The sequence below is a fragment of the Camelus dromedarius genome, chromosome 12 (genome assembly GCF_036321535.1).
Source record: "Camelus dromedarius isolate mCamDro1 chromosome 12, mCamDro1.pat, whole genome shotgun sequence".
NCBI classification, from domain to species: domain Eukaryota; kingdom Metazoa; phylum Chordata; class Mammalia; order Artiodactyla; family Camelidae; genus Camelus; species Camelus dromedarius.
The window spans coordinates 22,126,912-22,271,090 of NC_087447.1; the positions used below are offsets into that span (position 1 = coordinate 22,126,912).

The following is a 144,179-nucleotide window of genomic DNA, read 5'->3' on the forward strand; positions in this document are numbered from 1 at the left end:
CAATGTTCATAGCAGCACTGTATACAATAGCCAAGACACGGAAACAACCTAAATGTCCATTGGCAGATGACTGGATAAAGAAGTTGTGGTATATTTACATAATGGAATACTACTCAGCCATCAAAAGAATGAAATGGCATTTTCTACAACATGGATGGACCTGGAGATCATCATTCTAAGTGAAGTAACACAGAAAGAGAAAGAAAAATAACATATGATATCACATATATGTGGAATCTTTTTTTAAAAGGCACAAATGAACATATTTACAAAACAGAAACAGACTCAGACATCGAAAACAAACTTATGGTTACCAGGGGGAAAGGGAGTGGGAAGGGATAAATTGGGAGTTCAAGATTTGCAGATACTAACTACTATATATAAAATAGATAAACAAGAAAGTCCTACTGTATAACACAGGGAACTGTATTCAATGTTTTGTAGTAACCTATAACAAAAACAAATCTGAAAATGAATATATAGTATGTAAATGTATGACTGAAACATGCTGTGCACCAAAAATTTACACAACATTGTAAACTGATTATACTTCAATTAAAAAAATGAAAATGAAAATGAAAAATAAACCTCTCCAAATGGGTCAAAAAATACAAACTTCCAGTTATAGAATAAACAAGTCCTGAGGATGTAATGTGCAGAATGGTGACTATAGTTAACAATACTGTATTGTACACTTGAAAGTTGCTAAGACAGTAGATCTTAAAAGTTCTCATCACACACACACACACACACACACACACACACACACACACACACACACACACACAATCCTAGTGGTATATGGTGATGGAGGTTAACGTGTGGTGATTATTTCACAGAATATAAAAATATTAAATTATTATGCTGTACTCTTGAAACTAATATAATGTTATATGTCAATTACACTTCAATAAAAAAAATTTTTAAAACCAAAAGAATGAGGCACTTAACAGGAAGAATGAAAAAAATCTCCAAATGGCCCAGGAACAGAAATATGAGATAACTTGATGGATCTACACCAGCAGCTCTCAACTGGGGTAAGTTTTGCCCACCAGAGCACACACATCAATTCATGGAGAAGTGTTTGCTTGTCATCGTTGGAAGGAGAGTGCTCCTGGTGTCTAGTGGGCAGAAGCCAGAGATGATGTAAGCATCCTACAGTGCGCAGAACAGCCCCTCAATAGAGAACTGTCAGCCCAGAATGTCAATAGAGCTAACATTTGAGAAACTCTGAGAAGCCTATGCTTCTCAAACATTTACGTGCATACGAATCCCCTGGAAATACTGTGAAATAATCATCAGTAAATCCAGGGTGAGACCTGAGACTCTGCTTTTCCAACAAGCATCACCAAGGAGCTTGTTAGAATCATTTCAGGCCCCAGCCCAGAACTATTGGTCCATAATCCGTATTTTAACAAGTTCCCTGGGAGATGTGCATGCACATTAGTGTTTGAGAAACATTGCTTCAGAAAACCCAATCAGAGTCACACTAATCCACCAAAGAGAAAGCTATTTTTCAGATGTATTAACAAAGAATCAGACTGGACATTCTTGCCTAGACAATTTTTTTTCCATTTAAATAACTGATGATGGAAAACTGTAGGGATGTTATTAGATGAATCCCTGTGTTGGATTATTCAGCCATTCAAAGTAGGTCTTAGTGTTCCTTAGTCAAAACCCCCCAAATCTTAGGGGTATTCCAGGAGGCAGGAAAGGGAGAAGAAAAGTGGGGAGGGACAGGAGGGGGAAAGGAGATGTTTTCAACATTTGATCATAGAAGCTTTTTATTACAGAGCATCTCAAGGCCTTGATAGTCTAAGGAACTCACCTCTGGAAAGGTTGGTCTAAGTAAACCATTTTCTTTCCTGGGGCTTTGAAAGGACTGTCATGCTCACATCTTTCCAGACCACTCAACTTCTAGGGCCTTTGTATCCCGTAGGAACCAGAACAGGCACTGTAAAAGTTGCAGGTACTATTTCAACCATCTGGCACATACCAGGCACCGGGCTAGACACTTGATGTATATTTTCTCTGGTCCTCACAACAAGCCGGCAAGACAAGAATGAACTCAATTTATACCTTAAGAAAATGAGACACGGAGAGGCTGAAAAATTTGCCCCAAACTATGCATGCTGGTGAAGGCCGACGTGCTTATTGAGCTCCCCTTGATGGAACATTGTCTTCCGGGACATGAGGGTAAAAAGTCAAGAGCCTCCCACCACATTCAAATCCTGGCCATAGATATCTGTCCTCCTTGGAGACCCAGCTTCCTTTTTGACAGTAAATGGCCTGGCCTCTGTCTCGATTTCTAAGCCACATCTCCATCATCCTCACTTGCTTGCATTTAACATTTCTACTTGGCTCAGTGTCCTCTGCTGTGACCGACTTTCACAGACACACCCACATCCTTCTTTCCCACAAATGAGCCCCTGGGATGGAGACCCACGCCTGGGAGTTCAGGCTCACTCTCAGATTTCCGAGATGCGTTGCCATCACTTCTAATCCCTGCTTGGGAGGAAGCCCACCCAGCAGATGAAGGTATTCGCAGACCAACAGCTCCTGTCTAGGGTCCCCCTTCCACATTCGGTATCTAGTAAGCTCTGGAGATTTGGTGTCTGTTGTCACATTGGAGTAACCGATCGTCCTCACACTGGACTTGACTAGGCAGCCTAGCTCACCACCTGATGCTCTGCATTCTTTACCCGCTCCCTTCACCAGATACAACATCTGCCTACAACAACTCACAATGGAGTCATTATTTGGTGACTTAGCACTGCTAAGTGCTTACTCGTATCATCCCTTTTCAACCTCACAAAACTGCAAAGTAAATAATATCACCCCCATGTGAAGAAGAGCAAATCAACCCAACAGAAGGTCCACTATCCACACTATCACTCAGCTAAGACTTGCTGAACTCAAACCCTGGTCCTCCTGACCCCAGAACTCATCCTCTTCCCCACTGCGCCCTGATGACCCTCAACAAAACAACTAAAGGCTCGTAAAATTCTATTGGAAATGGATAAAGAGGGGGCACTGACAAATCATGCACGTTGCTTGGTTTCCTCGGGAAAGGCACCTCGTGAAGTTTTCTTGGCAAATATTTCCAACGACAGATGTGCAAACTAAGGAAGCATGCCATGGTATTTTTCCAGGCCAACTTCACAGCTCAACGGATTTTTGGTTCATGTCAAAACAAGGGGCTAAAAACAGGTTTCCAAGCTCCAGTTTCACTGAGATGTGGGTTTGTGAAGAAAGTTGATCAAAATCACCACACTGAAAAATGAGCCTTATGCAAAACTGCCCACCATTCCTGGCTTGGTTTTTGGTGGACAAGATCAGCCAGTGCCCTTTACCGTTGTTGTCTGAGCCCTACGAGAATTTTCCCTCTCGGAAGCTATCCTTAGGATATGAGTTACTTCATCTGAAAATGAGGTAATGGAACCAAACAGTCTCAGGAAGTGCCTTCCAACTCCAAATTTTATGGCTTTCTGAAATGCAAAACCAATTTCAAGTCACCCCTTAGGAGTGGCTTCTAGAGGAGAAATAGATCAAATTGGTCCTCTCTACACATGGGTTTTCAATCACTTATCCAACCGGTTTCATCTTCTCCACCATGTACATTCCTGGAATTCCTCCACTGGCTTCTCGTCTCAGCTTTTCAGATCCCCACAGAGGTTACACACATCAGGAGAGCCCTGGACACCCCAGAACCCACTTGTGATTGGAACAAGCCAAGCAGGAAAGAGCAAGAACCAGCTCTGTTCCCCTCCAGTACCTGACCTGCCATGTGATGTGACCACATCCACTTCCCTCACTTGGAAAGGCAATGACATCGTCTGTTGTCCTAACCAGTGCTTCTTAAACTGTTTGGGGGTGAAAAACCAATAGGTCTTTTTTTTGTTTGTTTTTGTCAGTTTAATTTCCAGTCCATCTTAGATGGATGTTTTATAAAATAGAATAAAAGTAAATTACTGGAAAAATGAAATGCTACTTGGATTTCACAGCAATTTCAATTTGCTGTAAGTCTCTACATGTTTATTCTCTATTTCCAAACTTATCTTGCCGTGGACCTGTCACAGACAATTCACAGAACTACACAGGACTGCAGACCACACGGAGCGCCATGGCCCTAAATCCCTTTTCAATTCCAGACATTTATTAGGCGATTTCTATGTCCGTGATAGGTACTGTGAGCACCACCACTATTTGGATGACTGGCTTAAAACCTCTTTCAGATGCTGAGATGAATGAGAAGGAGGCTGGCCTATTGCAAAGTGATAGTATTATTAAATGATCCATAGGTCTTAACTTGAAAAGGGGGAAGACAGCACATGGCTTGAGAAGTGTCATAAATCAGAGAAGATGTATTTAATAAAGAATGAAAATTCCTACATTATCATATTATGTTAGGAAGTTCCACACACATCTCAACAGCCTGTCCACATGTTTTTCTCTATACAGCTTTACCCTCAGAGAGTGGAAGAGAAGACTGTGAAGTGAAAACTTAGGAGTCAGCCTCAACTCTTATCAACTCACCTTGCCCCTATCTAACCCCTTACGAAACGCCATCAGCTCCATCTCCAGAGCAAGTCCTGAAGCCATCCACATCTCTCCACCTCCACCATTGACACCCAGGCCCCCATCACCTCCCACCTGGATGACTGCAATCCCAGCTGCGCAGCCGGCCACCCGGCGTCTCCTCTTGACCACGTCTCAACCCTGTCAAGCAGAGTTGATCTATGAAAATACAAAGCACATCAGAGAATTAAAGAAAAACAACAACCCGATGGCTTCCCATAACACTGAGATTAGAACCCAACTCCCTGCCATGACCTATAACATCCTATGGTCTCTGGATCCCCCTTCCTTCCTGACTCATCTCCAGCGACCTTTGCTTTCCCTCCTTACACTCCAGCCACACGGGCTTTCCTTATTTTCCCTCTGGTCACCAGGCTTCTTCCCACTCGAGCTATTGACTCAACCAGGAACACACTTCCTCCCGGTCACTGCAAGCCTGGCTCCATCTTGTCATGACAGTCTCAGCTCACCTGTAAGCTCCTCAATGAGGTTTTCCCTTCCACCCCAACCCTCTCTTTCACTTCATCCAGACTGGTGTCCATCACAGCACTTACCAGCAAGATGTGTTCGGTCTTCACTGCTGTACCCCAGCTCACCGGTGCCTTGTGTCATAAGCACTCAATAAAAATTTGTTTTCCATGGGAAACTTTCAGCACCATCCAGGAGTTTGTGCTTAGTTGCTACTTAGTATGAAAAATAACCAATTCCCTTTAAAAAAAAAAAAGTACAATAAAAGAAGCTGAGGGATTTGTTTGCTGACTTACTTGGGATTTAATTACATGGAGGATTTTGATGAAAAGAAGGAAAAATATTGTAGTACATTATGGTGCTAATGTGTGGGAGTTTTCATTGTTTACCCCTGTCTCCTTCCTAGGGTTTTATTAATGAGCCAACTATCTTGTGTGTGATAATGTATTACAATGAGTTCCCTTTGGTTGTGGGTCAAGATAAAATAGCACAGTGTAATTTAAACAAAATGATGTTTGCTTGGTGAATGACTCGTTTAATGCTTGTTTCTCTTCTGCTGCCCTTGCGCTGGGCACACCCCGGGTGGAACAGACCCAGACTCCCTCCTCTCTAACTGATGGGAGCAGGTGGTTGAGATCTAATTTGACCTCCGAAACCACAAGCATCAAGGTGGCCCCTCCAACGGCCACTTGTTGCAAAGGCTGACCACCTTGCCTGACGGTCTCTGAACAATCATGGGTCTTTGGACCCTCTGATTTTCTGAAAAGCTGGGCAGACATGCACCACCTGGTTACTTCTCAGAGCAGCTCCTGGGCCAAAGCAGGGCACTGATCCCAGAGAAGTGGTGTGCCACTTCAACAGACAACCTTCAAAAGACGGGCAGCGCCTTACGCCCACCTGTGCTAACTGCCAGCCGCCCACAAGAGAGCACAGTGGTGGGAATGCCCCTCTTATCTCCGGCTTTCATCGCTGTGGTGGTGAGAAGCTGCTCTTGTGGGCTGAGAGGGATGGGTTTCAAGGGTTTCTTCACTTTTGATGTCAACCCCTCACCACCGCAAGATGTGCACGTGCCAGCTGTGGTGTAGTGTCTGACGGGGGGAGCGGGGCAGGCAGGGGAGCGCATACAGATACAGGTATTTGCCATTGACGCCACATGATGGAGGTGAGCCGTCTCTCCCCAAAAGAACATGGAGCTTCTAGAAAGTAAGGTCTGTTCACCTCTCTTAGCTGTAAAATGTCAATGATTTATCTGAAGCAATGAGTCCAGCGGGTGTAGTACTAGTCACCACTGGGTTCCCAGGATATTGCATTGATGTCCCTTTCCTGTGTCAAAATTGGCCTCGCTGTGATGTTATAAAATATTTAGCCACTCTTTCTCCTCCCACATCTCACCGAAGATGATGGTGAATGTGTAGTAAACACTCAATTGACACAGTATTTTCTTAATAATTTCTCTTTTGATAAATTGCTACTTCAAATGTAATGACTGTCAAACTGGGGGGAAATGAACATGAGAGCACATTTTTTGCAAACTGTATTTCATTTCTCATTCTAAACTCTGGCGATGGCATTGGATGGTTGTGTATTTGATACGTAACATATTAGAGGTTAACGTCATTACAATGAGAAGTGATCACTATGGGTACCATCTGTATAAAACCTTCTCTGATCCTTGCAAATTGATGACAATAACTGAATAGAATTTAACAGACTCATTTAGGCTGACAAATACAGAAGCCATTATGTAAGTGAAGAAATTTTCTAGAAATACTATGACTAGCACTTTCACAGTCCCCGGCATGTAAGGGACCCAGGTGTCCTTATTGTTTTGGACACAGAAGCACCTCAAGTCCAACACCCAAGCCCTCATGTGCAACTTGCAAATATTCTTTTTGTTTTAAATGAAACTCCTTCTTCATAGTTCTGTGCACCTGCACACCAGCAGCCAGGTGTTCAGCTGTTCAAACCCCAAACAGCCACCAACACGTACCTCCCTCTGTTACACTTACACTCAGTGCATTGGGGGGAGCAGAAACAGATGCTATAGGCAAAGCCCATGGGACAGAACAATAAAAAGGAAGAGAGATGAAGAAAAATGCTGCATTTTTTTTTCCCAGACAAAGGTCAGCAAACTAAATTTCAGCAAAACAAAAAGGCAACACAGACAAATCAATCTGTGGATTTTAGTCACATTTGAAAATAAGTTGGATTCACTGCAAAATAATATAAATATATATATGAAAATACATATCATGCATATACAGAGAGAGATATAAAAACACTGAGTCATCAGAAGTCATTGGAGTCAATAACAGGACAATACTATAACCAAAGCATTTAAAGAACAGCAGAAACTATTCTCCAGAAACTAAAGTCTCTTCAGGAATCAACTGACCTTTAAGTCTTCCTCTATAAGTTCAAGACACCGACCTTCGTAAACACAAAGGATTTAGGGGATCATTTTTGCAAAGAAATCTGATACCATGTTTTTGTTTTTATTCAATGCCCCAATATGTCTATGATTCAAATACTTTCCAGGTTTTTCCCTTCCTTGTGGGGGGCGGAGGGGAACAAGATGAGAATAATTAGTGTTTTTTTCTGCCTAGTAGTTAAACACCCTAATTACTTCAAGCGCCATTACCGCCACTTGCACAGAAGCCATCCTTTGAAAATACTTTTCAATTTAAACTAAAATTGATGCTGATTTCTACTGAGAATATAGCCAATATTAACACAATTTGGAGAGTTATTGGATTTACTTTTTTAATCTTAACAGGGATGTCAATATTCTAAGTGCACACAATGGAGATAATCTGCTACCGTCTGAAGTGGAACCAACAACAACAAAAAAACTCTTTAAAAGACCGCCTGTTTTTATAGATGTGAAAATTATTATAATTATATATCATATACCATAACCTTTATTACCGATGGGCCACTATTTTGGTACTAAAATGTCTTCCTGTATTCCTTCATGCAAAATTTACTTCCGTTAGAATCATATTATTGGGTCTTTTTTCCCTTCCACTTTCATACCAGATGGAATTACTTTTTCTGACTGTTCGGTCAATAAATCAACACTCAGGTGCAGCCTGTGCAAACATTTTGCATTCATTTCTTTACCATAAATTCAATGGGTTAAGAGATTATGACATTAACTATTTGTTTCCATAACAAAATATAACAGACACCATACAGTAGATAAACAGTCGAATGAATAAATCTTATTGCGATCCATTTTTGTGGCACTCATCCTGGATTTTGTCAGTTAAATGAAGCCAGTGATGAAGACCATAAAATGCCAGAGACAGTGCTTACTAGAGATGCAAGAATAAATGAGATTTGATGCTTGCCCTCAGAGTTGGCGGGAAACGTGTGCACAAATAATATGAGGCAGAACGTGACAAGTACCAACAGTGTTACAAAATGATGTTAAGGTTCTGGGAAAGATGAAATTATACCTGGTTGGGAGAAGCAGAAAGGTTTCATGAAGGAGGTGACCCCTGGAGCACATCTTACAGGATGAGTAGAAATTCGCTGGGCAGAAATGGAGGGTGACCATCCAGAAAGAAAGAACAATAAAAAGAAAAGTATGAAGGTGGAAGACAACGTTCGGGAGCCACTCGTAGTCAGTTTTATCTGTATCGTGGGGGTATGTGGGAATAGGGCCTTGAATGGCAAATCGAGACGTTTTTAATAATTCAGTAGACAATGAGCTGCTAGCGGTAGTTTTGAAGCAAGACAGCAACATGAAGATTACTGTGAAAGCAACGTGTACAACAAGCTAGAACTGGAAGAATAGAGGCATTTAGAGACTATTTGGAAAGTAGAAAGGCTTCCAGGGAGAAATAAGGAAAATTGAAGGCTTGAATCATGGCAAGTGGTGTACAGAGGAGGGACTGGGACCAAAAGGCAGTGCAGAGGTAAAAAATAACAGACTGGCAACCAGTGTGGTGCCATAAACAAAAATAGGATTATCAGGAAGAGAAAAAGAAGCCACTTTTAGAAGATGGAGTACCTAACACATGAATGCCTTGTATATATCAAAAGCAACCCAGCACCCTAAGGCATCTCTCCCCTCTTTCACTGTCAGGGACCTAGAACTCACCTAGCCTCCACCTGGTCACACCTGAGGCTTTCTGCAACACGTTAGGAATATCCAAGACCCTCCTGACACCTCCATTTCCTATTGCTCATTCATTCAGCGTAATAAACACAAGTGCTTCCCATCAGAAGGCACCTCGTTCAGCCTTATCAAGGATGAGACACCATCTCTTCCTTCACAATTCTGCTGGTCTAGTTCTGACGCAACTCTGCATGCTGCCCTGATCGCTCTGGATGTGGTTTCTCGATGTTTGCCCTTATTTTTTCATCTCATGGTAATGCCTTTACTAATTAGTGGATATAAGAATAATATAAAATTCAAAAGAGAAAGTAATATACACACTGCAATTTAAAAATGGGGAAGATAAAGTTGAGAAAAATCTCAGAAAACAGAGCAAAAAGAAAAAAAACAAGGAAGAGAGGACAAAAGCATTAGAGTAGCTAACTAAGAAGTTCAACATCTGAAAAGTGGACATTCTAGGAAGAAATGGAAGTAAGAAAATCATCAAAAAAAGAATTCAAGACAATTTCCCGGAACTAAGGAGGCAGCTTTCCAGACTAAAAGGATACTGAGTGCATAGCACAAAAGATGAAAATCGACCTGTGTCAACACAGATCATCGTAAATTTTCAGAATCCTGGGGTAACAAAATCGTATAAACTTCCAGAGAGAAAACAATAAAAAAAAGCCCTTTTACAATCCAGCCCAGCACACTCCCCCAGTGTTACTTCCTCCCAGCCCAGCCCCTTTACCACCTATCTCCCCACAAATGTAAATCAGATCATGTCCCTCCTGTTTAAAATCTTCTTGTAGCTTACACTGCACTCAGAATAGATAAAAATGTAAAGAAAACAGGGGAATTAGGCTTCAAGGCTGCCTCCAAAATTTGACGACTCATGAGCATTAGCCCTTCTGAATGAATGGATAAAGGATTCTGCTTTATTACCAAAATGGAATTTTTCTTCTCCCTACCTCACTCGTTAAATCTTGTTTTCTTTTCCCTTTCCAGTTTTCATTTAGTCATCAACCCACACTGTTTCATGCAGAATGTTGGTGATGTCAGTACTGTATCACATGAATGACTCCTGAATAGGGTTTTGATGTAAGAAGTCATAACAAAGTTTCAAAAGAGCAGTTGACAAGTGGGTCAAGTTCCCATGTGAACTAAGATTCTCTCAGTTCTCCTTGGGGTTAGGGCGAGGAAAAGAAGAAACAGGTTAAATGGAGCAGTGCTAGCCAGTCAAGCGAGGCTTCCCAAATTTGCACTGACCACCGGATTATCATGCAATTAGGAAGTAAGAACTTGTCTATGCCTTAAATGCAAAGTGGTCGATACAGGTCTAACCAGACGGAATTGATGAAATGGGCTTGGGTCCTTTCACACTAATAAGCTTGCACTTTAGATTTGATTCACTACATGAATATTTATTGAACATCTACTTTATGGCAGGCCCTTTTCAAGTGTTGGGGACACAGCAATGAGAAGGCAGAGGAGGTCTGTGCCCTCTCACAGTTTACGATCTCATGGGAGTCAGACAGGACCCAAGACAAGGTAGGGTGATGGATGCACAGGGATGAGGTGGACGTTGTGAAAATGAGAGTAGATGGCGTCGTCAGAGAGAGACTCTGGGGAGACACATTTCACAGGGACCTGAGTAATGAGGAGGACCCCGCCACACCAAGACCAGGGAAGGCCAGGCAGAAAGAAGAACAAGAGCGAAGGCTCTAAGGTAGAAACAAAGTGGAGTGTTTGGAAAACAAAAAGAATACAAACTGGTCAGAACATACTAAGAGATGAGGAAGAAGCACTTCCCCATCAATCCTAGAAGCCCATCCTCTCAGCACTCTCATTCATACTACCATCTCTGGAGGGCTGGGACCCGTGACCTGCCCACATAATCAATTCTCTGGCCTCTGCGTCTTCAATCGTCCTTCCCTCTCAAGGGGGTAGGGCAATGCTTCCAATCTTTGTTACAATACCCAATGTTACCAAGTTGCAGTGTTCTCATCAAATGGACCCTTCTGCAGGTGCTCCGTCCTGTCCCCATCTGCCACCTCCATCTCTTCCCCCCGACACGAGCCATGGGATGCAGCCACGTGACAGAAGAGAGCTCTGTAAGGGCAGAGATCCCTTTGGTCTTGTTGGTTGCATCTCCCTACCGACAAATAACTGATAAATCAGTGCACACCTGAATTTCCACAAAGGGGATTACAGTAGGCTTATCTTTTATTCTAATGTTGCTTGAATAAGAACAAAATAAAAACAAACACAAAGATGTGCTGGCGGATCAGTCACAGGGTGCTCTTTCTCTTCTGCTTGGAAAGCTCTTTGACGGCGTCTATCTCTGCAGGAGTGAACTTGGGGGTTAGCACCACGGCGTCATAATCAAACTCTTCATCAAGTGAGAAGGGCTGAACTTCATCTCCGATTATCTATAAAAGACAACAAAGGAGGAAAATCATGTATAATCACAGTAAAGGAAGATGGAGTTGAAAACACAAACTTCCTATTAGTATTTAATTAAAAATTTTTTAAAGACTTCAGCCCTCTCAGCTGATTTAGCTGTTTTTAATTAAAATAATAAATTCAGTTATTCAATTTGACCTAATTTAAGCCTCTTAATATGCCCCATTTGTACCATCCTGGATCTGAATGAATATCATTAAATAATTCTGCCCACGGCAAGAATCAGAAAGTCTCTCTTGAACACATTCATTATATTTTTACCATTTGTATTTTTAGGGCTATAGACATATGGAAAAACTAAGAGCTATATTCAAATGTGAGAAAATATACCTTAAGATTTTGGTCAACCTTAAAGACATTTTTACCACTTACCAAAAAAAAAAAAAAAACTTGTATCAATAAAACATAATTTTCAAAGATAAAAATACTCCATACTGAACGCACTCCTTCAGATTATACCTGGGCCAATAACAGTAGGAATTTAAACACATAGTAGCACCATAAATTTAAAAGTTCAGAATCCCTTTTCCTACCAAGAATTTAAAAAATATTACAGGCTTTACCTGCTACTCAGAGTAGCTGCAAAGAGACGTAATAATTTTGTATCTATTTATTCACAATCTGTGACTTTTAAAGACTTCCTAAAAGAAGGCAGATTTAAAAAAGCATATTTTCCGATAAACTGAAGAGAATGCCTTAAATCTCACTGTATCACCTCTTAAAAAGCCTCTCCAAAAGCAAATGGTGTGTGATACAATGAAATCACCCAGTACTTCCAGGTAGCTCTATATTACGTATGGTGATGCTGAAATAATTGAAAACTATGGCTTATGCAAGAATGAAAAAAAATGCCCCGAAGCTATAATCAGCTTTAAATATTCTTGCATGGTAAAATGATCTCATTGAGTGGCTTTTGTAATGTTCTTGAAAATGGAGCATCTAGCTCAGAAACCATGTGCTGTTATCAAAGGTGGAAAAAAAAAACAAAAAACAAAAAACAAAACCCACAAAAACATGAGAAGCAGATACCTCCTGTCGGTTTAGCAAGTTGCATCTTGCAGTTGGGTGTGCAGTGCTAATAGGAAACACCTAGTCATCTATCATCCTTTCTTGGTAAAACCAGCAAGAGAACAAATTTCAGAGACCTCGTTTACTTCCTCTTAATTAGAAAGGGTCTGTGTGCCCTCCTGACAAAGGTAGTCATGGGAGCTGCCATTGAGTGAGTTCCCACCACATGCAAGCCCCAGGACTGGGGACCACGTGGGCATTAGCAGGCTCTGAAAGGTTAAGTACCTGGCCAAGGCTGCACAGTTAGTAAGGGAGAGAAGCCAGACGTGAATCCAGGAGAATCTGCTTCAGATAAAGCTTTGCCTTCTCAACAAGAAACACCAGCAAGAATTAACCTTGAAGTTTTCACTAAGCCAAGTCATAGCTCTTCGGGAGAAAAGTTCTTTTCCAAATAAGCTTAAAAAAAAATCTCCAGAGACTCTCATAAAAAATGCATTCAAGGCTGCACATAATAATATGACTATCTTTAAAAGAACAGCAGTACACAGGAAGCGAATCCGTCTTCAGAATGAAGGATCTGTCCGTTTTGGTCACTTCCTGAGATAAAATTTACTATTGCCACAGCCAAAGTGACAGTGGGGTAGTATGGCTAAGACCAGCTCCAGTGAAGAAACCCAGACGCAAAGACACAATATGTTCATTTCCTGAACACAAGTATCCTTGCCATCTCCAACTCTCTCCAGCAGGAAGCGCTGAGGCTTGCCGGCTGGCCACAACCCCACCCTGAGCTGACTCTAACAGGAGCCCCACCTCTACCAGTGCGTTCCGTCTGATGGGATCCTTGCTGCCCTTACACACCTGGCTGAAGGCCTGCCATCCGCAGGTCCCCCAAGATTCAGGCTGCCCATGGTACTAGGACTTTGAACCCCACCCGGAAGTCCGCAAAGCCCGCCCCAGCCTTACTAGCCACTCTCACAAATGCAGTCACTTTGCCTTCACCTACCCTCCTCCGGGGCTGGAAAGCAGTGTTAAACTAGACACAGCCTTTTGCTGAGCTAAAGCCCCAGCCACACCACGCCATCCTCCTGACACCCCCTCACGCAGCACAGACAGCCCTCACGTCCCCACCTCCCTCCCCTCTACTTGCTGACTCCATGAACACTTACTGCGGGTTGCATGTGTGTTAGATCCTAGGAACATGAGGATGGAAGAAACCACTATCTGTGTCCATGAGGTTTTATAGCTTTGGGAGAAGACAGAAGTGAATGAGTGATTTCATTAACACGCTCCATGCTCCCTGACAGAGGAATGCAGAAAGGGATACGGAAGCAGAGAGGAGAAAGTACTGAGGCTTAACTTACTCTCAACTGAGTGTTGCCACTGCCAGAAAATCGTACCCGCCTCCCCACTCATCACCCCACTCAACACCCACCTGGTTTCAGCAACTCAGACAGAGGCAGGCTTGTATGCTGGACTTCTAGACTCTCTGACGAGGGCTTACTGCCGTGGTCAAGTTAGTTCTTTCTCCCAGATATGGCCCAATCCATCACCTTCTCACTCCTTTCCCTTCCCTGAGGTCTCAACACAACTTTTGGCCATGATAGTCAACATTATGCAACTATAGATATAGATATTTATCCTGAATTGGAAATTTTTTTATTTTCCTGTAAGTTCTTTTTTATATATTTGAGTTCTGTGTATGGAGTGTGATTTCCTTCATCAGTCATTTGGTACTCGCCAAAACAGTAGCAAGGAATAAGTTTTTAACTAGCCAATAAATATATGATGCCAACCCAAGAATTATTCATTTATAATACACTTAAAAATATAAATTTCTACAGTTAGAAACTGAGTTATTAACAGCAGCTATTGTTAGAGTAATTCCTTACGCAATGCTAAAATACAAAAGCAAGAAACCAAGAATAATAATTCTTTCATATTTGCAATGCCAAATATGATATTCAAAACATTGTAAAACCAGTTGGGAGTATCACTGTCACTCTATACTGCAAGGTGGCCAGTACATCTCTGAGTCAAAATGTCAGAGGAATGGCCTTCTGCAGTCATTCAGTTATATTCCATTCTTTCCCCAGATGTTCCTATTAAAATCTGGCTTTGCTGACAAACACGGGTCTCGTGAGCAGGCCAAGGAAGTAAGACAGAATTTCACATACGTGGATTTGCAAGTATTCGGTGTTGTCAGGGCATGAAGTGGCCAGCAGAGACTGGCCAGAGATGAAGATAAAGATCGTGACAGCTCTTACATGCTGTTCATCCTCAAGATGATGAAAAGTCACTGAAGATGTTTTGAAAGCAGGGTAAATCCCTGGTCATTGATACATTTCAAATAAATTCCTTCCTTCAGTCAAACATTAACTGAGCAACTACAATGAGACAGGTGCTGGGGACACAGGTGTGCAGAAAACAGAAGGATATCCTGCCCTTTTGGGGGTTACATCTTGAAGGTCACTTTGAAGACTGCACAGAGGGTAGATCTGGAGTCAGAAGACCAGTCGGGAGTCTGCAGAAGCAGGCCAGGCACGGGATAAGGAGAACAGGGTACTGGGAGGAGAGATCTGAAAATATCAGAAAGTAAAACTGGCAGCACGTGATGACGGATGTGGCTAGAGGGCGGGAAGAGCAAGAAGGCAGGAAGGGAAGCAGGTAGAGACAGGCTCAGTTTTTACCACGCTGATCTAAATGTACCTAAAGGAGTCTAGATAGAATTGTCAACAGGCAACTGAATACACAAACCTGAAGCTCAGAAAAAGGTCTGGAGCTGGAGATACAGATTTGGAGAAAAAGGCACAAAAGGTAGTAGAAAATGGATCCAAGTACGTAAGTGGGAAGAGCTGTAGGTTTAGCATGGAACCCTGAGGAACACCAACTCATGTAAGGGGAGCTTGGAGGGAAAACCCCCACAGGAGGCAGGGGAAACACTCAGGCAAACACACAAAGAATCAGAGGAGGGCAGGGAAGAGAGAACCGGTGGACTACGAGCATCAGGGAAAATCAGTGGAGAAAAACACAGTAGACAGAGCCATGAAAATAAAGACTGAGAAGTGTCCATGAGGATTTGGCAGTTATAAGGTACTTGGTACGTTTATTCTGAATATGTTCATGCAGGTGATTAGACCAAGGACGTTTCACAGTATTTTGAATGAGGAATGAGGGGAAAGGAAGCAGAGCCCATGAGTAAGGTCGAGTCTAATGGTTTCTGAAGTCTAGATGAAAAGAAAGGAAAAAGAATAGACTAGCCAAGAAAGGTCCAAGGCAAAGGGAACGTTGTTTTTTCTTTAGTTTTGTTTCATTTTGTTAAGGATGGGAGAGACTTAAACATGTTTCCACGTTGAGGAGACTGAACCAATAGAGGAGAAAGACAGAACGACCCTAATCATGTTATTATACCAGAAAATCACTCCCAGTAGCTAGTGAGTTTTTTTGATTGTTTACTTGTTCATTCAGTATTTATTGCAAGTCTCCTATATGCATAGCACTGAACTCAGCACTCGTTCTGACTTTTTTTTTTTGCATTTTAATTAAGTAACCTTATAGAGACACACACGAGTGAATTGAGAGTCTTCCAAGGGGCACATATGTAACTCAAAGTGAACCCTGATGTACACTGTAGCTCAGAAGATACCACTATGATCTTCAAAATGACAGCTTTTAAAATACAGCAAAGCTGCCGTTCTGTTTATGCATTTCAGCTGTTGGCTACTGTGGAACACTTTGGAATTCTCTTCTTTCAAGTCAGGTTCATCTTAGGGTTTTAAGCTATAAGGCTCCAAGGTTTTTAGATTACAAACTGAACTCCTGATTTATTTCAAAGAGGAGAATTTGTGCAATGGAACACCAAATCCCCTGCTACTAAACAGAAAACAACTGTGAATTAAGTTATTAACTTGTTATTTTTGCCTAAGGAGCTGAGAGAAATATGTGGATTTCAGGTGTCTAATTTCAAATCTAATTGAAATCTTTTTGTGGCCTCTCAGGGAAGAGCATTTATACACGATTAGAGAACTGCTGGTCTTCTTAAGATTGCTCGCGTGACTTATTCTGAGAGGGACACTGTTACAGGAGGAACCATTTCCATTCACAGCACCGCACAGGCTAATTAAAGGAAATAGAACTGATGCTCAAATAAGTAAGAGGAGCATTTAGCTGGAGGCTAATCTTGCACAGTAATGTGGTAAATAAACTGTCTTTATAGGTAAAAAAATTTTTAAGTCCCATTATGAGTTGGAAAAAACAGATCTCCCATCAAAACACTATGAAAGTTTCTTCTATGATCTGTTCTACAGTTTAGGGGATACGGAAGGAACTCACAATTTTTCTCCTTCTTAATGTGAATTCTTTTCATTCTCTAAAGCTGTTCAAAACTTCCAAAATTCATCAAGATAGAGTAACTAAAGCAAGAAGTTATTCACCAAAGGAAAGTGGAAGGTTCTTGGAAAATGTTCAGCTGTAAGGGGGAAATGTGCATGTATAAAAGCAGTGATAAAATTAGAGGGAAAAATTAAATTGGTCCAGTCCCTTTCAGGAAGTTATGGATTCTTATCAGGTAATTAAGAGGAAGACAGGACATCCAGTATACATTTCATCTTTTGAGACTGAAGTCACAGAAACCGATTACCATCTCTAGCCCAAAATAGCCCCTTGGTAGGTCTTTATAGGACACAGGTGCCTGAAATTGGTGATTATGTTCTTTTATTTGCATTGGGTGCCTTAAAATAAGGTTAATACTTATTAAACCAAGGCAGAGTTGGTGCAGTACTGTGATTCTGAAAAGTTTCTCCAACATATAGTGATTAGAAGTAAAAATCCCAACCAAAATATTACTCCGGGTATTCAAAATGCGGCAAGAATTATCCACCTAAGTCTCATGAGTTTGCCAACACAAAGACTGTTCAGATCATTTTGATTCCAACATTTTAAAATGTTCACATTTTCTGGGAAGAAATTTATATTCCTCTTAAAGATACAATCACATACAGGGTTTTAACTTATATTTTACTGGCTATATGATAGATTCCAGAGATCATTCAGGTTTTTTTTTTTAACCTATCAACTAAAACCATTTCGTAACAATTTCTATAATGGCATTAGGTGTCACTGACCACTGGCTCATCCAATAATTTGTATGGTCACAACTGAAGTTAAGAACATGAACATGTCTTTAAAAGGAACTGATTCCTGCTAGAAATCACCTTGCAATTTCACTTTCTTACAAGTCAGAGAAAGCAATCTATAATTCAAAAAGCATATTGAATGGTGGCTGTCCCTACCAATTCAACTGGTAACCAATTTGAGGGTTTAATACAAACCTGCAAGTATCCTAGGTAGACTTTTGTGATGGCAGTAACAAAAGTCCTATGTGAAAGAAGTGGTTTAAAATTGAAATGTGTGGATTATTTCTAATTGAACAACTGCTTCCATAACAGAATATCTTCAAGTGAATGACTGAATAATCAAGAAACACCCTAGGAGTTTTATTAGGAAGCAGTAATAAAGAGCCCTTAACAACTTCTTATATCTGAAGCCCTTTATGCTAGAGTCAAAAAGGTGACAAAGGTCCCCACCGGGCACCACCAGCAGCCTCGGTCGGTGCATGTTTGTTTAGTGTACACAGAAGAGTTGCAAATGACGGCAAAAGATGACTTTCAAGTTGTGCATTTGGGAGAGTTAATATGTGAAAGATCCCACTCTCTGGCGCTTGTGAAGCACATGGCTAGAGGACCTCTCCCAGCCTCCCCGGTGACTGGACAGGAACACGGAAGAAGTGGTTGCCAATGGAACGTGAGCAGAAATGAAGAGCCCTGCGCCCTCAGCCTTGGGCGAATCGCGCTGCGCCCCCCACCCCTGCACCCTCATCTGCTGCCCCTCCAGGTAGGACAGTGGCCTGACTCTGAACGTGCACTTGAGGACAATGTCCTAAGGCACAGTGGAGACCCAGAGAGAAGGAACCTGGGCCCTGATGACCCCAGGGAACAGAGCCACCCACTCACTTTAAAGGCTCTCCACCGACTGTTACATGACAGAAATAAACTTCTCTCTCCTTTCAGCCACTGCATTATTGTTGAGATTCCCTACTATAGCAGCCTGGCCTTACCTTAAGTGATGTAAAATGTTTATGGGACCTTGGAAACAATAATAAAAAGAAAAATGGCCAGTGCAGACTGAAAGAGATAAGAAAACTGTCCATCCTATCTACCTCATAGTCCCCAGGGAACATTGTCCTGTAGCATGGCGTACATCATGACACAAACATAGTTTCCGCATAAAAACATAATTGCTCTCTGTGTGTTTAAAAGGAATTATACACATTAAAGAGTTAGCAGTGAGAGGGTCCCAATTAAGCAACCTGAATTCTAAATTTTCCCAAATCTGAGAAAAATACAGAAGCACACAGGTACACTGCCATTTCTCTGAAAGGACACACTGCACAATCGAGGCAATTTCAGGAGAATTGAATTCCTTGTGGAGTACCTCTTCCCTTTGTCTGTCTACTCCTTTTATGGCGGCGGCGGCGGCGGTGGCGGCGGCGGTGGCAGCGGCCCTTGGCTTCACTCCAGGGGTAAGAGGCTGGGCCGCAGAAGAAATGTAAGAAGAGACACTGGTGCTCACATTCTCCTCCACCTCTCCTGGAAGCAGCAAATCTGTTGAATACAAAATATTTCACTTGATCTTTTCACCAAGGTCACAATTGATCTAAATCATCTAAAAGCCTATAACAGTCAAAAGGATGAAGCAAATATGCTCAAGTAAAGTAGGTCCATTGCACAATGCCTGTCCTCGTTCTGGAACTTGGCTCAAGGGACTGATGCATTTGCTTTTATCTTATTGTTGCAGAGTTACAATCCATCCAAAAGGTCTGGGAGAAATGTTGTTTGGGGAGTAACTTGATCATCCCTCTCATCCTCAACCCAATTCCTACTTCTGTAGGAAAATAAGTCAAGAAAGACACGAACTTTTGCCTCATTTTGCCACACTTTCCTGAGGGGTGAAGAGAAAGAAAATGGAGGGCTGATTTCATCCTGTAACAACTTGGCAATATTTCAAATATATATATAAAACAATGATGCCAGAAGGAAGGAACTTTAATTTTCAGCAGGAAAAATGAAACACTCTGTCATACTCAGAATGCATGGCCTAATTCTCAACACTTGCAAACAACAACAATGTGTTTTTTTACGGCCTGTTTAACACAATCCCAAGAATTCAAAAGCCGATCTTGGCTTTCTGATCAGTCCAGTAGCGGTGGATGTGTTCCCTTATTTTCGCATGTGTGACAACAAGGATGGACCACACAAAACCGGTGATCTTCCACAGCTCTCCCTGAAGACAGAAAAACAAACAGAAGCGCAGCAGGATTCCTCCCCGGCCTAAGTTTTCGCAGGACCGGAAGGGCTGCCGGAGCCAGCCGATAACTTGCAGCTGGCGCAGGCTGCCGCTGCCTGCTACTCGATGATGATCCTAATTAAGACACTAATTAAGTTCTCAGTGGAAGTCATTAATTAACAACAGGCTTGCCTTGGCTGTTGCCAACGGCAGCATATTTGGGGAGATAACTGAGCAGGTACTGACATTCAAAACCTGCAACTTACTTGAAATACATCTCTCAACCACCGTAGATATAACCTTCACAAGAGACACGACTAGCAAATGCTTCAGACTCCAGCAACAGAGAACATAAACCTAGAAACTGAGTACGTGGGTAGCGGGATGGGGAAGAAGGGCGTTCTACTATGATTAATTACTGAAATCATAGAATATGACCTAATTAATGAGGAGAAATAGAAACAACAATAGTAGCCGGCATTTTAAATGCATTAATTCAGCTAATCCTCTCAGCAACTCTCATTTCCCATCTTACAGGCAGTGAGCTTGAACACAGAGTTAACCGCACGCAGGGCGCCAAGCCGCAGTCTGTCTGCAGAGCCCCCGCTCTCAGCCCACGACGTCACATTATGAACTTCTTTTAACTAAGCACTTTCATCACATGTATGATTCAGATCTATCAGATGACACCTCCCAACTCAGGGCCAAGAAATGTCACTACGGTAGCACATTGACATGATTATTCAGCGTTAAGTGCATTTACACATTTTATAACCAGAGAAGTAATATTTTTAAACTCAATAAGTTTGGTGTAAAGACTGGCTTTCTAAGGTGTCCTTTTATGAGTCCAAAGTCCCTCCTTCACTGGTGGGGATGAAGGCAAGAGGAGAAAGGTTCAAGCCTCTTAATGTGAAAACCAATATCTACCAGACCCCTTGGCTGCCAGTGCAAACATCAGTTCAAATGTGAAATCAAAATCAATTCTGCTTTCAGAACTATTTAAAATCTGACTGGCAATATTGAGCACCAGGAAGGACAACTCTTCAATTGCTTTGCTGAAACTTTTCACTTTCCTAGTATGTTTGCAAAGAAGGTAGGGTTTTCAACAAAAATGGTTTCTTTCATAAAAACTCCACTGCCGTGGGAAGAAGTCTTTCAAAACCATATGACTCAGTATCCACCACGTTTCAAATTCTTGTCACTTGTTTCTTCAGTGTGAAAGGAAAATGCACAAATGCATAGCTGTTGGAGCCTAACACAGCACCTTACGCACAGTAAATTCTCAACACATACTGGCAGAGAGGAAATGAATTTCCTGCATCTCGACTTTTAAACTGAACAGCAAGTATGAAGAAACTACTGACCCACAGGACTTTGTGAATGATGTCTAGTCCTCAGCCTCAAAAACTAAATTTTGTTACAGGGTTAAGATTTTTCACACATATAATCAGAGATCAATCAACAACAACACTGAACTGCTTTAACTCTATAAAGAGGACAGATTTATGAAACAGTGAAACCAATGTGGACAGGAATAGTCTGATAAAACATAACATATAAAGAAAGCTACCTTATCTTTTAGCCATTTTACAATTACTGGTGGGTAATTTTTATATTCATTCTCTCAGGGGGAAAATGATTGTGTTCATTGATGGTGGGGAATGAAGTTCTCTGTAAAACTGTCAGAAACTGAAATCTGATTTTTAAGATACAATCTGATCTATTGTTTCTAAAACAATTAGTTTTCATCTTAACTAAATACCATCATCTTGACTGACGTGCTTTGTAGAGTCAAGGCAACTCTCAAAAATGAGTGTTGATGTTGGATGGTAAGCCTGGTTGAAAGTATTTCAGTCTCTTTCTCAACTACATGATAAGAATTTTCTTTGTTTATAAACTATGTGTTTGTGCCATTTGTCTTTCTGTACTTATTCAATGACCAACAAGTCAAAGGTTATAATCATGTAATTAAATACAACATTAAAAAGAAAGAAATCTACCTAACATCTGATAATCTAGACAACCATAAATTTGATCTGCCTATCATATTTATAAAGTTAATGAATCCATTCCTTTGTTGCCATGTAGAAATGGCCAAAATTTCCTGAAATTTTCGGTACGCCTCAAAACCAAAGAGGATATAGATAAGAAATGCACTCAGACCTCTTCTGCACATAGCTTCCAGATAGGATAGTTTATCTCTGTGGTTCTTGTTTTGGGTTTTTCAAGACCCCAAAGAAGTTTTGTTTATGGGGGTTATATCTATCAATATTTACCACATTAGAAATTAAAAAAGACAATTTTTAAAATATTTGATTATTGTATCATTAAAACAATACCATCATGTATTAAAATAAATATTTTTATTAAAAATCTATTTTCCAAAAATAAAGAAAGTAGAAGAGAAGCATTGGTTTACATTTTTTCAAGCTTTCAAATATCTGCCTTAAATGGAAGAAAGCTAGATTCTGTATTTGCTTCTGCATTCAGTTTTTGGAATATGCTGTTTCAGTTGATGAAAATAAACAACTTCTAGGCTCACACACATATGTAGTTGGAAAGAGGATGGGTATTTTAGTAGAATTTTTATATAATTGTGGATATTCTTCTTTGATACCACACTAGATCAAGACAAATGATAAAGATTTTAAAAAATAGTTTCATTGTGCAATACAAAACCATTTCAGTGAACTTTTCATACTCATGTTAAAATCCATTGGTCTATCTTACATGTTGAATGCCTTTCTCCTGTGCATGATTTTGTAACATTATAAATTGGTTATTTGGAAAATGTTGGTTCACTGTGTTACGCAGATCTTCCAAATGTTGACATATTTCATTATGCAATATAAAAATCACATAAGTTAACATTACCAATTTTATCAGAAAAGGCTTTAAATATTGGGAAGTTGTCAAGCTCACAGTACTGGATGTAATTTTTCCAAAAATCCAATTTTCACTTGATCCATTGCCAATTTTATCTTTGGCAATGAACACAATCAGTTGTTTGTCTCGAAGAGACAGGCTCACTTCATCCATTCTTGTATACTACACTTTGTCAGTCATTCATTTCAAATAAAATGATCCATGAAAAAAAAAAAAAAAAACCTAGTTCACACTATTCAGTTGCACAAGTGTTTTTTCATGAAAAAGTGTTCTTTATTTTTTCTATGAAAAAATTTTCAGGTATTTCATGTGTATGTGAAATATAACTATTGTATTTCAGCATGCAGTGGAAGTGCTTTATACACACAAAACATTAAAAAGAGGTATACTCAAGGATCAAGATGTAATAAAATTAGTAATTTTTACCATCTCATCAAGGACATTTTCAATGGAAACTGGCATTTGTTTTAACTACAAATTCATGACAGTAAAGATTACAATGACTGCTAGTATAGATTGGTGCCTCTACCTTGACTCACACTAAGTTACTAGCATCTTTACCCATCACTGCGTTTACAGTATCAGTGCAAACATCAACACATTTGACCTTCAGACCTTGGGGTTTCCCCAAGGAGCTCTCAGACCACATCTAATATCAATCCAACCCTCCCACCAAGAACACTAGAAAATCTGGGTAAATCACAAAAATCAACTACTTTAAAGGCATTGGAGAGCCACCAGGGAAGCCCACGACTTGAGGGGCCAAGATCCCAGAGAGAAGGGAAATACTGAAGGTGAGTCTAAGAGTCTAAGCTGTCTTTCAACTTATGGCATTTACTGATTTGTAGGCAGAGGCTGACAAACTGAGAAGTGAAGAAGAAACAGGCTAAGAGGCTGAGAAGCTTAGCAGAACTACTAACAGATTCACAGTGCTGTGAAGACAGAAAACAGAGCTCAGGACCTCCAAGGAGGAGGGGCTGCGATTTACCTTGAAGAGCCACACCCTAGGAGTACGCAAGAACTAGAGGCAGAACAGCCCTCTTAAAGCCTGAAACCCAGGCACCAAATCAGCTCAATCCTAGGTTGGATCAGGATGATCTATTACTACTGTCTCTGCTGGCAAAATGTTGAAGAAAAGCTTCTCTAGAACAAGACTAAGATAACATCACCCACCTTCCAAACAGCATGAACCCGAAAGAAGAAACGAAGGGGCTCATCCATACGCATAAAGGTTTTTTCCCCCAAATCTCTCCAACTAGATAAAGCCTTCCTTTTCCCTTGAGGAGAAATAAGGAAAGTAGTTGTTTGAAAGCGCAGAATTATCTTCCCAATTCTGTTCTCTTCTCAGGAATGGAGTGGAAGCAGCTTTGCCTTTGTGGTTGACATGGCTTTCAAGCTGGACTTTCACAAATGGGTAAGTTAGCATATTAAAAAAAAAATTGGAGGAACAGGGATAGAGGAACATTTTGAAGCAAGGAATTTTTCCCTCTCAGTGTTTTTAGTAATCTTCCAAGCAATGAAAGAATGATTTTTAACAGTCCTAAATGTAAAATAAATGAAGTGCCTGAAACATGCCATCTTCTCCTAGCTCAGGACCTTTGCACATGCTATTCTTTATGCTGTACCTGTACTCTCCTACCCACCCCTTACCCTCACCACTCCCTTCACCTAGTTAATAGGTTATCCTTTAGATCTCAGGCTCTCAGCACTTTCTCTGATCCCACAGACAAATCAAATTCCCCTGCCATATGCTCTTTAGATCTAGAACAATTTGTAATTATATATTTGTGATTATCTGGTTAATGTCTGATTCTTGCAATAAACTATGAATTTCCATGAGGACAAGGACCAGATCTGTTTTATTCTTTATTATATTTCAGGGTCCAGTCACAGTTGTTAAATATCTGTTGAATAAGAATCCAGGTCATTCACAGCCTACATAAAGCTGCTTAAAATTGCAGATAAGGAAAAAATTTTTAAAAGAAAGAAAGAAAGAAAGAAAGAGCTGACTGATGCCTTCAATTAGAATTGGGAGTACTGGAAAGCTTGAAAATGAAAATCAAATAAGGCTGCCAATATCTGAGCAGGAATCAGCTGCCCATTTTCATCTAATACAATCAACCACAGCATAAGTACACCCACTGGTCAAGAGACTTGTATAAAACAGTATAATTCTGAAAACCAGACCTCAAAAAAAGTCTCTTCGACCTATTGCACTCAGCGAGAAAAACAGGCTGGGCCAACTGAAGTGGGGTAAAAATAAAGATGACCAGAAGATTCTTCCTACCCTAATGGCCAGAGCATAATAACTAATTCATATGCCAAATAATAATCTTTCTGGATAACAGTCTGGAGCACGACAGTAACTAACCAACAGATTACCTATCTTATCTCAAATTCAAAGGAGGGAGAAAAAGGTGCGTAATTTGATGTCAAATAAACACCAGGCACCAGACCTTGTGGCCAGTGTTCCCTCGGACAACTGCTCAACAGCACTGCACTGAGTTGGCTGCTTGGAAAAACTGTCTCCACTTGGGCTGCCAAAACGATAAGCCAAGTACAGAATCAAGCTCCTGAATCTTGGAGAATATTTATGAAAATGAAAAAAGGTGAACAACTAAAGTCAGTGGTAGAAAAACATTATGCAACTCACTTCCTTGTTGCCCCAGGCAAATCTGTTGCTTAAACAATAACAACAGAATCTAATCAGTAAACCTCTCAGCTGCCAGAATTATACAAGCAACTTGCCTATTTAAAATGTCACATTTCCCATCTGATGTAAATATCTGCCTTCTGCTCACATTCCTGGAGTTTAATACAAATTAGACCCAAACTAAAATTCACCTTGGCACAAACTATTTCCTTTTTTTTTTTTTCCTTTCAAATGACCCAGATTGTGCATTATGGAAATTGCAAAGCTTGGTGGTCTTTTTGGTAATTGGACTAGATCATTAAAGCCTAGGCTGCTTTTCAGCCTTAGTTTTTCACATGATTTTACACAAAGGAAGGTTTGAGTAGCTCATTCAAGTCCGCTGAGACTTGGTTCGGTCTCAGTAACCTTTTATACACGAACGCAAGGAGCCTGTTATCTGATTTCTGGAAAAATCATACTAATGAGACATTTTGATGCTATTTTTTAAATTACAAAAATAGATCTGGTAATTAAAAAAAATTACTTAAAAAATGTTTAAAGAAAACAATGTAAAAATAATGGAAAAGGTAAAAAGACGAACTTAAAAGATTGATATAGCCCAAATCAGATTTGCTGGTTATGTAGGATTATGTCAGTATACAGACCTCCTCATTACTGGCAGGAAGCAAGAAATTTAAACCATCACAAAAATGTCCAACTCTTGCATTTTTGTGCCCTCCTCTGAAATTAATTTTACACTGCAAATGTACTACATGCAGACTAGAACCATTTCTCTCCAAGTGTCATCCACAGATGAACTATATCAGAATACCCTGGGGTGGTGGTTAAAAATGCAGATCACTAGATGCCACAACAGACCTTCCGAATTAGACTCTTTCTTGGGAGCATGACCCAGGAATCTGCTTCCTCTCCCCAGATCACCCAAAACCCAGAAACAATGTGTTTGCTCTACAAACTTGGCTTCCTTGTAAGTCCTTAGCTACCCCTTCTAATCCAATCAAAGCCCCTAAACTGCTCCTATAAAGAAATTCCAAGCTGCCTTAAGCATTAAAGTTAGGAGAACCTCTCCCAGGAGTATATGATTCAGTTAGATCACTGATCTCACTTGAACCAGTGAGCAAGGAAAAAAATCTGCAGAGTCTACTGGTTAATTCTGGGCTTGAGAACAGTCCTTTCAGCTGAGTAGTGTGATGTTTGGAAGCAGAATAAAAATGTTAATTGCTTCCAATTACCAAAGCCTCTCAAATTCACGCAACCAGAGAAGCCAAAGCAGAGGTTTACACAGCCAATTTACAGACAGTGGCCACCCCCAAACTAACCACCCTTCACTTTACCTCCTGTGTGACTAAAAGAAGGCCCCGACCAAACATAATGACAAGATTCCTGTTTATGACTATCTAACAACTGTCAGCAATTAAACACCAGCAACCAAACCCCACGGATAACTGCGCCTTCCCTAACATTCAACAGTCATTTTGAGATATTCTTGCATATTCAATTAGGAATGAGAGTTTTCAAAACAAATAACTCTAATTTTGAACATATTTCAAAGCTCCTTTGAGCAACAAAGGATGTCAATGCTTACACAGAAATGTTAACCAGGAAAGGAAAAAGCTCTCATCTACATAAACATCAAAGGACCAGCACTGTCTCTCTCAGCTCGGCCCACGCGGGAAGACGCCCCAGAAGAAACATTTACAATAGATCGTTAGTCTTAAGTGTTCGGCTTACATGTTAATAAATATTTATAACAGCAAAGATTTGGATTTTATTTTCTTTTTGTTTATTTTATGATCAATTCTGATACTTTCATAATTTTTATGATCAACCTATATTTTATGTAGTACTTAAAAATAATTTCAATGTATAACATGGTGCTTCCAAGAAATTAGGGTTTGCCTTAAGTGGCTCTGAGACAATTATCCAAAAATCAATCATGTGGTAAATGGGGGTGGGGAGACACCTTTATTTCATTTAAGGCCAAAGGTTTTACAACCTTTGACAAGCTTTGTTTGACCTTTCAGCTGAAATCTTTGTTATCAACAGAGATTACAGGACTTGAGTTTTCCCTCTCTCGGGGCAGGCAGAGGTAAGGACTGCCAGAAAACAGGAAAAAAAAATGAAAGAAAAAGAAAAGCTGTCTAAAGTCTTATTTGTAGTTTCTAGAAAGAGGTTAAGCAGCATAGAAAGGCAACAAAAAGCATACCCTGGCTCATTTGGGGCTTGATCTCTTCATCCACATCCAAATCTTCCAAATCTAGGAAATTGTCTACCTAGAAAAGGATTAACATCACTTTTATGCATATTAGACCTAGAGAAAAAAATGCAATTAAGAATCAATGAATGCACTTCCACAATACACAAGTGAGTAACTGAATCCACTTTTCCAATTAACTTTTGAGTCCCAGCTAGAGATCTTTGTGTTCACCGTGCTTTCGCAGAGACATCTGAAAGAAGCAGTAAATCTGGAAGTTGGCCTGGATTTTGAAGGCACCATATCAAGATCTCTACACTGAAAGCGAAAAAACAGTCTGGGGAGATTTTTGAAAAGGGACTTTGTTCCTGATTCTATCCCAGAACATACACCACCACCAAGACAGTCCAAAACAGTGTCTCTGTGTTTTGCTTTTCTTTTATTGCTTGCTCCTCAAGCAAATGATGGTGGTGGGTCAGCTGTTATCATAGTAGTGTGCTTTAAACTCCAAAGAGTCAGAGAGAAGAAACTAAAGAAAGCAGGAGAGAAGGTTCATTCAAAACAAAACCATTCAGCTGCAAGTAAATCACAAGAAAGGTGAGCAGGGCAAAAAAATCAAGTGTTCTCTCTTTCAAGCAAATAAAACTGAAAATTACTTAAAAGGTAAAAAGCAGAGTAAATGACCTTTATGGACACAATAGCAGCATTTCAATGAAAAACTATTCCACGTGGAATACTGCTTCCCACCGCACACTGACAATGAGATGGTTTAAATTAACAAAATGGTAACATTTCAGACATGAACTAATTTATCTCAGGTGGCTATCAAAGAGTGTAAATAAGAAAATGATTTCACCATTTACTAGTAAAGGTATAATGTCACAATACCTTTTATGCTTATGACCTCAAACGTGTGCATAACAAAATACCATAAAGTTACAAATTTAGATCTCATCACTGGAATTTAAAAACACACCTTGGGTCTTTCTTCCCCACTCTCTACTAGCCAGACCATGGCTCTTTCATGCGAATTAAAAATGGTAGGTTCCATTGCTTATAAGTACATAACTGCAGCTATTTCTTGACATCCAAGTGACAGTAAAAATTTATTGTGCACATGATGATTTCAACACTGAAACCTGTGGATCTGTTATATTGTCATTTCTCTTAATGGTATATATTCAGGGGGACAAGAGTCGTGTGTCTCTATGGAAGCTGCTCTTCCGTTTGTTAAGCTTTGAGGAGAAAAAAGATCCAGAACCCAGTCAATCAAGGATAGTTCAAGACACTCAAAAATCTATTTTTTAAAAAAACCATAAGGACAAAGTCTGCTGAGTTCTCCAACTTTGTATGAGAGACAGCAAACGAATCTTGTGAGGTTTTTGTTGTTGTTGTTTTGTTTTGTTTTGTTTTTGGCCATGGAAGAAACTTGAATCCTCCCTTACCTTCACCTTCCCTGCCCGATTCAGATCACCTCGAAAGAAACTGCCAACTTTTTGGCCTTCATCCATCACTATCTGAAACAAACAAACAAACAAACAAACAAACCAAAAAACAGTGAGGACATATTGATGGGAAAAGGAAACAACCAAAAATAAAGGAGCTGATTTTGTAGCCCTTGAGGCGGTAAAACTCCCTTTCTAGTTTTTTCCTAATTAGCTATGCTCGATGGACCGGATACACCTAGCCATAGCAGAGGTCAGGGAACAGGTTTTAGGAGGTCTGGTTTCTACTTCTGTCCTCTAGACTCATCCACAGTGTAACCAAAAGCAAATTACTTAACCTTAGTTTTCTTATGTGTAAAACAGGAACACTCCCCACTTTACTATCCTTACTCCCACCCCAGCCCCATGAACCTCTGAAGGACAGATCAGAGAATGCTAATACAACACTTTCAGGTTATTAGGAAAAAAATACCACGGAACAAGTCTTTGCCTCTCACATGCTGGTTAAAGACTCAACAGAATGTAATTCCAATTGCCAATGACTGCCAGTAGAGAGTGAGTCTTCTAGGGGAAAAAAAAAAATTCTTGTTCCATAATCATCTCCCTGGAAACAAATTATGGAATTAAAGAATTATAGCCCTTTGCCGTATAGAAACACATTTCTAATGTGGAGATTTTTTTTTCCCCTTGCATAAAACCACAATCTCGTATGCAATTCTGTCCACAATATAACAGGGAAGACACAGTGAGACAGAAGGTAGAAATTCAATGGTTTAAAAAAGTAGAAGAATTTCCACTAGGATTCCTTGATAGTTAAAAACCACAGCTAAGGAGACTGTCGATACAGTCTACAAAGATTTGAAGATTAGGAAAAGGGCATCTAACATTTATTTATTGACCATTCTTGGAAAAATCAAGATAACAGATTCCACTGTAAGTCCATAGACATGAATCCAGGACAGGTAAAACAAACTCCCATTTTACACAGAAAATTATGAAAAGGAACTCTTTTGTCCCAAACAGAGGACAAGCTAAAATATAGAAATAATTTTTTTAAAAAAAATCTGCAGATGGCAGATCCTTATGAGGTTTTTAACAAAAATTGAGGATAACCACGTTACCATCATAAACGCTGGCTGCTGAAATCAGGAAATGTGATGGTGATTCTCAATAAAGTGTCTCAAAGGCGCTCCTTCTAAAATCAGGAGTCTGAGTTACTGATCTAATAACTGTCCAATGTTTCTTATGTTCTTATGGTCTCTTTTTTATTTAATTCATGATGAATTTTTTTTTCTCTGTTTCTGTAAATGTGCTGTGGTATTACCTGTTCTTCTTCTGAACACTGTGATGAAGAACGAAGAAAGATGGCTTTATTTCTAAGATGATGATCATTTGGCTCATTTCTGGGAGTAAATTTTATTGAAGTAAATGTGTTTTCTAAAGAACTGGTCCCAAAGGCTCCTCTTTTGGTCACATTATCTGAAATGAAAAATTACATAATATTAGAAAAGACTCACCATACCGAGGCTAGTTTATTTTGTGTTTATTGAGAATCTTTCTTCCAAACAAAAAGATACCTTTCCATGAAATCCACAAACTGAATGCCTGAAGCATTTAGCACTCTTAACTTATAAAGTTATTCTTAAATGCATAGAAAGATAACACCATTTCATTCACTATTCCACGAATATTTCTAAGTGCTTACTATTTAAACAGTGCTCTCCTCAGTCATTGTTAAAAGGTCAGTGAAGTTCAGTATTTGCAAGACTCTTAGACATTACTTATCTCATTTTTTTCCCTAAATTTGAGGGGTTTTCCCCTTGTATGGAAGCAATGTATGGATAACTTAAGAAAATTTGTAAGAGAAGAAAATTGAAGTTAGAAAATCACTCATAATCCTACAAGACAGAAAATCTGCAACAGAATGTTTTCAGTGGCTATTTTTCTCATCTTTTATCTACGTATCCATAAACTTCTAAAAAGCAAATGGAATTATACCGTACGTACTATAAGTCAGCTGGAAAGCAATATTTCTTTCCATATTATTGCACATTTTTCTACATAATTTTAATGGTTACAGAGAATTACACTGTATATATTTAACATAATTTATTTAACCAATTCCTATTCTCAACTATTTTAAACTACAAACAATTAATTTAAATTAATTTAGTTTAATACCTTTGTACTAAATTTTTGCACATTCATGATTATCTCCTTAGGATAAGGAAAGAATCTAACATTCATCCTAAATTAAGAGAAAATTACGATACCATGATGCCATTAACAGAAATGTGGGGGATAAAATCAGATGAGAGAGAATGAATTTAACCTTTGTCCATGCTGCATTTGAGGTGCCAGTGGAAACTGTGAGGGAAATATCCCAGAGGCAGCTGCAAATATAGGCTAAAATGTGGGAGAAAGCTCACAGCTATAGGTTAAGAGCCAGTAGTCGACTACACTGGGGTAATGGTATAAGCCAAAAAATTATTTTTAATATTATCAGTAATATTAAAATAGATAATAAGGGTTAACATTTATTTGAGTGTGAGACTGTCTTTTATGAGCATCTCAGAAATCTCATTTAAGCCTCACAACAACCCTAGAGGTAGGTACTGTTAGTATCTCCATTTTACAGATGAGGAAACCAAGGCCTACAGAGAGAGTAAGTAACTAGTTCAAAATTACACAGCTGGTAAGTGGCAGAGTGGGGATTTGAACCCAGTCCTTCCTAACCACTGTGCTGTGCAACTCAGAATAATAGAGCCAATAAAGGGAAAGGGTCCTAGAGAAGAGAAGACTAAAGCAGGAAAAAAAAATTTTAAATCCCAGAAAGAAGACAAAGAAGAAAAGTTAACAACAGTACAAGAAGAACCAAGGGTGCACGGCATATACCAAACTTGCACTCGCTTGCTGCAAATGACAGTAGCAAACACAGGGACCTGCATCTGGGGTCACTAGAAGAGTGATAAAGAAATTCAAAAGAAGCCCACCAGTGGCAGAAATCAGGCTACTGTCAGGTTGGCGGAACCTGTTCCATTCCCTTAAAATACCCCACCAGGAAGAAATCCCAGAGACATGGGTTTGTTTTATCTGTGAGCAACTTAAGCAGGTATCTAACTGAACAGGTTACGAGACAGCCTAACCCAGCAAAGTGGTCAGGTTTGTCTCTCTTGAGCTGTTGGCTGCATGAATCAAAATCAGCAAGATGTTTGCTGTTCTGATGATCAGAGCCTGGTGCAAGGCAGCCAGAATCCTTTACTTGCTTCTGAATACCATCACTGGTAGAAGTAAGACTTATGGGGATGTCTACAGGACATTAACACAGAAATACTGCAGGGATGCAGAGATAAGGTAACTTAGTCTGTACTACAGTCCTAGCTCAATAAGCCAGAGAGGGAAAACACAAATATTGAATGCACCACTTTTTCTCTAAAGGGTTTTATTAGCACATAATACCAGTTCAGGTCAGCTCTCTCTACTGCCTCCTGCACCAGCACCCATAACTCCTAACCAGCTACTATCCGGAGAGGCGACTTCTGCCTCGTGCCTCAACAAATTCCTAGAAATTCTGATAGGCCTTGGCTGCTGGGGGACCGAGTGGGTAAGGAAGTAGGAGGGTTAGAAGAATGGAGTGACCAGCACTATGGAAGACCAGAGAAGTGAGGATGAAATGGTCTTAGGACTTATCCTCCCTGACTTCTTCCTGTTTCACAGCCACAAAGATGTCCTTACCAGAAAGATGTCGTAAATCATCAGTCCTAGGGCAAAGGTAAGCACTGCAGCCGGGTGGAGCAAGGTAGGCATGGACATGCTTGGAAACAGGAGGAGTGAGGAGGAATGAAAGGGTTCCTCAAACTTCACCCAAGCCAGAGGCAAGAAGACGGCTCGTGGCTACCTGCCATGCCTCCATGCCCTGTTCTAATAAGAGGTGGAATAGTTTCCGTTCTCCCTGCTTATCCTGTAAGTCTAGCACAGCCTAAATCTAGTATTTCCTGAAAAAAAAAAAGATACGACACACCCAGTACAACACTACTGTAATAATCCATTGACTTAAGTACTTGAAAATCACAGTGATGCCTGGGAAGAACAGCTGTTCCTTAAGGACCAGTTCTGTTTGTCCCCATGATCGCTCAATGCACTCCTCTGCCATCTCCAGCACAATGCCAGGTTGGCTGACAGGCAACCAGATGAAACGCTTTCGACACAGAGAGAAAAACATCACCAAGTCCCAGCTTCTGATGCTGGCGTGGAACTACTGTTGAGGTCTCAGATCTAAGAAAACTTCTTGCTCACTCTTTGAAAACTTCTTTCTGGCATAAATATAAAGCTTTCATGTTTAAAATACCAAAAGGTGCAGAAAAGAAGCTGTTCGCTCTCTGACTTAACCTACAGTTTAAGCCTCCTTCCTAACCCTTGAAAACAGTCCCACAAGAGTGCACACTATTTCACTCCAAAGACCGAGAAGCACACAAGTGTACTTCTTATTTTAAAAAATAAATACATAAAAATAAAACAAAACAACAACAAAAAAACAGCAGATAATAAACCTCTTGGCAGAATGAGATGAAAAATAGTTCTTTTTCAATATGATAGTGTCAGAATGGCCGATGCTGGCACAGCCCAGAATCCAAAGTGGCCGATAAGCCTGATTAGAGAGCCGGATGCTGCCGCCCAGAGTGATCCTGGTGGCAAGCCAAACACGCCACCCAAGTGCACGTCTCTTCTTCTTCTGTTTCTGTTTTCCATCGGAGTCCTTTTCCACCCTTTCATCTTGTCCCTAATGTTTCTTGCTTTGAAATAAGTGTCAGACATAATACACTTTTGAAATCTCACAGCAATATTTCAGAGAACAAGTAGGTTACTGAGACCTGAAACAGCATTTCTTTGGGCATTTCTGAGTCAAAACTTCCATACAGATGAAACAAAGGTTTTTTGGTTTTTGTTTTTTTCCCCTAAAGGTTTTTAAAGGTTTCATTATTTGGAAGCAATGGAATTTCAATTTTCTTTTGATACCAAATAGACAAGCTTCCAACAGATCTCCCTTACAATGTAGGCCATCAACTGTACCTATAACGTCTAATTTCAGGTCAAAGGAAAAGGTCACACTCCTTGAAAAGGTTGAAACTACTGATGCCTTGATAAATTAATCATATATTGATTACATAGCTTACAGATGAAAGCAATCAGTTTCAGAGAATTCAATTTTGAAAGAAACTTTTTAAAAGTCCAGATTCATCCAATCAAAGGCCAGACTAGTGTCCACGAGCTGAGAAATCTCACCACGCGTACAGGAAAGTCTTCACAGATCAACACAACCAACGTCAGAATTCACAACCAAATCTTGTCAGCAACCCCTGGGTGTCTGTTCTCCTGCACTGCGGTCATAGCAATATAAATCAGGAGCATGTTCTCAGTCGTGAAGAGATACTGAATATGTGGCTAGAAGAAAAGAAAAATTCATGGAGGGAAAAATTCTGTGCAACACTGGATAGTTGCAAAAAGCCTTCTGCCAAGAGCATGGGGACTAAGCAATCATGCTTATAACAAGGTTGGGTACTTTGAAAGTCAGAGGGGTGATTTTCACATCATACTCCTAGCCTAGAGCAATGTTTCTCTGGACAGTAATATTTGCCCTTGACTTGCCCAGCCAAGTTACTTCACTCTACTGCTTCTTCATCACATGCTCCTTGGTATCTGGCGTCCCCTGGAGCAATACTCATTAGGACTAAATAAGCAATTTTAAAACCAATCAATCATAAATCAGAATAAATCCAAAGAAGCTAAATTCAGCAGACAAATGTTTTGTCTAAATTCCCTTTGTAGTGCGCTGAATTCCAGTTGTTTTATGTTCTTCATTTGAAAGTGCAGAGGGAGGAGAGGATTACCTCAGCCGGGCCAGTCAGGAATAATTGTGCTTTCCCCGAGGCTGGATGATAATTGACTCATTATTCACAGTCACAGCTCTCAAGCTGCCAAGACACAAATGCACAACCCTGGCCCGGAAAAACGTGTGTCGGAAGTCCAGGATGAGGGACACAAGAGCAGTAAGCTGAAACTTTTGAAAGGTCCACTGTTAGGCACTTACAGAGAGAATAAATGTGAAGAGAGAATAAAGCAGCTGGAAGTTTATTTTCAGGAAGAAAAGCTGAGTCGTAGTTGAGTTATGCAACCCGTTCAGCCCAAAAGCTCTCTTCTGGCTATCAACTATGTGCATGGTGACCAAGATGGGTAAGACCCAGTCCCTGCCTTCACAGAGTTTACAAACGAAGAAGTTAAGCCAGGTATGCAAACCACTCAAGTAGGACACAACTAAGGCAGAGGCTAAGGGAGTGCAAAGTTAGAGAATGGTGAAATCACAGTTGGTTAGGGAGACTCACAAAAGGCTTCACACGGGAATGGGGAGTCTGAGCTGGGCTCTGAAAGGCGGCTATGATTTCCACAGGTGAGCAAGAGAGGAGGTCTCCCACGAAAGGAAAGCTGCATGACCAAAGCCCTAAGGTGGGAACACATGGGGCCTGAAGAAGAACCACAACGTATTCCAAGAAGACGGGAATACATATTTAGTGATGCATGCAGGGGATGCTATTTGCAGCGCCTGACAAAAAGTCTGTACTATACCAAGGCCCTTGGGAGTCACAATGCGAGCTGTGCTCTAAGAAGATGAAATGGATGGAATGGGGCAGAGTGGTTCAGATACTGGAGGTAGAAATACTGAAGCTATTGTAGTAATCCAGATGAGAAGTAAAGAGGGCCTCAAAGATGGATTTAAGAAAGGAAAAAAGAAGTCACTCAGTGAATTCTTTTTGTGTTTCCAGAACAGAAATAAAGATACTGTCTCCAAGTGGTTGTATTTCCTCCCTGTCTATATCTCAGAATGTTCACCTTATCTTTCCACTGCCATCTGTACTTTTCTTTTAATTTGGCATGCCCTAGATAACCTTTAAAACAATCTCTGTGATGGTGGCAGTAGATAATATGGCATGCTTGCAATCTGTCAAATGGATTCCACTTTGATGCAAAGAGGCCACACATATCAAATCATCCCATAAGAAAGCTCACCTTCCCAACTGATTTAGTCAAGGCCATGGGAGGGAGGGGCTCCCGAGTGGGAGCACATACAGCACAGTAGAGCATAGCTTCCCTTAGCTCCCAGAATCCCTAACAGGGTGACACCTGTCTTCTTGGAATACGTTGTGGTTCTTGCTCAGGCCCCATGCATTCCCACCTTGGGTCATGCAGTTTTCCCTTCGTGGGAGACCTCTCGTACCGACCTGGTGACACTGTCTACACAAGGTAGGATCTTGTTGCATCCAAGAAGTTTGTTTCTTTTCGTATCACAGTCCTTATCTACTTAAAACTGTCAAGTCTATGCACAAATGATTTATTTTCTTAACAGAAAATATTTACAACAAGCAGGACCTTCCTAAGTTCTTCAGTCAAATTCAGAGTCACAAGGCCACATGCTCACCCAGTGAAGAACTCAGGTACGGATCTAAGTATCCACGAACAGTAGCTCCACCTCTCCACAGCTTTATTGGGGAATATTCACAAAATTCACTTAAAGTGTACAATTCAATGATTTTTAATAACTTATACAGAAAGTTGTGCAACCATCAGTACAATTAAATTTTTAGATCATTTCCATCACCCTAAAAAGTCCCAGGTACTCATCTACAGTCACTCCTCCTTCCTACTGCCAGAAGCAGGCAACCACTAATCTACTTTTTAAAGCTACAGATTTGCCTTTCCTAGACATTCCATATACATACAGTCATACGATATGTGGTCTTTTGTACCTGACTTCTTAGCATGACATCTTTGAGGTTCATCCATGCTGTAGTATGTATTAGCATTTCATTCCTTTTTATTGTCAAGAACTATTCCATTATATGGATAGATCACATTTTGTTTTTCCATTCACCACTTAAAGGACATTTGGATTGTTTCCACATTGGATATCCCCTTGATTCTAACGCTGAGTTTGATCCAAAGACCACCATCACCAATCCAATTCCATGCGGTGCCACCTGTTGAAATCAAAACAAAGGACAACTACAGAGTTCCAGCTTCCCTCCGCATCCAGGCAAGGGGAGAAACACAGGCATTAACTGAAGCTACAACTGTCTGACCATCTTATCTCCTCATATGGTCACAGCCTGAGAAACAGGGTCCTGTTTTCTTCAAATGTATCTGAAATCATCTGCAACTACCTTTCTTAATTGTTCATTGTCTATCTCTTCCCACTAAAATGTAAGCCTAAGAAGAATGGGGATCTCGGTCAGAAACGGGAAGGAATGTTCATTCTCCGTTCCCAAGGGCATATAGCAGTTAAGACTGGAAGGTAGACTGATACTCAACACTTCAACCAGCAAGCTCACTGTGTGTGTAACGCAGTGCTAGGCTGGAAGACTGGAAGAGGAGTTAAGAAAGTTCCAAGACATGACCTCTGCCTATGAGAAATAGGATCTATTCCCTTAAAAGTTTTACTCACTCAAAGGCATAACATTTTGCATATCTTTCAGCCAGCATTTCCATGTCTAAGAATTTATCCAAAAGAAATAATTATATGGGCAAGGATTTCACTACAAAGCCAAAAAATGTCTGATCTATTCCCTTGAAAATTTTTACTTAATCAAGGCCTTAAATTTTTGCATATCTTTGAACCAGCATTTCCATGTGTAAAAGCTTATCCAAAGACCATAAATAAGAAGGGTGCAAAAATGTAGCTACCAATAATAATAATGAGGCCAAAGTCATTACAAGGACCTACAAGGCTATCCATGCCTTGTCTGCCCTGACCTCACACCCCAGCTCCTACTTCCCTCACCCCTGCTCCAGCCACCCTGGCATACTGGCCTCCTCATTGTTCCCCAACCAGGCCGGAAGCTACTGTCGCTGGGCCTCTGCACTGATTGTTCCCTTGGCCTCAAATGCTTTTCCCTCAAGTCTCTACAGGCTTAACTCCCTCACTTCCTTCCAATCCTCGTTGAAATTTTACCTTCCCAAGGAGGCTTAACCAGATCACCCCAAGTAAAATTGCAACCCTACACTGCTACCAGCACTCATGATCCTCCACACTCTGTTCCAGACTTTTCTTCTTTCCCAGAGCAATTACTATTTTCCTACACAGGTATTTTTCTTCTTTATTATGTTTATTGTTTGCTATCTGTCTCCCCCTTACAAGATGCAAATTCCCTGAAGGTAATGATTTTTATCTCTTTTGTTCATTTATGTGAGCAGTACTCAGCACATACTAGGTGTTCAATAAGCATGAACTGAATGAACGAGCATGTGCAATATAGCATCTTTTACAGAAGCCAAAAATTGGAAATAACTTATGTCCAACAAAAAGGTTGGTTGCCAAGGGGGTGGAGGGTGGGAAGGGATAGACTGGGATTTCAAAATTGTAGAATAAACAAGATTATACTGTATAGCACAGGGAAATATGTATAAGATCTTATGGTAGCTGACAGAGAAAAAAATGTGACAATGAATATATATATGTTCATGTATAACTGAAAAATTGTGCTCTACACTGGAATTTGACACAACATTGTAAAATGATTATAAATCAATAATAAATGTTAAAAAAAAGGTTGGTTAAGTAAATAATGGCATATCCATATGATTAAATACAATGCAGCCATGAAAAATATTGTTAAATAACCATATTTATTGACATGGAAAGATGTACATAATTCAATGTTATGTGAAAAAGCGAGTTACAAAAAGAGTATGTATAGTGTTATCACACTTTTACAAAATAATTATAATAAATTTGCTGAATACATGAATGAATGAAACTATTAGGTTGAGCCCTTACTATAATTCAGGTGCTGTTAATATAAATAAACATATATGTGTATGTATATATTTTATATAAATATATATAATTATTTAACCCTAAGAACAAGCCTATGAGGTAGAGGTTATTATATCTATCTTACAAATGACAAAACTGAAGCTCAGAGATATTAAATAACTTTCCTAAGAACACCTAGCTGAGAAGTAGCAGAGCTCAGGTTAAAATCCTAGTTGTCACCAAGTCTCATGTTCTTAACTAATAACTGTATACATGTAAATAAATTAATCAATGGGAAAATTCAGGAAGGATGTATACACCTACGGTTTATCTCTAAGATACAGGATTATGGTTTTATTAATTAGTTAATTGGGTATAGGTTTGCCTACATGAAACAGATACCCAAAAGTAACAGTTGGTTAAACAAGATGGAAGTTTATTTCTCGCTCATGCAACAGTAAGGATATAGTTAATCCAGGGCTAATATGGTAGTTCTGCTCCACAAAGTCATCCTAGAACCCACCTCCATCTTTCTGCTCTGCCATTCCTAAGGTACCACCCTTCTCCACATGGTCCAGGATGATGCACTACCACACCCTTGCTCCCAGCAAGAGAATGAAGAAAGAGAAGGAGAAAGCCAGTCTGTCTTTTCCCCACTGTTACTAGGGAAGGCTTGGTTTAAGCTACTACATCAAGGAGGCACCAAAATAGAGCAGCTGAAACAAGAATTTTATTTCTCTCTTAAGCAACAGGTTAGAGCAGGTGGGCGGGCTCTGCCCTATGAGACAACCCAAGGATCCAAGCTGGTAGGGTGCTCTGCAACCCTCAGCACATGGCTTCCACCTCTGGGTCTAAGGAGTTACTCCCATGATCGCCCATTTCTAGCCAGGGGAAGAAGAATAAAAAGTCCAGGGCATGTTTCTTAAGGCCATGAGTCAGAAGTTTCACATGTCAGTTTCTCTTACTTCTTATTGGCACCTACTTAGTCAGATGGTTATACCCAACTGCAAGGGAGAACGGGAAACATAATCTTCATTTTGAGTGGCCCCAGAGTAGCTAAACACTTTATTGCTAAGAAAGAGTACAGTTTTTGTTTTGTTGTGTGTGTATATGTATGCGTGTTGGTGCCACTCTGTATTTTCTAACTTTCCCATCATGAACAAAAAAATTAAACATTTATTTGGAGAGGTAAACGCATTTCCTTCTGACCCTCAATCTAAGGAAAATACCTACATAAATCTTTCTTTTTAAGAAGTCATTCTTAGAAATACTGAAGAAAAAAATACATATATATATAATATTTTACATTTATATTTTTATGTTTGGGACTCAAGATTCATTTAATATTTAACTTTGAGGCCCCTCTTTTTTTTCCATTTTTTTTAAACAAGTATAGTCAGTTTACAATGCTGCGTCAATTTCTGGTGTACAGCATGATGTTTCAGTCATACATATACACACATATGTTCATTTTCATATTCTTTTTCATTATAGGTTACTATAAGATATTGAATATAGTTCCCTGTACTATACAGTAGAACCTTGTTGTTTATCTATTTTATATATGTAGTTAGTATCTACAAGTTCTGAACTGTCAGTTTATCCTTCCCCACCCCCTTCCCCCTCTGGTAACCATCAGTTTGTTTCCTATGTCTGCAAGTCTGCTTCTGTTTTGTAAATAAGCTCATTTGTGTCTTTTTCTTAGATGCCACATATAAGTGATATTATATGGTATTTTTCTTTCTCTTTCTGGCTTACTTCACTTTGAATGACAATCTCCATGTTGCTGCAAATGGCATTATTTTATTATTTTTATGGCTGAGTAGTATTCCATTGTACAAATATACCACAACTTCTTTATCCAGTCATTTGTCAATGGACATTTATGTTGTTTTCATGTCTTGGCTATTGTAAATAGTGCTGTTATGAACACTGGAGTGCATGTATCTTTTCAAATTAGAGTACCCTCCGGATATATGTCCAGGAGTGGGATTGCTGGATCATATGGTAAGTCTATTTTTAGTTTTCTGAGGAATCTCCATACTATTTTCCATACTGGCTGCACCAAACTACATTCCCATGTGGTCCCTCTTTTAAATCATAGTTACCCTAATCATAAAACTTTATGCTTCAGTAAATTTTTTAAACTTACCAAGTACCTTCATGTATGAATTATATAGCATATATATAATATATATTACATATAATACAAATTATATAAAATATATAATAATATAAAATTATTGGAGGGTCATTTCCTAGCAGTACATGCAGTAAGATGCCTTCATAGCCCAGGTGGTCTCCCAAGTCTCTTCCCTGTGTACTTGCTAATGGCAGTTCTTCTGGCAAGAATAGAAGTAGATATACTTCCCTGTGATTGGGTAACTTTGGTTTATAAACACATGTGCTATAATCCTTCAGACTTGAGATATACAGTGAACTGAAGCCCACCCTAAAATTCTGTAAGCTATTATATCCTAGCCTCTGTATCAGAGATTAGCAAGATCACAGTAAAATTATTCCTAGAACCTGTCACGCTTTTTCACTGTCAAAGCACCTTTGATAATATAAAATGGTGAAATGATACAAAAAGTTATATTTAAACTAAAATAATTGTTCTTACCCTTTGGGTGAAAAGTATGGACTATTTCATGAAAGCTATGGAATTTATTTCTAGAGAAATGCAGTATATAGAAAAGCATAGAATTTTGAGGAATTCATCCATCTTCCTATACCCTTCCTTAATCTCGGTTAGGGTGTGTCTCTCAAAACTGGTCTCAAGGTCAAGGCTCCCGGGCTGCTTACTAGAACTACTAAATCAGAGTTTGGGGATTATTTCCCTGGGAACCTGCATTTTAATAAGCATCTCCCAGCTGATCTTTACATATACTTAAGGTAGGAGTCCCAAGCAAAGATCCATGGAGTAGAATCTAAAAATTTAAAATTAAAAAGAAGTTTCTGATATTTTATCTTTGTCAAAGCACATTAACACCTTTGCCTGAAGGTTATGTGTAGACATACTATTTAGTCCATCCACCAGAGGCCAGTGTAGGATTACTCCCTGCATTGTATAGTCTTACACTGTACAATACACACTGCACACAGATGCTACACAATACCTACCACACACAGTTGGTTTTAATGACATCAAGGATTAGAGTATGGATGACTAACACTGTGGACAGTATTTTATATTTTTTATATTGTATAATCAAGATTTCTTTAATATTTAACCTTGATGTTCCTCTTTTAAATCATAAATAGTCCCCATAGTCATAAAACATCGCACTTGAGTAAATCTTTAAAACCTACCAAGTACCTTCATGTATATTTTATCTGATTCTCACCATAACCATATAAGACACACCGAGCAGACAGAAGTACCTCTGATTTACAGATTCAGAGAAAGTCAGTGGCAGGTCTGCAGTCTCAAAGAATTAATAAATGCCTGGACCAGGTCTTCTGACTTCAAGGCTAGAACAGCATTGTTTCCATCACACTGGCCCTGCCCACAACAACATAAGAAATCTAAGGGCAATATGCCAAATTCTTCATAAAACTAAATCCCACCAACCTAAGTAACTTCTCTGCGCCCTCAGATCATGCCTGGCTGCCTGCTACACAAGGACGTATCTACTTAAGACAACGTCTTTTGCCCACATAGGTTGGAGAAAGTTGGAGTCTTTTTTTTTTTCTTCCCCCTTTATAAATAAATGCTTCTTAGGAGTTTTCAAACTTTATGAGACAGAATAACCTCTTCTGCACAAATTTGTAATAATATAGGACTCGGACTTTGGCGTCTGAAAGCAATGCAAGAACAGACTTAAATTATACATGTCTTTCACACACCCTCCATTTTTCCAGAGTACTTCTACGACACCCTTTGAATAGAAAACAAGCTTTGAAGTAAAACAAGAAAAAGTCTAAAAATTCACTTTTCTAATCATTCTTACTGCTCTTTTCTTAACTCATGTAGTGTTTATTCAGTCTAAAATTGAGACCCCCCCAAGACCAAAGGCGCTGTTCTGGATACTGTTTTATCAGCACTGTGTAAAGGGTACTTAGCACGGCCTTCCTGACAACCTGTAACTGTACGATGAACAAGCACAGAGACCGCTCTGTGCCTTCACACGTCTGGAGCGTGTGGGACACCCAGCACGCAGAAATAAACAAGAACAACACATCGTTCATCGTGCATTCCCAGATTCTAGTTCAATGCCTGAATTACAGCAGGAACGACCTCAACGTGAGCAAGAAGAACTGGATTGACACTACAATACCCAGGACTAGATGACTGGCTACAAGTCACACGAAGCATAATTTGGAGAAGGTGGAAAACAAGAGAAAGTGGTACTTGATTCATAGTCCCTTTTTTAAAACAAGCGATTCGCACACTACAAACACTACCGCAACAGCAGGCTAAGTCTGGAAAGCATGTGAACATGGAATAATGGTCCTCGCTGTGCTTGAGGGGCTGCGAGAAGAGTGAGCCACCTGGAGTCACGTCACTCCATCCCACCTGGAACGAAGCCAGATAGGAAGGAAAACACACACACACAAATCTCATACTAGACAGACTGTGGTTTGATTTTCATACAAGGAAGATACAAGTTTGGTTAACATAGTTTCCTGTTTGTATCCCTTTGGGTTTAGCTGACCATTTCAAAGAAAATATTATTGTTCCATGGCTGAAAGAACATTTTGCTAAAACCATCCAGATGTGAATACGTGCCCATTCACTGAATCAGAGGACACAGTTTTATGACCACCTAAGTCTAGTAATTAACTCTTTCCATTAAGTATAACAACACATTGACAACAACGAGTATAAATAATGTCACACGTTAAAGAGGAATGCATACAAAACAAATGTGCATGCTCTTCATATTGTTTAAATTGGCTACTTAAAGGTTGATAGTGATCAACCTGAAAGTTTCTTTGGCTATGAGTAATTCTTTGCTGGGGTTTTGTAAAAGTTCAAAATTCCATTTGCCAAAGAAAGTTCACCTCTCTAATTTATATATACATATAAAATATACTATATAACAAATATGTGTGTGTTGAGAAGCTATAAAGAGAGAAAGAAAATGAATCATTTATTTGGACATAAACCTAATTTAAAAACTTCTCATAATATCTTACTTTACTGAGAAAACATACTAGAAAAATATTTATTGTAACAAAATACTAAGCATTAAAAACTGTGGAAAATTAATTTAATGATTATAATTCAAAATGTTGTAAATACTTAAATACATTTTCTTTCCTTATCCAATTACACCTAAAACACAGCAGACACAGAAAACAAATGACTCTTTATGGCCCAGATATTCATGAGTAGAATAAATACGAATTGTAACAACTGCAGCTAAAGATTTATGCTAGCACATCTAAAACAAAATGGCTCGATCAGCTCAAAAATCCATCATAATTTGAGGAGGGGGAATTCCTTCTGCAACTGAACCAGCGGTTTTCTGTGTTTCATAATTTGTCAATGTGTCCCCTAAGTGCAGTGATTTAGTGATGACAAAAGAAATAGAGAAACAAATGAAAACGGCTTAATTACAATTTGCAGATGTTCCCCCAAAGAGAAAGAACAGGTTAAACCACTGAGGCTGATTCTTCCATAGAACTCTGCTATAAATTAGTTCACTTCATTCAATACTTTTTTCCCTCCCTCAGTGTTCTATGTGATATTTGATGTTACGTAGTGATAAAGAAGTCACATTTAGATAGCTACTAAATTTATGATCAGTATAAAACTGTGAACTTTTTTCCTTCTCCTTTTATTCTTTTTAGCAATACGCCCCCCAATCAATCAATCAATCAATCAATATTACTGTTTCTTTATTCTCTCTCTTGGGATGTCAGATTAATTAAGTGGGGCTTTTCTTCATCGCCTAGTTACTTTTATTAGCAAGTCCTCATATGACGCCTTCTACAAATTTCTCTTGAAGTTAACATCCCAGGGGCCTACGTCTTAAGTTAAAGCAAGTTTACTGCTACTTGCTGTGTTATTTTCAATAGTGCACTTTACTGTTAAACTCAAATTTGCAAAAGTGCTTCCCGAGTTGCCTTTTTTTTCTTAATGGGGGTAACGTAAAAAAGGAAACAGAAAGAAGCTGCAAATGGCGTGTGAACTAAAAACACCACTCAATATTCAGTAGGGAATTAAATGACTGATAACAACAACGCAGAAAATGCAGCTTAAGTGCCACCTGGAAGCACAGAGCTGGTCAGTTCGTTTCCAACTTCCGCGGGCGGGCAATCTGCCAGTTGCAAGGGTATCAAAACAATGCTAGCCTGCTGGTCTCCATCTAACACTCAACAAAAAACAACTGCAAAAGGCCACACAGCAAGGATTCTTTTTTGCTGTTGTGTTTTCTGTTATGAGAGAAGGCTGTCTTTATGCTCGACTGAAATTCCTTTCCTGCTCTGAAATTGGTAAGAAGGCCAGCTGCTTTCTATATTTTTCTCTGCGGTATTTTTCTAAAGATTTTTAAATTCCTTCCTCAGATGGGGAAAAAACTCTTTGTCCCCCGTGCAAGTTTAAAGGTGCATTCTAACATTCACATTTAAGATAGCTTTGGGGACCAAAATGATATGTCAACTTCCGAAGCGTGTTGTTTTATGTGCTGTCACTGGTTTCACTTTTAATTATATATTTTAGAAGTTGTCATGTGTGAGTGGTGTTATTCCTTTGGCTGAACTGACAACTCAAAATTTATCAGTCCAGAAGTGTAAACCAAATCCCAACCCAAGATTCTAAGCTCTTCACAGAACATACGCTCAATAAGGAAAAAAACAAAAGGCTCCTCAAACGAGAGATCTGAACAAGTCACTCGGCCTCGGTGGGCCTCTCCCAGGCAAGAGACTTGTGACTCATCTTTCTCCCTAATCCTCTGCCAGTCACCTGTTACCAAGTGCTGTCAATCCCTCACTTACACTGCAGTGTCCCATTGGCCCTGTTTCTTTTCCACTTGTTCCTCCACTGCCCCACTGGAGACCATACCACCATATATGTATTTCTGCCTGGCCTCCCAGCCAGTCTCCCTGACTCTAGTTGCTTCTCTTCTTCTTCGCCTCTACCTTTCAAAATCACTTGCAGTGTGTGTGCGTGTGTGTGTGTGTGTGTGTGTGCACATGCGTGCATGTGCTGAAATTCTACTGTGGCTCCCAATTAGCTAGTATATCAAGTCCAAACTTGGGGCATCACGTGGGCTCTTCTTGCTGTGCTTATCCACTAAACATGGATTCCTCTTTGGGGTTGGTCTCTATTTCTGCTGGTCTGTGTGCTCTTATCTTCTCTTTGTTTCATTTATTCAACAAATATGTGTTAACCGTCTACTTAGTCTACATTACCAGGCATTGCTTTAGACACTAGAATAACAATGGTGGAAAAAACCCACAAACCCACACAGCCTTCATGCAGCTCACAGTCTGGAGAAGGCAGAAGAACTACATTTGGAGGTGGCACACCCATTCCTAAGGCTTGTATTATCCATGTGCCAGTGACTCCCAGATCTCCAGACCTGCCCGATGCTGTAAGGAAGGCAGAAAAGCAAAATGGTTCAGGGTGTGGGATTTGCAGTCACGGTGACTAGGCCCACAATCCAGTTCTGTCACTAAGTAGTTACATGACCTTGGGCAAGTCTGTTAGGGCTGCCATAACAAAACGCCACAAGCTGAGTGGCTGCAACAACACAGATTTATTTTCTCACACTCCTGGAAGCTAGAAGTCAGGGATGAAGCAAGGTGTTGGCAGGTTTGGTTTCTCCTGAGACCTCTTCCCTCTGGCTGCCTTCTTGCCATGGCCTCCGTGGTCTTTCCTCTGTGTGCGTGTATCCCCCGTGTGTCTCTTTCTTCTCATGAGGACACCAGTCACACTGAGTTAGGACCCCACCCTCATGACCTCATTTAATCTTCATTACCTCCCAAAAGGCCCTGACTCCAAATACAGTTGCTTTGTGGGTTGGGGCCACAACAGATAAATTCTGAAGGGACACAATTTAGTCCATAATAGCAAGTTATTTAAACTTAAGCCTTGGTTTCCTCATCTGTAAGTTGAGAATAATAAATATAAAAATTAAAATGTAAAAAAGGAATTCACTAGGTTATCATAAAGATTAATTAAGATGATCCAGGTAAAGTGCTAAACATAATACCTATTACTTAATAAATGTTAGCTGCTTATCAATGAGGAGATCAAACTCTCTCACGATTACTAAGATTATTAAAACCTAAGAAAAACTGAAACCTCTTTAGAGGTTTCGAAACTAAGACTTTGGGACAAAGACCAGACCACCACCAGATCATTAAGTCACAGGCATGGCCATTTGTCCAGAACATTCAGATATACAATGTTCTACCTAAGGGGGGATTTAATTCTAATATTAACAAGTATGAAGGGAGAAAGGGAGGTTGAATTGACAGGAACTGTTTTTTCAAAGGTATGTTGAAAGAATAAAATGCTAAAAGCACAACGTATTGCAAGTGAAATGAGAATGGCATAAAGAAAACGAGGAGCGAAATTACAGATCAAAATCAGAAACAAAATCTTTGATCCAGACACACGAAAATAGGCCAAGGCAGACAACAAGCATGGCAGGGAAGAAAGAGAGAGAGCTGTTGTTACTGGTGGTACAGACGCGGGCAGAGTCCCTTGGGAAACTGGATCCTAGGTATTTTAAGAACAAAACGAGAGAATGAAAAACAAAGCCTTATTTAAGAGTTAATCATGAAATTACAGTAGCTTCAGTTCAATTTCCAAACTATTTTAAGCAGAAGTTAGGCAGCCTTAATGGAAATTAATCATTTAGCCTAAAGCACAAAATCAGAACAATAATGGTGGGGGGGGGGGGGGAGGTGTGTGAGAGAGAGACTAGAGTACTTGAGAACATAAACCCTATCTTAATTATTCTTGAACCCTCAGCATCTAAAACAAGAAAGTCTGACCATAACAAGACACTCAGTGAATTACTGAATGAATAAATGAATGAACGCATTCACAGAAAACCAGATAGACGTATTTACATCTGTGCTTTTGTAACCTAAAAAAAAAGACAGAAATATGAGACACGAAGGAAGAGGCATTTACTTCCTTTAGGCAGATATTCTAAAAAGGCCTATAAATTAATCATATTCACAAAGAAATTGAAATACCAAAGATTGAAAGTCAGCCTCTTATCTTTACCCACAATAATGTCAAAAATACAATAATGTCTTCACCAATAATGAATAAAACCAAAATCTGCATGCTGATTTTCTAATACAAGTCTTACAACTTGGTCTTAATTTTCTTGAATGAAGATACTATTGAGAATTCAATTATAACTGTCTGTTTAAAACTAATAATTAATATGCTCTTTAAACATTTTGATGAAACATTGGATTTATCATCAAATATACACCGTGATTTTAAAAACCAAAGCTACTTAAAAAAAACAACTGCAAAACACGTTCAACACAAAGGTACTGAAGTGAGAATTATGCTACAATATTAAGTTTCCAACTGGTTTCTAAGAGTCTGAAGCAGTAATGTGAATTTCTTCAATAAGGCTATAGTTTAATTTTTTCCAGGGAAATATTTTTAATAGGATTACTGACCCTTTTAATGCTCTTGGAAAGAAAATGAATCCCATAAGCATTCTGGCAGGTAACTAATATAAAAATAAATAGAACAGTCAATCAGTGGAAATGGAAATGTACTTGAGAAACTAAACTTTCTAAAAAAACGTACATAAGTATATGTGGTGATAACCACCTTAACAGAGAAAAGATTCCACTTCATATCAGCAAGACAACCAAACACACTATGAAATGAAGGGCTGGAAAGGAGAAAACTAAGAAATGGCTTTCACATCTTCCTTAAAACAGAATTAACCACATTCACTTTGATTGATTCTGTCAACTATCATTAGACTCTTAGGCTGACCCTAAGTCCTGCTTGGATTCTCAGAAGGCATTTAAATGTTTCAGGGGGGCAAAAAGGACACATACTGATTTAAGACATATTTTTGCACTCGCAACTCTTTGTGCTTTAGGAGGAATTTTTTCAGGTCATTAGTTTATAATGTGAACTGGCGCCTAGGGATATTTTGAAAGGAAAAAAAAACAGTGTGCTTGGAGATGCAGTTTATGTGACTTGCGTCATCATTTATTTCAGCTCAATTTGGGGCCCAAAACTGACCTCAAAATGAAGTCATCACATCTGCAACAGTTTCTTTATTGGCATGCAACAATCATACAGAAATCTGAAAACAGTACAGACTCCCTATCCCAAAAACAAAAACAGAGTAATAACCTCCTTAAAATACCCAAGCCCCTGCGAGAAGTTCTTACTCTTTCAGAGTACAAAAATAAAGTCAGCCTTGAAAATAATATCCAAAATAATCTGAGCTATCAAAATGCCCTGGGCATACCAAAATGCATTAATTCCGCTGGTTTTACCCTTATTTCCACACCCTACGGCAGCCATTCATACCATCATGTTTGGGTCCAGAAAACAAGGAACTAAATCATTAGGCTCAGAGAAAGCAAACATCTTCCTAAACTCAGGATCACAGACCAAAAGATGATTTGGCCATTATCAAAATTAATTTGATCCATGTATCATACCAGAATAGATCATTCACAGCCCCAGATTAACTAGATACTTCCTAAATTCTCTATTTCCCTTAAGTGCAAACAAAACACATAACAATATCCCCACTACCCTGCACAATAAAAGAAACAGGTTAGAATCACTACCCTTCAGTATAACTGCCCTTCTTTTATATTTGTTAAGGACATGTGAACTAGGGCTTCAAATCATGAAGTCGAGTATCCTGAGATTGTCATGACCTCAAAGATTATGAAACTCCCTGTTCCCAATCTTGGGTACACATTAGAATCACCAGAGGAAGTTTTATAAAATCCCAATTCCCAGGCCCCAGTTGGGCCCTGGTCTTAAGATGCTCTGAAAGCTCCTCAGCTGAGTCCAGTGTGCAGCCAGGTCAACAGTCTCCCAAACGTGGATCAATGACCCAGAAAGGACTAAGGTTGAGAGCAAGACAGTGGCAATCTGAAGCACAACTCAGTGCCTCCAGGAGCCACTTAAGTGAAGGAAGCAGGCAAGGTACACACATGTTTTTAGAGTGTGGCAGAGACAGAGAGTGTGTCAAATTAGGGAGGTCACAGGGCAAGGGCTCCTAGCTCTAGCTGATACTGACAGCAGGGAAATAAGAGGCAACAGATCTGCTCACTTAATTAGGAAAAAAAAAAAACCCCACAAATCAAGATTTTTATGTAATATATCCCAACTTTTAAATGCTGGCTCAATAAAACAACAATACTGTATGAATTCTTCGATCAGCTCTAGTAGTTTGTGTGTGGACCTTTTAGGGTTTTCTATATATAGTATCATGTCATCTGCATAGAGTGACACTTTTACCTCTTCTTTCCCAATTTGGATCCCTTTTATTTCTCTCTCTTGCCTGATTGCTGTGGCTAGGACTTTCAAGACGATGTTGAATAGGAGTGGTAATAGTGGGCAGCCTTGTCTTGTCCCAGATTTTTGTGGGAAGCTTTTGAGTTTTTCACTGTTGAGTACTATGTAGGTTTGCCATATACAGCTTTTATTATGTTGAGATATGTTCCCTCTATACCCACTTTGGTGAGAGTTTTTATCATAAATGGGTGTTGAATTTTATCAATGCTTTTTCTGCATCTATTGAGATGATCATGTGGTTTTTGTCCTTTCTCTTGTTGATGTGATGTATTATATTGATTGATTTGTGTCTGTTGAACCACCCTTGTGTCCCTGGGATGAACCCCACTTGATCATGATGTATAATCTTTTTTATGTGCTGTTGGATTATATTTGCTTGTATTTTGGTGAGGATTTTTGCATCTATGTTCATCAGTGATATTGGCAACCAAACACATTACGAAACACACAACACAGGTTTGAGCTTTATGCTAAGAGTTTTACATGGATTATGTCAATTAACCCTCATCAACCTTTAAGACATTATTATTATTACCCATTTACTCAATGACCACAGCCCACACCAGAAAGTGGCAATGCCAGAATCCAAATGTGTATATGTGAATCCCTACCCTGTACTAGGTTATATTTCTTAAACGTTTTAAATATGTTTTGAAAAATCTCCACTCTCTGCACTTGTGTTTCTTCAAAAATACAATGACGGGACTGTACTAAATGATTTCTCACATCCTTTTTAGTTTTCAAATTCAGTGGCTCTGTCTCCGTAATACAGCTGTTGGTTGGATAAAAATGTTGGTGTTTACGTGCATCAGCTGCGAATGCCCTGGTGAGAATTACCTGATCAAACAAATGGAATGAACGGATGCTTATAAAATAGTCTTTCTGAAAAGACAGCAAAGACATAAAGTTATAACAAAATTCTTGATCTCTACCACTACAGAAAGTTTATTCTCCATTTTACCTTTTGAAAGATGAGGGAAAGTGCTCAGAAATTCTTCATATGTTTGTTCATGACAGTTAACAAATTTGTCCATGGCTTCTTCAATTAACCGATCTTCATCCATCATCTCCAATTCTGGTATCTGCACAGGCATTCCTATTCACAAGGCCACTTCATCTATGAGACAAAGAAAAACATGGGCTCCAGAGAGCTGTGCAGTACCAACCTCTCTTGAAAATACCCTAGAAGGGTAGGTGGAAGGATTCCAAAACCCCAAAAGGACAGATCAAGACAGTTACTAGAGCAATAAGCCCTAGTTCAAGAGACCAGACTTTTATTCATACCTCAACTGCTGAATTGTTAACTCTCACTTCATTTTTGCTTGTTTCCTTATTACCATCTTCTTAATTCACAGGAATTTTATCACAGTTACACAATTAGAAATTCAAAATCTTTCAAGGTGAGGTGAACTTCAAAGAGTAAATCAACCAACCACACACATCCAAAGATGACAACTTATTTGGCACTTACTGGGTACCAGGTACTATTCTGAGCACTTTAATGTTAATTTCACAACAATTCTAGCCCAGATCACAGAATAGGTAGAAGTGCTGTTTCTAGACATCTGATCCTAGAACCCATGCCCTTAAGCACCTCACTGTTTCTCTATACATTGCATGACACACCCCTCCTTCCACACTGTTGTAGACTTGTGTGTGCTTCAACACACCCAGGGTCTGGGAACTCTGGAAGAAGCCTTTGGAGCCTTTGTTAAAGCCTCCTCCTAAAATTGGGTCTAAATCCATTTCCCTGTACCCTATCCCAACTGGTCCCTGAGCCTCGAGATGGGACTGAATAATTTTGATCTTTTCTATACATCATATCCTTCCAACTATTTGAACAAGCCTATTCTGTCCTTTCTCAATCTTCTCACTTCATTCACTTTAACAAAATTCCTTTTCAAAACCCAGCTCAGAATTCAGTTTCTCTCTGAAGGCTTTAGTTTTCCATCTCCCATCACCCCAGAAAAAGCAAATCATAGTTTCTCTCTGCTGCCCCTCTATCCTGTGTCTACTGTTCCGCTTATTATGTTGGGTTGGAAATGGCTGTGTACACTTCTGTGTCCTCTATTAGACTCAAAGCCTGAGAAAGGCAGTCTCCATACCTTTTTGTAGCTTAGGGTGTGGCACAGAGCTGGCTGTCCATCAGTTGTAAGCTAAAATTACTCATTTGAGCAGGTACTGTATTCAAATATTGCTGGAAGTTGGCAAAACACTCACCTAAACCTGCCCAACCCCTGTACCTGTACCTAATATGACATGGCTTCAAATCTTTTCACCCTCCTGATCCATCTACCTGGAAGCAACTTCACACTGCCTGCATCCCTTTAAAATATGCCATCCGGAAATGAAGACAAGACTCCAGAGAAGGTCTGGATACAATGAGACTTGACTAACTCACATTCTAAATATTGCACTCTTGCACTATGTGATCATATTCACATAGTGGCCCATTCACACTGTCAGTCCATTGAATACTCCACTAACTAAATGCTGGTCAGCTAAGACACAGTGCTTCAATCCTTGCACAGTTTGAACTTTGCTTTTAGTTGTGATATTTCATCTTGTTAAATTCCATTCATTCTGTGTGAAATATGATTCTTACATAGCTTTCAGAAAAATGACTATCTACAGAAAGCTGGAGAATAATTACAGCCTAAGTGGCCAGTGTAATTCATGGGGGATAATAGAAAGGAGGGTTTCTCCAATACCGTACAGCAAGAAGAGAAAGCACCATGGTTCTTCTGTATTTCCAAAATAAGAGTGAAAATCTGGTATCCGTTATTAACTTTATTTATTTGGTATTTACCAAAAAGCTCAGGAAAAGTAATGTATTCATAAGATGATACCCAAATTCATTTAGTGGCAATACCTGACCTGAATTAACATGAAAGTATTTATGGCTTTCATTTATTCGGTATGAATAGTGTAACTACGCATATGTTTCCCTGAAAAAAAAAAATGGGTGTGTTTTGAGGTGCTTTCCCAGACCCCACTGGAGATTTCCTGTAACATGTGGCATTTGCCCTGATTACGTTTATAAACTCCAAAAAATTCTGAAATCTGATACACATCTGACCCCAACGGTTTTAAATAGGAACTATGAAGCTACAAGTACCTCCTAAGATTGTTATGAGGATTAAATGAGTACATATGGGGCCTCAAGAACTGCTGATGGTGGTTGGTGGTCATGAGGATGAGGATGAGGACAAGGATGGATCAGTCTTAGTGCTCTGTCTTTTGTCTACACAAAGACCTGTTTTGACTGTGACCCCTTTGACTCTGAAGGTACCAACGTTACCTACAGATCAATCAAGAGAATTCATGATGCATCACAACCTTAGATAATACATGATGTTGTAAAAGTCCAAGTGAAATAAAAAGCGCACCTATGCACCTACTCAAAATGAAAGAAAATGTTTCAAGATACTGGTACCTGAAAATTAGACATAGGAAAAGGCACCAGGTACAGTTTATGCAAATTTACCTGTAACACTGCCAGGCTTCAGCAATCCAAAGTTTAATATATTACGCCTGGAGTTGCTAGATCATAAATAAGGATAAATTCAAAGGTGGCTATTATTTCACCATCAGTAGGACATGTTCTTAATTACAAGAATGTCAAATCAATCTGCTTTTCCAGAGGTACCCCAACTAAATTCCAACACTGTATTATAGCAGTCTCTTCCTCAAACCATCTCAGGTAATCTACTTCAGCAAGCAAATACCAAACAGAAGCTGCCAGGTTGTATTTTATATTGCTGTAAATGTCTTCTCATGAATGCTTTAACAGCGATAATAGAAATTCCTTGAAACTTTCTTTGCAGTTCTCAGACTGGTAACATTTTGAGTATTTAGCCTTAACACATCTCAGTTTTACTAAAGGGAAATAATTAATAGGCTGTGCACAGCACAAACTCAAAATCTTTCAATGCCTTTCATTTTATTCACATGGTTATCAAAATACAGAAGGGGTTACGTTTTTTACTGACTTTTTAAAAGACTTTTGGAGAATCCAGTTTTACAAACTGTCATTTAAGAGTTTAACAAATATCCACCTTCAAATTTAGAACTTTCCTTATCAGCAAAAATACAAATAACCTCACATTCAAAGTCCCCAGAGACTGACAGGGCAGATAATCATTTACCAGACAGTCAAGTGGTTTATGCAAATCCTAGTGGTTTTCTAGAAGGAAGCAATGCTTTTTCAGTTACCATTCACAGTAGTTTGTGTTTTTATCATGAAGTATTTTTCCAAAAGAGAAAAAGGAAGAGAGAGAGAGAGAAACTTGCCTGGATAACAGGATTCTTTTTTATTTTTTTTTTGGTTTAGTTCTTGTGTTAAGGCTTAATGCTCCACATAAAAGAGCCAGAATATATTGTGCTGATAAGTAAGTGTGTATAAATATCTACTGGTAGATCATAAGTAACACTTTCACAATCACAGCCTCCAGTAGGAAACACTGGGAGGATGTATTGCCCTGCTTGGACCATAAACTTCACAGGAAGACCACAGGCTTAGTTAGGAACAGGGTTCTCTTCTTACCAGGTCACTGAGAGCAAGAAAATCACATAACCTCCCTGAAGTCCCATTCTCTACTATCAAATAATGAATAACTAACAACTGCCCAAGCCAGTTAGTGTCATGTACCCTCTGAAAGGATATATAACCAAACGAGGCCAGAACCAAATCCAAGTTCAGCTGCTTACCACTCAAAAGGCCAATACTAGAGAGGCAAGTGTTGGTAGAAAAGGGAAAGTTGCTTTATTCAGGAGGCCAGCAACCTGGGAAGATGGTGGACTAATGTCCTAAGACCATCTTCAAGTCACTGCTTAGGAGACAAAGGTTTTAAAGGGGAGTTTCGGGGGTGTACAGGTAGGGGCCCACGTGCAGAACAGCGCAATCAGCTCTGATAAGCGTCTCGAAGCTGGCCATGTGGTGGTGTAGGTAATCTTCAATTCAGGGTCGTTCCGTTACCGTGTCCTTGAGGTTAGTTTCTGGGATTCTTAAGCAAGCAAGGTTAGCTCTCTCCTAGTCAACTAGTCATTATTGAAATAGCTCTAAGACATGCCAGGGTTAGCAGGAAAGGAAAATGCATGTAAGTTTGAAAATCTGTGCTGCTCAAGATGGAGCAGCTTACGCTACGGCTATAACCCCCCACTGTCAATCCTTCTATGGAAAAGGGGCAAATGTTTGTCTTTTGTAATTTTTTTTCTAGGAGCAGGCAAAAGCAATGGATGAGACATTTTATTATTTACTTAGAGCCTTCATGATGGTTTAGGAGTTTCAGTTTTTAACTGACCCTTCCCATGTCATCAGTCTCAGATCCGCTTGGGGCCAGCTGGTTGAAGCCACAGGACATTATCTCGACAGATTGGGGTCATAAAGCAACACACCAGTTCAAGCTAACAGTCATGGAAAAGATTATGTCAGGTTTGTTTTTCCTTTGTTTCTGAGTTCCCTCACTTCCTTAGTTAGATGCTTAAATATGCTCTTTGGAACTAAGGGAAGGTCTCGGAGACTAAAGCCTTTTTACAGAGAAGAGGCAGGTGGAGGACATGGCGGGGTAGGGGTGTGGGGGGTTTGTCCCGGAAGGCCCCACAGGGTCCTGCTCCGTTACAGACACCATCATGAAACATGATAGGTGGAATTACCACCACTGATTTAGCACGTCTTTGATGCTTTTGATGCTTATCTTCAGAGCCCTGCTTAATGTGACTTACCTGAACTGAACACAACTTTCAGAGACTCAGTGGTAACTCTTAAGACACAAGTCGCCCTGAGCTAGTCTCTTCTCAAAGTACACAACCTGCTTTTTAACAGCACAGAGGTGTATGTCTGCAAAACAAAAAGTTTTTTTTTAAACTGTGATGTTTACCACTGATACTTGAAAGTAATAAATAATAACATATTTTTAAAGAGTTTTGCAGGGTCTATCAAAGCTCACTTTCTCAAATTCTCATAGTTCTGCCCAATTAGAAGCTTCTGCTGTGGTGAAAGGTAAAATGGGATAGTTTAAAAATAATTCACCTCGCCTGAGGAATGAAACCATCAACCTTGGCACTTCACAGGCTAGGTTTCCTTTCTGTACTTTGGAAAATGGACAAATCTCAAAAGACCAAATTACATTGTAAAGGTACAGATTTATTTATATGATAGAAGAGACTCGACTTCTCGTGTCATGACTGAACAATGATTTTGCATCATATAATATTTTTATGTCATTTAGAAAATATTAAGAAGAGAGAAAGAAATCCAATGACAGAAACTGCCAGAGTCTCAGAGCTGAGAGAAATCTAAAGGTCATCTAATCCAACCATAGAAAACAAATGAATGAATCTGGGAAAGAAAGTTTCAATGAGGTTTTTGTCTACTGATGAGCAGTATCTTGTGGTTCCCATATCATAAAGAGTAATGAAATGCTCATACTTATGATTTTTAAGGCATACATGAAGTTATTAGGAATTTAGCAAAAAAGCAGCAATCTCACCCTGGTTGGGTGTATCTGTATCTTTGACTACAATTACATCCTGTACCCCAATAACATACAAAATACCTTGAGGCAGAGCATACAAACACACACACATACACAAACACACACACATACGCACCACTGTTTCAGACACCTACCAATACAAACAAGAAAACAAAGGAAAAGAGAAAGGCATAAATACAAAGCTTCTGAGGAAACACAAAAGGATCTAAATTCCTTTACCATTTTTCATCAGGATGAGATAAAAACAATTCTAGCATCAAAGAATATACTGCACTTCAAGTTATAAGCTTCTCCCAACAAGCCTTTTCTAACACTTAAAAGGCATGGGATTCTCCATTATCACCAAAAAAGTTGACAGCACAAGCATCTAGACTTCTATATAACTCCCCCAGGTACGCCCTCTGCAGAGAGTAGTAAAGGAAGCATTTGCTGGGCGGGAGGAGGCGCAGGGATGACTCCTGACTACAAAGTTTTGGAAGAGAGAAGTTATATATTGTCATCTGTGCAGAGGCCTTGGAAACAGGCAAGTTTGTTATACCTTTTCCTTGATAAAAATCTCACCTTAAAGAAAAGAGAAAGAGAAGATACCCACACCCACAGTAACAAACCACATCTAATAAAAAAAAAAAAAAGTGGGTTCAGTCCATGCTTACTATGAACATAGATATCCCAAAGATTGCCATAACAGAAACAGAGCTAGTCTCTTCCCCAAAGAGGATTATAATCTATGTATTCTACACAAGACTCCACTTTTGCAACAGGAATGACTCTGATAACCTGTTTCATGATTATTTTTTAAAATTAGAACAACATGAAACTTAGTGAAATTATCTTAAAATGAAGGATGTACTAGGAATAAGAACATTAAAATCATATAAAGGCAAGACTGGATTTTATGAAGGAAGCAGGAAAAGTTTTTTAGGACATTAGACAAGGCAAAGAGTTATTAGACTTGATACTCAAAGCATGAGTTATAAAAGAAAAGTTGATAAATAAGCCTCATCAAGATTTAAAACTTTGCTCTGTGAAACATCCTATTAAGATGATGAAAGAAAAATTGTATTTATAAATCAGATACCCAATAAAGGGCTAGCATATAGAATATACAAGGAATCCTCAAAACTCTAAGTTAAAGAAAAAGGTGCCATTCAAAAAAGATAAAAGACATTCACAGACATTTCACCAAAGAGGATATATAAATGGCAAACAATCACATGAAAAGACATTCAGCATCATGAGCCATCAGAGAAATGCAAATTAAAACCACACTGAGATACCACTACACACTTACCAGAATGGCTAAAATGAAAAATGCTGATAACACCAAATGCTGGCAAGCATACAGAGAAATTGGATCACTCATAATGGCGGTGGCAATGTAAAATGATACAGCCACTTCGAAAATAGTTTGGCAGTTACTTTCAAAATTAAAAATGGACTTACCATACACACTAACAATCGCACTATTGGGCATTTATCCCAGAGAATGAAGACTTACTTCTATGTAAGAACATGTACACCAATGTTTGTAGCAGCTTTATTTGTAATAGCCCAAAACTAGAAAATACTGAAATGTCCCTTCATGGCTAAACGGTTAAACAGCTGTACATCCATACCATGGAATTCATACTCAGCAATAAAAAGGAAGAAACTATTGATTCACGCAATAACTTGGATGAGCCATGAAGAAATTATACTAAGTGAAAAAAGCCAGTCTCAAAAGACTACATACATACTGCATGAGTCCATTTGTTTAACATGAACATAATTAGGAAGACGGAGAACAGATTAACGGTTGCTAGAGTCAGGGAAGGGGCAGGGGATGGGTGTAGTTATAAAGGGGTAGCACGTCTTGTAATGGTGGTACAGCTGAGTGCTGTGATTGTGGCGGTGGTTATGCAAGGTTATACATGTGATACAGTTGAGCTACACACACACACACACACACACACACACACACACACAAATGAGTGTATATATAACTTGAGTATGTTCTGTGGATTGTACCAATATCAATTCCCCAGAATGTCCGTTATCCTACAGTCATACAAGATGTAAACGTTGCAAAAGGCTGGAGCAAAGTGGCATGGAATCTCCCTGGACATTTCTTTGCAACTTCATGAAAGTCTAGCCTGTGGATCTATATTTCAAAATTAAAAGTTTTAAAAGGAGGTGAAGGAGCAGGAGAAGAAAGGTAAGCCAGTTAAGGCAAAAGAAATTTAGGAACAGAAAATTATCACTACAAGTTTACCAAGAATGTTGGAGTTCGGGCGTGTTCATTGTTTTCCTGTTGCCAAAAGCTCTGGGGATGGGAATAGTACTAATCTATGAAATTAATGTTTAAGCAGAAACTTTCCTCTTGAAAAATCTGCTTCCCTTTCCTGCTCATCCATCCAAGCCACTGTAATGAGGTTTCTTAAGGCCATCATTCATTAAGCTTTGCATTTCATCAACAGACTGTATAAAATCAATTTTATTTCCTCAAAATATAGTCTTCCTCCAAGCTGTTTAATTCAATCCAGAAATGTCTACGTTGACGCACTAATGCAGGTCAACTGAGTATTAGACTGTTTTCAATTACAAGTTATTAATTCCATTAAACAGAAATGCAAACACTTAAGCATTCGAGCTTCCTATTTTTTTTTTTTAAAGCAAATTACCTGTGGATATGGAAGCTGAAGGATAAACCCATAAGACAAATTTCAAGAAAACAGGAAGATCACCTTTCCACTACCATCTTTATTTACTTTTTTGAAAACTGTAAGAGTTTGTGTAATCACAACTAAATACCCTTCCTTTACCCCCTAACAAAACTCCTACAAGCATATTAATTGACCTCTACACTAGTACATTTTATCGAGACAAACATACAATACACATATTTCAACCATATTCAAAATTGATCTCCTATCCTCAGAAATGTGATTAACTACATCCATGAGTTATGGGCAGTAACAGTGAGTGTTTCAGTGAACATTTTTTTCAAGGTCCATGATAAAGCTGTGAATCCATAAGGTAGTAGAGTTTCTAAGTCAACTTTATAGCTCTATAATCATGTGATGAGATTTCAATCATAAAAGATTCATTAGCTCAACTGTAATCCCACTTTCACATGGGATGCCATGTCCCATCAATGCTCATTTTATCTGTGTTGCAGAACAACTGTGCCACAAAGGCATCCACCCTTAAACTTATCCCCTTCTTGAACCCTCCTACACTGCTGGTCGGAATGCAGTTTGATGCAGCCACTGTGGAAAACAGTATGGAGATTCCTCAAAAGACTAGGAATAGACTTACCATATGACCCAGGAATCCCGCTCCTGGGCATATATCCAGAAGGAACCCTACTTCAAAATGACACCTGCACCCCAATGTTCATAGCAGCATTATTTACAATAGCCAAGACATGGAAAAGCCTAAATGTCCATCAATGGATAACTGGATAAAGAAGATGTGGTATAGTTATATGATGGAATACCATTCAGCCATAAAAACGGACAACATAACGCCATTTGCAGCAACATGGATATTCCTGGAGAATGTCATTCTAAGTGAAGTAAACCAGAAAGAGAAAGAAAAATACCATATGAGATCGCTCATATGTGGAAGCTAAAATCAAACAAATAAACAAACAAAGCATAAATACAAAACAGAAATAGACTCACAGACATAGAATACAAACTTGTGGGTGCCAAGGGGGCGGGGGGTGGGAAGGGATAGACTGGGATTTCAAAATTGTAGAATAGATGAACAAGATTATACTGTATGCACAGGGAAATATATACAAGATCTTATGGTAGCTCACAGAGAAAAAAATGTGACAATGAATATATGTATGTTTATGTATAACTGAAAAATTGTGCTCTACACTGGAATTTGACACAACATTGTAAAATGATTATAAGTCAATTAAAAATGTTGAAAAAAATAAAGAATATACCAAACTAAAAAAAAACCAAAAAACAAAAAACAACTTATCCACTTATCCCCTTCTCTCCAGCATCCCAGACTGCTGACCATGTGCACAGGTCACGGTACTTTCACAATACCAGGAAGCCTACTTTAAAGCAACATCTGCACAGCTAGTTAGGAGCAGGTGTAAACCAACCAAACTAAATCAACCCTGCTTTTTAGGAGTTCATTTGTAAATGTTTCGAAATGCCAGATCTTGCAAATAAAATCAACCTTTTCATCTGACATTCTCTTAAAAGAAGATTTTAAAGCTGGATTTCTCAACGATTTTTGATTCTAAATTCCAATGACTGTGGAATAATAAATGGCCTTTAAGAAGTAATATAGTGCTTCCCTAGCCTCCAATTTCTCAGCACTTTATTTGCAATTTTATCTCAATGTACACATTATTACACATATACCTAGATATAACCAATTTCTTTTTGCTAACATGGTTTCTATACTCAAATGTAGAAATTAAAAAATTAAACACAAATTCCTTTCTCTAAAAATAAAAATTTCAAGTGCATTTTCTTTCTAGTACGACACTGTAAAACAACTCTGAAACTCTTCTCCATTTTTTTTTTATAGCTAAGAGTCTACTTTAAATCAGAGAGGTCTGGTCAGGTGGCTGTATTTAATTAATTGCTTTAAATAAAAAGTGACAAGTCATTTGTCATGTTCCTCTCTTGCCAATCCATCATACTAACTGGAGATTGCTTCCTTCTATGTGCTTCTTTTCCTTCCTCTTTTCTCCTCACTAGTTTCAGTCGTGGCTCCCACGGTGGGATTCATTCAACTAGCCAAACATCTCCCTTTCCTACACTATTTATATTATTTCCTTAGAAATCAGCCACTTCTTTAAAAAGTAAAAATTGTCTATGCCTCTCTGAATGCTATGAACAGCTGCCACCGACCTTATTTCAAACACTTGATAACCCATTGAGCAACAATGTCATTTAGGTTGTTTCTCCATTTATAAAACAGGGATGGAAATGCTTGAGAAGTCACTGCATTTCCTGAGAAACACTGTCATGAGTTCACAAAACTGTGCTCCCCCCCGCCCCGCTCCCCTCGACTCACCACGTACACACACCCCTGCAGCAGGTGACCCTCGTCAAGTTACTTAACGTTTCTAGCCTTAAGCAGTTTGAATGTAAATACAGACGCACTGGACTTGAAGTTATCTTCCATCTCAGACGTTCTAATTTTCTCCAATTATGCTTCCTTTTCATTCAATTACCATGTCAGTATATTCCATTACTAAGTCTTTTTTTTCCCCTCTGTGGAGTAAAAATTATTTTACTCTGTAATGACACTCACTTGTATTCTTTCATTGCCCACTGTCTTTGGATTTAAGGTAGACGATACCAATACATTTCAGTAGAAGCTTGAATTTGACTCTGCCCCAAGGTTTAAGAATGGGCTGAGTAACCTATAATTGTGATTTCTTGGTGAACTTTCAAGAACTTTTAAGAAAGGGTAAATATAGGAAGAAGGTAAAACATGTTTATCTACAATCAAAAGCTTTTTTGTCCTGCTATCATGCATGTTCCTTAAGGGCAAGATCTGTGTGTGATTTTTTTTTCCAAATTCTCCACATGACTCTGTACATAGCAGATGCTTAAAAAATATTGTTCACTATTTCACATTTAGTTTCTATGCTGAGGACTTTGGCAGACTGGGGACCTTGACTGAGATCACTATCACTGCACGTCTAATGCTCTCCTAATGTGTGGCAAGGGCTTAGGATTTTAAAACCCATTTCCAAATGCGTTGCTAATTTCCAGTTTCTTCAGGAGACAGCTAACCCATTCAGTAACAAACTGCCTATTTTCTGGTGTTAGTAAAATGCGAAGGTTAAAACGTCCCCTAAACCTACCCCTGGTTTCTACGTTGTATTTCTTATTTTGTATTTACTGTGGAGATACTCAATATGTCAATTTTATGAGAGCTGTCATTGACGCTGGAATTTCAAGTGCCATAATCATTATATGACACCATAAGTAGGTTAGGGAAATAACCCAATACTCTTTTGCAGGCAAAGAAAAAACCATAACTAGAAGAGATGGTGATGCTCTTTTAAAGAATGGACCAACATTTCAAATGATGAGAAACAGCCAAACAACTGAGCTACATGTCCGTTTTTAAAAACTCTGAAAATATATCCTAAAATTTTGCAAAAAATGAAAATATTCACTTATACAAATAATTTATGGCACCATCACACAAGATTTCTTGAGTACACTCTTTATACCAGACAGTTTATATCAATTCATCCTCACGATAAGGCAGGTATTGTCCTTGCTTCAGAGATAAGGAAACTGAAGCTCTAAAAGACCATTCGCCTAGTTAAGTGGCAGAACAGACTAAAATCCAGATCTCTCTACTGCTGCTCACTGCATCTAAGCCAAAGAGAAACCGATTAAATGACAAACAGTAGTGAATGGTCTGATAAATTATGTTACATTTACTGAATGGAATTTTAGGAAACTATTAAAAATGGTAAAAGTGGAAATAAAATATACATTTCACAGCATAAATGAAATAATGGTACATTAAAAAGGAAAAAACAAAATTTAAATACATTCTTATTATAACTAAGTAAACACGTGTATACGTTTGGATAAAAATTAGGATAGAGTACAAAGAAATGAAAAATGTTATAGTCAGGTAATGACTAGGCTTAATGAGTGGTATGTATTTTTCTTGATGGAACTATTTTTAATGAATTGTTTTAAAATCAAGTCAACTACAGTAATCAAGACAGTATGGTATTGGTGAAAAAATATATATACAAATAGACTAATGGAATAGAATAGAGAGTCCAGAAACAGGCTCACATAAGTATAGTTAACTCATCTTTCACCAAGGCACACAGATAATACAATAGAGAGAAGACAGCCTTTTCAACAAAGGGTGCTGGAACAACTGGACATCCACATGCAAAAAAAAATGATAAAAAATAAAAAGAATCTAGACACAGACCTTACACCCTTCACAAGAATATACTCAAAATGGATCACAGATCTAAGTGAAAACCACAAAATTACAAAATTCCCAGAAAATAACACAGAAGAAAACCTAGATGGCCTTGGATATGGTGATGACTTTTCAGATACAACACAAAAGGCACGACCCATGAAAGAAATAACTGATAAGCTGAACTTCATTAAAATTAAAACCTTATGCTCTCCAAAAGACACCGACAAGAGAATGAAAAGAAAAGCCAGAGAATGGGAGAAAACACTTGCAAAAGACACATCTGGTAAAGGACTATTATCCAAAATATACAAAGAACTCTTTAAATTCAAACCCAATTTTAAAATGTGCCAAACACCTTAGTAGACACCCCACTAAAGACATACAGATGACAAATAAGCAAGTGAAAAGACGCTCAACGTCATATGCCAGTAGGGAAATGCAAGTTAAAATGAGGTGGCACTACACACCAATAAGAATGGCCAAAATCCAGAACACTGACACCACCAACTGCTGGAGAGGACATACGGCAACAGGGACTCTCACACATTGCTGGGGGTATGCAAAATCATGCAGCCACTTTGGAAGGCAGTTTGAAGGTTTCTTACAAAACTAAACATACTCTTCCCGTAAGATCCATCAATAGTGCCCCTTGGCATTTACCCAAAGGAGCTGAAAACTTACAACCACACAAAAACCTGCACATGGATGTTTATAGTAGCTTCAGTCATAGTTTGCTTTCCCCAAACCTGAAAGCAACCAAGATATCCCTCAGCAGGAAAATACATAAACTGGAATATCCAGACAATGGAATATTATTCAGAGCTAAAAAGAAATGATCTATCAAGTCATAAAAAGACATGGAGGAAACTTAAGAGAAAGAAGCCAATCTGAAAACTATATGACATTCTGGGGTTTGCAGAACGATGGAAACAGTAAAAAGATCAGTGTTTGTCAGGGGTCGCAGGGAGGGAGGGGTGAATAGATGGAGCACGGAGTATTTCTAGGGCAGTGAGATTATGCTGCGTGATATTGTAACAGTAGATACATGTCATCACACATTTGTCCAAACCCACAGAATGTACAACACCAAGAGTGAATGCTAATGTAAACTACGGACTCTGAGTGATAATGATGTGTCAGTGTAGGTTCACCAGTTGTAACAAATGCACCTCTGGTGAGAGATACTGATGATGAGGGAGGCTGTGAACGAGTCGGGTCAGGAAATACATGGGAAATCTCTGTACCTTCCACACAATTTTGCTGCAAACCTAAAACTACTCTAAAAAATATGGTCAATTTAAAAAAATTAAGTCAGCTCTTGCCACATCTGTTCTCAATCCTTTGGTTTATTCTTCCTTTGACTGTGAAACTTTGGAGTGGGAGTGAGAGAAGCTAACACAGTTTTGAAGACTACTGTGGAATATTGTCCTTGGCTGAGCACTTAAAGACATTATCTCATTTAATCTTCTTGCAGCAATCTTTTGAGGTAAATATTTCTATTATCCCCATTTCAGAGATGGGGAAACAGAGGCTTAAGGATTAAGATGACCCCTCCTGAAAAAAATGGCAAAGCTGGCAGTGAAAACCAGGCCAGCTCGACTCTGAGGCCAATTTTCTTCATCACTCCACTGTACAATGTTACACAGAAGTTCCCTGATATAAAATTGGTAGCAGGCCTCTAATGATTAGAACTCCTTCTGAATCCTGTATCAAAGAAAATGAGATCACTGAAGAGCAATTCAAAGTCAACATTACAGACATTGGTATTAGCAGCCTCTGCTTTAGGAAAAATAATTTCCCATTTGAATCATGGTAGTATTTATTTAAATCATATTAATTACATTCATTTTTCTAAAATGTTTTTTAATAATCAGGTTTTGACCAGATTTGGGGTTTTTTTTTGTTTTGTTTTGTTTCTGTCTTTACAAATAGTAGATTATGTCTCCACTGTTTGCCAGTAAGGAAATAGTTAAATCTTGAGGGTACACCCTGGTGGATATCTCCCTCAAACATCTAAAGGAAAAAAAAAAAAAGGTCACAGTCAGTTACTCCTGTTAGATCAGTGTTCACTGGAACATCTGTAGGCACACACACACTCTCTTTACCGTCACCTTCCGCTGGCCACGGTCAGAGTGAGCAGTGAATCTTCCCCAAGTGCTGACATTTAATACCTGGTCTAGCGGCAAAGATTCAGAGAGGGGTGAGTAGCCTCTCTGGCCTTCAGGTAGGTCCAATAACTTCATTTCTACCAGAGCTAAACCACAGGAGCCTACGATGATCCCCTTCGGCAGGGTGTCAGTTACAGTTGGACTGGGTGGCCAGAGGGGGAAGGGATGATGCAGGGTTTGGAAAGAGAGGGGCTTTCTGGTCTCAGGCTGCTGTGGCATCAGAGCCTATGTGTTAATCTTAATGTGTAAATAATTCTCTGGCATAAGTGTCAGAAGGAAAACCTAATCCTGGTTTTACAGCCAGAAAAAAAAAATCAAATAATGCATGCCTCAAACCTGATTAACCGTGCAAGACAGTGTCAATTCATACCCAAAAAGGCACTGCAGTCACATGAGGTTACCTGCTACTTTGGAGCAATCAGGAAAACATGGGCAACACTGATCAGTAAGATTTAATGCTTCAGAGTATAGCAACACTCTTTGAAAGGAAAAAAAGAGTCAGTTCAGACACAGGAAACTACAAACCCAGACCTCATACCATTAGTCCTCTTTTGATTCTCAGCTATGCACTACCTTCAGTGAATAAATGAAAATCTCCCTGCTGAGGAATGTTAGCATGGGGCTGGGAAACTTGTATAAATTTATCGGTCCTATATTTCTGTCTTTTTAAAAGGAATCTTTTAATGTGTTGACTTTGAAACTTCCTTCAGTTGAGGAATAGTGTCTTCTTCAAAATCTGCCTGTTTTTATCTGGCCTATTTAAAGAAAACCACTTCAGTAGATTATTTTAGTTCTAGTATACCCTTTGAAAAATTCATTTAAAAACCAAGATGTGACAAATAAGAGTCACATTAAAACCATGGAGAATATACCATAGTCGACTCCCGTAAAGACATATGTAAGTTAGCAGAGCAAAATTTCAAAAACTAAACAGATATGGGAAAATAATGTGAAAATACTTTCAATGTTCCTCTTTATTCTTTAAATACATAAGTCATCTGGTCATGGTTTAAAACAGGTAATCTAAAAATTAAATACAAAAATACCTAAACTATGTTCAAGAGGAGGTAATTCATCTTAACAGTAATCAACCTGACCACTATTTTTAGGGCCCTAAAGTTGTGAGGTAAGTCAACAGCAGGGCACCAAAAGGGAAACAGGTCAGAAATCTTTGGGGATCTGAAATAAGCTATAGAAAGGGGTAGTACTCCTTATGTCTTGCCCAAGGAAATGTTTCTGTTTAATCTACAATAATCATGTTTTCCCTTGTGAGAAGCCAAAATCCTTGTGAATATTAAAATGAAGCCAATAGGTTACAATGAAGACTTAAAACAAAAACAAAAACAAAAACTTGCTGTTTAAAAACAAGTGTTCTTGGTGTATGTTCACCCCTTGGGATCTGGGATCCGTTACCTCTGCAGAACTTGTTTTCTAGCCCAATAACTTTCTTCACAGGTGTTTAAAACAAGCAGGCTTTCGTGCTCCCTCAGCCCAAAAGTGGGCAACTCTGAAAATCACACATCCCACTGAGTGTAATCACTTACGGTTTTCATTTACGGAATTGAGTGTCAACAATATTTCCTCTGAGCTCCTAGAGAGAGCATTTTCTTAGTGGCACAGATGCCTTCTCTTAAGTATACTTGGATAGGCCTTGAGTAAATAAAACACTTGCCCAGGTTATTTCATAAGCAAGGCAAGTTGCTGAAGCTACGAACCACCACGGTCTGAGGAAGAAAGAGGCTGGCTTTCATAACCTTAGTAATAATTCTTCTCATTCCCCATATCTTCACTTGGTTTAATAACCCACAAGATGATTATTAAAATATCACATCTTGAGGACTCCCCCAAGTAAGCTAAACCTGGTAAGTAGAAGAGAATCATTAGCAATTAATTACATCTGATCTTCAAGGCAAAAAGCCCCACCAACATCTCGTTAGACTGACGATAGGTTCCAAATGGTCCAAGGAAACTTTGTAGGGGGAATAAAAATAAATTACAGTATCAATTAACATCTACTGAATACTTGTTACATGCCAGGCTCTGTGCTATGTGGTTTGTGTTATCCCATTTATTCTTCAAAACCACCTGATATATAGGTACTAATATCCTCCCCACTTTGCAGACAAGAAAGACCAGAGAGAAAAGAACTTGCTCAAGATGATTACACAGCAACTAACTTTTAGAGCCCAAATTTGGACTCAACCTTACTTCAGAGTCTGCATGTTTAATGAGAGGTTAGAGAAAGGGTAACAAGAAGAATGAAATACTTCCTGTTATTTAAATTGAACTCACCACCAGCACCTCCATTGTATATGCTTCTCCAATTCTAACTAGTCTAAAAAAGTATTGACCTACACCCACTGAACAGATTTCCAGAACTCAAAGCCCTCCTAATCACCTCCAACATTATACACATCTGCCACAACTGGCAGGTGATTGTGCACTTAAAAACCTCATTTTTTATAAGGTCAAGCATAATCATTTAAACTATGACTTACAGTGTGCAAAGCCCTGTTCTAAGTGTTTTTCATGTATTAACTTATTAATTATAACTTACATTAACTTGTGAGAAGACAAAATTGTTATTTCACTTTACAAACGACGAAGCTAAGACAAAGAGAGATTAAATTACTTGCCCAAAGTCACATAGTAAATGATAGAGCCAGGATTTGAATCCAGCCAGTCAGCCTTTAGAGACCATACTCTTAGCCACTGTTTTATACTGTTTTTGAAACATATTAGTAACTTATTCTTAAAATCAAGGAATCTGTGCTATTTTGTTTCCTTTAATCTTTAGTGCCCAGGACTTCTCTGCAAACAGGGAGTGTATTTCGCCTTAAGGCTTGTGACATCTCTCCAAGGCAGGTAATAATTTTTAAAAAAATTAAAATTTATCAAACTTACTTCATCTGGTAAATATCTGTTTTAAAAAATCATAAAAGTATTACATTCTGAATAATTCCGGCACCTCTTTGCTTAGTGCCTGCTTACTACAGTTACTAAAGAATTACTTCAAGGGTTCTTGGACTGAAAAGAGAGATCTGAAGTAACAGCCACTAACTCTTATTTTCTTATCCAAAAAGAGGGAAGAAGGGAGAGAGGGAGGGAGGGGGAGAAAGGAAGGAAGAGAGGCGGGGAAGGATGTACGGAGGGAGGAGAGCAGAGAGAGAGGGAGGGAGGAGGGTTGAGAGAGGTGTTCGGAAACTTCTCTGCTTCCCAAAAAGAACTCTAAAAACCGGAGCAAGAGCAGCTGAGAAAACAAAGGGCCTTTGTCGCGGTACTCCCTAAAGTCTAATTACTGTATTCCCATGACTAAATACAGGAGTGGTAAAAATCATTGTCAGGTAATTTCTCTCCTGCACTCCAGGTATTCAGCGACCGATCTTTTTGTTCTGCAAAATACTCACAGCTTTTGTACCCTCGAAGCCCCCCTCAAATCCCAACCCTAGCAACCTAAGGATACCCAGGGGTGCAATTCAGAGTCGAGCTCCAAAGCGTCCCGGCAGGAGTCCGTGAGGACACCTCGGCCGGGCGTCCTCCAGCCTGGGGTTTCCAGGCAACCCCACTCCGGCCTGAAGCAGCTGTGCTTCCTACCGGGTCACCTAAGAGTTGCCAGGAGAGGCTCCAGCAACACCCGGGCGGGGGCAGCCGGACGCCCCTCCCGGTGCCGCCGCTTTCCTGTAACCCGGATGTTGGGTCTGCGTCAGCATTCTCACCTCCCATTCCCTAGTTTTCCGCCTTGGCTCCCATCTAGTCACTTCGCACCTTAGGCGTCTTTATTCAGAGAGACTCAGAGACTCCTCTCCCGGTGCGACGAACTCTCCCAGCTACACATCCCATGGAGAACGGATTCCTGGAAAATGTAGTTCTTTCTGTTGACAAGTGGTGAATCTTTACGGGAAAAGGACTACAATTCCCAGAAATCCAAGGGAGGATAGTGCATGTCTAAATCATGTCCCCGCTGCTTGGATTGGATTAGGCGGGAAGGTTCTGTGTCTCTTTGCATACCTAGCTGCCTGGATTTTTGCCCACTACAAGCTTGTGGGACAACTTTCTTTTGTTAACATGCTTTTTATGTGTGAGAGGATCTAAACACAGTTTTATTTATATGAAGAGATATGGTAAGTAAAAAAAATGTTTTTTAATTCTTTCAGATAAGAGATCTACCCATCATCAGAAAATATGTCACTACAGATGGTGACAGTTGGTAATAACATAGCCTTAATTCAACCAGGCTTCTCATTAATGAATTTTGATGGGCAAATTTTCTTCTTTGGCCAAAAAGGCTGGCCCAAGAGGTCCTGCCCCACTGGAGTTTTCCATTTTGATGTAAAGCATAATCATCTCAAACTGAAGCCTGCAGTTTTCTCTAAGGATTCCTGCTACCTTCCTCCTCTTCGCTACCCAGCTACTTGCACATTCAAAGGCAGCCTAGAATCTGAAAAGCACCAGTACATCATCCATGGAGGGAAAACACCAAACAATGAGCTTTCAGATAAGATTTATGTCATGTCTGTTGTTTGCAAGAATAACAAAAAAGTTACTTTTCGCTGCACAGAGAAAGACTTGGTAGGTGATGTTCCTGAAGGCAGATATGGTCATTCCATTGATGTGGTGTATAGTAGAGGGAAAAGTATGGGTGTTCTCTTTGGAGGACGTTCATACATACCTTCTGCCCAAAGAACCACAGAAAAATGGAATAGTGTAGCTGACTGCCTGCCCCATGTTTTCTTGGTGGATTTTGAATTTGGGTGCTCTACATCATACATTCTTCCAGAACTTCAGGATGGGCTATCTTTTCATGTCTCCATTGCCAGAAATGATACCATTTATATTTTAGGAGGACATTCACTTGCCAATAACATCCGCCCTGCCAATCTATACAGAATAAGGGTTGATCTCCCCCTGGGTAGTCCAGCTGTGAATTGCACAGTCTTGCCAGGAGGAATCTCTGTATCCAGTGCAATCCTGACTCAAACAAGCAATGATGAGTTTGTTATTGTTGGTGGCTATCAGCTTGAAAATCAAAAAAGAATGATCTGCAACATCATCTCTTTTGAGGACAACAAGATAGAAATCCGTGAGATGGAAACCCCAGATTGGACTCCAGATATTAAACACAGCAAGATATGGTTTGGAAGCAACATGGGAAATGGAACTGTTTTCCTTGGCATACCAGGAGACAACAAACAGGCTGTTTCAGAAGCATTCTATTTCTATATGTTGAAATATGCTGAAGACGATGTGAATGAAGATCAGAAAACATTCACAAATAGTCAGACATCAACAGAAGACCCAGGGGACTCTACTCCCTTTGAAGACTCGGAAGAATTTTGTTTCAGTGCAGAAGCGAATAGTTTTGATGGCGATGATGAGTTTGACACCTATAATGAAGATGATGAGGAAGATGAGTCTGAGACAGGCTACTGGATTACATGCTGCCCTACTTGTGATGTGGATATCAATACTTGGGTACCATTTTATTCAACTGAGCTCAACAAACCTGCCATGATCTACTGCTCTCATGGAGATGGGCACTGGGTCCATGCCCAGTGCATGGATCTGGCAGAACGCACACTCATCCATCTGTCAGAAGGAAGCAACAAGTATTACTGCAATGAGCATGTGGAGATAGCAAGAGCACTGCAAACCCCCAAAAGAGTCCCACCCTTAAAAAAGCCTCCACTGAAATCCCTCCATAAAAAAGGTTCCGGGAAAATTCTTACTCCCGCCAAGAAATCCTTTCTTAGAAGGTTGTTTGATTAGTTTCACAAAAGCCATTCAGATTCAAGTGCATCAGATTTTAAAATCTATTTTAAAGAATCATAACAATGATAAAAATTATATTCCTATTTTTGTTTACTGAAAATGTTTAATGTTTTCTTTTAGTTATACAAATTAAATACCAGGGAAAAGTGCTTGTAATACAGTACTAAATACAGTCATTGTATTTAAACCTATATAGAACCTGTAACCTGTATTTTGAAAATATTTTACTCAAATGTATCTTCAGTGAGAATTTATGGTCTGAATTTTTTATTCAAGGACTCAAACACAGAAGCAGTAATAATAATTAAGGTATGCTTATTATCCCTTATACAGCTTTTGGTAACAAATAACCTAAAGGGTCATTAAGACAAATTTAACCAGTAAAGAAACTAACACCCAAAGAAAGTAGATGAATTTTTTGTGCAATATAAAAATTTGGTGGTTGGCCAAAAATTAAAACTGAGATCATCTGTATCCCACAGGAATGTTCTTTATACTTCTCTAAGATGGTTACTTGACTATGCCCATGGTCAGAAAAAGCTGTAAGAAGATAGGTAGGTAGGTAGGTAGGCAGGAAAGAAGGAAGGAAGGAAGGAAGGAAGGAAGGAAGGAAGGAAGGAAGGAAGAAAGGAAGAAAGAAAGAAAGAAAGAAAGAAAGAAAGAAAGAAAGAAAGAAAGAAAGAAAGAAAGAAAGGAAGAAAGAAAGAAAGAAAGAAAGAAAGAAAGAAAGAAAGAAAGAAAGAAAGAAAGAAAGAAAGAAAGAAAAGAAAAAGAAAGAAAGAAAGGAAGAAAGAAAAGAAAGAAAGGGAAAGAAAGAAAGAAAAAGGAAGGAAGGGAAAGAAAGAAAGAAAGAAAAAGGAAGGAAGGAAGAAAAATAGATAATCTACACTGACATGAAGGAAGAGAAAAGGAATGGACATCAAGTCTGTTACATTTTATCACGCTATTCATATGCACTTTCTTCAGAGGACTCCCCCTCCCCCACCATAAGGTCCATGTGTGATGAACCACAGCTGGTCACTTAAACCAATCCTTTGAGAGACTTAATGAAAACGGAAGTCAACTGCTACTTAGCACTCTGAAACAGGGAGATGAGTGACAGCACACTAGGAAAGAACCACCAAACAAATCTCATGGAGAGATTATTTCACCAATTAATATTGACTACTTGCCCAAATAAAGTTTAAAGAATTTGATAAAGTTAACAAGTAGATTTTAAAAGGGGAGAAAGAAATTCATGTGTATGTTTATAAGTCTAGTTATATGTGGAGTTTGCTGCCAATGAAAATTATAAAGTCAGTGAGCTAGCTAAGGTTCAATTAGATACCTGCTAAAATTAAAATTAAAAGGACTGTTAATTTTGAGGCTTCACTACATCAGTTGATAATTAGATGACCTTAGATATAAATGTTTTCCTTCCTGCAGTATTTTTCTGGAGAAGCATTTCACTTTAGACTAAGAGCTTAAACCATCACTTCTAATTTATCAGCCTTCATTAAGGGTCCTCAGTGTGTAAGGTACTATTGCCAAATTTAGGGGAAATATAAACCATACTGGAGATGAAATCCTGGAACAAAAGTTCTTCTGCTAACAGTTCCATGTCTCAGATACTGAAACTAATTTGAAAAAAATTAAACCATGCTTAACTTTGTTTCAGCTATGTTGCTTGATGAATTTTCCTTTTAAATAATTTGCTGTACTGTTGTTTCAATTTTTTGTTGTTTCCATCACCTATATAAAGCTAATAAAATATGAAAACACCTTCTGTTTATATTGATTTACTCCAATTTTACTCCAATTATTAACATTTGTAGTTACTTGGTTACAGGCAAAATTATACTATTTAATTTTCTCAGGATCACTCTATTTGAATTTCTTTTTTATCTCTTAATAGAAAGTGGCATCACTTGGAGCTGAAATATCCTCCGCAAGGTTCAGAAGGATTATTCCCTCAAGTAGTATATGCGTTCTCTTATCTTGATTTATCTACAGTGAGAAAGTGGCTAAAAAATAATTACCCATATTTGTTTTGTAGTCAGTGAGATCATGTGATAATCGAAGTGATTCAATTAAGAACTCACAGGGTTCTACAAACTCAGGTCTTGTGAGCATAGCTGCTTTTAGGGTGTGTGTTGTGTGTGTGAATAGCAAGTTCTTTGGTTTTTCTTACCATATATTTGAGTCAAAATAGGTCTTTTTAAGTCATCTCACCAGTGAGTCCACCAGATGTGACTTTAAAATAATAAACCTTCTTTTTGAATAAGTATATGCAGACTTTCAAATGAACCACATTAGAAGAGTCCTCATTTATTCCAATGATATAATGCTTTTGCCTAAAATATTTCTAGGACTTACTTTACAATCACCTTCAGAGCCTATGGTTCATTCCTTTGAAGATACTCAACAGTTGTGCCTCTTCCTCCATTAGAGATGGATTTGTTTTCTGGAAACAGACAAATGTTATTCAAAGCCTAGTAGGGTGTAACACTCAGTATTAAATTGCCACTTTAGGTAAAAAATGAAGCCTGAGTCCAAGCTAACAAAATAGATTTCTGATATACCTCACAGATTGGTTCTGAAAGTTAAGTCCCAAAACTGTTTACCCAAGAATATTATCAATAAATAAGTACATGGCTTTCCAGAGTGACCATTTTAACGAATACTCATCAAAAGTACAAATGAGTTCAGTGTGTTAGGAGAAGGCAAAGCATAGTTAGTCTAAACCCCGGAGGGTGAGATGATTGTCCCGTTTGAGGAACAGAAAGAACATCAGTCTGGTGAAACCATAGTAAACAAGGGTAGTGTGGACTGACACGAGCCTGGAGAGATGAGCAGGGCCAGGGCCATCAGTTTTCCATCAGTACAATAAAATCACATACAACTTCATGCATGTCATGTTGACCTGTCCCTTCCTGCCTACCTCTCTGTTTTACTACTCTCTTCACACTTTGTGCTCAATCTCCAAAAATGCTGAGCTAATAAGATTTCTGATGAGTACCTCTGTTTCAGGGATACTGAGGGCTTTGGGGAAATCAATTCCTTCTGTAGGGCATACCTTCCCTCTTGTACTTTATAACTCCTGCTAATACCCTGATCTCTCTGGCCCATTCCTCTCCACTCTTTCTATTCCAGTTCAGACACCTGCCCCCAACCAGGAAGTCTTCTCTGAACCCCATAACCTCCTTGATAGCTGTAATGCTTACAAATCTCTGTGTATAGACTCAGAAGTAAAAGAAATAATCCATTTTTTTTTTACTGTGGGTTGCAAATTTAATTTTAAGAAGTTTAGAGTTCTCTGTCTTCACCTAACTTTTTCTCCAAGTTCCAGGTAGACATATAATGCTGAGCTGTCGGGAGCAGAAGGGAGTGAGTGTGAAGCATCTGGTACTTAGGGTCATCATCCCTCCTCACCAGTTGCTTCTACAACATCCACGCTCCCACCTGGCCTGAGGTTAGCTCAGAAGATGATTCCTGAGTTGCACCAGGTACCTTGTGGACTCACATGATGAGGAGGAGAGCTATCTGCCCCTTCCTTTCCCAGCACGGCCACAGTTCTCTCTGCGGGACAATCTAGGACTTGCCCATTTTCTGTGCCACTCCTGTGCACATCCTGCTCATGCACCTTACTGGGTCACAGAACCTCTTCCCAACTGTCTCTGGCTAAACCCACTTTACCACCATTTCACCTCTGGAAGTCACTGGCTTCCTCTACTCTATCAGGAAGGTAAGTAGCATCTTCTCTCTGCTCCTGAGTTCCTGAAGCTTATCTGGGGTTTCACTTGTTCTGCCAACTCCACTGCTTAACACAAAATATAGGATAATTTATAATTTCTATATACCTACTACTTAGCATGATGCCTGGCATATTGTAGGCACTTAAATGGTCATTGAAATGAATTAAATTCTTTGGTGAGTTGCATCTATATTTCAGTATGGGGAGCCAAAGTGACTTGTTCATTGTCTAGCTTAACACTAAAATAAATATTTAGAGTAAAATAGAGTGAATAAATTATATTAACTGAATATGCAAGAGTTGTAAGAATAAATGGAACCAACAAGCCTCTGAATAACTACATAGATGAGATGACAAAATAAGTACTAGTCAGGATAATTGATACTGGCTGTGGTAACAAAAAATCCCAAACACCAGTAAACTGTCACAATTAAAATTTACCTCTCACTGAAGCAGAGTCCAATGCAGGTTTCTTTTATTAAGCGATTCACCTGAGTGGCTTTCCTCTAAGATGTGTCTCAGGGAATCAGGCTTTTTCAGCTTGGCAACTCTGCCATCTTTATCTTTACCTTGCATCCTCAAGACTTCAGATACAAGGAAAAGATACAAGGAAAAGAAGGAACATGGAGAAGGAACACCATCTTGTAAATGTTTCAGCCTGCAAGGGATACATCATTTCCTCCGATATTCCATTGGTTAAACGATAGTCATATGGCCCCAGCTAAATGCAAAGGGGCTGGGAAATACAGTTTAGCTGTGTGCCCAGAAAAGGTGAATAGATGCAGTAAGCGTGAAGCCAATATCTGCTATAGTACACATTTAAACCTCCGGATGAAATAGCCCCGTGTACCTTGAAGTAATAATGAAGGGTACTAACATAGTTCTGTTAAACTAGAAACAAAGCGACATGCTCTACACACTGCCCCACCCATATTATCTTCTACTTACAGTGTTGAAAAAACATCCTTAAACAACCTCCCTGCCTCCACCATGCTCCACTTCAGTCATCTGACTGTTCTGAGACCACAGCAATCATTCTAAAATAAAAATACGATATTATGTAGGTAAAAACGCTCTAGTGATTCCCCATCTCCCATGGGGAAAAAAATCCAAATGCTTCAGTACTATATGAGATGATTCTCTAGACACATCCTCCTGTCCCCTTCTCCCTTTTGTACTTGATTCTTCATCAAAGCTGAACTTTCTCCATCTGGAAAATCGCTCCCCCTATTGAATAACTGTCATCCTTCAAGATTTAATTCAAACTTGATGTTGTCTATGCACATTTCAGCCCAAACAGAGTAGAACACTAACCTCTGTGGCCAAGACATCTATCTTCACCCACTGTCTCTCTTTATAGCATTTATCAACTTATATAACATTTATATGCCTTCCTCCCCTATTTGGCAATGGGGTCCTTGGAAACAAGAACAGTTTCTTTTTCAACTTTTATCCTTAATATGAAGCATGGTTTCTGTTACAATATAGTTGCTCTGAAAATGTTTATTGAATTGAATTAAGTGTACTGTATACGAACTAAAATGTACTCAATTCTGCAGTTGTCTTACTATCTTTCCAATTCTTTAATAAATGAAGGATTAGATATGGAAATAAATCCCTTGTATTCTAAATATCTTGATCAATCAAACCATCTCATCTCACAGAACCTGGAAACCAAAAGTACAGTGAAATTCACAGAAAGATACGAGGTGAAGTCTCGGGTTAAATTTATTCTCTATCTAGTGAAAAGAGTTTAGAATGAGTATCATGATAAGTTTAGATAGAACAGGCAGTCGTTCTAATCCACAGTGACAAGAATTTCAAATTATTTATATGCCACCAAATTCCATTCCAGCATAGAATACTGCTTTTTGACTTGGAATTTACCATAGATGATATCATATTTTCCCAAACCTAATTCTGCCAGGAAACATCTAGTAGAGCCCACTTATTTCTAAGAGAACTAATATCTCATTCTATCTCTAGGTATTAATCTATAAATATGTATTCATTTAAACCATCATTTGTGAAAATGGGAAGGAAAGGTTATCAGTAACACTCCTTTTAAAAGGCTGATTAGTACGTATAGCTTGAGGATAAAGATCCCTTGAATCTATGGCTTAATTCCTCTGTCAGTAGTCCTTTTCTGATACCCATCATTAAACCTTTATTAGAAACCCAAGATCCACAATAAATATCATGGGACCTGAAACAGAAACATAAAAGTTGAGTCTCATCTTTGGGGAAATTAAAAACATTTTTTTTCTTTTTTTTGAGGGGGAGGGATTGGGGGAAATTAGGGTTTTATTTAGTTACTTATTTACTTATTTATTTTAATGGAGGTACTGGAGATTGAACCCAGGACCTCATGCTTGCTAAGCGTGCACTCTACCACTGAGCTATACCCTTCTGCACTTCAGGAAACTGTTTGTCTCTGAGTAGAACTGGACAAGGGCACAGGGCAGGAGAGTTATAGAAAATAAAATAATACACTTGGAGCTGTTTGGTGATAAATTTGAAATTGTGTAATGCAAGCTATCCATGTAATAACAGTTTACTTAAAAAATAAAACCTGGGATGCAGCAACATGGATGCTCCTGGAGAATGTCATTCTAAGTGAAGTAAGCCAGAAAGAGAAAGAAAAATACCATATGAGATCGCTCATATGTGGAAGCTAAAAAACAAAAACAAAAAAACAAAGCATAAATACAAAACAGAAATAGACTCACAGACATAGAATACAAACTTGTGGGTGCCAAGGGGGCGGGGGGTGGGAAGGGATAGACTGGGATTTCAAAATTGTAGAATAGATAAACAAGATTATACTGTATAGCACAGGGAAATATATACAAGATCTTATGGTAGCTCACAGAGAAAAAAATGTGACAATGAATTATATATATGTTCACGTATAACTGAAAAATTGTGCTCTACACTGGAATTTGACACAACATTGTAAAATGATTATAAATCAATAAAAAATGTTTTAAAAAGCTATTAAAAGATTTAAAATAAAAACAAAATATCACTGGTCATAAAAAAATGTTTTGTATAGAAAATATTTTTTCTATTTCTCCTGTTACAATGGTGGAGTAAAGAGACATTACATCCTCAGTTTTTGCTGGTGCTTATCATAGTTATAGGAAAGTAGGTAAATGATAAAAATAAATAGTAGTAAATATTTGTTTAATCAGTCTATGTGTAAGTAAATAGTGTTGTCTAGATGTAATAAAAAGTCAATAGTTTAAAAAAAAAAACCTGGGATATATTGGTAAAATTTAAAAATTGGGCAAATTATTCCTGAGCTTCAATTGTCACATTGACCTTTGCTAAAGAGACATTGTCTCCAAGATAACTGTAAAATGTAGAAAAGACTGAAAAGCCATGAAAAATGTACAATGATAACTCAAAAGCAGAGAGTATATGTGTGTGTATGGGAAAGATGACTGGATCATCAGTTTTGATTCATGTAAAAGTATGAATGTGGTATTGTAGAAAGATATTTGTTCTTTGCCCCTGGTTCCTGGCCTAGAGTTCCTAGAACCCTTGGAATTTCCCGAGTGATAAGGGTGGTAGGAACATCTTTTGTTCTAATGAGGTGACTCTTGAGGGGCCTCTAGATAGCTCCAGGATGGGGGCTGGTTACCCCTAGAAAGACCAAGCCTAGGTTTGAAGCTTGGAACTTTCAGCCCCACCCCCAACCTCCAACCCTCAACCTCCTAGGAGAGAGAAGGGTAGACATTGAGTTCAGTCATCAATGGTCAATAAATCATGTCTACCTACTGAACCCTCCATAAAACCCCTCAACAGTGAGGTTCAGAGAGCTTCTGGGCTGGGAGGGTGGCACACCCCAATGCCATGAGGACAGAAGCTCCTGCACTCAGAACACTTTCAGATCTTACCCCAAGTTCCTTTCCATCAGGCTCTTCATTTGTGTCCTTTGTAATAAAGCAGTAAATGTAAATTATGTGGATTCTTGAGTTCTATGCGACAGAGCCGGGAGGGGCGGTAGGAACCCCCAAATGTATAGTCATCCAGGCAAAAATGTAGGAAGCCTGGAAACCCCATTTGTGGCGGTTGTCTTAAGTAAGGAGCTGTCTTGTGGGCATGAGGCCTTAACCTGTGCGGTCTGGGCTAACTTTCGATAGTCAGTGTCAGAACTGAATTGAATTGTGATACGTCCAGTTGGTGTTGGAGAATTGGATAATTGGTTACTGTGGGGAAAAAAAACCTCTCAATGAACTTTTGGAAGATAAAAATAGAAAGATGGCTGTGTGAGCACTAGGTATTTATTTAGACCTTGATCTGACCTCAGTATAAAACAAAGATCCCAGCCTCTCTGTGTATGTATTCTGTGGAGGCAGAAATATATTGTCATCATCAAGAAGGTGAAAAAAAAAAAGATTACATAAAAGCCAAAGGGAAAAGGAAATTTCCATGAGAAACAAGGAAAAAGGTCAGTAGAAGGAATGCTAACTCTATGAGTAGATAAGGCTGCCAAGAACCTTCCTTCATCCCTCCTTGGGGCTGCACAAACTCTCTTCATCTCCTTTTTGGACACAGTCATCTGAGGGAGTGAGATGTGAATCAGCAGGCAGTGCATAACTGATGTCAAAAATGTTTGAAATTGCTACTCCACCATTTAAATTTATACGCACAGTCCTTCTCAATCTTGGATAAATCCTCTCGTATTTAATACCTTCCAAAAGCATTTCACTTGTGTCCCTCTCCTGGCTTGGTGTGGATTGCATCGGTTACCTGCCTCAAATTCTTCGATGGTTTCCATTTGCACTTAAGGTAGGAGTCAAGGTCTTGACTCAGTCCACCGGGGTATGTATGAAAGGGCCTCAGCCTGACTCTCCAGACCCATGCAGTCCCTCCCTCGTCTTCTCTCTGTCTGCTCCTGCCACAGGGACCTTCCTTTAGTTCCTAACCACCACCAGCCAACCGCTCTCCCACCTCAGAGTCCCACCCTCATCCCACATTCCACTAGTCCCCACTTAAACGTTTCTTCTTCCTTGATGCTTTCTCTGATTCCCCAATTTCAATTCCATTGTCTTGTTTTACTTTGATTGCACCTCGCACTTTTCCTTCATCACACCTACTAGAGCGGAATCAGGCACTTATCAGGTTTGTTGTTGATTTAATGTCTACCTCCACCTGGCTCTTTGTGAGCAGAAACAATGTTGTTCACCACTGTCTCTTCAGTGCCGAGCACACGTTGCCTGCTCACAGAAGGTAAAGGTTTGTTTAAGAAATAGGCTGACATAGTTACAAAGGGTATCAGGAACCACAGAGAACTTAGCTGCCCTTAAAGGGTAAGATGCTTCATTCTCAAATGCAGGCATAATATTCAAAAACTTGGTCAAAGGGCCCAAACTTTCAGTAATGAGATGAGTGAGTTCTGGGAATATAATATACAGTGTGGTGACTAGACTAATGATACTGTACTGTCTTATACACTTGAACTTTGTTAAGAGTAGATCTTAAGTGTTCTCACCACACACACACACAAACACACACAAAGGTAACTATGGAGGTGCTGGATGAGTTAATTAACTTGATTGTGCTAAATATTTTACAATATATTCTTGTATCAAATCATCATGTGATGTACCTTAAATATGTACAATTTTATTTGTCATTCATTCCCCAATAAAGCTGGGGAAAAAATAAAACAAGGCAAGGATAGTATGATTTAAAATAAAATCAGAGAAGATGGTGCTGGAGCAGTCTCCAAGGCCCCCTGCTGGGCCAAGAGTTAACCACTTACTTGCTGGATCCAAGTTCCTGTGGGATGGGGCTGGGGCCGGTGGCAGGAATAGGAAGGGTACTGGGGACTTTGGGCCACACACTATTAACCTACAAGTAAAAACTTATTTTAATGTATTTAAAACTGGTATAGTGGCATGGACGTAGCCACACTAAAATTCTGCTCTGAGGAGGAGAGGGCTGGGACTCCTCCGGAAAAGGTAACTTGAAAGTTCATGAATGATGTGGAGATGACGGACTAGCGTGAGGACGAGATGGACAGAGCTAGAGGGGGAATTGTGACGGCGTGGTTCTGCCATTTCCAGTGACCTCGTGTGTAACATGAAGAAAATAACAGTATGGACTCCAAAAGGATCCAGTGAGAAAACCAAATGCAAAGCTCTCTCCACACTGCTTGGTCAGTGGTAGTTATTATTACTGTTGTTGCTGCTTCTGTTGTTGTTGTTGTCATTAGGAAAAGCACTGGTCAAAAGTGGGCTCTAGCTGGGCTCTAGCTCGCTTCTGCCACCATCTGTGTGGCCCTGGACAAGTTAATCACGCTGACCAAAACTTTGCGTACATATGAATGTGTGAATTTTCTGGGAAACAGATTCATATTTTTATCAGGCTCTTAAGAGCTTAAACACTACTCATTTTCAAATCCTACCTTTTCAAATTCCACATTTACCATACGTGTCAGGAATCAAACTGTCTCTTTTTACATTAGTGTAAATTATACTCATTATTACTACTCCATTGTTTTTAATTATAAGATCACCAAATTTATTTTGTATTTCTTCAAGAAAAATACGTTACTTCATTTTTAAATGTTGCCTTCAATATTATCATTTGAATACAAATCACAATACCCACTATTTCCAAATTTTAAACTTTTATTTCAAATACTTAAACATAAAGCTATTAACAATAACCATAATATTAGTGAGTAGAAATAATAAAATATAAAAATAAGCATTGAAACACATATTTTAATTTGAAAACATTTGACACAGAAATACAGGTCCCCTGTATCAAATAAATCTATTTCATCCTGGTACCTGAACTTTTCCTAAAACAAACAAACAAACAAAAAAAATGAAAAGAAGATGACTCTGAAAAGTCATTAAACAAATTTTACAATGATTTGTATGAAGGTAAAGTGAAATATAATTCCACAAAAAGAAAAATTTTGCCAAAAATTATTGAGGTATATTTATGTAAATTACTGTAGTTACATGAAAAAATAAGGACAAAAATATCTACTCTTATTTAAAATCTCTTAAGATTGAAAGAATAGATCACCTCTCATACAACAACTGAAGTCACATACATATCTGCCATCAAAAAACACTTGCATCTAAATGATGATTCATTCTCCGACCACCACTGGTGCTCACAAACCCTGCTTCCTAGCTGTGTGTAATTTGAATTCTGTTTGATGTAATGAGAGACCCACAAGCTTAACCCCCAAAAATCTTTATCTTCATCTATATTTTGTGAAAACAAATTGAGGCAAAACTAAATTCCAAATTACCTGGAAGGAAAAGACATCTTTTCCTCCTGGTCTTGCTTCTTGGTACATGTTTATTAATCCCAAAGCGCTTTTTGACCTCATACCGACTATTCATCAGTTTTCATCAGCCATTATCACTGGTCCCTGCAGTGCACCCCAGTGGGTTGGCAGGAAAACTTGTTGAATCAGGTTTCATGGGAGAAAAATGCATTGCACTTCTGAAGTCCCAGTCTATACTTAAAAAAAAAAAGGTCCGTTCAGTGTGGTGAATTTCCCTAGAGTATGTGGCTACATTTACAATGGGCATTACCAAAACTAAAACTCAAGTATAAAACTAGAGTCTAGGATATTACAATCTCAACAATAAAGGCAAAAACAACCATAGGCAGCATTTCTACATATTGAAATTCCTGCAGCCGGATGTTCTTGGGGTTTATCAAAATGTGATCTGATTAAAGGACTATTGGGAGGGTTGTGCTATAAGTCATGCTGTTAGTCACATGCCTTCAAAATAGTTTCTGCAATGCTAGAAACGCTGAATTTAATATTGGAAAGTACTTACATTGCCACCAATCAAATAACAGAGTGAAAATGGGGGGGGGGGGGGGAGGGCGGCGAAATCTACAAACCAGCGCCACCATGCTTCAGGGAGTGGGATGATTACATGATTTAGCTGTTTATTAGTGCAGACACGTGCTGTAAGGATTAAACTGGATGAAGGAAAGGGGTGGCTTCGAAGCCCATTAGTTTACAAAATGCAAAACTTAAATGTTTTCAAAAAAAAATTAAAATATGCGTATCTTTTTGACAACTAAATTACAAATGTCTTTGTAATTTATATATTCTATATATAAAAAGCAAAGGAACACTGCTGTGTTTTTTTTTTTTAAATGGAAAATGCCGGGTTCAATCCCTGTAAAAGCACCAAATGCGTACCATTTAGGATAGTATCACTGATGCACGGATGTTTGACAACTCAATTACAAAGCTCTTTGATATACTGGGTATGAAGAGTGGCAATTAGGGCCAATAAAATCAAAGAAAGAAAAAAAAACTAATTAACACTAACATATCATTATGACTCACTAGCACATAAAATCCCATGCTTGCTCTAAATTGCCAGAAATTGGCAATTCTCAAATTCCTGAGGATACAGACAGTGGTTTCCAAAAACTGAAGCCACCAGAGATTTAGGGGGCTCTTGGGAACTTTAGGGTTCTTTCTTCTATGAAAAGGCTCAAAGCACATCAAGGGCTTAAAAACCCACCCATCCCTGCCCCCAAGAAATATAATCTTAAGATTATGAACTGTAGTCATGAGTTGTAGATTCTAAATAAATTATGTTACTGTCTTATAAAACAAAACAAAAAAAAAGGTTAATTTTTGCGTTAAAAACAACATGGAATTTGGAAAAAAGGCCTGAGTTCAAATTCCAGATCAGATTAATTACCGTCCTTGTAACTTTAGGCATATCATTTAATTCTCCACCAAATGGGAATAATAATAAAGTCTACCCAACAGAGTTGTTGTGAAGGAAAATGTGGCAAAATACACATGAAAATATTCTAAAATTGAAAAAAAAAGAAAACCCTCCACAAATGTTAATTCTTCCACTGTACCATGAGCAGGCTCTGTCTAAACTCAGCAGATGAGAAAAGTACAAAGATTTACTGCTACAAAAATCTGAATACACTGAAAGTAAACTGATCATAATAGAAAAAAATAGCACACTGCAGAGGGAAAGACTCCATGAAAACTGGATTTAGCAAAATTGACCCAGGCTTCAAATGGAGAAAACTTGGCAGAAATTTGCAGCAAGACATTAAATCTGTTTTTATACAGTGAACAAATCCATATTTTAAAAGCCTCTATGGCTTTGGGATTGTGTGGAAAAGCATTTGGAGAATCTGAATTAATTAAAATTGAAAAGTAAAAATAAAAATTATACTTGGCTACTGATAGCTAAGTAAACACGTATTGTCAAAAATTTTAATAACTAACTGCAGCTAACAGTTTTACTCCTCTAACTTCATTATTGAAAAACCCATGGTAGCAAATGATCTCCTAAACCCTGATGGTTACAGTGGACACATCATTTAAATCCAGAAAAGAACTGATTTTCCAAAAATATTCTGGATGTTTCCGCATAAGCATACCAAATAATAAAATGCATCAAGAACACTTTGTAAAGATCATTGTGTCACACAAATGTAAGGTATTATTATTAGAGAAATCTGAAAAGCTTTTTTTTTAATGTTGTAGAATAAGACAAAAATATATGAAATCTATAAAACAAAGAATTCTACAAAAATGACACAGAAAACACTTGTATCTCAGTATAAACCAGAATAACTTGAGTGGGGAGAGATGGAAACCACAAGCCAAATTCCTTTCCTGGCTTCACTGGCCGTTCTTCTCTGACAACCTTGGCTTTGATTTTCACGTCACTCCGTCACATACACAGATCTTTGTTCATCTCTGGTCCCCTGTGGCTACTCCTGTTCTGAGCTATTGAGCTTCCACATAACTGATTTCTCCTGTTGCTTTCCCAAACTCCCTAAACAACTCAAGCAATCAGCTCACCAGTTCTCCATTGCTGACATGGGTTGAGCATATGTGGCCTCCCCAACCTGCCACCTCTTGGGTGCTGAAGCCCCACAACAGGAGTGAAGGGTGCCAAGAGCAGGTCTCCGTGCAACCCAGAGGAAAACTCATTTGCAAAACCAACTCATAAGCGTTTGCCCTGCTTAAAATTCCATTACATCTTGAGATTCTGGAGAGTCCTCTAGGTCTAACAAGTCCCCTAAGCTTCCTTGTGAGTTTAGGGTGAACCCCGAGTTTTTTAACGCATTATGAGCATTCATAAACTTCTGCAGGTATTTGGAGGTGTACAACCAATGATGCTTCAAGACATCTTCCATTTCGTAGTACTTGGACTGCCTGGCATTCATCTTCCGGAAACGCCTGAACAGTTTGTTGCCAGACTCATTTCCCTCGCTTGCCCAGGCCCCAATAGAGCCATCCCTCTCAATAATTTCAGGGACGTGGGCCAGGGTCTTGTGAAAATAATTGGTGATCTTGCCCTCATATCTGTACTTGAACTTGGTGGAGAGGAGCTCAGCAAAACGCTGTGAATTGAAACTGTACTGGCAGAGGGATTCTGGGCACTCCTTAGCAGGGCATGACGATCGCCAGACGGGTTTCATCTTCAAATAAAGGTCCATCAGTTCCCTCAGAGCTTCGTGCCTCTCCTCGGAGGGAACTAATTCACAGACTGCTTCAACCGTCTCTTTGGTCATGAGCTTCCTGGCGAAGTTGCCGTTCATCCTCATGATGGGCTTCAGGTTCATCTTCTTCCGGAGGTGCTTGTCCAGGGTCGCCTGCCATCTTTTCCTCTCCTCCCTGGAGGCACTGGGATTCTTATACACCTCCCCTATCTCTAGCTGGAAGATCTTGTAGAACTCAGCCGCGTTGCCAATGTCGCAGTGGAGCGCGTCGATGGACGGGACCGTCTCGATGAAGGGTTTGGCCGAGACCCCCTTCACCCGATCCCGCAGCTCTTCCACCGTCTCGTGGTAAGGGTTGGACCGCCAGACCTCGTAGCGCTCCAGGTTCTCAGCGTGGCTCCTGGTTATGGAGTGGAGGACAAGATTCTGAGAGGCTTCCAGGCGGGTAGCATCACACAGAGTACAAATGTAGACTGAGCCAGAAGCCTCGAGGCCTTCCACTTCCCGGACAAGTTTCTCGTCATATCCGGTGCCCCTGAAGATGAACTTGAAGGTCCGGAGGATGCCTCCCATCTCCAGCATTAATTCGCTGCTCTTCATGGCCTCCCTCTCGGCGATGAGGGGGCTCAGGATGGCCGTCAGGGTCTCGTGGTCAGACTCATCGGCCAGCATCAGGCACAACGGCTTGCAACACAGCTCAGAGTTCGGCTTGGCTTCCTCGAACACCTTCACGTTCTGTGACCCATGCGCGATGGTAATCTTCATGATCGTGAAGGAAAACCGAACCGCCTTTTCCGGAACTGCAGGCCCGCTCCCGTGCTTCTCGCTCACGTCTCCCATCCCATCACAAGACTCCTTCACCACCACGGTGAAGGGGCCATTCAGGTAGTCATCAAGGTCCTGGCCTCTCATGCCTTCCAGGATGTCTTCTTCCATGTCCATCAGAGCAGACACCAAAGCTGAATCATAGCGGAAGCGCTTGGCAATGGTGTCCACCGGGTAATCATCCACAGAGGAGGACAGTCCGGACAGCCCGTCGATAATGCCCACGTCGGTGCTGGAAGCCACGTTCTTCAGAGGTGGCTGCCACTCGAAGGGGTGGTAGCCCGGCAGGAGGACCTTCTCAGCGTTCCGAAGGGCGTGCAAAGGCTGGAAAATCTGCCTCCCCGTGATGGCTTTCACAGTCCTGTACATCTTGTGGTACTGACTGCAGCTGAGGAAGGTGTTGACGCGGATGGCCAAGCAAACAGCTGGCTGTAGACCAGAGCCCCGTCCCTGCATGATGGCCTCCAGCTCGTCTGCTTGTCTGTGCTCATTCCTCGCCCTCAGCGCCAGCAGGAACAAGGTCAGGCACACCGACTTCACATCCCCACCTTCTTCTTTGTCAGCAAAAGCCTTGACTTGCAGCTTGAGCTCCCTCAGACGGTGCTTCTGAGCCCTCCGGGTCAGGGACAGGAGGTGCTGGCGGGGCCGGCCTCCTTTATTGATATGCACAAAAGTCTCTTTTGATTCCTTATGGCTTGAGACATGGTGATTGTATTTTTCCAAGCTGACCTCCTCATTGCACTCTTGTGCTGGACATTTCACAGTCAGGGAATTCAGGATGCTCAGAAAAGACCTCACCGGACTCTCCAGGTCGGTAGGGAAGCAGGGATATTGGCAAGAGGGACAGTAGCTGCCCATGACTTTGATGCACCTCAGGATGCAGATCCTGCAAAACACATGCTTACAGCTGGTCTCCACAGGGTCAGCCAGAATGTGCTCACAAATCTGGCAGGAGATAGATTTCACAAAGTGTGCCGGGAAGTCCACTGCCAGGAGCTTGGTGCTAAGATGTATCTTACTGCAGCTGGCAATCTTCTTCATCAGTTCCTTGCTGCTGATCCTTGCCTGAGCTCTCCTCTTGCGCCGACGGGCTTGTTTTGCTCGGTCAATCACAGTTTTGAGTTTTTTGCTAAGTTGCAGGTTTGGCTGCTGACTCTTCCTCTTGAGTCCCCGACGGGCAGCGTGGCAGATGTCGCAGGAGGGTGTGTGGGGATGCCACTCCATGGTTTCACTCTTTGGGGAATAAACCTCACATGGGGCACTGCTAAACTTCCTGTGCATGAAGCTCCAGCAATTATGACAGAACTCAGTGGGGTGGATCGAGTCCACATCTGCCTTCACATCGATCCGGAAAACCTTGGCGATGAGGTCTGGCCAGGAAGTGGCTCTCTTTTCTTTCTTTCGCAAAAGGACTTGGGTTTTCCCGTCCACAGGCCCGTGGACCGGGTATCTCCTGTTGTGCCCATCGCTGTTGAAAGAATTCCCACAGATGCGGCAGAGGTGTCTCAGGTTGGCTTGGTGGATGGCTTTGTCTCTCGCTTTCCCATCATCAGGGGGTTTCTTCAAAAACTTTGGGTGAGGCTTTAATGCTGGTTGAGTCAGGGCTGGCTTCTGACCACCAGCCTTGCCCAGGACTGCTGGAGATTGCTCGAGGGAGGGTTTCCCCTCGGAGGAATCTTGCTTTTCCTTTTGAGCATTTTCAGGGGCCTTTTCAAAGGATCTCACCCTGAATAGCTTAAATTTCCACTCTGAAAATTTAATATGTGGATGCTGGATTTCATCAGGGGCGGAACTGAGTCCCAGGGTCGGGGGCAAAGAGACAGCCATGCTGGCTGAGGTACCTGGGAACAATAAAAACAAGTCAGATTAGGAAAAAATTTCAGTATCCCACTGATGCATCCTGGAAGGACTACAAATGTATACATTTGATTATTCATTTATTAAATCATCCAACAAGCTAGTTGTTAAACCTCCTATTTTAATATACTAGGTTAGGTGCTGATCATATAGCAGAGAACAGAGTCATTTCTTGTTCTGACAGTGCTGGGGTGATCATTTATACCATGTATCTAAGTACATGCACCACCATGGTTTGTTTTACATATATATGTACAATCCTATTTCTTTTTGTAATTTATTATTTTTTACTGAGGCATAGTTGATGTACAGTATTATGTATATACAATATTATTTCCTTCCTACCAAAACCCTAAGGTCTTTGAGGACAGATTCTTTGAGTGATTTATCTCTGTCTCCCCAAGGTTCCTAGCACACATCAGGTGCTCAATTGTTATTCACTGAATAAATGCAAGGAAAAAACTGGCTACTATAAACAAAGAAAAGTCATATTTTCTGCATTCTATCAGCTTCATTGCACTAGCTAGATGATATATTTCCAGCTTTTTAAAGCTGTCTCCTGGGAGGTTGGTTGTTTATTTCTTCCAAATGGGACGTTAAGGGATGACAAAGCTACAAATTCAAAGAAACTAATTACTCACTACTTGAAAGGATGAAGTGAATTTTGAGCTTTATGAAAGCACACTAATAATAAGTATCATGGATAGTAATTATGCTTACAATTTTAATTAGTGAACGCTGCTGTAAATTATAAGGCTGTGTCTACATTAGGAACAAAAGCCACAGAGCTCTAAAACCTGCAACAAACCACAACGTGCACAAACGAAGATTCCCGAAGATGAAAAATTCAGGTAGTTTCAGATAAAATTCACACAGGCCATCCTGAAAGCCATTAGTGAGCAACGGTCATTAGCTGTATAGTTTGTAATAAGAAGAGGTAGCAGTAATATTTTTTCTTCTACTGAAAAACATTAGCAAGTATATATTCCAGGAAACCCTAGCAATCTGGGTTGTGGTGTAGACATCAATAGCACTGTTGAAAAAAAAAAAAAAAAGCCTAAAAATGCCACTTGAGTGTCTCTAGACCCAATTAGTCCAATTATCTCAAAATTCTCCAGTATCTATAACTGGAAAAACAGCAACTGTATTTTCAAACTATCATCTCTATTTCCCGAATTTGTCTGGGTTAATGCTCTTGACCTGACAATTATATCAAACAAATTTCCCCCCTCAATTAACTAACTAACCAAACTGATGATATTTTCATAGTCGTGTGGTCATAGAGACTAATTCTCTGAGGAACACACTTGGCCCAGGGGTGGGGACTAGGGGAGAGAGAAAGGAAGCCACAAGCTTTATCCTCACTACTGGTAACAAAGTTTCCTGTTAGGTCGTCCCTTTAAACTACGGAAGCTTTGTTCTATCTTGCGTGCATTATGCTCCAGAGATTCATGTTTTTCTTAAGAACTGAAAGCCAGCTTCCAAGTCTTGGTTGCAAAGGAAATCCTGTTACACTGTTCTATAGGCAGCACTGGGTGAGAACTAAACAGTTCCAAACCATTTCAAAGGTCTCATTAACCTCAAATGTCTTTCAACTTCAGCCCAACCAACAGCTCAAAGCTGCTTACAGTTCAGTTATGTTCCTAAATTCTGTCCTGAGGTCAGGGCTGTGATCTTTCCATGTCTTCCTGGCCCCATTGGTTAGAACTCATTCCTAAGTGTCTTTTTCATTTTTTCAGCCTTTCCCTTCCCAGTCTTTTTCTAACATACTAGTTCTCTGGAATTCCAAGGTAATACTTTGATTTCTTATTAAGAAACTTCATGGCCATCTCTAGTGCTAATCAAGTTGAACTTTGACAATGAGTAAGTCAGCTACAAGACCTGTTGGAAGGCTCCCTAGAATTGTCTCCTCTCCCTACCCACTCCTCTCCTGACTCCCACTGGCCTGAAATGTTACGTCAAAATCTGCCAAAATACATTTGTATAAATGCTCCCTTGGAAAGAGTACCATCGCCAAGCAGCTATTAGCCATTGACATCCAAATTCATTTGTTAGATTGTTGTTCTACTCAACTGCTAAAATTTTACCTAAACTAGAAGGAAGAAGGGAATAGAAGAAATGTGATATTCTTGTTTTTAAGAGAACACACACCAAGATGCTAACAGTGGTGATCTGTGAAAGCTACAAATGTTTTATATTTTTTACCCTTACCTATGATTTTTACTTCCTGTGACATAAACATATATTACTTTTAGAAGATAGAAATTTTAATGACCAGTTCTAATAAGATATCTTTTATCTATCTAATTGGCAAAGGTTAAAAATATTGATATTAATCAGCATTAATGAAGCTGTGGGGAAATGTAGGTATCTTCATATGTTCTTGGGAGAGATGTAAATTGGTACAATATTTCTAGTGGACCATGTAGCAATGTCTTTTAAAAGTTTAAATATATATTTGTTGCAATAAATCTGCTTTTACAAAGTTATTCCATAGAAACATTCCCACAGGTTATTCCCACAGTAATATTTCTATGAAGAGAGACAGAAAGAAAGAAAGAAAAAATAATTTAAATCTGTTTAAAAAATTGTTACTTTGAAAAATAGAAAACAGCATAAGTAATCACCAATAGGACATTTTTTAAATAAACTGTGGCCCATGTACACAATGGAAAGCAGCGCAGAAATTTAAACTTTGTATTTGCATTAATGCATAGGTGCAATTTATTTATGTATCAAGATACAGAAAGATGCCCACATGACAAAGCAGGGAACAGAACAACAATATCAAGTATAGAAAGACCTTATTTATGCATATTTGTTCATATTTGTATACACCTAAAAGTACAGAAAATCTGGAAGAACTTGCACCAAAATCTTAATAATGTTAACTCTCTAGAAAATAGAATTGGTGCTGGGAAGAAAGTCTTTTTAATTTTTTATTTAATTCACTTTTATATTACTTGAATTCTTCCCAACAAATACATATATTTCTTTAAATTTTTGTGATCTATTCACTTTTGGGAAAAATGTTGTAACGACTAGATTTCTATGTACCCATAGTCATTTTTCTATATTTCTTTCTAAATTTTCCCCAGAAAAGTTTAAGATTTGGCTAAGCCTCAAATTTGACCACCGTTCTTAGCTTATCTTTCTTTTCTGGTGTACATGTAGAAAGGGGACTAAAATACGGACCTATAGACAGCATGAACTGAAGATTATGAAAGAGTTATCTTGTGCTTTTTTTTTTTTTTTTTTTTTGACACTCAGGAATCCTGCAAATGCTTGGTCTCCTCTGGTCTTACAGGAGGTCTCAGCAAGGGACCAGCCTCAGACCCTAAAAAGCAGAGCTAGCTCAGCCTTGTTTCCATCAGGCTCTGTCATCTTAGCACCACCATCACCTGCCATCACAGCTACAGAAGTCCTTCTATCCACGGGGCATGGATTCATTTTGACAAGCCAGTCTGGGTGGCTTGGCTGGGGCAGAAGCTGTCATTCATGCAAATGCATCATTAGTTACTTCGGGAGGCTGAGTCCCAGCAGTTCCATCCCCCACTCCCAACCCAGCCCCCCACCCTACACACACACATACGTGCTGGTACTTGGTCCACAATCTCTCTCTTAAGACCTTCAACTTGGTCCATACACATGTTCAAGTGACTACTGTGTGCCCAAGCATGATCCTTATTGGCACACCTGTTTCATTCATTTATTCATTCACTCCACAAATACTACTGTCTACCATTTGCCAAATATCATCATCAAAGAGTTGACAGCATCAAAGCCTTTTGGGAAGTTGCAGCCATCCACAAAATGACCTCAAGATTCTTGCCCTTCCTCCAGGCAACTTCTTGCTTGAAGCACTTCAGATAGAGAAGTGCACTGTCATACCCCCTGTTCAAGGATCCTGTTCAAGAACATAACCTCTGTGTAGGGTCTCCACAGTAGCAATTCTCAAAATTGTACCAGAATCACTACGGAGCTTTTGTTTTTAAAAAATAATAATGCAGATCATTAGGTCCCAAAGAGTCTGATTCAGTTTACCTGGGATGGAGTCCAGAAATCATAATTTTTAACAAACATTGCATGAATCCTGCTACTGGCCGCGCAACAGTCACTCTTTGAGAATTATTGGTCTCCTATCTAGTCTAATCTAGTTCAGGAAATTCCTGGCAATACTTGGCAAATACCTGGACAAGTATACATTTCCTCCCATCCTGGAATTTGTTCGCTCCTGATTATTTTTCTTGCCTGCACCAGCACAGTATCTCTTCCAAGAGTCTCACACCTTTCCTTCTGCTGATTCATTTTACAAACCCATTGAAGAGGCACTCCTTAAACCCTTCCTCTACCTGCCGCCTTCATTTACAGGAATTCGGATATTTTGCGTCTCCTTTATGAACCTACAGTGTCTTCCTAAACTTGCTTTCAGGTTCCTTTCCTATTTTTTGTACATTAGCGAGAAAAACCAAATGTATGTCAGTTCCCTCCTCTCATTCCCCGTAAGGCAAAAAGCCCCAGTGCTTCTAATTAGAAACATAAAAATGTAATAAATATTGTGACTTAAGACGTGAAAAGTATGTGTTACCTTGCTCAGCAGGCTGCCTGGGCCAACTGTTGGGATGTCTGCAATTCAGCTGATATTACTTGATATCAAAGAGAAGGCAAAGTGCGCTCTCCCATCCCTCAGGGCAGACCGCTGCATTATTTATCAGCCTCCACTGTCCTTCCCAGCCTGCCCCACCGCAGAGGGCTAACCACAGGTGATGGCAGCCAATCACAGGCCAGGAGCCCCCAGCTCCAGCTGGCACCTGGCTCTTCAGGAAGCTGAGCTGGGGGGAACCTGAGTGCAGAACCACACACGGGTGGGTGCTGGAGCACTGCCAAGGCTACCAGTTCACTCCCGAGGACTGGTTGGTTGGAAATGATCTTGTCAATAGAAGCTCCGGCTTCTGCCAAGATTCTTTGGCTCTGTGCCTCAGTCTCCCCATCTGTAAGATGGAAACACTAATAGTGGATATCTCAAAGAGTCAATGAGGTTATGCAATGAGAATTATTATAGGACAGTACTTGGGACACGCTCTGTCCTTAGTAGATACTCACCAAATGTCAACTACATGATAATTTTTTTTTTAATTATTTTGAAATGGTCTCCAAACCACCCCAGAATCCCCCTGCCTGATCAATTCTCAGAGAGGGAAGTTTGTGCTCCTTACAAAACCACGACATTTACATTACTAGAGTTTTGAAGTCAACAGACCTGGATTTAAATCTTGCCTCGGGTCTTAGCGGTATTACCTAAACTTTATGAGCTGCAATCGCCCCATCCACAACCTAGGGTTGATAGCATTAGCCCCTAGTTATCCACAGCAATAGGCCAGGCTTCTAAGTGCTTTACATGCCACTAACTTGTCACAACCCATCCTATGCATTCGATATTATTTTCTCTAAAGAGAAGCCACAGAAGTTTAGAGCAATGGAGAAACTTGCTCATGGACACAGGCCACTAAATAGTGAAGTGGGATCCAAAGCGTATGTCTTTAACCACTTCGCTATTCTGGACAAGGAGATTACTGAAAGCCATTGGCAGTAATCATGTGAAGATGACTCAGTGTGAACTTCAGTATAACTAGCACTGTCTCTCTTTCAGATCCCCTTCATAACTCTAAGACCAGATTTATCCCCGAAGTACCTCTGTGCTCAGCTAATATGTAAGAGGTTGCTTTGCTGTCATTTCATCTTCATCAAAAACTGTCAAAGAGGCAGGTGCAAGGACTTCTCTGTGCTGTGCTGCCCTCTTTAGATAATCCTCTTATATCCCCACTATTTTGTGCTCAGACCTGTCCAACCATAAGACAGCCCCGGGGGACACAGCTTCTTGCTCACTAAAGTAAAGACTGGGGAGAAGACCCTGCAATAGTATTGGGAGAGGTGGCTTCTGGGAGCTTCAGTGTGTGTATACCCAAGGTTTGTGTGACATTGTGAGGCTGGGCAGGTGGAAGCTGAGAATTTGCTGAAGGTGGAGCCCATATTCAAACCAGCAGGAATCAGGGCCGCCAGGATATGGCTTCATGGTCTTGATGTCTTTTTCATACAATGGGATCAAGTGGAGAAGGGGTCACAACATACTGACATAGAAGAAGATGCCCTTCCCATCCGTCCTCCCACACCCCCAAACCCTGAGTTTCCACTGGACTCACAGAAAGAGAAACGTCCCGAGGTTCTTGACTCACCTTGGAGGAAAACAGTAATACCACACAGAATTGGAACAAAGCAGCAAGTCCCAGCTTCCAAGGGTCAGGCTCCACTACCCTAGACTCACTTAGGAGTTAAGTGACTCCAGAGTGACCAACTGTCCCACTTTGCCTGGAACTTCCCTGAATTTAACCCTGAAAGTCCAGGGCAAACAGGGTCAGTGGGTCATCCTTCAACCCCAAGCCAGAGTGCGAACATTTCTCTGAGCTCCAAAATTCATAAATGGAGTTCTTTTCAGTTTTTCTTAGGAAAGTTAGATGCTCAAAGAGACTTATCAGAGAATATGTCCCCCCTAGGGGACAGGGACATGAGGGTCGGACCAGATTACAGAAGAGCTTTGTCTTTTTTTTTTTTTTTATCATATTTATCAAAGATTTCTGCATTATTTAATTTTCTTTTGTCATATGTTCTTTTTAAAACAGAAAAATATATCTACAAATAAAAGTATTAATGAATTTAAAATGAAGTAAAATAAAATATTGGGTGCCTATGAAGAGACACTTTTTATAAACATGAAAGTCTAAATTTTTATACATCAGATTCTTCAAAGGCAGGATGCCCAATATTTTCAGATCCTTCCCCATTGCACCTGGGGACCTCTTTCTCCCACCCATGTTGAAACCATGTGGCTGTCACCTGTTCCCTGCTGAGAAATGACACCTCCATTGGGATCACCAGGAAAAATTGCTGAGCCATGAATCCTTGTCCCTTTTTCTGGCCACTAAAATTCCACCCACTATTCTTTTTTCACACCTTTTGCACATGACAGATCCCACCTGAAGCAAACCTTGACTTCCATCATGGAACAGCAAAGCCAGAGCTGTCAAGGATTCCACGTTGCTCCAAGCAAATTAAAAATAAAACATGGCCGACAGACCTTAGCCAATTTAGCAGGAGGAAAAGAACGAAAAAGGCAAACTAGAGTTTGGACGATTCAATGCCAGTTTCCAGCAATGAGCAGAGCCCTCCTGGCTGAGTGACTAGCTAGGGTTAATCCCACACTGGCCCTGCCTGGCTCTGGGCACAAGCCCCCCACTCTCCCTCCCTTCACCAGCCTCTCCATCCAAACCCCAAACCCTCCTTAGCAGGTTGCCTACACCTTTCTCCCCCTGGGCTCCCTGCAGGCCTTTTCAAAAGAACTTTTCAAATTCTATTTCCTCCCAGACAGCCTGGAATTCCAGTTGCTGATTTCAATCAGAATCTACTCCTGCAGCTGCGGTCTGAGTGTGTGAACACTGCATTTTGTGCCCTTATCATAATTGGGCAGATGTCGTTTACTGACACTGATTACACATGTAAGCATGTATCTATATATCTCCAGCTCACAAAACTCTTCTCGTCTAACATCACCGAACTGAATGCCAGAGCTAGGAGGGGACTTAGAGGTTATGTGACCCAATGGATGCATCTTATAGGTGAGAAACAGTCCCCGAAGGGCAAAGTGCCTGTTCAATGTCACATGAGGGAATTAGTAGCCGAAATAGCATGACAACCTTGTCTCTGGAGTCCCAGGGCAAGATTCTTTCCACTACACTGAAAAGCCAGCAGCCCTCCCTCGCCCACCCCAGTGCCTTCTTGCTTCCCTTAGCCTGGAGAGGAACTCCACTTGGCAACGAAGCAGAACTGTAACAGGTTATTGCTAGGTTAGAGCCTTCAGTGACTGTGCAAACTTGCCACAGCACTGGTGGTAGGCAGCCAGCAGTCCCCACACACTCATTTCTCCCCCATCTCCCCAGTCTTGAGATTGCTTTCCAATTAACTCAATGTGGGTTATGCCTGTTAGTAAATTTTCTAATGTGTTGTTAATTGCTCTAAACGTCAGCTGCAGCTCATTCTTCGAAAATTCCGGAGTGCCTGGGCAGGCCTTCTGACACCAGCTAGGCTGTTTTCTAAACAACTAGTGCCATCGTGTGGGCAAATAAGTCTCTATCATTGCATTAAAGGGATAAAACGGTAGCTTGAGATTTGCAGATACTAACTACTGTATATAAAACAGATAAACAACAAGTTTCTACTGTATAGCACAGGGAACTATATTCAATATTTTGCAGTAACCTGTAATGAAAAAGAATATGAAAATGAATGTATGTATGTGTACGTATGACTGAAACATGCTGTACACCAGAAATTGACACAACATTGTAAACTGACTATACTTCAATTTTTAAAGACTGCTCATGGAAAGAAAAAAGGAAAGGAAAGGAAAAGAAAGAAAAGAAAAGAAAGAAAAGAAAAAAGAAAAAAAAAAAGCATTGGAAAAAGTCTTAGCCAGTCCATGAACCAGTTCAGAAGGAGTCAGTAACTTTGGTTCTCTTCCCTCTTCCTTCTATCCCAACTTCTATCTTCCCTACTCATCTCCTCCACCATCACCTACCTCTGCAGGAGTATTTTCACCAAGAAACATTCTCACTATAAATTGACTTTCTCCTAAGAAAATTGATATCAGTTACTTTTCCAACTGTCCAATGGAGGCCAGCCCCTTCTCCATTTTTAGTGACTCCTACATGGCTGTCAATCTCATGAGCCTTCCTCCCCCACGGAGCCAAGGCCAGCCAATCAAAGTCTCCCAACCCCTTAGATACAGTAATTGGCCAGGGTTATCTCATGACCCTAGTAGGCAGGTCCTCCTAGGTGACTGATATAAACAATGGAGAGAAGGGCCCTCTCCTCTTGACAACTGTACACCCAAAGGATTTCATAAATCTGTAGCTGCCAAAGGCCACAATGCTACCTTATGACAAAGCCTATATGAGAATGAAGTCCAACTAGACAAGAGAAAGAGAGAGGTAGTGGGAAAGAACCGATGACATCGTTTAAACTCCTGGATCCAACTATGCCTGAAATGAGTGAGATTCAACCCTCAGATGTCTCAGTTAAAAAAGACAAGAAATTCCATTCTCTGCTTAAGTTAGGTTGAATCTGGGTTTCTGTGCCACAAAATTTTAAGTCCCAACTACCATATGCACAGATCTTTCCTCCTGCCAGTGTAGACCTTCCTTAGAAACCATGGCTTCCTGGAAATTTGGGGTAACATTATAAGTAAAAGTTTAATTCAACCAGTGGAATGTTTGGTACTTTAGAGCCTCTCTTGGTGCTGGAGGCAACATGAAGGCTGCAAAGTTTCCTGTTATAAGAGCCAATGGTTTCCCTTTTCTTTTTCTCTTTTCTTTTTTTGTTTGTTTGTTTAAGCTAGCTCGAATTTGGGTTTTTGGCTAAAGCAAGTATCTAGCCATCTTTTGATCACATGGACAGCTAATAATTGGAAAGCCATATCATTTATTTTTTAAAGTCTATTTTAAAAAACTATTTTAAAGATTGTCCATTGTAACACTGTTATGAACAGCTGAAAATGACATAGATGTCCATCAGCAGAAGAAGAGAGGCTGGAAGAATTACAAATCATTCCAATCTGTGTGGGTGGCAATTTGGCAACACTTGTCAAAATTGCTTATGCATTGTATTAGCCTTCTCGGGCTGCCACAACAAAATGCCATAGACTGGGTGGCAAAAACAACAAAAAATTTATCTTCTCACAGTTCTGGAGGCTGGAAGTCCAAGATCACAGTACCAGCAGGCTTGGTTTCTGGTGAGACCTTTCTCCTTGGTTCGCAGACCATGGCCTTCCCACTGTGTCCTCACATGGTCTTTGTGTGCATGTGCTCCTGGTGTGTCTTCCTCTTCTTACGAGGATATCAGTCCTCCTGGATCAGGGCCTCATCCTTAAAATCTCATTTAACCTTAATAACCTCATTAAAGGTCCTTCCTCCAAATACAGTCTCATCGGGAATGAGAACATCAACACATGAATTTGGGGAAAACACAAATTCAGTCCATAACATGCCCTGGTACTTTGACCTAGAAATTCCATATCCACTAACTTATCCCAGGGATATTCAGCTGTACTTGAATGCAAACAAAATGATATACGTACAGAATTATTCACTGAACTTCTGTTTGCAAGAACGAAATATTGAAAACAGCTAAAGTTGTCACTAGCTGTATAAATTCAAATCTGTATTTTCAAAGGAATGAATGCAAACAGAAAAAGGAAACGATGTATTTGTATGAAATATTCTTCAAGAGTTATTGTTAGTGGGGGAAAACACAGGGTACAGAGCAATGTACATACTATTGTTTAAGTAAAAAAGAGAGAAAATATATAAATACATATTTTCAACCAAATATTTCTGGAAAGATGAGCAAGAATCTAGTAACACTGGCTTCCTTCAGAAAGGGGAACTGAAACTTTTAGATTCCTCTAGTACCTTTTGAGATTTGGAAAGTTCTTGGGATAAATTAGTTGCTTTCTTCTTCCCTTCCACCCTCTAGAGCTGCATGCCTTGTGTTCCATCAGATTGGCCACAGGTTATTTTTCCAACCTCTGCTTCAGGGGTCACATTGCCTTCTTCTCTCCTGTCTGTGTCAAACAATCCTCTGCCTCTCTAAGGACACTTGATTGCATTTAGGGCCCATCTGGATAATCCAGGGTAAGGCCCCACTTCAAAATCTTTAACTTAATTACCTCTGCAGTATCCTTACCATCTAAGTAACATTTGGAGGTTTCAGAGATTAGAACCTGATGTCTGTGGGGACCACTATGCAGCCTATTATAACTACCCTAAAAGAATGGCTAAAGGAAGTTTACTGACTCACTAGTTGTGGCAAATGTATCATACTAACGTCATAGAGGAAACTAAGTGAGGGATATATATATAAGACTTCTCTGTACTGGCTTCTCTGTTTACTGTAAATTTGAAATGATTCTAAAAAAAAAAGTCTATTAAAAAAAACTAAACATGCAGGTTCCGTATGACCCAAGAATTTTGCACTCCTGGGTATTTATCCCAGAGAAATGAAACCTTTGTTTACATCAAAACATGTATTTGAATGTTTACAGCAGCTTTATTTGTCATAGCTGAAAACTAGAAATAATCCAGATGCTCTTTAATGGGTGAATGGGTAAACAGACTTTGGTGCATCCATACAGTGGACTACTATTAGGCAATGAAAAGGAACAAACCAATGATACACACAAAAATTTGGATGAATCTCCAGAGATTATGCTGAGTAAATGCTAATGCCCAAAGTTTATATACTGTATGATTCCATTTACATAATATTCCTGAAATGGCAAAGTTACAGAAATGGAGAACAGATCACTGGTTGCCAGGGGTTAAGGAGGGAGTGGGGGTGAGGAGGAAGGAAGTGCAGCTAGAAAGGGGCAATGTGAGAGATCTTAGTAGCATTGGAAACCTTCTGCATCGTGATCAAGGTCCTGGTTGTGATATTGTACTATAGTTTTGCAAGAGGTTACCCTTTGGGGAAACAGTCAAAGGTGAGTGGAATCTCTCTGTATTACTTCTTAAAATTCTGTGTAAATCCATAGTCTCAAAATAAGAAGTTTCATTTTTTAAAGTGATTTTGAGTAAGAAATGTTTATACATCTTAAGTGAAAAAAGTCAAGTATTTTATTTACATGCAAAAGTATATGAGAAAAGTTTTTCAAAACTTAGGGTATACATCTAAATCCTAATAGTAATTATCTCTAGAAATACAGGGGTTTTTTCTCCTACTATTTTTTCTTCTACTATTGCATGCACTGCTAGATAAATTTTGAATCATTAACCAGTGTGTTCCTGTTACCATCTGGGGGCCTTCTCTTAACTCAGGCAGGTTGGCCACTTCCCCAGTCTTGGGAGGGAGAACAAAGACAATTCTTAACTTTGACTTCAATTAGCCTGTTGAAATGCATTATCCAGAAAATAACTCAAAAAGAAACAAAATGTTTTGATTTGCCTTAGCCTGGGCCTTCCGAATGTGGTGTATCGCATAAATAACTGATTTGGACCAAGCACTAGACTGACCCATTCTCGGATGCTTTCAATATCCCCCGGGGGAAGAAAGAGGTTGGAAGGAGAAAGAAAGGGAAGGCAGGAGGCCAAGCAAGAGAGAGATGCTGATGAGAGCCTCCAAGAAAGGATGCCGCCTTTCTTGGCCCCAACTCGGACCAAGCTGAGAGGAGGGGAGGTGATGAAAACCACATCCCAATAAGTTTTGGGACCTGAGACCACAGAGTAACTTCCAGAGTTGAGCCTGGGAAAATCAGCAGAATGCCACAGCTGCACTATGGCATGCCTGCACGAGGCCCAGCAGCAGAGTTGATAACCCTGTGTGGGGTGCAGGGGATCAGAGATCAGAGACAAGCCACGGGTTCTCTGATGCTGAAATGGTGGGAAGGACACAAGCAGGACTTCACCCCCAGGAGGAGGAGGCTGAGTTAGCATCAGATCATCAGTGATGGAAAAATAGTTACATCTGGAGACACTGGGATGTGATCAAGACTACATCCAACACCCTGAGTGGATGTCAGCCAGGCCCTCGCCCTCCATCTCCAAGCCATGATGTCAGACATGGGGGAGCCACCAAGGAAGAAGGAGAGAGGACAAAAGAGAAAATCACAAGGGCTGACTAGTTTCATCTGAAATGACAGGGAAAACTAGGCATTGTTTAGACTAATTTTCCTGCCTTTGGATTGAATGGAGGTTCCGAATGGAGCGTCTGTGGATTCTGAAAATAAAGACATTCACTTATTTGCACAACTGAGACTTGTAAGCGCTCTGCACATGAATTTTATATAGAGTTTCTACTTTTTCATATTTTTCTACATTGAAGGTATATGACATACATAACAATAATTATTTGGTTGATTGATTAAAAGGGAAAAATCAAAAATATGATTTAAGGCTTCAAGTTCAACTACTGACACCAAGATTTATTGCACTTCACACAGCACTACCAGCTCAAATGCCCCTTTGATATGACTGAAAGTCCCAGGTTTCTCATGCCTTTTAATGCCACAGAGACCACCCTCCCAAACGCTAACATTCTTTCTTCTAGCAAAGAGAGGAGTGGAAGTGTGGCTAGTCGGAGACCTTCTCCGTGTGTCAGGCATCACCATGGTGAAGGTCCAAGCAGATGCCAATGCCAGGCTCTGGTTACTTCTGGGGAAGCCTCTTGAGGGCATCCTGGTCATAACAGATGCGACCAGTCAATGATCCCAACTCTCCCAACTCAGCCTCTCAGTGAAACATTACAAAAGAGGCTTCAGTTTCTTCATTTGTAGAAGCAAAGGGGGAAGGGATGCCAATATCTCTATAATTTCACTCTGTACCACCTTCACAATGTTTGCCTTATCCAAACACCACCTGTACTATTATTTGTTTAATATTTGTCTTTAAAGGAAGTAATCTTGTTTACTTAAATTACGTAGATAAGGACTTTTATATGTTATCAAATGTTTGTAGCAGAAATACAGTGTAGGAAGGAAAATGCTGTCTCTGTTAAAAAGGTTAGTGAGTATAAGGTCTACCAGCATCCAAAAAAAAAAAAAAGATTGAAAGAAAATTGTAAAAGCAATTCAGTGTTAACGTGCACCCAATATTAATATGTCCCCACCTGAAGTCATCTTGTGTGCTACCTAAACTCATTTCGTGCACCTCAATGAGACTTTGTGATGTCTGAGAGTCCTCCCAATGCTAAGAAGCTATAACTTGTGTCTGTTACAAATTGCCGCACACCTGTCACCGAGCAGCTGACTGTGGAGAGTCAGTTCAGGAGTGTGGCCAGTGCGTGGCAGGATCGAGACAGTGCCACAGATGGAGACTTTCTTAATATAGCTCCCCTTGTTTACAGCTCTCAGCCTGCTCTGCACAGCTCTTCCTCCTCACCTGCTGTTTGTCTACATCTGTGTCTGGGTCCCCATGGAAAACAACAGACCAGCACATCACTTCATGTGGAAACCAGACTCGGGGCTCCAAAATACTCACATTCGTTGGAAGGAGTCCCCAGCTCCCTCACTCCTCATGGAATCTGAATTTGCCATCTAAGCGTAGGAAACAGAAAGGATCAAGAAGATCCCTGTGCCCTGGACCCATTTTTAAGTTTTAAGACAATCAACAAACCCTCCACCATTTTAAAGGATTGTGGAACTTAATAACCTGCTGCTTGCAAGCTGAGTTAATTGGGCAGATGATATTCAAGCTGCTGCTATTAATGAATGGAACAGATATGGCATAACTGGTAAATTACATGCTAAAGACCATGAGAAATGTAAAATTTCAGAGGAGATGAAGGGAGAGCCAAGGGGACTCTTCTTCCCCAATGTCCCACGAAAATGTCCATAGAAACATCCAAAATGAGAGAAAATTTCAGCAATACCAGATATGTGATGAAAACTAGACATATGCCAAGATCCCCAGAAGAAGCGTCTGTAAATCAGCAGAATGATGGGTACATAGGTCTGTGTCTGTCTGCTGGGGCTGTCGTAACAAAATACAGACTGGGTGACTTAACCAGTGGAAGTTTATTTCTGACAGTTCTGGAGGCTGGAAGTCCAAGATCAAAGCATCATCAGGTCTGGTTTCCCACGGAGCCTCTCTCCTTGGCTTGCAGGCTGCCTTCTTGCTATGTCCTCCCATGATCATTGCTGCTGTGTCTTCCACTTCTTAAAGGGACACCAGTCCTATTGGATTAGGGCCCATTCATATGGCCCCACTTAACCTTAATTATCTCTTTAAAGGTGCTCTTACCCAAATATAGTCACATTAGTGGTTAGGGCTTCAACATGAATTTGGTGGGCAATACAACTCAGTCTATAACAAGGTCCTGATCCACTCTTCAATTTTTGCAGAGAAAAAGCCTGAAAGGAAAACAGGCAAGAAAGAGGAGATAGGGGAGGGGCGAGGAGGGGAGGGAGAAAAGAGAAATCCTACTGAGGACAGAATTAAAGCCCCCTTCTTGATAGCCTCAGGGACACTGACCAGCTTGGAGATGGGGAGGGAAGTGGCCCAAAGCAGAAAGATTTTGGAGAGCAGAGTAGAAGAGAGAATCCACCTCAGAGAAGCAGCTGTTCCAAGTATCTGGAAGCCAACTCCAAAGGCAAGAATAAAAATCCATTCCAGGCAAGCCACTATGCACTAACCAGGAAATCAGGCAGAGGGGATGGGTTAAAGAGCTCCTCAAAAAGCCTCTCCCTAAAACCTCTTCTGCCAAACCGCAGCTTTCGAGGCACATAAAATTCATTCTCAGCTCAGAGTCAGTGAATTTGTCTTATTATGTTAAAAATACATTATGACATGGAAAGGGGCCAACAGAATATACAATAAGCCAGCAACCTACCCCTAGTCGCCTTCTTATTCTGTCAAATAAGAATCCATTGAATCAAGTATGAACCATTTCACTGTGCTTCTTTTTGCATTTGCATTGAAGTGTTTAACACTTGGAAAGGAAGGTGCCATTGTTCTTTCTTATACGGAGATTTATTGTGCTTCACGCAGACTGCGCTTTTTTTTTTTTTTAAACAAATTGAAGGTTTGTGGCAACCCTGCATTGAGCAAGTCTACCAGCACCATTTTTCCAACAGCATTGGTTCACTACATGTCTCTGTGTCACAATTTGGTCATTCTCGCAATATTTCAAGCTTTTTTGTTATTACCATATTTTGTTATGGTGATCTGTGATCTTTGATGTTACTATTGTAATTGTTTTGGGAGCACCACGAGCTGCACCCAAATTAGACTGTGAACATCATCAGTAGATGTTGTGTGTGTATGTTCTGACGGCTTGACCATCCAGCTGATCCCCATCTCTCTTTTTCTCTTCGAGGCTCCTTATTCCCTAAGACGCAACACTATCAAAGTTAGGCCAATCAATAATCCTGTAATGGCCTCTAAGTGTTCAAGTGAAAGGAAGAGATGCATATTTCTCACTTTACATCAAAAGCTAGAAGTGATTAAGCTTAGTGAGGAAGGCAAAGTGAAAGCCGACACAGGACAAACGCCAGGCCTCCGGTGCCAAACAGTTGGCCACGTTATGAATGAATGCAAAGGAAAAGTTCTGGAAGGAAATTAAAAGTGCTCCTTCAGTGAACAGCTGAATGATAAGAAAGTGAGGCAGCCTTATCACTGACATGGAGAAAGTTGTAATGGTCTGGATAGAAGATCAAACCAGCCACGACATTCCCTTAAGCCAAAACCTAATCCAGGGCAAGGCCCTAACTCTCTTCAATCTTCTGAAGGCTGAGAGAGGTGAGGGAGCTGCAGAAGGAAAATTTGAAGCTAGCGGAGGTTGGTTCATGAGGTTTAAGGAGAGAAGCCGTCTCCCTGACATGTAAGTGCAAAGTGAAGCAGCAAGTGTGGTTGTAACAGCTGCAGCAAGTTCTCCAGAGGACCCAGCGCAGACAATTTATGAAGGTGATTACACTAGACAACAGATTTTTGGTGCTGATGACATCAACACCAAACATCAGCCTTCTATTGGAAGAAGATGCCATCTAGGACATTCATGGCTAGAGAGGAAAAGTCAGTGCCTGGCTTCAAAGCTTCAAAGGACAGGCTGACTCTCTTGTTAGGAGCTAATGCAGCTGGTGACTTTAAGTTGAAGCCAATGCTCAATTTCGGTTCCAAAAATCCTAGGGCTCTTAAGAATTATGCTAAATCTGCTCTGCCCATGCTCTATAAATCTAATAACAAAGCCTAGATGACAGCACATCTCTTTACAGCATGATTTACTGCGTATTTTAAGCCCATTGTTGAGAACTACTGCTCAGGAAAAAAAAAAAAAAAAAAAAAAACCTTTAAAACTATGACTGCTCATTGACAATGCACTTGGTTACCCAGGAGCTCTGATGGAGATGGACAATAAGATTAATGTTGTTTTCATGCTGCTGACACAATATCCATCCTGACCCCATGGATCAAGGAGCCATTTTGACTTTCTAAACTTATTATGTAAGAAATACATTCTGTAAAGGCTATAGCTGCCATAGACAGTGATTCCTCTGGTGGGTCTGGGCAAAGTCAATTGAAAGTCTTCTGGAAACGATTCACCATTCCAGATGTCATTAAGAATATTGGTGATTCATGGGAAGATATTCAAATACCAAGATTAACAGGAGTTTTGAAGAAGTTGAGTCCAGCCCTCGTGGATGGCTTTGAGGGGTTCAAGACTTCCATGGAGGAAGTTCCTGCAGATGTGGTGGAAATAGCAAGGGAACTAGAATCAGAAGTGGAGCCTGAAGATGCAACTGAATTACTGCAACCTCATGACAAAACCTGAACAGATGAGGAGTTGCTTCCTATGGGTGAGCAGAGAAAGTGGTTTCTTGAGATGGAATCTATTCTTGGTGGAGATGCTGTGAAGGCTGTTAAAATGACAACAAAAGACTTAGAATGTGACATAAACTTAGTTGATAAGGCAGTGGCAGAGTTTGATAGGATTGATTCCGAGTTTGAAAGAAGTTCTAACGTGGATAAAATGCTATCCAATAGCATCGCATGCTACAGAGAAATTATCTGTGAAAGGGAGAGTCAGCTAACATGACAAACTTCATTGTTGTCTTCTTTTAAGAAATTGCCACAGCCACCCCAGCCTTCAGTAACCACCACCCTGAGCAGTCAGCAGTCATCAACATCAAAGCAAGACCCTCCACCAGCAAAAATATTACAACTTACTGAAGGCTCAGATGATGGTCAGCGTTTTTCGCAGTGAAATTTAATTAAGGTATGTACATTGGTTTTTTTAGACATAATGCTATTGCACACTTAATAGACTACAGCATAGTATAAACATAACTTTTATATGCACTGGGAAACCAAAAAAAAATGTGTGACTCACTTTATTGCAATATTTGCTTCATTGTCATGGTCTGGAATAAAGCCTGCAATATCTCCAAAGTATGCCTGTCCATGGAAGGTAGGTCCAGCCTTAAACTCAAGCAGATACTACAGGCAGCCCCTGGAAGGAAAGATGTGGGGGTTCTGATGGAAATAGAAATATTCTCTATACAGAATTCTCCTCTTTCTAGGAAGAATAATAGAAGACAATCAACATGGTATTTATAAAGGAATTCTACAGCCCAGAGAAAAACCTTTTTAAATGACCAAATAATTCAGTGGGAAATGCTTTTTCTGAAACAGAAGAAAAATGGGAAAATACCTATTTACTCATGTTCCTATAAGGAATTGCCTCTGTTAAACAAGCAGGGGCCTTGAAGAGAAGATAAACCAAGGTAAGAAGGGAGGGCAATGAAACTAACACCCAGGGAGAAAACATAAAATAAATACATTGGATGCTATAAAAGACATATTTGCTGCTTACTGATACAGCAGACGAACTGGAGGAAAAACTCTCAGATCACATAGGAAGTGAATGAGGAGGCAAAACTAATGAAAGAAAAAGATAGAAATAGGTACTGTAGAATACATGAAATGGTGAAATGAAACCCAAAGAATGGTGGATGGTCCGCCAAAGATAATTGAATCCAGTCAAATCACATGGAAGAAAAGCATTACTCAAGATCCTTGGAGTCGATTTCCCAGCACTAAACAAAGCTTTGGCTCTAGGAGAGCTCATATTCCTGAAAAGATACTGAACAGAGAGAGATCTCTTCCAAGGTGTAGGCTATTAAAACATTCAAGTTTAAAGAATAATAAAGAATCGTGACAATATTCACTCATGGAAAAAAATTATGTTTGAAAAGCAAAAATTAAGTATGATCAATATCAATGACCTTTACTGTGCTATCTGATACTCTTTCTTTGATGTCTACTATGGTTGGGATAACTCTTGCAGCCCTGCTTTGGTTTGCTTTTGTTTTTATTTTTAATTTACTATAGATAGATGATGATGATGAGAGACTCCATCCTTTTATCTATCTATACTACCTTTCTCTTGAACTTATTTGCTTTTTGAACACACTGTAAAATGTATTAACACATACAGAAGAGTGCATAAAAACATTCATGTATGGATATCTTCCCCTTGAATTCAGACAGAATCTGTGATTCAGTCTAAGCAAGGGAATATGGCAAAGGTGATAATCAGGCCTTTGACTATTCTACATCATACAAGAACCTGTCTTAGTAGTCTGGAGAGAGATTTTTCTGTCTTTTTGGGTGGAAGAAGTAAACTTCCACATTGTGAGAGGGCCTACAGAGAATGTCACCAGACAGGGAAAGACTGGCAGACTCTCTTAACTGAGAGCAAGCCACTAGGCAATAGTAAGAAAACAGAGACCTCAATCCTATAACCTCAAGGATGTGAATTATGCCAATTGAAGTAGATTTTTCCCCAGTCAGGTCTCTGATGAAACTGCAGCCCAGGGAAACTCTGGGTACAGCTAAGCCTTGCTTGGATTCCTGATGTGCAGAAACAGTAAGATAATGAAATAGCCAAGGGGCTCAAGCAACCCGTGTCCATCAAAGATTGACTGGTTTTTAAAAATGTGATACTACATACAATGGAATATTATTATTCAGCCTTAAAATGGGAGAACATTCTAACATACGCTATAACGTGGATGAATCCTGAGGACAATATGCTAAATCTAAGTCAGACCCAAAAAACAAATACAGTTTGATTCTACTTAAATGAGGTACTCAGATTAGTTCAATTCAGAAAGACAGAAAGTATAGTGGTGGTTGCCAGGGGCTGGAAGGAGGGGGAAAATGGAAATTTGTTGTTTAATGGGACAGACTTTCAGTTTGGGAAGATGAAAAAGTTCTAGGGGCGAATGGTGGTTGATGGCTGCACAACAGCATGAATGTAATTAGTGCTGCTGAACTGTACACCTAAAAATCATTAAGATGGTAACTTGTTGTTAAAAAATTTTGTGGCCGGTTGGAAGTGTTAACTAATGCTATGGTGGTAATATTTTGCAATGTATAAATGGATCAAATCGACACATTTTACATCTTAAATTTACACAGTGTTATATATCAATTATATCTCAACAAAGCTGGAAAAGCCAAAAATAATTCAAAAAAGAAACTGTGAGATAATAAATAGATGTTATTTTAAGCTGTTAAGTATGTGATAATTTACTAAGCACCATAGGAAAGTAATGAAGCACTCGATTCATTTGTTTAAAAAAGTGTATACAGTCCGATGAATGCTTTAAAGGGAATACTGATAGAACTACTACTCAGATCAAGAAATCGTATATTGCCAGTCAGCACTGTAAACGTTCTTGTGTGTCCCTTCCTGTTCACACCTTAGAGGAGACACTTTCTTGTTTTATTTTACACTTTTACTATCTGGTAATACATTCTTAAGCACAAGTTTTTGAAGTTCATTTAAATAAAATAGTGATAACTTATTTTTTTCTGTCTGACTTTTTTTTATTCAACATGATGTGCGAAGATTTGGTCAGTTTGTTGTGTCTAGCTCTACCTCAGTCAATTTCGTTGCCATAAAGTTTTCTACGGCATGAATCTACCCTAATTGACTTAAGCATTCTACTCTTGGTGGCCATTCGAGTTGTTTCTAGTTTCGACTAATAGTATTTCATTTGAACTGGGCTTTTTGTAAGTAATATATAATTGGATTTAGTGGTTTTTTTCCAGCTTTTTTTTCCCCTTCACAGTAGTTTCTTCAGGAAAGTAGAAATGAGTTTCAAAAATTATAAGGGGAAATTTTTTGCCTTTTATTTTTTACTTTCTGTAATGATTATTTTATCTTGTATGTATATTTTAATTTCCTCTTGAAGTCATTGGGGTATATGGTGTGATGGTGTGTGTGCATTCATTTGGTTTTTTTTTTAAATAATACTCTATTATTTAAATCCTAGGGAGAATGAGTAAGATAGATACATACCAAGAACTCAATGAACAAAAATTGACAGTGTTTCTGGTAAGTCATTTGAAACAGAAGTCATAAGTATCCACACCTTGGACCTACCAATTTCCATTGAAGGAACTCATCTTAAAGTCATAATTAAAAATTATGACAAAGATTCATGCATAACATTCGCCAATACATTATAAAAGCAAATACTATACTAGAAATAACCTGATGTTCAAGCTTAGAGGACTAGTTTATTTATTACAAGTGTAGGCATTTAGATAGGAAACTATGCATTCTTTAATACTATCTTAAGGTATTTTTAATTATATAGGAAATGCTTGATATAAGAAGTGAAATAAATACAAACTATTTCAAGAGCAACGGAACTAAAGCTGATGAATCATTTCCAATTTCCAACTGTGTTCCAATTTCTAAAACTTAGTTCTGAGGAATTTGCTATCAGTAAACAATGCCTCTCTGGTCATGGTAAAATTATCTTGTTTATTGATTTCTAGGATTGACCCTTCATATCCCTAGTTCACTGGTACAGAAAACAAAAAAGTGTAAATGACCCTTAATAAAATGCCTTGAGAAGAAACTACCACCACTAGCCTAAAAAAACCATTTTGGTTGTACATCTGAAATATGTGTAGTTTACTGTACAGGAACCATACCACAATAAAGCCGTTAAAGAACATTTTGGAAACCTTCCAGTATGCATATGCAGAATCTTCAAAGATTATTATTAGTTTAACACAGTTCTTAAATGTTGTATCCCCCACAGAATCTCCTTCAAGAAAGCCTAGAGTATTAGCTACATTCAGAACATGAAAATTACTTTATTATGAGAAAGTGGTCAGTCACGTGTTATTCATCAAAGTAGTATTTTACTTAGAAAATCCAGAAAGAAATATATTCTGTTCTGGCAGGAACAAGGATGAGAGCATGCTCTTTTTGGTGGATGAAATACTGTAAGTTCAATTGAAATGGAAGATTATGTTGTTTTAACAATCTCAAGGCATTAACAACAGCACCATATGAAGAAGGCAAAAGGGCAAAGGCTTCCGGAATGGAACTGTCCAACTGTATGTGATGAAAAACCAAAAGGTGTGATAGCATTAACAGCACACACACACACCCACACACACACACACCTTCCTTTTCCTTTTATAGTAAAGCAGCTTTTAATTTATTTAATTTTCTTATTATAATAATCTTCATTGTAGGCTGTTCCCAATATAAAAAGAATTATATATCCTCCCCCAAAGCATTTTTACTGAGTTGTTTGGGACAAAAATACATACTTTCTATAAAAACAATGTTATAAATTGGGACTCGATTCCCCATCTGCCCCACAAAAGACTATTTGACTCGTATTGTATCTGAAATACGTTTGCAATGAAGAGATCCAATTATGGAAAATAATACTGGTGCTTGAAAGACACACTATTTCAACTTCAACTGGGGGCAATTCAAGGAAACTAAACATTATTTAACTGCCTTTTTGAGAAATTATATTATAAAATCTAATGAGGAACACGGGAAACATTTCTCCTGTTCTTCCCACCAAACAAGCTCAAACCACAGTTCGGGACACTTCCTCTTTCGTGCCTCAGATTTTCTCTGCTTTCCGCTGCTGCTGTGAGAATCCGCACACCCAGGAGCCAGCAGGAACTCGCACAAAAGAGGCTTTTGAACTCAGAGCCTTCCTAAGTGATAAGCCCTTATTTATTTCAGAATATAGATAAGTCAAACACTTAACTATACATTTTTGGGTTTGTGTTTCAGTTTGTGATTCAGGTTGTTTTTTGGGAGGGAGGAGGGGTTTGTTTTTGTTTTTGTTTTTGTTTTTTTTAAGGATCCCAATGTCCTGAAAGGTTCAACATTGTCCCATTTAAGAAGTCAAACATTAATCATGCAAATCTCTGACTGAGCAATTCATTCAATATGCAAATGTTGGACAGAAGCAGAGTTAAGCAGGAATATTGTAATGTTAAAGCATAATTTTCAAAAATGTCAACACAAGACTGCCATAGACATAGAGAATAAACACATTCTAAGATTTTATTCAGTTCTTTAATTAATAGAGCCAGTAAGATGATAAAGCTGGTTCAAAGGAAAGTTGGAGAAACAGAGTTTATACAGTCTGTCAAAGGAATGCTGAATGCTGATTTACTAGCTTAGCAGTAGACACAGACTGGTTAATATCCCATAGTGCATTAACCTCTTGAGCTGTATTTTTTTACTGGACAGAAATCTATGAGTTAATGTGTAACTTCAGTGTCTGGTCTCTAATCAAATAGTAAATAGCAAAGTCAAAAATGTGAATTCTCAGACACAGACAATTAAATAATTAATAGGCGAACATGTTCAACAATGACACTGAAAGGACCTTCTTCTAACTTTATTTCAAGCTTTGGAAGATTTTTCTTAACAGTAATTGTTTAAAAAGTGTTCAGAAGACAATGTACCAAGGGAAATCAAGAGGTATTATTTACCTTGGGGAAATAATCTGATCCTTAGCTCTATCAGTTCAAAAACAGATTTTTTTTTCCCACCCAGTGTGCCTGTACACTAACTCAGCTCACAGGAAACAAATATACAAATTAGACAAAAGCAGTTCGTTTATGTTAGGAATATAACTCATGAATAGATCGGATACTTACATCCTATTTGCTCGTGCATTCTTTCCCCCAGGAAAGCAGTAAATTTGATCAAATTATCACCTCAATGTTGCTTGATGAGCAGTGGTGAACAAGGAAAATCTGGCAGCAATGCCGCAGAAATGCCCCACCCTCCCCGTTTTTCCAAATGAAGCAGGGGAAGAGAAGATCTTCTCCTTTGTCTGAGAGCAGGAGAAATGAATGTGGCTACAAAAAAGTCCAGGTTCTTGATTGGGGTTTGGAAAGATGGCAGAGAGTTAAGGCAAGTATTTTTACTTTTTGCTATGGATGAATTTTACTAAAGAAAACTTACTGCCAAAGACAATATTGAAGGAACTTCCATAGATTCCAAGGTGGGTTTCAAAACTAAGCTTTTGCTTCCTGGTAGCTCAGAGTCTGCTCTCAACCTGGACAGTGAAATGAACCAAGGGCATAGCCCCAAAGTCTGTTATTACTGTCAGCAGTCTTCCTAGGAGCCATCCCATATACACCCATATGTCCGCACACCTCGCTCGTCTTCCTTCATTGCCCACTCCCGCTTCATTCCTCATTACCCATGCTCCCCTCTGCTCTGAGAACTTCCCCTTATTTTGGTGGAATGGGGTGGGAGGAGAGAGGGCAAAATGGCGGAGGCTACCCTGAGACTTAATGTACTTGGAGTATACATATTCCAAGGTGAGACCCCTCTATTGAGTAACAGTCCTTTGTGTGCTCCTCTGGCTTCATTGAGACACTGTTAGTGATCATGAAATCATTCGATAGGTAATAGCTTTTGCAACTCAAAGATTAATGACATCAGGCCACCTCCAAAACTCCTGCCTTTGAAAATGTCTAGCTAGGAGGAGATTTTGATCCAGGGCAATACCTCCTTCAAACACAATGGACATGGGAGATGCCACACTGGATCTCTTTGGCCTCTCTCTAGGGTCCATCATATCTAATCTCTCCTCTAATTGACTCAATCTTTCTTTGCAATTTTATCCAAAGTTCACATATTTACTTTCTTGCTCATCCTGCTTCTGGTGTGAGAAAGATTCTGACTTTAAAGAGCTTTTGGAAGATGATATATTCCATTGCATACTCTTAGGTTGGCATATGTAAAAAAAAAAATTTATGTTAAGTTCAAATAATTGTGAAAGATATAATTCTACCTGCTGTATATTTTACAATGCCTTACATATTTTTTGACAAAACTTTGCAGCTTATTCATGTCAGATTCAATTTATGGGGGGAAAATTCACTATAGAACCTAGTTAACAAAGTCAGTCCTTATTGACAAACCAAGTCAACCAGTCAGATTCACTTTCTGTCAGTCACCAATCAAAATAAATATAATGATGTGCATCATTAAAACCATTGCATTTATGAATTTTAACTGTCAAATAGACATAGAGATCCTAGATAGTTAGGTAGACAAATGGATGGATGTAGAAAGAAAGAAAGAAAGAAAGAAAGAAAGAAAGAAAGAAAGAAAGAAAGAAAGAAAGAAAGGAAAAGAGAGAAAGGAAGGAAGGAAGGAAGTAGGAAAGAAAGGAAGAAAGGAAGAGAAAGAAAAGGTAGGGCACTGAGGCTTGTCTAGAGTTTGTTTTCTAAATGAAATAAGATGGAATCACTCAGAATATTTCTTAATGAATCTGTCCTTGTTCACCAAGAAATTCTCCCTTAGAAGCTACAAATTCTTTAATTAGTTCTTTTGGAACCTTGGAGACAATGTAGCCCAGGAAGTCACATTCTATCATTTTCACAATATTCTATTGGTTACACCCTATTCAACGTGGAGGGGGATCACACAAGGGCATAAATGACATCTTCAAGGCTGACTGTCACATATACATAATGGTTGTTCAATAAATACGTTTTGAATTAATGAATTGTGTTTTATGTTTATAATTTAACTCTTAGTCATCTTATTTCTAAATGTTTAGGGGGAAAAAAATCTCTCACCCTCCCACCCTCACCTGGGACAGTCTACAAGGTGAATCCTACTTCAGTTTTCATGTAGAATGTGAAAAACAGCAATTCAGAAATAATATAGTGATGATATTTTTGTACATTTTGAATTACTTATATAGGACAACTAGAAAAATATTTTATATTAGCAGCATTTCAGAAAACCTAGGCACTGTGGTTACTGTACATACCAGGTAAATCTACTAATCAAAATATTCAGTTCCTTCCAAGTATAGCACTTCCTCGCTTACAAAGAATTTTCACAAATATGATTTCATTTGAACTCATAAAAGCTCTGAGGAAAAGGCAGGATAGATTTTATTCCAACTTTACAGATGAAAACACTTGACCAGGTCCCAATTTTAAGAAGCGGCAGAACGAGGAGTAAAACTTTGCTTTTCTGATTTCTTGTCCAAAAGGGGAATGAACTATCAGAAAAGACTTTTTTGCATAGGATAGGCTGGGTTATGCTGCAGAAAAGACAACCCCAACATCTCAGTGGCTTAAAATAACAGAGGTTTGTTCCCTGCTCATATAAGTCCAATGCAGGTGGGTTGACTTTCCAAGGCAACTGCCCTTCATACAGTAATTTAGTGACCCATCCTCTTACAGCTGCCCCACGGTTGCCATATGAGGAAGAGGGTCTTTCAATGAAAATCAAATAGTTTGGTCTTGAAAGGATGTACATCCCTTCCCCTCACAGCTTGTTGACTGAACTATTCATATGGTGCTGCCTGACTGCAGGGGACATGGAAGTGTAAGTTTCCTGTGTGCCCAGGGCATGGGTGAGCACGAATCCTCTCCACCATGTATAAATAGGGAGGAATAAATAGGATTTGTAGAAGCAGGAGGAGGCCCCTGGAGACTTATGAAAATGGTAAAATACACACAGAACATCTAATCTTTCTGAAAGCCCAGTGCTGGGTTCTCTGACATACATGTTTTTAGTTGATCCTGACAACAGCCTGGAAGGTAAATATTATCCCCTGTTTTACGGTTTAGGAAACTGAAGTTCATGGAAGTAGCATAACTTGCCCTAGTGCTCATATTAATAAATGGAGGAGAGTCTGACCCCCTTGCTCTTCCTTTTTTCCATCTCTCAATTCATATAATGATCTCTTTGTCATGGCATAGGGGATTAATTTAAAGGACCAGGGGGACCACTGGGGAGGGATATGCAAGAGCTGGTAATTCTACTGGCAATGTTTTATTTATTGAGCAGGGTGATGAGCACACAGATGTGTGTATAATTCTTTTTGTATCTTAAATGTTTCAAAATATTTTTTTAAAAGAGAGAGGGGGCCAGATGGAGTCTCAGAACTAGTGACAAGTTCTAATCTTAAAAACATAAGCATTTTTATCAATACTGGCAGTCAGAAAGCAGGAAATAACAGTATTAACATTTACTGAGAACATACTATATCCTAGATAGTTTTAAATAATTTGTTTCCAAGTACTAACTTATGTCACCCTTCCAACTGCCCTACCAGTGAAGTAGGTACTATCATTTTCCTGATTTTAATATTGAAGATGAAAAAATTGAAGAAAAACAGATTAAGTAAAATATTTAAGGTCATATAATTTATAAAGGGAAAAAACTAGACTGGAACGAAGCACTCTGGTTTCAGGATATTCATACACAAAAACCACCACCCTGTAATACCTCCCCTAAGAGGTGAAGGATGAGTCAGATTTGCGGAGGGGCTTGAAAATCTTTCATGCATATCCTGACAAGTGCCTTTTCCATTCCTTAGAGGCTTGCGTGCAATTAAACAGGAAATTCAAAATAGCTTTCTCATGACATTGACAAAAAAAAAAAAAAAGGGATGGGGTGGTTGACAGCACTTTCAAAGAAATGTTTAATGTATGGGTTTGACTCCCTTGGACTGGTTCAAGGGGAAAGACCAAGTGATAATGAAGGGTTCTAACTATCATGAAACTTCCTTGGCAAGTAGGGTGGAGTTGGGGAGGGATTTATGAATTCCCGAAAGTCAAGTGATCTCGCCAACTTGGGGTTTTTCTCCTGCTTGGATACGGTAGCTATAAAAACACAGTTTGTGATTAGTGCTGTTGCGGCTGCTCCCCATATCACAGTTACTCCGGGACAGATCTTCTCATCGCCTCAGCTCTTATTTCAGTACGCACAGGGACACAGACACACACACACACACACACCTGTTCAGGATAGCGCACACACAGGCACACACAGACACACACAGACAAACACACACACACACACACACACACACAAAACCTGTTCAGGATAGCGCGCGCGCGCACACACACACACACACACACACACACACACACCCAGTTCAGGATAGCGGTGTAAGGAATTCCCAGGTGGGATTCCCAAGAGAAATGGAAGCCCCGCGGGAAAGCTGAGTTGACAGCGCACTCGCTGCGGCCCTCCGCTGAAGAGCGCGCCCGTGGAGGACTGCCGCCAGGGGGCGTCCACACCGGACTCCGCCGCTCTGTCTCCTCCCCTGCCCGCTCCCCGCCCCTCGCTGTCCCGGGGCGAGCAGAGAAGGCGGAAGTGAGGGCGTCCGCCGTCTGGGCTCGGGCTCCCGAAGAGCCGGGGACGCAGCAGCGGCGGCCTTCGGGTGAGGTGATTGGCGTTCCGGCCGCCGCGGTGTCCGTCGTCTCCTGGCGCCTTGGCCGAGTGGAGTCGTGCCGCCGGGTGGAGCCGGCGGCCCAGCGGACCGGAGCGGTGAGTCTCCTTCGGACGTCTCCCAGCGGTCGCGGCCTCCCTCCCCACAGGCTAGTGACGTCTCCTCCTCTCCTCTTGTTTCTCACAGGCTGGGAACGCAGCCTCCTCTCCCCCCAGGTCCCCCCAGGTTGGGGACGCCACCCGCTGACCCCTCACCTCTGCTCCCCCGGCCCGTGGGCACCTCCTCCCTGGCTCCCTTGATCCCCCCGCAGGAGTCCCGCGCCCACTTTCTCGGGGCCCCACCTTCCCCAGCCCCGCGCATTCCGCTTCCCAGAAAAGGAAATTGCCTCCTGGATTTTCCCGTCGCTCGGAGTTGATATCAGCCTTAAAAAAAAATCCCTGTGAGTTCCCACCGACTCCCTCTGTCACTGTCATGAGAAAGCTATTTTTGGGTTCCCTGCTGAACTCGATAGACGTCCTAGGCAGCAAGTTAAAAAAAAAAAAAGTTCAGCTGACACTAGTTTCCTCCCCCACCCCTGCACTTGGTAATTCTGGCGATTGTTCCAGACGCCGCGCTGATAAAGCTGTTCCTAGTATTTGGCTTCAGGGGAACTCCAGCTGAGAGTTAGGACTGTCTTGAATGTGAACAGAAAGCACCTCCGAGTTTTAGCAGCTTGAGTGTATAGTATGTGCGTGTTTTCTCTTGTTTCTCGGGAAAGTAAATTACTAAATGTTTTGCTACACAGGCATAGAAACGAGAAGAACTTGAAAAAATTTTTTTGAGTGTTGGCCTTGGAAACCTGGCCGCTGGCATTTTATCCATTCACCTGTGGTTACTAGGGGAGGTAGACGGGGCTTTTCTGATTTTGAGGTTGCAGGTGGAGTAAGGACGCTGTGGCCACTTTTGTGACTCCAGCAAGAAATGTGTCTCAGGCACTTGCCCATGTGACGACCTGCAGGCGTTAGGTACTTCACAGTATTCCAGAATTGTTACTTAAGGTCTTTGCTGTGATACATTTGAGGCCCCTAAGATTTTGAAAGAAGTTCAAATCCTTGCTTCCTGAAGGAGAACAAATAGTGCCTAGGAAAGAGAATGCCCCGCGAGTTTGTATTCAGACGTAAGGCCCAACGGTTGACTGTTTTGCAGCCCTTCGTGGCCATTGCAGCACTTTTGCAGGTCTTTGCATTTTACGACTAGATTTTAAGGAGTTAGTAAATAGTTGTAGTTTCTAAAGGTAGTAACAAATATAAGATAATTTCTTTGTATTTCGTATTACACAGTTTTACTTTATACGAGTTACATGTTTGGCCGTGAGCAAGTATTCATTGACTTAAAGATTGAGCAGTTCAAGACACAACTTACTGATTTCTTGGGAATGTTTCTCTCATTAGCGTCTGTTGATCTTAAAGGAACACATTTTTGTGCATCACCCTACACCCCCCTCCCCCAAGATAATTTAACACTCTGCTCTTTGGATTATAATGTATAACCCAGATACTAATAGGTGGATTTAAACCATGACTTACTACAAGGCTATTTTCAATATTTATTCATTTTGCAGTCAAAACAAGTTGATAGTGGTTACATCCCACAATATTTAATTAAGGTAGTGCTTACTATACTAGATTCACAACTGCAAAAATGGAATTACAGTCTTGAAGCTCTTAACCTACAGGGTAAGGAATAGTTTAAACTTTGTTCTATCCCTTGAATTAATTCATGTGGAAGCCACATGAATTCTTAATGTTAGAGTGGAAAAGAGGCCATACGAAATCTTTATTTGCAAGTAAGAATATATGTTTACTCCTACTTATTCTAGTTTATGTAAAGTGAAGACTACCTCTATAGCATCTGATGAAGTGAATACCTAAGGCACCATATTAGGTTAAAAAAAATTCTTAAAAAAAATTAAACATTAAGAAAAATACAATTGTGTAAGATGAAAAAAAAAAATTCGGATAGAGCATATTTTCTGCATGGTTGCCGGATCACTTCTGTTCACTTCTATAGCTAACTCAAAGCACTTTTTGTTCTTTTCTTGGTGTCAGTTAAAATAATTATTCATTGTAGTTAGGAGAGTGATTTTCACTTAAACCATCACAGTCCCTAAAGAGTAAAGGGGAAAAATGTTTTAACTTGCCAGAAAGAAAGACTAAACCTTAAAATACTGAATGACACTCAAACTACTGCTTTAGCTTACTTTTCCCTTTGCAGTGTAGTTACATGGGACTATATACCGTAGACACAGAGAGTGACTACCTAAAAAAGTTTATTTGGAAGATGTAAAGCTTCTGTATTACTTCTTAAAGCATGAAAAGTAATGGCGTCTCGATTTTTAAGAGTGCTGACTTTCATGTCTGAACACTGCATTCCTCTAATGGGATTCCTCTTGTGGAATTGTGACTGATTGGACAGCAACGTATGTGCTATAGAAGGTTTCTTTAAATCCAAATATCTTCAAGTCTTTTGAGCTGGACTGCAAGAGGGCAATATGTAGACTCTCCAATAAGCTGAATTTTAGCTGGACATTTGGGCAGAAAAGGTAGACTTAGCTCAGTGACTTTCGCTTTTGTCTTCTGGCTAGCACTTTAATATATGTTGTACAACCAAATAACGGATATCAATTTCTCAAAAGTGATTTTACTTAAAAAAAAAAAAAATGAATGGTTAAAGTTTTGTAAGGTGAATATACCTGGAATTGTCAAAGATATTTTGGGAGTGGGAATTAAAAAGCCTTTGATATTGGATAACCAACATCATCTATCAGAAACCATAAAAAGTTAAATACCTTTTGACCTAATAATTCTACTTGTAACAAATTTACCTGAGGTAATAAGTGAACACACAAGTGTGTATAGGAAGAAAAGTGTAGCATCACAGTGTCATCTGGCCTCAGATTTGGAGGGTGTAACAGAGGCCTTATACCCCATCCTGGAGCACTAATGACTAGTTTTGCCATTTGCCATTATCTTGCTGTCCCTTCCTTCTTACCAGAGTCTTCCCTAGGAATCTGCATTAGCTATAACAAGACTTTGCAAACTGTTTTTAACTCTTCCAAAATATTATATCAAAACTAAAAAAGTAAAATCACAACACCAGTTTTTCTATATTGATTCTTTGGAATTCTGTCAACCCAACCTAATAACACTGGGCAGCTCATGTTTAGTAGAAGCTGTGGTCAGCATCTTAGTCTAGTGTAATAAAAATAAATGGAAAGAAAATTTCAATACAGCTTTATAGACAAAGTTGTCCAAACACAGAGAGACAAACATAGGGTAGGACAAATTGCACAGGCTCTCGGGTCAGGTAGACCTGGATTCCGATCCTAACTCTTTTTCTTATTAGTAGGGCAGTCCTCAGCGAGTTACTTAGCCTTTTAAAGCTCCATAGTTTCCACTTTGATAAAGGGGTGTGGGGGGTGACAATAAAATTATTAAATAAAGTAACTTTATAGAGCTGCACATAACAACTATTTTTTATTTCCAGGCACAGTTCTATATATTAACACATTTAATCCTCTCAGTAATTCTGAGGTGGATTGGTTTGTTATCCCCATTTACAAATGAGAAAACTGAAGTACTGAAAGGTTATATAACTTGCCTAAGTCATACTCCAGGTGATGGAGAAAAGACTTAAACCCAGATCATCTGATTCCAGCACTTAAGCTCTTTACCATTTCATGGTACTGCCTCTCCAGCCAGAACAGTGCCTCATCCTTTGTAGGCACTTATCAAATGGTTCTCAAAATCCTTTTAAGAAGAAGAAAAAGGTATATATAGTGGTAGAAAGAGAGAAGATTACTATTTTCACCCACTATTTGGCTTGGTGGCAGCCAGGATTTCTACATAAAAATGAGACAGGCAGGGAGGAGATACATTGTACCACATTGCCTGGAGGCTCACCTTCTGTTTCTAGAACTAGAGTTGAGGGTTGAACAACATGGGTTTGAAGTGCATGAGTCCATGGGGATTTTTTTTGGTAAATGCTACAGCACTACATCATCAGAGGTTGGTTGACCCTGTGGATGCAGAACCACAGATACACAGGGCACACTCTGAAGTTATACATGGGTTTTTGACTGCCCAGGGTCAAAAACCCCTGTGTTGTTCAAGGGTCAACTGTATATCTGGCACATACTGGGAATTTTCCTCGGGTGTGATTATCTACAACAGAGACCTGGTTACAGAGGCTGTGAATTGCTTTTAGATACTAGCTTTTCACTCGTAAATTCCATAATGGTCTAGAATTTGAAAGCATCTCACTTACCCATGAGAGCAATAGTTTTCCACAGGCAAACAAAACCTCACTTGTTTTTCCAGTCACTAATAATGAAACATAGTCACTTGACTTGACTGAAGGCACAAGGACATACAAATACACTTTTTCAATTCCATTCTTTGAACATGATAGAAATTGCCACACTGAACATTTGAAAGTACAGTTGACCCCTTGAAAAACACAGGTTTGAATTGCACAGATTTTTTCAATGAATGTTGCAGTACTACAAGATCTGTGGTGGTTGAATCTGCAGATGAGGAACTTTGGGAACAGAGGGCCAGCTAGGATTTTCTGTTGTGTAGGGGTCAGCACCCCTAACATCCACGTTGCTCAAGGGTCAACTGTACTCAGCAGAATTTTAGATCTGGAAGAAGAGACCAAGATCCAAATGGTTACATTGTCCAAAATCACATGTCTCAGTTTCTCATGATCATCTGATCCCTTGTGCTTTACTCTTCCTTGCACTGCCTGCTGGTCGCACTGTTCTCTCCAGCTCAGGATACTTGAAGGAACTTAAGCAGCCTAATTCAGTTCTTCAGCAGGTTCTTAATGAACACCTGTTATGTGAAAGATCTTGTGCCAAGTACTGAGGATATGAAAATTCTTGAAACTTCAGTTATAGAAGACAGACATTTAAGCACATTAATTATGCTATAGCTAAGTATTACAATTGAGGTACTTTTCCTCTTTTAACCTTGTTTTCCATCTTTCTATTAGATCATGAACTCCTTAACTTACAGTAGTCATGAAGCAAACTCAGAAAACTTTGAAAGTGTTCTATAAATCATATTAACACAGCTAATGCATATCAACTAAAAGGTAGCTTGCATAGATAGCTATGATATGTGTGTGTGTGTATGTGCATGTTAGGACATTTCTTCCTTGCTGTCTCTGCAGAGCAGTTGGTCATTGTGTTACTATGAGTCTGCTACACTGTGAAAACAGCTGTGGGTCCAGCCAGTCTGAGAGCGACTGCTGTGCAGCCATGGCGGCTGGCTCCTGCAGTGCTGCGGCCAAGGAGGACAGTGTGAGCGGAACCGCCAGCACTGGGAATCTCTCCAGCTCTTTTATGGAGGAGATCCAGGGATATGACGTGGAATTTGACCCGCCCCTGGAAAGCAAGTATGAATGCCCCATCTGTTTGATGGCGTTACGAGAAGCAGTGCAAACACCATGCGGCCACAGGTTCTGCAAAGCCTGCATCATCAAATCAATAAGGTACGTGAGCATCAAAAAGACCCGTGTCCTAGAAGAGCCAGGTTCAAAGAACATTATTATGTAAAACACAGGACATCCCAAGAGTAGTCTTAAACGTAAAAAGCTACTTCGGGAAAAAGAATACTGGACAGAAAACTAAGAAATTTACATTCTTATTCCAGTTCCTACTATAGTATGAAAGATAATTACTATCTCCTTCCCTCCTCTGACCTTCAGATAAGTAAACAATAAGTCGCTACTTTAACTACTTAAAGCAGTTCTATTGTAGACAAGGGTGTGTCTTTAAGCTTTAAGAAAACAATATAAAATAATGTACTTTAAATGATGATGCTGTTCGAATATGATCATGTCAGCTGTACAAAGAATGCTGACTCTGTAAATAATCATAATCATTATTCTGAATTTTAGCCACATTAAATTTTGTCTGTTACCTGATGTCTATGGACAACTATAAAATAACCAGTATTTTTAAGGAAAATATTAATTGATGGCTCCACCTTCATAGTATATCCAAAATTCAGTCCCTCCTCACTGCCTCCACTGCTGCCACCCTGTTCTGAGTCACCATCACTCTCTCACCTACCCTTGCCTTCTCCAGGCTGTTCTCAATGTTGCAGCCAGAATGAACTTGGTAAAATAAGTAAGATGATGTCATCTCTGCTCAGAACATTGCAGCCGGTCATCTGAGAGTAAAATCCAAAGTCCTTGTAAGGCCCTATATGATAGGTCCATAAATTTTTTCACCTCCTCTTTATTAAACTCTCCTTCCTTCCACCAATTCACCTTTTGCTGTTCCTTGAAAATGTCAAGTAGCCCTTGAGGGATTGGCTATAGCTGTTCCCTCTGCTAGGAACAACCTTACGTCAGCTAATTGCCTAGTCAGTGCTCTTTACTCCCTCCAATGTGACTCAGTTCTCACCTTCTCAAAGGTACCCTGGCTACCATATTTACACCACAGCATGCCTAGCCCTGCTACTCCCCGCAGTCCTAATCTCTCTTACCTACTTTTCTTTTTTTCTTTAGCACTTTTCGCCTTTAAAAATGTGTTTATGGTCTTCTTGCCCACCTGGAAGATACACTCCTTGAGAACAGGGATAGATCTGTTTTATTTCTTGATATTTCCTAAGTGCTGGGAACAACTCCTGATACACAGTAGGTGCTCAGTAAATTATGATTGCTTTAGCTGAATAAAAGTATGTGGGATTCCCACAAATGTTTCAAATTCATCTCCTAAGTTAGAGATACATTTTACTATAATTCAGAAGTAGATGGGAATATTTTTAGGTGACTAAGGAGTTCTATACAGAACAAAATAATGGAAGAAGTGGGGGAATTTTACGTTCTTCAATGAATAAACACCTAGTTATATTGGTAAGATCAATGTAGAGCTGGAGAAGGATTGGTGTTAATTCTTGTTTAAATGTGTGATAGAATTCACCGGTGAAGCCATCTGGTCCTGGACTTTTATTTGCTGGGAGATTTTTGATTACTGATTCACTAACCTTACTAGTAATCAGTCTGTTCAGATTTTGTTTCCTTATGATTCAGTCTTGGTTGTATGTTTCTGGTAATTTATCTTACATGTTACCGAATCTGTTGGCATATAATTTTTCATAGTAGTCCTTTATGATCTTTTGTATCTGCGATATTGGTTGTAGTGTCTCCTTCATTTTTTATTTTATTTATTTGAGTCCTCTCTCTCTTTTTTTTTTTTTTTTTTGTTGGTTTCTTTTTCTCTTTTGAGTCTGGCTAAACTTTTGTATAAAGTTTAAATTTGCATTTAACTGTATCCATACTTGAGAATTGGCTTAAGTTACAAGGGAGCATGTGTCTTGTTTCGATTTGAGGGAAAAAATGTGTTACCCAGTGGTGAACTGGCAGTATCTATTTAGGGTTGGTTTTCTCAGCCTCCACACTGTTAGCATTTTGAGCCAGATACCTCTTTGTTGTGGAAGAATGCCCTGTGTTTTGAAGGATGATTAACAGCATCCCTGGCCTCTGCTCACTGGATTAGGTTAACATCCCCACTTCTCCAGTTGTGAGACTCAGAGTGTCTCCAGACATTGCCAGATGTCCCCTGGGGGCAAAATTGCCTCAGTCAAGACCACTACCTTAGGGTATACATGAGAGCGGTGGTAAAGGTTCACCTTTTTTTTCTATTTATAATGATTTTTACTTACATTGTATTTAGATAGAAATAGGACTATATTATGGATCACTGATTTTCCTGTAGGTAGAGGTATGTAGTGTTTTACCAGGTGTCACCCATGCCCAGGAAGGTAGCTAATCTTTAGCAGTTTTTTAATAGCAAAATACTCATGCAGGTAGTGGGACAGTGGTCTGAAAAGAAAGTAAAACCCACAAAAGGAAGTCTGGGGCTTTTTTTTTTCCTATCTCCCTCTAAGCTAGAAGTGATCATTGACTTTGACTTTAATGTTCTTAAAGGAACAGTTTGGAAATTTCTCATTGGTTATAGTCATTCAGAGAATAAAAATGCATCTCAATCCCATTCCATTTTCTTTTGAAGTGATCTCTAATCTGTGGATAATGGTTTCCAGCTTACTTTGTAAGGTTCTTCTTTCTTTCTCTTAGATATCCGTCACTTAGGTTTTGGGACGACATTTCAGTAAGTTTGTTTATGGCTTTCTTTGCTTCTCAAAAAATACCTGACAGTGTAATAATAACATACAGTCTGAAGAGGCCTCATAAAGACTGTGTTTCTCACCTTTGTATTTCATTTGATGGCCGACCCCCTTTTTTAGCACCTTTCCTGACCACAGCAACTACAACTGTTGCTTAACACATAGGAGGTGCGCCACAAATGTTTGAGTGACTAACACTCTGCAGGCTCCCTGACCTGCCACATTTTGTGAGCAAAGATTGAGGCATCACAAAAATTTAAAGGGGAATGACAGACACCCAGGCTCCCTGGGGATAGTTTTTCTCATCATGAGGCGGAATAAACCGTTGGGAAGCAGGACACAGATGTCCTTCAACTTCCGACTGCATTGTCCCCGAGCTATAAAAATAAAGGAAGCCTTTGTTGCCCCGAGCCTGTGATGGTGACTTCTCAGAATAAACTTACAGAGTAAACTGGGTTTACTAATAACTACAGACATTAGTATATTCCGAGCAGCATATATTTAGTTACATCTCACTAGTATGTTGAATAGCTGCTGACAGAACAGAGGCCCTGTCCTTGACTGTCACTTCATCTTATGCCAATCAAAATATGATTTTTAGTCGATCAGTTTTTCTCATTTTTTGGTTGGAATCTATCCCAGAATCTAAAATTCCTTAGTTTTTAATAGGTAGTCAATATAGTGCCAGTCGTATCCATTTCATAAAAGAACAGTTCATAGCCGTACATTAAAAGGACAGTTTATTTTAGTAATATTATACAATATAATGTGTTAATTTATTTTCCATGGGAAGTAATACATGGAGGATTTATATGTGCTGAATTGAAAGTTATCTGTATTTTCTAATGTGAGCATTTGTTTAAATCTACTAAATGTATGTGTTTTATTTGTTTTTTTAGGGATGCAGGTCACAAATGTCCAGTAGACAATGAAATACTGCTGGAAAATCAACTGTTTCCTGACAATTTTGCGAAACGAGAGATTCTTTCTCTGACGGTGAAGTGTCCAAATGAAGGTTGTTTGCACAAGATGGAACTGAGGCATCTTGAGGTATTAAAGTTAACTTTCTAGCTGTAGCATATGTGCAAGGAAGTTCCTAGAGAATAGGGACTTCACTGGGTCCATCAGGGTATTGCCAGTGCCTAGCATGGAGTGGTTGGTTAATGATAACAACTCTTTCATTGTTGACTATAAATGTAAGTAGAAACCAGAAATTTCTTACTCCATTTACTCTGGCTTTGCCCCAGTGATAGTAAATAAGAAATCAGTATTCTTCTATAAGTATTTTGGGTGGAAAATTATCTGCAGTAAAAGTGAAGAGCATTTTAAATACAAGTGTCACATTTTAATCCCATAACTTCCTTTCTTTTATTTTGAAATAAGCAGCAAATAAGCATCATCTTGGTATCCTCATCATCATACTTTTTTCCCTGGTTTTCTAAATTAATTCATTTTATTATGAACTCAATGGAGTTCTCCTATATCTTGAGATTAACTGAAACCACCAGATAAAAGAATTTGCTTTTAAATTAAACAAATCATTTTTCTTAGTGTGGTGATTTTATAAGAAGTTAAGTATTGTTTATGTTCCATTTGAAATTAAGCATTTAAAATATATTTGTAACTTACCCCTTAGCTCCTTTTGAAGGAGTAGCCTTTTTGACACAGGACTAAATAGGTAATCAGAAAATGTGACTTCTTTCCAACTCTCTTGCTTAACTGGATACACGAACTTGAGAAGTCATGTTCTTCATATAAACTTTGAATTCACAACCATTATTTGAAAAAAAATGAATTAAGGCCTTCATATGTGGTTCTGTGGTATATATGAGGCAAAGTAGGTTCAGTAGCCAATTATGTAGAAAAGAACAGTATATTCTTTGAAAAGATTTTATGTAGGAGATTTCTTACGGATTGGCAAATACTAATTGATTATTTTCTCCTTATCATAGGATCATCAAGCACATTGTGAGTTTGCTCTTATGAATTGTCCCCAGTGCCAGTGTTCCTTCCAAAAATGCCAACTTAATTTTCATATTCTCGAGGAGTGTCCAAGGAGACAGGTTTCCTGTGTAAACTGTGCTGTATCGATGGCATATGAAGATAAGGAGGCATGTACTGACTTGAATTTGTTAATTACATTACTTTTTTTTTTTTAATGTACGTTGGAGGGGGTTGGCAGTAGATGAGGATGTTAACCCAATTCTGAGTTTAATTTATGTTACCAGTTGTGAGAAGATTGATTTTTTAAGAAAGTAAGTTTAATAAACCATTTTAGTAAATGAGTGTAGGGTTTATATTTGCATCTCTTCCTTAGAAAGCATTGTTTATACTATTCACCACTGTAGTAGATCTGCAGGTAACAAAAGCTTCCAGGAAAGACATAAGCTGATCCGTTTTCCTATGTGATGTTTTAATGACCAGTCTTGGATTAGAGACAAACATAAAATGATTACTGCATAAAGACTTACACTTTTCTCTTTGAGAAGGAGAATAAGTTATTGAAACTTTTATGGAGATTAAATTAAATCCCACAAAGTGTGTTCCTTGGGTGATAATTCATCAAGTTATACACATACAATGAATTCACTTTTCTGTTTGTATATTATACTTTAATTAAAACATTTATTTTTAAAAAGAAACTTCATGGTACCTGACAGCCTCATGATGATAGGACATTTTTTCCACTTAGAAACTGAGATGTAAGAAGTTAAGTAATTTTATATTAGTAATGTCAGTGGCAAAGCTAGCACTGAGATCCCCATCCTATGTCTTCTTTACTAAAATAGTATACATATAATTTATGTCCTTTATAACTATTGAGATACTTCCTTAGCTTTATTTCTTATAAATTCACCTCAGTAATTTTCCCTACTTTCTAATGAGATCCAGCATATTATACTCATTAAGTTGATGAATTTAAAAAAAAAAAAAAAGCTAGCTTGCTAAAAATGAAGAGAAGTTTGAGGCATAATTAGAGCAAATTGGCATCTTCCTAAACTTCAGTAAATTAAATGGACCCAATCAGAAAGGTTAATTATTTCTTAAATTCATTGTATTCTAGAAAACAAGGCTAACCTTCCTGGGGCCTGTGAGAACCTGGGCACCAAGGCCTCCTGCCCTAATCATGCTTCTGTTGTTTAACCCTCCTGAAAAGAGTTTCAATTAAATCATCATTGCTGCTGCTGGAAATTTTTGGAAGGTGCCTTTGGAGAATTATAGTGCTGGTGAATGTTGCCTCAGCTAGTCACAGTCTCCGCCTTTAAAAAAAAAAATCTCTTTTGTATACTACTGTATTCTTTTAAAGAGCTAGAAGGCAGGATGAATCTTATAACTACACTGGCAAAAGGGCAGAAAATAACCTTTACAGATTATGCTCACATTTTTGTTTTACACACACCAATGTCCTTAATTTGTTCATAGTGAAAAAAAATTACTTTTTATACAAATAGTATAAATAGGTTGTTTTTACCTTTGCAGGTTTTCTCATGTTTTTCTTACATTTTTCTCATAAAATTTAGATTCATGACCAGAACTGTCCTTTGGCAAATGTCATCTGTGAATACTGCAATACCATGCTCATCAGAGAACAGGTATGACGATTCCCTTTCATAAATTGGTGTTTCCATAATAGATTAAAGAAGTGAATTAGGTTTTTAATTGGAAATTTAAGTCAATAAGGCAAAACAAACACAGATTGAAGAAGAGTTAAAACTATGTGCATTTTAAATGCAAATCAAAATCACTATGTGGTGTCACCTCACACTGGTTAGAATGGCCTTCATCAAAAGTCTACAAATAATAAATGCTGAAGAGGATGTGGGGAAAAAGGGAACCCTCCTACACTGTTGGTAGAAATGTAAATTGGTGCAGCCACTATGGAAAATAGTATGATGATTCCTTAGAAAACCAAAAATAGAACTACATACATGATCCAACAATCCCACTCCTGGGCATGTATACCAAAAAGATGAAAACTCTTATTCAAAAAGATGAACATGCACCCCAGTGTACCCCATAACAATACGATTTGTAATAGCTAAGACATGGAAGCAACACAGGTGCCCATCAACAGAAGACTGGTTTAAGAAGATATATATTCAATAGAATATTACTCAGCCATAAAACAGAGTGAAGTACTGCCAGGTACAGCAGCGTGGATAGACCTAGAGATTATCATACCAAGTGAAGTAAGCCAGAGAAAGACAAATATGATATATTAATCACTTATGTGTGGAATCTGAAAAATAGTACAAATGAATCTATATACAAAGCAAATAGACTCACAAATAGAAAATAAATTTAGGGTCACCAAAGGGGAAGGTGGGGGAAGGGATTAAATAGGGGTATGGGACTAACAGATACAAACTACTGTACATAAAATAGATAAGCAACAAGGATTTACTATATAACACAGGGAACTATATTCAATATCTTATAAGAACCTGTAATGGAAAATAGCCTGAAAAATATTTATATGTATATAACTGAATCACTTTGCTGTACACCTGAAACTAACACAATATTGTAAATCAGGTATAGTTCAATTTTTTTAAAACTATATCAATTTTTTCAAATAAATTAATGTAACAGATACTTTCAGAAAGAACAAAATACTCAGCCCTAAGTACTTAAAATTCTTAAGCCATTAACAGTGCCCGTGTTTATATATATTCATAAAAGTTCCAAACAAAACCAGGTAATTTTAAGATAAAAATAATTTAATATGAGAAATGCATATTTACATTCTGTGAAATAAGGATCTTAGATACCCAGAAGCCAGTTGAAAGAGTAAGATAGAATACTGAAATAGAAGGAAGCAATTCTGTTCAGTAGCAGAATGTTATTTGTAGCTATGGCCCCTGAGACATACTGGGAGATGTTGAGATTTCCAGGATCTGTAGCCACCTCTGTTCAGTTGTCTGTAGACCGGTGATGGGGCATCATCAAAACTAGTGGTTCTAATAGAGAACTATTCATTTTTATTATTAGTAGAGAAAGGAAAATTCCATCTGATTGCTATCTTCTGACATTTGGAGAGTTTACCCACAAAATATGAATATTAGTCACTAAATATTTATACACCCATGAAATCTGCAAACCCAGAGATCATAATTGATCACTTTACTAAATGGGAACAAGCAAAACCTGTCGCTCGAGTAAACTTTTCCATTCATCTGTTAACAGAGTCCTTTAGTTTGTTTCCAACAAAACCTTAATTTGAAGGTGTTAAACTTCTTTTTGCTTATGAAGTCTCACCTCCCTGGTTTTTCTTTTTGCTCTGTTTTAATATTTAAAGGAAACCATTCAGCACATCTAAAATCCAGCAAAAGCGGAACTTAATGTAGGAAAAAAAAAAAAAAAAACCCTAGGTTAAAAGTCAGAAAACCTAGATTTTGACTCTGATTGTGCCACTAACTTGCCCATTGATTTCTGGCAAGAAAGTTGACATTCTGGATCAGGGATCAGCAAACCAGCCCACCAACCAAATCTGGCTGCTGCCTGTTTTTTGTAAATAAGTTTTATTGGAACCCAGCCATGCCCATGTGTCTGTATGTTGTATGGATAGAGTTGAGTTCTTGGAACAGAGACCATAGGGCCTATAAGGCTGAAAATATTTACTATATGACCCTTTACAAAAAATTTTGCTGACCACTGTTCTAGATGATATGAAATGAAGGATTGGATTAAATGGTCTCTGATGTTGTTTCTGCTTGAAATATCTATAACTATAGCTGAACTAAATTTCTAAAGGAAATGTAGTACCACTTTCAAAGAACATGATTCTGTATAAAGATCTCACCTTAAAGAGTATTTTTTTTAAGAGTCCCCAAATGCTGGGATTTTCTTTAAAATTTTATTATAGTGCTTAAAATACCTTCTGACATCTGAGTCTTCCCATTATAGTCAAAGTATGCCCAGGTTAACAAAAATAAGATTTATGAAAGGTGGCCATGAGGGAAGTACTAGGTACAGTCGGTGGCTCTAATGTATGCAGTTTACTGGTCCCCGTTAAGTGTCCTGGACCACAGGGAGGGTCCCTGGGTGTGTTTACAGTCATGGTTGACACCAGAAGGTGATTTTTGTTTAAAATGCCACTAGAGGGTGCCAGTTCCCCAGCACTAGGAATAAATTTATTTTCTTAAAATGAATTTTGAGTGATTTCGGGGAACGTATGAAATGATGATATTTTCTTTCTCTGTGACTTTCGGAATTAATTATCATTTTAATCTTTGTGGACTAATTAGTTTTTGTTGCAGCTATTCAACTCAGCCATTGTAATGATAGCAGCCGTAGACAATACATGATTTTGTGTAGATGAAATGTGATTCTTGATTTCAAGTGTGGTCTCATCAAACTAGGACATGATAGCAGGGGAAAACATTTTTCAACCTCTGTTTTGGTTTTCAGATTCCTAATCATTATGATCTAGATTGTCCTACAGCCCCAGTTCCATGCACATTCAGTACTTTTGGTTGCCATGAAAAGGTAAGGTGTGTTTTTGTTTTTTTTGTTTTTAATTCTTAAATATAGATCAAGAAAATTAAGTTCTGTAGTGTAGTGGAGAATACTGGTGGGGATGGAGCTGGCTGACATGCATTGTACATGTGGTCTTAAGCTCTGAAGAGAAATTGGGACTCAGAATATTGCTTTGGGAGAGTGGTTCATGGTGATGATGGAAAGTGTCATTAAGATCATCCTGAGACAGTGTGTACAGGAAAGAGAGGTAGACCAGGAAAGGAGCCATGAATGAACAGTCTTAGAAGGTGATGAAACAGGCAAGGAGAAAGTATTGTTACGATCTCCAAAATTAGTCTCAAACCCCAGCCATCAGTTGTGTCAAAAATCTAAGAAAGATCATTGTTTACAATATGTCGTTCTTTCTGGAAGTGCAGTTACACTTTTGCTTTTCCACTGTGCTTTTTTATGTGACTTTTTTTTACAGTAAGTATGCATTTGATTATAAAAAATAAAATGAGCAAATAGGGAAATGTGGGGAAATTCTGTATTGTCTGTGTACACAGAGAAAAAGACTTAAAGGAGATGTATCAAAATGTTAATGATTGTTAGGTCGGATAATAGGTAAATTATTTTCTTTTTGATTATCTGTGTTTTTCTATTTCTCTATAATACACATGAATTACCCTTACAGTCAAAATTGTTATATCATGAAATTTTTTTTCATATAACAGTTAGGATATTCTTGATGCCCTTAGCAGAGAATGAAGACAGACAGGAGTCCATTTTGCCACAGAGCTATAGAAATAAGTGAGGGATTGAGGGCAGTGCAGGTGGACTGCTCTTGGTTATGAAAGGAAGAGGGAGAAAGAGGTATCAGCTAGAGGGAGATAGAAGATCAGCAGAGAGGTCTGCCCTTTTCTTAAATGGGAAAGACTTTAATTCTGAGAGAAAGAGGGAGAGAATGCTTGAAGATAAAGGGAAAAGGCTGGATAAGCAAAATCTCTGAGGTGTTGGAAAGGGTGGGTCAGAGCCCAGGTGAAGCGTTAATTTAGGACAAGAGGAGAGTCATCTCTGATCAGAAGAGAAGGAGGAGTACAGATCCTGACACTCTTACAGGTGAGAGGGAGGGAGGTTTATCTGAGTGACAGCTGAGAGAGTGTTCAGCAGGTGGCCTCAGGTTTTCAGGGAATTAAGAGGCAAAATCATCTCACTGGATCAAGAATCTGATGAAGACAAAGAAGGTTGAAGGAGATCGAGGGAAGTGATGACGTGACTTAAAAACCTCTTCTTTGGCTTGGCTAGGTCCCTTTCCTCGTCCTCCCAGTATCTGTCCTAACCTGAAGCTCGTGCTTGAATTTTAGATGCAGAGGAACCACTTGGCACGCCACTTGCAGGAGAACACTCAGTCACACATGAGAATGTTGGCCCAGGCTGTTCAGAAATTAAGCCTTGCAGAAGCTCCCGTACCTCAGCGTGAAATGCTTCCATATGAGTCTCCCTTTGTGTCCCGGGTTTCCTCTGGGTGTCACTCAGAGGTCCAGAATTTCCAAGAAACTATTCAACAGTTAGAGGGTCGCCTTGTAAGACAAGATCATCAAATCCGGGAGCTGACTGCGAAAATGGAAACCCAGAGCATGTATGTAAATGAGCTCAAACGAACCATCCGAACCCTTGAGGACAAAGTTGCTGAAATAGAAGCACAGCAGTGCAATGGGATTTACATCTGGAAGATTGGCAACTTTGGGATGCACTTGAAATCTCAAGAAGAGGAGAAACCTGTTGTCATTCACAGCCCTGGATTCTACACTGGCAAACCCGGGTACAAACTCTGCATGCGCCTGCACCTGCAGCTGCCAACTGCTCAGCGCTGTGCCAACTACATATCCCTCTTTGTCCACACGATGCAGGGGGAGTATGACAGCCACCTCCCTTGGCCCTTCCAGGGGACGATACGGCTCACGATTCTTGATCAGTCCGAAGCTCCTATAAGGCAGAACCATGAAGAGATCATGGATGCCAAACCAGAGCTGCTTGCCTTCCAGAGACCCACAATCCCACGGAACCCAAAAGGTTTTGGCTATGTGACTTTCATGCATCTGGAAGCCCTGAGACAAAGAACCTTCATCAAGGATGACACTTTATTAGTACGCTGTGAGGTCTCTACCCGCTTCGACATGGGTAGTCTTCGGAGGGAGGGTTTTCAGCCACGAAGCACTGACTCGGGGATGTAGCATCCCCTCATTTGTTAAAAAAAAAAAAGACCCATTTGGAGAAAATGGTGCCTTTCCTTGCCCTGTTTGCAGCAATGATGTACAAACAAAAAATGCAGTGGGAAAGATATAACTACCAGTGAATGTGGTTTAACTTCTTCCTGTTAAAAATATCTGAAGAAGTTTTTTCTCGGGAATCTCCGTATTCCCTGCTTTTTCAAAACTGTTACAACCAGAGTGCCTGTGGCCTATTGCAGCGGCTGTTCATCAGTTAGGATACCTCTTTGTTGTACTTCCATGGGCTTTTGCTCCAGGGTTTTTTATCGTCAAATCCAGGGTTGGAGTAGTAAAGCTCAAATCTTTTAATAATAGTGGACGTTCCTTAAAACTTCAGTGTATTTTTATAGTATTAGATGTAATATATTAAACTTGGAAATCACTACCGTCTCGTGCTGGTGCCAGCAAGAAGAATTATTACTCTTGAATTCAGTTCTCATTTTATTTGACATCCTGTAGGTTTCAGAGGATTTGAACCATAATCCTTGGAAAGCTTAACAAGTTCTCATTCACCCTGGTTTCTTCCCCCTCCCAGGGTGTTATTAAAGATATTTAGGGACTAGTTTAAACCCTAAATATCACCTTGCCTGTTTAGTGTGAATATGTTGTCCGTCAAATAATTCTTATTTAAGTGTTTCATTCTACCTTGCTTTCTTATTTCCTTGAGGCAACAAAGTAGCGTCTTCTCCAGAGTATAGAACTCTGAAAACATGTGGAAACCAGCTACTGGGTGTTATGCTGTGAATCCTTTTTTGTCTGTTCAAGCAGAGTGAATTCCACAGCCCTGTGTATGCTCTCTGCTGCTTAATGCTTATAGCACAAGGAGATGCACACACGTAATCACCAACATAAAAACTAAAAATGACTCAACTAGTCAACCAATATGGCAGCTCATTGGTGGTGGCAAAAGCTATTTGAGCCAGAAGTTTTCAGCTCTTTTGAACACCTTCTAGTTTAGTTCAATTAAAAGGAAGAAAATTGCTTTCCTAAAAGCAGATTATTGGCATACCTGAGAGGCCACCGGATTAAGGTTGGAAGTCATCGTGGTTTTATCAGGACTCGCCAGGAGTGGGCGGCATCAGTCTAACAGTTCATACTGAGGAGGATCATATGGAATGTTATTGAAGTGACCAAATGTTCCAAATAGGGAAAGATGTATTTTGTGCCATTATATATTTATTAAAAGCCTATAGATATTAAAGATTATGGTGAAGTTCAGTGCTTGGGAGTCCCACAGCGAGTGTAGGCTCTCACGAAGAATCTCCGAGGACCCACCCACCATGCAGTTTATATGGGATCATTTCCAGTTGTCTGAGATGGTGCTGCACCTCCAGAGCGGCCAAGTCAGAGCCCCCTGACCAGGGTTCAAGATCAGCCTTCATTTCAAGAGGAAGCCAGGGGACTTTGTGCAGAAGAATGGTTTCAGTTCCAGAGACCCAGCCAGCGACACTGTGACTTTCCCTTTGCTTTTCTCTCTCCTCTCCCTCCCCACCCCACATTGCGCCTCCTGCTCTGGGCTTAGGTTATAAAGTGGAAAGAAAGGTCATACAGAGATCCTGTTCCCAGAGCCACCATCAGTGGCACCTGCCCAACACTGGTTTCGCAGTTGGCTTGCTGGTAGTTTGTGTTCCGCAGCTACGGAGCTTTCCAGCCAGCTCCTGAGCATCCCTGCAGCGTGACCCTGTAGGTGGGGAACCCTGCATCACTGCTATTTGCTATGATTGTTTTTCAGTCTTGTTGAATTCTATGTAAAAAATAAATGGCAGTTACTCTTTTTGCATAGAAAAAACCTGAAGGAAATACATACTAAGCTATTTTTGATGACTTATTTTCTTTGTGTTTTCTTGTATGTTTTACCTTTTTTACAATAAACATGTCCTTTTCTCAGAGAAAAAAAAATATTGCCACAACACATTCAACCCTACCAAAAAAGGAAATAATATTTGAAAGCTTTCTGGTCAAATTTCTATTAAAAGCATGGTTGTGCATTAGGTACTGAGGTGAGTCATTTCCTGCTTTGGTTTTATTATTTTTTTTCTATTAACTTGGGAGCCTTAATCCAAACAAAAACAATTTTTTGCCTACCTTCAAACTCATCTAGCTTCAGGTTTCCCATCGTAAAGTAAGGAGTTGGATTAGATATTTCTCAGGTCCGTGCCAACCATAAATTTCTGTTTCAAGAAATGAAGTTCTAACTAGCAAAATGTTGACCATACTTAGAAAAGTATTTTGCCAGTAGAAAAAAAACTTGCTTTTACTTTTTTTTTTTTTTGCTGATGTAATCATTTACTTCAATTTAGGGTCTCCTCTTAATTTTAACGAGCAATTTTTTTAACCCCCAACATTTGGCATTTTTGTAATAAACCTGCCACTTATTTTATGCTGGTCATTCATTGTGATATAGAATAAAAGTAATGGTCAGACTGTCTTTCCAAATAAAACCTTGTTGATTTCAGCTCAGAATCAGGTCTTTGCTGGAAAATGGGTCTCTCCCTTACATTTTTCAAGTCTCCTGCCCCACTCCGAAACATGCTGATTTCATCCAGTTGGCCTGCAAGTATTTGGGCTGCATATTTATATTTTATTAACCCGTTCACATTTATCTTTTGATATCACTCTTGGACATGGCTAAATTAAAAATTGTTTCCTCTTTTCCCAGGGGTGTCCAACCCAACGTTGGATGAAACTTAATGCAGGTCACACCCTTTGCTATTGGAACACAAGTCAGGATGCTGGTTTGCAGCTGAGTTGTTTTTTTACTATCCTTTGGCTGTTGCAGCAATGTCAGTTTCTGGCTCTACTACAAAATGATTCAGCTTTTATTTAAGGGAATAAAAATAGAAAAGAGTAAACTAGAGTGAAAATTGAGGTTGGTTGGTTTGTCTTTTTCCCCTTATGGACTATTAGAGAGATGTTGGATGATCTCTAGCAATTAGTTTTTGTGGCAGGTATAAAATTATAAAACTGTCCTCCATTACTGTTTTTATCCTGTAAGTCTTAGATAAGCTAAGAGCATATTTGTGAATTATGCATGCAGTTGGAGTACATTCTCGTTAAAGAGGAGCAGCTGCTTGTCATTCCTTTATCCAGGGAATCTTCAAGTCTCTAGTGACCAGAAAACATCTTTAATTATTACAGAGGTTTTTCTAATTTAAGACTGTGAAATACTTTTCCTTTTTTCAGTTACTGCTGCTTTTTCTTGTTTTGCCCCAGTTGAATGCTACTTACTGTATTATGTGAAATACCATTAGGTGTTTTTGTGATGTCCAGTTCCATAGAACCCTAGCAGTGCAGTGCCTTAAGGAAGTGAACAAGGGACAATAAATAGTCGTTTGTGTTTTTCCTTTGAAATGCATTTTAAAAAAAATTCCCGGGTGCATGTGATAAACTGTAGTTAGTTTCAGTTACTGTCCTTGAGTCTGTAGAGTGGAGTTGGTACTTCCAAATTCCAGCGCCCAGAAATGTGACCTGATGAAAGCAAACCAGATTCATCTCTGCACACTGTAATGTTCAGTCCAGCCTTCACTTTTGGTCAGACACTTGCAAGGAGATGCCTAGTTGTTTCACTAAATGTCACCAAAGCCTTTAATGTTTAAAGCTTTATCCTCCCTGAAAATTTTGAATTGTCATTATAAAATTATAAAATAGTGAAAAATAATTCCTAGATGGGGAAACCACTTTGAGGAATGAGGAGATGCGGTTCTCCTTTCTCTCAGGTCTCTGTCAGCAGGACGCTGGCCCTCCCTTTAGGACAGGAATGAAGCGGGGCAGAGACAGCTCTCACTGCTCTGCTCTTTCAGGGCTGGAGGCTCTGAGGCCGGTGCAGTCCCGCTTCCCGGGAGTCTACAGAGCACAGCTGGGGTGCTGCAGTGCTGTCTCCGAAAGGGAGACGCTCCTCTTGTCAGAGCTCCTCGCCTCTGCTGACTGATTGCATTTATCCCAAAGTCCCAGACCGATTTCAGGATAAGAGCTAAACAGCACGCCAGTGCTGGAAGGGCAGGTGGATTTCTGTATTCCAGGAGAGAAATGCTGTCAGTGGTCCTGGAAGCACGTAACAGTTCTAATGTGCAGAAATGTTGAAAGAATTGTACAGTGAACATCCACCACCTAGAATCCACAAGTAACATTGTTACATTTGCCTTATCACTTAAGAGATGTGCTGCTTTTAATGAGACTTCTTCAAGTTTGATTTCTCTTTAAAAATTGTGTTGCTAAGATAATGGAACAGCTTTAATCGAGTGGTTTTAAACTCTTTGGGGAAACTTGTGATATTTGCATTATAGCTGGAATTGTATTCCTTACTTTAAGCTAGTTTTAAACTTGTTAATCTGTCATGCTGAATTTCAATCCTATTTATTTTGCCGGAAGGGATATTTCTTACAATAGAATTATTTGAAAGCCCTTGATCAATTGTGCAGAATATTCTAATGTTATTTTCACGCTTGACAAATTATCCAATTAATTCCTCTGGTGAGAATGTAATTTTGGGCCCGTTTTGCTTATACAAGGTTCCAAGATTATGTTCCCAGAGGGTTTGAAGAGTCAGGGTAATTTAGCATGTAAACCGCTAAATTAGGAGCTAAGAGATTGAGATTTTATTCCTGTCTGACCATGGGCAAATCACTTCTCTTTGTCTTTGTGTCCATTTATCTACTTGTGGGGGCTAGAATCTGAAATGTAGACATTATTAAGTAATGGGTAACATTTATTAGTGCTTGGATCTATTAAAAAAGACACTATTTTAAAAAGAAAAAAATACACTCTGGATCCAGGGAGGCTCTCAGAATTCTCTATTTGACAAGCTATGAAATGCACTTGACTTTTGAAAAGTAGAAGCACGGGCCATGGTTAGAGTGTCATCAAGAAGCCTGCTATTGCTTAGAACTTACTATTGCCGTGAAATTTGTGAGTGGTTTTCCTAATCCATCTGGACTCAAAATAACTTGTTTTGTGAGGGGGGTGGTGAATGCAAAGATGGAAAGAGGGGGACATTAATCATAGAATGAACATCTGTGATCAGTTTAAGAACAGGTTGTGTGGAGGGGCGGGGCTCTAAGGAGTTACCCTGATTCACTGCCACACACCCTCCACTGCTCCCCCAACCGTCACCACACACAACCCGGAGCGCCAGTCCTGTCCTGCCAGCTCAGCCTCAGGTGGTCTCCATCAGGGGATACAGTTGAATTGCAGGGTCGACCAAGGGCTAAGCAGGGTCTCTGTGCTCCGTTTAGTAGATGAGTGTGCCATGTTCTTTCTAAACCCAGGTGATGAGCGTAGATTCACATTTGTCTCACAGAGGCTCTGGACTTTTTACTTTAGATCACATCTTGCAAGGTTATAAGCAAAACAGTTCCTTAAATGGCCCTTGTTGACTATTAATTTAGAAGAAAACAAATGCCAGACTGGCACACCTGTCCCTCCTGTCGGTTGTTGATAGTCCCTTAGCCTCTGCATTCCACCAGTATATCCAAAAAGGTACTCTTAATTCAAGTGAAATACAGGCATTAAAATGTAAGCACTATTACAAGTGTTTTCTAATAAAACAACTAGAGTGCTTTGATTTTTTTGCCTTATCTTTGTTCTATTTTGGAAACTCTGTAACTCACTATTTGGGGAGGAAAGAATGATCCTAGGCACTAGTTTTCACTTGAAATAAAATTAGTATTTTTCTCCTTCTGGAAAGAGTAAATGAGGATTCATTCTAGTCCTTGGTTTAGGCTCTGGTTTCTGCTCTGGGGCCTGTAAGACTGCATTTTGCAAAACAAAATTAGGCCCAAAATAAGGAACTAAACAAGTAAAAGTGTGAAACCACATAACAGGTTGATCTTATTCCCAAAGCAATAAATGAAGAGTCTCAGTTCTCCCCAGTTCCTGGGCTGTGGCTGTCCCCACCTCTCCTTAGTTAGCATTCTCCCTGGATGAGTTCTTAAGTAACGGCTACCTCTACTGTGGGGCAATTAAAATCATTTTTAGTAGGCTTTCTGTGGGTCAACCCCTATCTTTTCTAAAATAGACTCAATTTCCCTAAGTGGAATATAAAAGCTCTAAGACATGTAATTAATTACTTTACAAAATTCCACCTTAATTTTTAAAGTTCCAAAAGTGAAATACTGCTATTAATCCCCGAATAAGCCATCAATTTTTTTAAAACATTCCACTTCTATTCTGGGTTACCTTCTTGACACTGTCAGAAGTTCAGGAAAAAAGCAGAAGTAAAACCAGTGAATCACTGAAGTAGTTCATTGGTCAAAGTTTATCTTGCTTACACAAAAACTTGGCAGACCAGGAGCATTCAAACCAAAACTTGGGAGGCTCAAAGAGACATTGTTACAGTGCAGCTTGTCTAGTGTGGAGCAGTGTTTATTCTTCACAGTTATTAGTTACAATATTAGAATTTTCTTAAATGAAAGGGAATTGGTTAGTGGTTACTTCATATCAATTTTGGGGAACACTTTAAGTTTCGCTTATAATTTTCAGAGGCATAAGCAAGAAATGACTCAGGTCAAGTTAGCCTCGCTTGTCTTGCAAAATAAGCTAAATTAAGCTTTGCTTGTATGACTAAACTGGTTTTGTCTGCTCAGGGAGTTTTTCAAGTGCTATCTCCATTTGTGTTTGATTTTAACACTTATCTTCTAGTCTGTTCTTATGAATGTCTGTTACACTGTTGTCACATTTAAGAAATTAACTTTTGTATAGGACCAGCAGGGGCTGGATTACTTTAAAAAATGACAATTGTAGCCTTGGCAGAAGATGATGCAATACTCACAGAATTTTTGCTTGGTCTGGGTAGGGAGTTGTACATTTTAATAAAAAGGTGAGTCAGCGAGTCTAAGCTTCACAGTATTTATACTGTTGAAAGTGAAATAATAAAACTGCACTGAAAAGTAGATCCCCAAATCCTGAAGAATATTTCTTCCCCTCCTTAACCCCGCCTTCCCACTGACTGCTCTGTCCTGACTGGCAGAGGTTGATTTAAAAATAAAGAGTGAGTCCCTGTCTGAGGAGGGCTGGCCTCTTTGTCTTAACCCCAGGTTCCTTTTCCTGACCGGTCATTTCACTTGAGGTGTCTAGATGCAGTACACAAAGCCCCACCAAACGTGCTTAAAGACTGTAACTAGTCATTCCCTTTAGAGCACTTAGGAGACTGAAAGGAAAATTTATTTTCAACCTAATCTGACATTCCTTTGGAGCCACCATGAAAGAAGAAAAGGAAAGAACTCAGGTTTTCTGAATACTAAACTAATAGAACTGAAATTGTTTTTTCATGCTTTTAGGGTCAGTGTTTTGCAGTCCTTTTTTTCTTTTTTCTCACTACCCACAGTAAATTAAATAGAGATAAATTATATGTACACCAACTCACCTGACACAAAAGGTTTATGGAATACTTGCTTTTACTACGTCTGATGCATTCTGATATTTTCTGTTCTTTTCTTCACTTTTAAAAATGTAGCTCCAGAACACAGAGGAGTTTATCAGAATGCAGCCTGCCTCTTGAATCAAGATCTGAGGATTTAAAATAGCCCGTGGATTAGAGGACACACACACACACACACACACACACACACACACACACACACACACACACACACACACACACACACACACACACCACACACACACACACACACACACACACACACACACACACACACACACACACACACACACACACACACACACACACACACACACACACACACACACACTCACTCACTCACTCACTCACTCACTCACTCACTCAATTGTTCATGGGGGTCAGTGAGGATTTCCAGGCCATGCCTTGCTCTCGTTCCTCCCAGCCTGGGCTTCAGCCCATCTGGCCCTTCAGCCTCGCCTCTCAGGGCCCAGTCCTGATGCTCCTGCCCCTCTCTCCCTCAGCCTCGGGTGACCTCATGGTTTTGTGGGAGGAAAGCTCCGTCCCCTGCTTCTCCAGGGCGTGGTCCTCTCCTGTTCCACTGCTCCTCTAAGTTCTTCTATGGAATGAAGCTTTAGGAAAACAAAATCCAGAAAGATTTACAGACTCCTTTGTTGTTTTGTTTTGCTTTGGCCGTATACCTCCCCTGAGGCAAAGAGGCAGTGTGCTACCTGAATGAGGCAGGTGGGATATGGGGAGAGGAGACGGATTTCTTAACATCTCAAAGAGTTACTGGCAGTATTAAGTGTCTTCTTAATCAGACCATGAGCTGTCAAGGAAAGGAACCAGATGTGAATCAGAGTTCTTTAATAGAATCCTGGCTTTTGTTAAAGGATAATTTTCAGAAAGGGTCAAATTATGGCTCTCATACAGATATCGAGTGAGCATGGGTTAAAGACTTTAACTCTTAATCAGGCAGATGCTATAACCCATTCAAAGGAGACTCCAAATAATAGACACACTTAGAGACCAGGAATATTTACAGGAATGTCCAAATGGAGGCAAATACTCGCTTCTTTCTTGGTGGTGGAGGAGGGAAGTCATGCAAACGTCTCCCCACAGGACATAATTTGTGTTTCTAGAAACAGGAATTACTTTGCATTGCTCTTGGTTATCTACAGGACAGAGCTGTGAACTAGCTTCCCTAGAATTGGAATCTAATAACCCTGAAGGGTGTGCTCTAGGCTAGACAGTGCACACTGTTCCATCGAAGCACAAAGTTCCCCTACACCCTGTACTAACAATAACTCATTGCAATGTGTGAATCATAAATAAATACACCCGTGGTGCCCATTCCTGCCTAGAACTGGATGACTCCAGTTGCTGTGAGCTAACAGCTTGTTCTTGCTCCTACAAAACTCCAGGCATAATAGAGCAAACCCCGCTGAAGAATTGTTTGGCAGTAGGGGGCAGCAAAGCTTCATCCCTAAAGAATGCAGCCTTCAGAAAGAAATTCGTAAAATAGGATTAACCTGGAATCCTAGCCCTTTTCAGGAGCCCATAAGCCCCCCTAGATTATAATGCATTTTTATGGGAAGAGAGTCCTTAATTTGTTTGCTTTTGCTTTAAGTCCAGTGAAAGCACTTTCCCCCAATACTGGAAATTACATGTCCCAACTGTCATTGTCACCAGTTGGTTGCCATATCAGCTTCAAATTGGAAACATCTGAGGAATTATTAGGTGGAGCCATACAAAATCACCGTTTTTGTAAGGTCAATAGAGAGTATGAGTAATTTCTTGAGGTTCAGTCTATGTATGTATTCAGATTGCTGGTGGCCCCCGCTCCCCTGCCCCTGTTCTGATACACCCATTGGGTAGAGGAACATCTGAGCTCAGCTGCCATCACAAAACAGAAGTTTAGGAAGATGAACTGTTGCCTCAACGTTTAACAGCCCCCCTCCCCCGACAGTCGTCTCTGTTCACGCTGAACAATGAGAACCACGTTGGCATTAGGACCACAGCCACCAGGCAGTGCACTGGGGGGCTTTCCCACGGTGTCCTCCAACCTGAGGGCTAGCGGCTCAGAATCTCCCGGACTGCTGATTAAAATGCGTATCATTAGGCCCCACCCCAAACCCCCAGAATTAGACTTTTTGAGGAGTGGGCTGGAGAATCTGCAATCTAAATAGGCTCCCCAGGTGACTCTTCTGTAAAATAAAAAGTAATCACAGGATTTGGGAAGAGAGTATGATCTGAGGTCTGTCAGTGGAAATCAAAGTATAATTGTTAAAATGGTAAAAATCATGCTCTCATTCACGTATAGAATGGGCACGCGTCAAAAGTTTTGTTTAGCTCATTAATTTATGATGGAACCATTTCATGGTAAAGCTGATTACAAGAGCATTTGGGGTAAAAAAGTTTATATAATCTAGCAAGAAAAGCATTTTCAAAACAAACAAAGTTAGAATAAGATTGCTAAGTTATAGTAGAAACTGGATGTCCTGAAAGCTAATAAAGCCGTAACCTTTGGGGTTATCTTTCCTACCAGGAAGAAAAATACAGATTAACATGTAACTTTGCAGTATCTGGGCTATAATCAAATAATAAATAGCAAAGTCAAACACAGATAAATTCTCCCAGGAAATTAAATAATCCTTGGGTGAACTTGTTAAATAACTCCCCAGTGTGACTTTGAAAGGACAGACGGCCCAACTTTTTGCTTTATTTTCGAATTCTTTTTTACAGTGAATGAAGACAGCAAAACATGGAATGTGTGGACTACCAACTAAAACTTGGCACTTGCCATCTAACTCTGCCTGGGTTACATTATGAGGTGCCGCAGCGGCTGACCTCCAACACTCCCTGAAAGGAGTTCAGGCATGAGGCGCTCTAGGCTCTAGAAAACTGGCTGAATAGGCCTTCAGGTACTTAGATATTTTCAGGAGAAGGTTTTATGAGCCCAAATTCTTGGGTGTCCTCATATCTAGAAAAGCACTAAAATCATTAACAGTGACATCTGCTCCTTGTGACTAGCAGCAAGCCTCTGCCTAAGTGTGTGCCTGACTGCACGTGCCCCCTTCACTAAAATCATATAATCCTGAGCT

The 144,179-nt window shown here is 39.5% G+C and overlaps 4 protein-coding genes and 1 pseudogene across 8 annotated transcripts; 3 read left to right on the forward strand and 2 right to left on the reverse strand.

Moving 5' to 3' along the window:
- Positions 1-11,359: 11,359 nt before the first annotated feature.
- Positions 11,360-69,893, reverse strand: IFTAP (intraflagellar transport associated protein). 4 transcript variants are annotated; one of them, XM_031459780.2, is made up of 8 exons: positions 69,755-69,893; positions 56,162-56,276; positions 51,399-51,554; positions 30,469-30,623; positions 29,145-29,216; positions 27,712-27,778; positions 19,115-19,284; positions 11,360-11,583 (listed from the first exon to the last, which is right to left on the reverse strand). In XM_031459780.2, the coding sequence occupies exons 3-8, from the start codon at positions 51,529-51,531 to the stop codon at positions 11,443-11,445; spliced, it is 738 nt and encodes a 245-aa protein (XP_031315640.1). In that variant the 5' UTR covers positions 51,532-51,554; positions 56,162-56,276; positions 69,755-69,893; the 3' UTR covers positions 11,360-11,442. The 4 variants fall into 4 exon arrangements, with proteins under 4 accessions (XP_031315640.1, XP_031315638.1, XP_031315639.1 ...); XM_031459778.2 differs by lacking the exon at positions 56,162-56,276; XM_031459779.2 differs by lacking the exon at positions 56,162-56,276 and having other exon boundaries at positions 69,804-69,889.
- A 305-nt stretch (positions 69,894-70,198) lies between these two features.
- Positions 70,199-73,503, forward strand: RAG2 (recombination activating 2). The gene has a single exon (XM_031459781.2). The coding sequence runs from the start codon at positions 70,221-70,223 to the stop codon at positions 71,802-71,804; it is 1,584 nt and encodes a 527-aa protein (XP_031315641.1). The 5' UTR covers positions 70,199-70,220; the 3' UTR covers positions 71,805-73,503.
- Positions 73,504-85,551: 12,048 nt separating this feature from the next.
- Positions 85,552-88,683, reverse strand: RAG1 (recombination activating 1). The gene has a single exon (XM_011000597.3). It carries the CDS (start codon positions 88,681-88,683, stop codon positions 85,552-85,554), a length of 3,132 nt encoding a protein of 1,043 aa, XP_010998899.1.
- A 16,005-nt stretch (positions 88,684-104,688) lies between these two features.
- On the forward strand, positions 104,689-106,515 carry LOC135322606 (tigger transposable element-derived protein 1-like; annotated as a pseudogene).
- A 10,212-nt stretch (positions 106,516-116,727) lies between these two features.
- Positions 116,728-135,549, forward strand: TRAF6 (TNF receptor associated factor 6). 2 transcript variants are annotated; one of them, XM_011000595.3, is made up of 7 exons: positions 116,728-116,913; positions 122,030-122,350; positions 125,892-126,042; positions 126,945-127,103; positions 128,514-128,585; positions 131,404-131,481; positions 132,816-135,549. In XM_011000595.3, exons 2-7 carry the CDS (start codon positions 122,052-122,054, stop codon positions 133,683-133,685), a joined length of 1,629 nt encoding a protein of 542 aa, XP_010998897.1. In that variant the 5' UTR covers positions 116,728-116,913; positions 122,030-122,051; the 3' UTR covers positions 133,686-135,549. The 2 variants fall into 2 exon arrangements, with proteins under 2 accessions (XP_010998897.1, XP_010998898.1); XM_011000596.3 differs by having other exon boundaries at positions 122,035-122,350.
- Positions 135,550-144,179: the final 8,630 nt, after the last annotated feature.

Bases quoted from the DNA above. Each gene is read 5' to 3' on its own strand.
- IFTAP (XM_031459778.2), bottom strand. From the start codon at position 51,531: ATGCCTGTGCAGATACCAGAATTGGAGATGATGGATGAAGATCGGTTA. The intron at 30,624-51,398 runs GTAAAATGGAGA...TTTTCATTTCAG, and splicing joins TTTCCCTCATCTTTCAAAAG to ATAATGTGACCAAAAGAGGA. The intron at 27,779-29,144 runs GTAAGGGAGGAT...ATCCTTTTCTAG, and splicing joins ATCGGGCAGGGAAGGTGAAG to GTAGACAATTTCCTAGATTT.
- RAG2 (XM_031459781.2), top strand. From the start codon at position 70,221: ATGTCACTACAGATGGTGACAGTTGGTAATAACATAGCCTTAATTCAA.
- RAG1 (XM_011000597.3), bottom strand. From the start codon at position 88,683: ATGGCTGTCTCTTTGCCCCCGACCCTGGGACTCAGTTCCGCCCCTGAT.
- TRAF6 (XM_011000595.3), top strand. From the start codon at position 122,052: ATGAGTCTGCTACACTGTGAAAACAGCTGTGGGTCCAGCCAGTCTGAG. The intron at 122,351-125,891 runs GTACGTGAGCAT...TTGTTTTTTTAG, and splicing joins TGCATCATCAAATCAATAAG to GGATGCAGGTCACAAATGTC. The intron at 131,482-132,815 runs GTAAGGTGTGTT...CTTGAATTTTAG, and splicing joins CTTTTGGTTGCCATGAAAAG to ATGCAGAGGAACCACTTGGC.